The sequence below is a fragment of the Calypte anna genome, chromosome Z (genome assembly GCF_003957555.1).
Source record: "Calypte anna isolate BGI_N300 chromosome Z, bCalAnn1_v1.p, whole genome shotgun sequence".
Lineage (NCBI taxonomy): Eukaryota > Metazoa > Chordata > Aves > Apodiformes > Trochilidae > Calypte > Calypte anna.
The window spans coordinates 27,293,924-27,438,102 of NC_044274.1; the positions used below are offsets into that span (position 1 = coordinate 27,293,924).

The 144,179-nt window shown below is 37.7% G+C and overlaps 1 protein-coding gene across 1 annotated transcript; it reads right to left on the reverse strand.

Moving 5' to 3' along the window:
• Positions 1–12,595: 12,595 nt before the first annotated feature.
• MAN2A1 (mannosidase alpha class 2A member 1) lies at positions 12,596–113,914 on the reverse strand. Its single transcript, XM_030467652.1, has 22 exons — positions 113,247–113,914; positions 98,465–98,725; positions 89,001–89,145; positions 79,503–79,674; positions 78,706–78,833; positions 77,047–77,220; positions 73,042–73,228; positions 67,364–67,541; positions 65,768–65,970; positions 61,530–61,715; positions 60,069–60,183; positions 57,571–57,638; positions 44,319–44,484; positions 42,640–42,870; positions 42,404–42,526; positions 38,797–38,911; positions 35,928–36,061; positions 34,697–34,838; positions 32,620–32,753; positions 19,801–19,995; positions 16,399–16,509; positions 12,596–15,500 (listed from the first exon to the last, which is right to left on the reverse strand). Exons 1-22 carry the CDS (start codon positions 113,379–113,381, stop codon positions 15,348–15,350), a joined length of 3,456 nt encoding a protein of 1,151 aa, XP_030323512.1. The 5' UTR covers positions 113,382–113,914; the 3' UTR covers positions 12,596–15,347.
• Positions 113,915–144,179: the final 30,265 nt, after the last annotated feature.

A 144,179-nucleotide genomic window follows, 5' to 3' on the forward strand; every position in this document is an offset into this window, starting at 1 on the left:
ATACTTTACCCACACACATCTGTAGTTCCATAATTTCATTAGGCATCCACTACTTCTAGTTCTACTATTTCCTTTTAACGTTAAGTAGGCCAAACTGCTGGGAATATTCAAGATAGGGGCATAGTGTTGATTTGTGCAAAAACGCAGCAGTATTTTCTGCTGTTTCCCTCTACCCCCACACCTCTCTTTCTAACAATAAAATCCAATGTTATTTTTTATTACTTGCCCACCAGAGAGCATTGGCTCTGACATTTTCAGACAGCTGTACGAAGCACCTACTGGATCTCTTTCCTTAATAATAGATAATTGAGAGCATATAATTTTCATATATGTATATGTATATATGTGTGTATGTGTACATGTATATGTATGCATATGGTGTATGTCTATGTATATGTACATGTATATGTATATGTATATATGTATGTATAGTATATGTACTTATTCTGAAACTCATCTCCCAGTTCAATTTTTCTGTCTCTGGTATCTATATATGTATCTTGCGATGCCTAATCCTGAATGGTAGACCTGGTACTAACAGACTATAAAAGCATAAGAATTATAGAAAAACTGCAATAGATAGATATGTCCAACAAGGAAGACCTGACTAAAGGTCAGAATATGCCTATTTAGGAGATCTGTTTAAGGGAAGGTGCTGAAGTATGAAGTCTACTAATGTTGGCCAAAATTCAGGACAAAGTGGTATGCAAAGGCATATGAGAGCACAGAAAACTCAGGTCAGAAATATTTGATGCCAAAAGAGTATTACCAAGTGAGAAAAATGAGAAGGATGCTTTCCACTGCCCTTCACATGTGATTCTTCTGATAATCTTTTTCAGTCCAAGTAACACAGTATTTAGAATGAAAGGTGCTGGGAGAAGCCACCATATTCATCACACTATGGATAAGTGAAGAGAACTGGAAGGCCTGAAATAAAATTTATGACTGACAAAAAATTGATTTCTTTACAGATAAAAATTTAAGATAATTTAAGAGAACACTTTACATTGCAAAAATTAGTTGAAGAGAAAATTAAAATCTTTCAAACAGATTAGAATCAGAACAGATGAATTAAATCAAGCTGTTTAATTTGCATACATAGCAGCAGAGCAACCAATAATTTTGTAGTCTCTGTTGGCCACCTGATATAAATATTGATATGAACTATGTAGTAAGCCTTTGGGAAACCTAAGTAAGGTATTGTCCTCTTTCCTTTCAAATCAGACTCACTGCTATCTAGATGCCTACAAAAGTATTAGCTGATATATTTTGCTAGGCAAAATATAGATTGATCATAGACAAATACTGTTGCTTATTTATGAAGCTGAAAAGATGAACTCAGAAAAAACCCATCATGAGTCTAAAAGAAGTAGAACTTCCCTTAATAATTTCTGAATATGATTAATCTGATAGTGGGGCATTTTCTTTCTGAACATAAATGATTAGTCTAGTGGCAAGTAGGATAGAGACACAGAAGGTGGAAGAAGCAAGGAAAAAAAAGTCAAAATGAATTCTTCATCTCATTGACAATAAAGAGTTAATAGGAAATCCTATGAAAAGACAAGGCTGATGATATAATAGATCAGAAAGATTACAGCCATGCTTTATTGTTTTCTAAAGGAGAAGAGGTTAACTGCTGTAATGGCTTTTATAATAGACTAGACAAATGTAGAGACACCTATTGGAATATCTGAAGATGACAGGTTTTCCAGGGAATAGGATAGATGTATATGTACAACAGGTTCTCTTTTACATTCTTTTTGTTTTGTTTTTACCATTAAAATAAACCATGCATTGCATTTTTATCCATTTATACACATTTGTGATATGGGTAAAATATCCTGCTCTAATTTTCAACTTATACAAAAATATACATGAGTAGATCTTTCCTTTCAGGCCAAGAACATCAAGTCACTCCTGTGAGGGAGAAAGACAGAAAGGTAAGTTATGAATATGCATATTGGAAAAAACTCTAAAGAAAGAACATTTGTCATTATGTACTTTTTTTTTTCTTTTGGAACTGACTATCTTCTCAAATTGCATAGCTGGTAAACAAGTGCAAATCACAGCATTCCATGACACAACAGCTGAAATTGCAATAAATATAAATAATAGCTGAGGAGTGTTGTGGTAAATGGCATACAGGTGTAATACATCCATACATTTTAATTTACATTCATTTTCTAATGTATACACTACTTACTATGCTCTTTCACCACCATACTACTGACCAGCTCAAACTGTCATACATCAGAGCTTTGAATAATGTCTCTGTACTGAATAAAGACCTTCCACAGAGTAATATGGGAGACTGCTATTTCCATCTCGGCTCACATAATTTTTCATATTTCCTCACTTTCAACATCCACAAAATGAAGAGGAGTGATGGTATCCAGGTATTTGTAGCCATTTTTAAATTTTATGTATTTTGAAAATTTGATCAGAGAAAAATATTTGTGAGACAAGTATCTCTCTTGAATATTCATCTAGATGTAGGACAATTTGCAAATCTGGATCTCTGGCAGCTATTTGAGTCAAAATGCCTCCCACAGTTGTGCTGCGTGCACATTTGTTCACATTATTATTTCCCTTCCCCTGAAACTCTAGAGCAATTCTATGTATTCCCAGCTGAGGAACAGATATAGATTGTCATCTACAACAGGCCATATTCTGACTTGCACTGATGAAAAATTAAAGCTCTACTGTCTAACAGCTTAATATTAACAGATTCTATTTACAAAGGCAGTAAGAACAAGATTTGCAATAGGTGTCAATATACACTTCCAGTTCTGGAGAACCATAAAATATTCTGCTTTTTAAAAACGTGATAATAAATAATAATAAATAGGATTGTTTTCTAATAAAGAGGAGAGTAACCTGAATGTCCTAAAGCATCAGTGCTTTCCTGGTTCTGTATAGTTGGTCTTCTGGTACCAGACAAGCTGACAGAGCTGGAACAGTTTTGTATACAGGAATAGGAGCAGTACTTATTTTTTTGACATGTAGAGGAGGAGTCTTTCTTAAAATTCCATTTAATGTCCTTTCTCCAGACACCAGTTACTGACTGGAAACAAACCTCCTGAGAGTCACCACTGCATGTTGCATTCCTGTCATCTTATTTATCTTATTATGAATTAACAGCCACATAAGAGTATTTGTTAGATAACTATTGCTGATTGTATCTAAAATAACTTCTTTGTAAACTTTGACATATATAGAATATAATGTATAGCAGACAGATTAGCAAGAATTATACTTTTTTTTTTTTTCTCAAATATATTCCTTGTGAATTGTCCTACATCACTTCATAGTGTGATTTTCCTTACTATTCATACAGATCAGCAGAATTAGACTCACTTGGAAAGCACACATTGGAAAAGCAGAATAATTAACAAAAATTAAATTAATAAGGTGTCTAAATTGAATTAGTAGGATTGCAGGTTTGGTTTTTTTACTGCTACAGATGTTAAACTTAATAGTGGCATATCAGTGTTTGAATTCCCATAAATTCTAGATGGCAGCTGGAGAAAATATTCAGGGCCACATATGTGTTTCAAGACCAGTTCAGAGAGTCTACTCAGTCTGCAGCTAAAGAATCTTAGATTCACCAAAATAAAAACTGGTTCAAACAGATGAATGTTTACACTTTCTACTCATTACTGTATGATGTGAATAGCAAAGTGGCAGAGCTCTCTGGAAAGTGACCTGAGGCTTCTCAGAAAACACCCAGTAGTTGTCTCTGGGAAATGAGAAGCAGGAATACTCTCTCCAGGCCACTTGCATAACACTCAACCCATCCTGCAACCTCCAGCACAGCTGCCAAAGTCAGCACTCAAGCAGTCTTAAATTGCATGCAGCTAAGTCAGCAACAGAGGGCTATGACATCCTGAACTAATGAGATCTATGAGGGGTAACAAATAAGGTCTAATTTCAGAAGTCAGGAATACTTTCATGCTAAAGGACAGGTGTCACTGTGTCATTTATTTGAGGTACAGCATGTTTGCATTCCACTGCTTACACTGGAATTAATTTTAGAAAAGAAATACATCTAGCAGCTAGCCATCCCATCGTACAATTTTTCCAAGACCGCAAATGACAGAGATATTTGCAGCATACTGTACATATTTACAACATACTCCTAATTATTTTTGAACCAGAACTGACTCTTGTTATAATGGAACTGGCTATGATCGCAATGCACATGGCCTGTCTCACTTTATGATTGCAAACCATGACCTTCAGCTGTATCTCTACAGGTGGGAAGTCAGATAAGCACTATTAACATGATTTCGAAGCTAGATATTTCTATTTTTATTGGTTATGAGCAGAAAGTTAATGGTGCTACCTTTATACCATGTATTGCCTCTGTGAATCCAACTAACATAATGTGATAGCTACAAGCAATGATTATTATTCTCAAACCCTTAAACACTTGCTAGGATGTTATTAGGTAAGATTTTAAATTAGTTAAGATTTTTTAAAGTAGTTTACTTTGTGCAGCTTCATTGGGAAGATTTTGCCAAGTAGTGATAGTGTCAGAAAAACATGGATACAGCTGCTAGTGGAGTAAATGGTGAAGAGCAAGACATGCACGTGGTCTGTGACTGAGAAAATTACTGTTATTTGCTACTGAAAGGATTGTAACAATGCTAATAAGTGCTGAATGCAACTACAAAAACGTCTCAGATTTTTGCCAGTAACAGCACCTGCTAAAAGGCAGAGGACACTGCAGAAAAAATTCCTAAACCAGTGAGGAAACATGGTGACACTTTCTGTCCTAAACTCACATTACATTACTTTTACATCCCTGGATTGCCTAGCAAGGGAAGGATCGGAGACAAGTTCTTTCATATGAAGTGATGATGCCACTGCACTAGCTGATTGTGCAGTTGAACACAACACTTTAAATAGATAACAATGGAGAAAGTGAGCTGGAATAGCAAAGCTTTCTGTCATCTGAACTATTGACACTAGGACACTGACTTAAACAGAGCTTCAGGAATGTAAATGATGCTTTATTTTGTCCTGCTGGCTTCAGACACAGACCTTGTTATATCTTAAATTACAGTAAACTATATAAAAATTCTCATATCTTCTACTGAACACTGTTACTCTCCTTACAAAAGCAGAGCTGTATAGTCAGGCCATCTGTAGGCCTACATTTTAAGAAATTCTGCAGTCACAACTTTTCGCCAATTGTATTTGAGGGCATGCTAACAATCAAACGTTTTTTTTACCTCATATGGTTTTAATCTTATATTACCTTTATCTTTCTTCATGTAAGGAATTTGGAGCAGGCAGAGCAAGATGAGCATCGGGCTTGGAGAAAGCAAGCTTGTCACTGCTTAGCAGTTTGGGTGGACCACAAACCTAAGGACAGAATTACTCTCTGTTCCCTGCCCCTCTCTCCACAAAGGGAAGATGAAAGCGGAATAAATACCAGAGACTTTAAGTTGGAAAATAAAAAAAACTGGAGAAGGATTTACTAACACAGAGGAAAGGAAATAACATAAGGGATAATAAAGTAATAAACATGCACTAAGATATATATTTACAACCCGACAGATTTGTGCCCTGAGGGGCAGGTGACGAGCTGGTGGTAAAGAAGCGCAGGGGAGCAGCAGCGCAGCCAGGAGCGAGCGGAAAGAAAAAGGGAGGAGCTGCCTGGGCTTCCCGAACCTTATAGAGTATGGGCAGGAAACGGGAGGGAACAGACACCTCACTTTGTGTTTTGCGCCTCTCAGGTCTGAAAGCCCTCCTGCTTTAGTTCCTGAAGAGGAACAGTGACAAAGGCCTTCTGAGTACTGAAGAGAAACCAAAGCCATTGTCATGGCAACACAAACCAGATGTGAATACTCTTGTTGCCTATGTTCTAGCACACAGTAAAATAATTTATGCCTAAACTGGGAATGCAGCACTCCATGTTAATGATTGCATCTCTAAATTTTATATTAGTTTAAATAAATTGCGAGAAAAAATATTCAGAGATATGGATTTGTGTAATAATAATAATACATCTAGAGATATTATAATTTTCAATAATGTGTCACAGTGCACAGGTATTCTATAAAAATAAAATATTTAAAATATTTTCTTTATTAAAAACTCTTCCCTTCTAAATAGCTGTCTCCCACCACTTTAGTTTGAGGAAAAAATGCTTTCCTAGTGGTATGTATGTCTTAAACAAAATTATTTCCAGAAATTCAGAATACAAACAAATTATATGTATGTATATATATATATATGCACAGTATAGTGCATACAACTATAAACTTAAAAAAGATCTCAGTAAGAGGTTCGTTAAGTAATCTAATAGATACCTGATTTTTAGCTGCTTTTTTATTATTATTTTTAAGAAAGGATTACATACATTTAACAAACCTTTTGGAAGCATGCAGATCTAATAATCATGTGTTATAATACACCAATACTTGTACTGAACACTTTCAAGCATTATGTGCTGAACAGTTACCAAATTAAATACTCAAGACATATTAGGAAGTCTGAAAGGGTTTCAGTTTAAAAACTGGGACTCTTGAGTCATTTATTTCTTTGCTTATGGGGGTCGTACACAGTACCATGTTAGGTTTAAAGTAGCTTTTCTTTCATTTCTAACATGACACAGTGCTCCCAGGATACTGGGCTGATTCTACCTGTTGCTTAACACTGAATCTTTGGTTTCTCAGTATGTCAGTGGAAAAGTTTCTGCCAGCTGAGCTCCTGACCAAGCAATCTGCTTTCCAGAGCTTGAGCAGCACCTGCCTGCCTGCCAGTGCTGCTTTGCCCTCCTCTGTGTGCCAAGGGTGGGTGGGAGTGCTGCCTTTCTCTTCATTTCCTCTCTAGAATTGTTAAGCCCTGGCCATGCCTTCCTCTGCACCTGTGAATCACCTGTGAAAGCATTGTGTGTGTAAGCAAATGCATAGGAATTCTTTACTGAAAAAAAAAACAACCCACCTTGATATGAGCCTGCATCACAACCTACTGGCTTTTCAGTCATCAACTCTCACAGGGACACTTAGTGACAGCCAGTGTGCTCCCTATAGACAATCTGGTGTTTGGCTGTAAATCAGAGCTCTAGTGTTCTGCAGGTAATAGTCACTTTACTTACTATCCTTGGGTGACCACCAGTGAAATGCTTCTGAGCTTTAATTAAATCAGGTAATGAATTTTCATTACTGGTGTTCTATTCAGCTATTTCAAGAGGGCAACTGAGGTCACAGACAAAAAAAACCATTGCAGCAACTTTGAGCTGTAGCCTATCCTCCTGTAATAAAAGGTACATACATACAATTAGTCAATGCTATATTCTAGCACAGATCTTACAGTCTTTGCTGACACTACATTGTTGTACCACAGCCTCCAGAATATCTTGTTCTATTTTTTTTTTCCTAACTTTTGCTTTATATCCACTTTGTTTTGTTTGTGGTTGTTTTGTTTTGTCTTGTTTTGGGTTTTTTGCTCATTTGTTTTTGGGTTTTGTTTTGTTTTGTTTTGGGTTTGTTTGTTTGTTTCTTTGGTTTTATTTTTTGTTTAGTTTTGTCTTTTGTATTTTGGGGGGGGAGGTTTTGCTTTTGCTGGGTTTTTTTTATAACCTTTTGGCTTAGACTGCTGAGGTTAATCTCTTGTGGTCTCTTGATGTAAGATGATATTCCAAAAGATAAAGCTGAGCCCCAGAATATTAATGTCCCTATAAGCACCATGTATAAAAGCATGAGGGATGGCTGTGCAGGCATTGCTCCAGTGGTCCTAAGAGCAACCTTCTTCTATGAGTCCCCATGCAGAAGACACATTTACAGTCCCTGAAAGCAGAGAAGCAAGAGAGAAACTAACATCCTGTGGATAAAATTTCCATACTAGCCTGTATGGTTCCTGCCATGGAGTATCCTCCTGCATGAAACTACTGATTGCATTTAATATTTCTGGTTTATGACAAAGTCTAACACAAACATGGCAAAACATACCCCCTGCCTTATGCACTGGCCCCTTATATCATACAGTGACATGCCCAAGGTCTCAGTTCTCATTTCAAGATTCCTATTACCTCAAACAGCATATCTGAATAAATTATTTCCATGGAAATATGATGGTAGTAAGAAATCTAGAATTTCAGTCAAGGTTAGACATTTTGGTACTTGATAGAGAGTAGACCAAGCTCTTTCTGCCTTCAGCAACTACTCTAAGACTTTTTTTAAGCAAAATGAAGAATGTTGGGTTTTTACAAAATCTGCTTTTTCTATCTTTCCATTTGTAATTTTTGGGCAAAACATTTTACAGCATTTCCTCAGCCAAAACTTCAAAACTGAGGGGTTTAGTAGCATTGACAGTATGATAGAAAACTCATTAATCACACTTTAATGAAACAATTGTGGTAAACCCTTGAGACCTACATTCAACTTACACATTATTTTTCACTACACAGGTTGGAATAATTATAGGAACTCTCCCTTTTTCAGATAGGGTCTTGTATTGTTTATTCTTCTCAGAGTAAAACAAAGAAAATATCCACTTCTTTAAAAGGGTTTCTCCATTTGGCTTGTCAGAAGTTACAATCACATTTTCTCTGCCCAGACAGAAATGATTATCTGTTTGAGTTGGCAGGATCTACGCTCTGGCCAAATGACAGGAATCTATTTGTGCCTTCCAAGATCTTCAGACAAGAGGTTTGTAGGGTTGTCTGCTGGTGTCCAGCTATGACAAATGCTGCAGTGTGCCAAACAGTTTGCTACTGACTGTTGAGTAATTAAACACTATACACTGATCTCATCTTTATAGAATCAGCTTACAAAAGCCACCATGCCAATCCCCAATCTCTCCTCCAAATCCAAAGTCTGCATGGTTCCTAAAATACTATGAACTTTTAGATGCCAAAAATCTCAGCTAGCCAAAGCACAATAGGTTCATATTTCTCCCTTGTCTGTAATAGATGCAAAAATGTCCATGAACTATAAAATTTTTAAATTTTTTTTAAGTTCCAGATCTGATATACAATTAAAAATCCCAGCTATTTATCAGCAATGTCCTTTGTTGCTCTTCCAGTGAGCTAGTCTTGGCTGGATGCTTACTAGGTCCCATTTTCTGCACATTTTCCACCTGAGAAATTTTGTTTATCCCCAGATATATTCTCTCTTACATTGATTGAGGTGAATACTTGACTGAAGTATTTAAAACTGTGGAATATCCAACAATTTAAAGTAATAACATGATCTAAAAACCTTCCTGGCATAAGCAGTGGAGCTTGATTCACCATTTCATATTTTATATATTAAGAATAAAAAAGCCTACCATAGAATCATAGAATTGCTCAGGCTGGAAAATACCTTCAAGACCATCGAGGCCAACCTTTCCAAACCCTATTACCGCATCACCCTATTCCTGATGGCCCACCACTAAACCATGTCCCCAGGCACCACATCAGGTGATTTTTAAATACATTCAGGGATGGAGACTCTACCACCTCCCTGGAGATCCCATTCCAGTGCTTAACAGACCTTTCTGTAAAGATATTTCTCCTGATATCCAACCTAAATCTCCCCTGATGCAACTTGAAGCCATTTTCCCCTTGTCCTGTCATCTGGCACCAGTGAGAAGAGACCAACCCCACTGTCACTACAACCTCCTTCAAGTATTTGTAAAGAGTAATAAGGTCTCCCCTCAGCCTCCTTTTCCCCAGACTAAACAACCCCAATACCCTTGGTTGCTCCTCGTAATGGATGTTTTCAAAACCCTTCACCAGCTTCATTCCCTTCTTTGGACTCGCTCCAACACCTCAGTGTCCTTTTTATATTCAGGTGCCCAAAAATGAACACAGTGCTTGAGGTGGGGCCTCACCAGTGCTGAGTACAGGGTCAGGATCCATTCCTGCTGGTCACACAGTTTCTAATACAAGCCAGAATGCCATTGGCCTTCTTGGCCACCTGGCACATTGCTGGCTCATATTCAGCTGACTGTCAATCAATACACCAAGGTCCTTTTCTGCTAGCAGCTTTCCAGACAATCTTCTCCAAGCCTGTAGCATTGCCTGGGGTTGTTGTGACCAAAATGCAGGACCCGACACTTGGCCTGACTGAATTCCTCAGCCCAACGATCCAGGTCCCTCTGTAAAGCCTTTCTACCATCCAGCAGATCAACACTCCCTCCCAACTTGGTGTCATCTGTGAACTTACAGAGGGTGCATTCAATCCCCTCATCAAGATCATTAATAAGATGTTAAACAGCAGTGGCCCCAGCGCTGAGCCCTGGGGGACACGACTCATGACTGGCCGCCAACTGGATTTATTTCCATTGACCACAACTCTTTGGGCCTGGCCATCCAGGCAGTGTTTAACCCAGCAGAGAATATGTCCATCCAAGCCATGGGCAGCCAGCTTTCCATTAGGATGTTATGGGGGGCAGTGTCAAGGGCTTTAGTAACCATCTGGTTATTAGTTGTCCAAAACATTAAGAAAAGATTTATTTGTGGTCCATATCTTCAGGAGATTTAACTGCTAAAATCCCCCAAACTATAGGTTTCACATTTCAGCTACTAAGTGTTACTAATAGCCCACAAATAACAAGTTTCTCATACAGTGTATCTTTAAAGACGAACCTCCACAAACACAGTTTGTAGGGTACCTTTCCTAGCAGCAATCACACATTTATTAGCTATATTACAACCTAAGTCAACCAAGCTATTAGCATCTTGGCTTCTATTCCAACAGAATTTTGATGAATGACAGTTCAAAACTCATTTTTTCTGTTTGGAGATCAATTAAGTGAATAGGTTGTGGATTTCTGTGCCAAAAATATTGAAGAGGGTTTGCCTTACACTTACATTCAAGTTTTCGGTTTCTCTCTCATGTCTACTAGCCAAGCCATTAGAGCCCATTTACAAGGAATACTAGTTGGATTGATTTTGGAACTGTCAAAATAGATAATTTCCTTTTGATGTGCAGAACTTAATTCTTCATCTGGATGAATGACTTTTACTAGCATGCTCCATTCAGAATTGCCATCTTTGTAACAGCTATATTCAAGCCTTTGATGCAATTGCTGTCTGACTTGATTTCACTAGACTCATCTTGTTTAATTTATTTTATCTTCAAATGAATTACTGTTTTAATAATTCAAAACATATAGAATGAAGCTGATATTTCAGAGGTATTAAACAGTTTTTTGAAGAAAGATCAACTTTTGTTTGTGGAGCTGTTTCTCTCAGTACACTGCTGCAGGTGATTGAGATAGCAGTTTACTAGTTTACTTAGAATTAATTTCTTCTCCATTAGGCATTTTAAACTCATTTTAAACTCAACTCCAAATTCATCCTTAAGCTTGACAATTCCCTTCTTTTCCCCTGGAAATGTTCGTGGATGCACAGTGCACCAGGAATAAACATTTCTGCTAAAGGTAATTTCTCTCAATCTCCTTTGCAAATGGTCCTTCTATGGTCTTTCTATCTTTGTCCTCATATCTTCAAACATGCATTTGGATCTTACACAAGTTCTGATTATCTAGTAAAGCCTTCCTTCCCCTTGACAAAAAAAAAAAGCCATGTATCACTACAGAAATACCACATACCTGAGGTCAACAGTGTTTCCTGATACACAGGAGAAACCTGTGCTTTAGTTTGTGCTCATTGCCTCTGGTACAGACACTGGTCCCATCCCAAGCAGAACAGAACTACACAAGGTCACTTCCAGGCCATTGTTTATGTTCTTGCTCCTTTGAACACCTATTCCCTTGGCCACCATGCAAAATTAAGCCAAGTCAGCAAGAAATTTGCTCAAAGATCCGAGATTTCTGTACAAATTGTATTGTGACTTGCTTTCTCCATCTCAAGTCTTAGTGGACCTTAAAAGAACTTTGAAAATGCATAGTATTGCTGATAGCTTTTAAATGGTATCATCAAAAACCTGACCTTCACTGTCATCTGTAACTGTTCCTTTTCTTTCAGCAGTGCATTTTGCAGCTATTTTCCGTTACTAAGTTCAAAGTTGCCCAAAACTTCAATATCCTCTATTTTACAGACAGCTTTCTGATTTAGCACCATAAGGTCACTGATTGTCTCATGTGACTTGACTTACTAATGATGCTCAAGCTCCATCAGCACTTTTGGAAGTACACCTGTGAAGCATCTATTCCTATTCAACTTGTCATACGTAGTTTCAACATTACATTAGCATTTTATTATATTCTTAATAGCATTCAATCTAATTATAGCTTAACTGTTCTTTTCACTTTACTTTCTAATGGTGTGTTTGTTAATTTAATTTACATAACTTCCATTCCACTATAGTCAAATGCTTAAAAGAGAAATGAGACCAATTCAAGGAAAAAAAAATCTGGAATTTTATACCTTGTGTTATTTTCTGGTAAGTGAATACCAGTGAAAGGTTTACTTTGTGAAAGAGCTACCCATCCCCTTCTCACGTTGTGCTGCAGTCATGATATAAACTACATACTGAACAAGGAGTTCTTTCTCACTACAGACAGTCATTCCCCAAACGTACAAATATATCAACACATTGTCAAAAGAAGGCATAATTGTTGTTCAACTCTTTTTTTTTTCTTTAAAGTAGCTATGGCTAAGGCATTAATGACACTGAGAACATCTCACAATAACATTATATTTTATTAGAGATCTTATTTTACATATCCCCATAAGGTATAAAACATTCCAAGAGAAAGTATCAAAAACCTTCAGTTGAATTCAGTTTGTTTCATACAATAGAAGCAAGCAAATCAAAGATATTTAAGACAAAAGGAATATAAGAAAAATAATCAATACAGGTACAACTCTGGTATGGAAAGTAATGACAAGGCTTTAAAACTCATCTTACACAGCACTGTCTTTAAAAACAAATGGGAAGGATGCCTGGTTCTCTTAACCAGTTATAAACCCAGCAGCTACAAAAATAGGAAAAAAAAATTAAATTAGATGGAAAATACACAGGAAAAACAAGAACCTAACTGAAATATCTAACGTAACAAAAATTTATCATAAGAGTACATAAAGAGTTGTTAAAAAACAAAAGCTGATGCCACCGACAGCCACATTCTGAACTAATTAAAGTAACAGGAAAGGACCCCAAATGGAAGGCTGGTCTATTGCTAAAAAAAACAAAACCAAAAACACACAACAACAAATAAAGGAAGACTAAATCTGCTGGTCAAGGAATATTCAGGTATCTTGATTGTTCAGCTGCTAATAAAAGATCAGATGCTGTATGAAACATCTTTTGAACGCAATTCTAACAGGTAAAATGCTTTAAAACTTTATTGCATCAAAATTTTACTTTTCTGCCTGATGAAACTGAAATAGTATTTTGAAAAATCTCTTGAACAGAACATATAAACATCTCTAATGTGTTTTAATTCTGAGGATGCAACAAAACAGATGTGAGAAATTTCTGCTGGCAAATCTGCCAAGCCTTGGGTTCCAACAAACAATAGCATTTTCAAATACTACAGCTAAGAAAGATACAGTACATGTTTATTGCATGAAAAAATCCATTTATTGGGATCTGATTCTTCCATTTGTGGTTAGTGGTTTTTATATTCTTGATATAACTTGCACCAGGTCCTACTAAGTATTCCATTAATTACAAAGCACGCAGGAGACTGAATTAAGGAGGGAAATCTACACAATCTCGGAGATCCAGCCTGTGACAATGTATGAAAGTTTCATCTTAATTTCATTTTAAGATAGCCTGCAGCTAGATGATATAATCTGATACAATGTGGAACAACAACGAAGAAATTAAATACAGTAGGCCGTAACAGTGTTAGAAAATAGTACATCTTTTGCCAGCTACGATGACACTTAATGCATTACTATTAAATGTAAGCAATGATATATGGAAACATAAAGCATAAAGAGAGCAGATAAAGCTATAAGGATAAATGACAACTAGGAAACTGCATTATACTTAAGTGGATGTTTATATATAATTAACTGTAAACAGCAGTTCTACATACGGTAATATTTTTCACACTTGATGGCTTCAGCACTAACATGTGAATTACTTAATATGTGAAAAGAAAGCAAAAAGTAAGACTCCATTCCTCAGTTATGCGAACATCAGCAATGTTGAGGTTGCAAGTTTGAAAAATGTCATTTAAATAGAGGCACACGATTCTGAATTAATAGATCACCACAGTCTGTGACATACAAGCACGTTTTAATGGGTTTGCAGACAATGACCTGCTTCCTATCAACTCTCTGCATTAAGCTGTCTTTTCCTTGAACATATCTGAATTTAGGTTTTACAGTAACATTTTTTTTTTCTTTTCATCTTATGACATCATTTTATGCATTCAAATAGTCAAAATGTTCCGAACAAGATAGCACAAACTTGGTCCAGGAGGACATAGATCAGAGTGTGGCGAGCATTGTCAAATAAGAGATACACAGTTTAAGTTTTATCCATACTATCTTTTCCCCCAAAACATTAACATAGACACCAAAATTGTAACAAGACATATCAAAAAATAAGGCACATTTATCTTGATATGATAATCTTGAAATACAAAACTCATTTTAGGGAACATCAGTATCTGAATGAGTTTTATAAGAAGTCTTGTAGTCATGATAACTATGGACATCATGCATTACAATGGAATAATTGCACATATCCCAGTGTGTCAAGTAACAAAATGGGAGTTTTATTAAACATTTCCACTGCAAAATTTTGTAGATTCATGTTTTTCTATTTACATAACTCAGGTGAATGGTAGAAGCATTAAAATCTACCACCACTTATCACAAGTATTTCAGGCTTTTTACCACAATTAATATAATCCCCTTTGTGTAGAATAAATTGAAATTAATTGTGGAATAAATTGAGATTACTGTCATCTATATAAAGGATTGTAAATATTTGGACTTTAGCTACTACACACGAAATTTTATTCTATTTTACTTCCAAGCTGCATCAGGACTTTCCACATTGAATTATTTTTAACGAAATTCATCAAGGATCACCAAAGAAGGCTGCTTAAAATCCAATCCCCTCTTTATGAAAATTAGAACACCAAAAACATTATTAGTTAGCATTTAACCTGAGATGTAATTTTTTGAGAGGTTAAAATCCTTAGAAATTTCTTCATTTGTTGCATTAACTTACACTGATGTTGCTGTTTTATGAAAACAAAACAAAAAAAGTTACTTGCAACATGGCTTTTCACTGTGTAGGTCAAAAAATTACAGAATGCATGTTTTTCTCACAGTATCCAGAAGCTGGAATAATAATAATAATAATAATAATAATAATAATTATAATAATAATAATAATAATGTGCTTTTTATTGCACATGAAACTTAGAGGAGATATAATCGCCAAATCCTCTTCTCTGAGTTTTCAAGTCAGAATTCATCTTAGCCGAATCCGAAATGTATTTATCTCCATAGAACTCATATTTATTTCACTTATATTTCTGGCATCTGGAGGTGAATGCATCAAAGATAAAGATATGGGTTTAAGACTTTCCACTCTGAATTTGTTGAAGAGTTTATGCACCTTTATCTGCAAAAAAATTAATAGTAAATCATGTCAGAAAACACATTATATACCTTCAAATTGATTTTAAACTAAGTTTTAACAATTAGCCAAATGATGCATCTCCTTACAGACTTCAGCATTGCAGTCCTTATACATTTTAAGTATCGTGTCTCAAACGCTGTGCACTAAATGAGATCTTTTTAGGTAGTGTTCACTTGCCATATTTCAAAGTAAGTATATTAAAAAAATATATTAAGAAAAATAACCAGAAATGTTGGATTAATTTTTTTTTTGTTTTAAACTAAATATTTATATTTCTGCTTACAGAAAATATCACTTATTTCAAAATTTGATTACAAAATTTCTACAGATTCAGAATTGTCCAGTCTATCTCTAACCCTCAGAACAAAGTTCTATAATTAGTATTTAATTATTTTTTTTACCACTTAAATTCTATAGCAATTGCAAAACACTCAGATATTTGCAGAAGTGTAGGTCATATAAGCAACTACAGGTATACAAGGGACATGTTCTAATAAGCAACAGTTTTCAAAATAACAGTTGTATAATTTGTGAACATGTCAATAACATTCAAAAGATACACAGAGAATATGTAATTTATCTCTTTTTACTTAGTAAAGTTAGTTCTAAAACAAGATTAAAAATTTGAGAAATACTGATTCTGTGTTATACCAGAACAGGAATTTATTTGAAATTTGTCTGTAAGTTTACTTGTTGATGCTTACACATGGTCATTCCCACACACCGAATTTTTATCAGTTGGAAAGAGGCTTTCAAGATAAACTTAACTATTATCCCAGAAGTATAACTCTTGATAAATAATAACATAGAATTCACCTATAATTTGAGTTAAATATCAGTGTTTCTTGAAAGGTAAGGTACACATAAAATGTCAGTATACCTTTCCCTGAGTAGTGGAACAGTGCAGACCCGTGTCTCTGTTTGAAAATCTACAGTCAAATCCCTTTCTGTGAAGAATCAGAGCAGCTTCATCAGATGGCTCAATATCCACCTGCAAATAAGCAAACAAACAAATACATAAAAATAAAAGTTTACTCAGAAAGCTCTAGCAAAGAGCTAGAAAAATATTTTAGGATGCCATAAAATTGTTACCTTAGAGTGAAAGAGACACTTATGCCTTAAAGTTCTGCCTAGAGTGAACAGTCAAGTTTCTGCTAATAAAACCGAATATAGAAAGGGCTAAAGAGCAAAGAGAAGTACCTGACTTGGTTTACACCACCACGATGTGTTTCATGACAGTGTTGCACTTAAAGCAGACATTTTCACGCACACAAAATAATACTGTCTACCTAAAGATCAGAACAAAATAAAATTCATCCAGCAAAACCCTGACTTCCTGTGAGTAAACTGAGGTTAAAAAGAACAAACAAAATGAAAAAAAAAAAAAAAGGTTAGCAACACTTTATTACTGTGGAATTCTCTTGTAGTAATCTTCATAACAAATATATTTTTAAATTTCAAATGATAGCATGAATATTTAATATCTTAAATTTTTTTACATTAAATATTAAAATTTTAAAAAATTAAAGCAAAATAATAATAAACAATTATTGACATCTTCAGGAAAAGAGTTCTGGTAAGTATAAGCATCTACAATACAGAGGTCACTCTTCTACAGTTTCCAGGACTTTATCATGCACATAGCATCCATGTGCAATACATTAAGCTGTTCTAACCTATTGAGCAGTGAGAGCAGTGAGAGACGAGTTGATCCAACAGCTGCATCTACTTTAGCTTACCCCTTCTTATCTCATCTGCAGGTAAACAAGATTACGTGTATGCAAGCCTAAGGAATGTCTGAACAAGGAGAAACTTAATTTACATCAAATACAACTTCTAAACATTACCATGCTTACTGCATACAACAACATTCCCAGTCTTGTAAAACTTCACAACATTGAAGTTGATGCAACAAAAAATCCCTATTTACTGTACTAACAAATTTCTGACTGCCTTCCTTGAAAGGGTTGCTGGAGTTTGATTATAGTTTGATCTCTGAGAAATAAAATGTGGCTCTCACAACAGGCTTATAGATGAACAAAAAAATATCTAAGCTTTCTCATAACCAGTATCCCAAGGCAATAGTGCTACAGTTTTGATGAGAAAAAACCAAAACACATTTAAACACTTTTTAATCTGATACTGTAAGCTGACTTCCATTGAAAAGTTCAAGCAACATGACAAGAAGATGTATTTATATTTAGTATAAAGGGACAAGTGTACTCAGTTTTTGAATCCTGAGGGCCAGCCTCCTTAAAGTGAGCAAATCCTGCATTAAACAACTGAAAACTGGAGGATTATTAAAAGTTTCTTTAAATTTCATAGTCCTAAGGCATTTGACTGTTCCAAGACAAGATCACATATCTTACAAAAATAGCAATATTCGTTCCCCTGTGAAGAGCAGAGTTTAAAAGGAAACTAGGTATGTTCTTTTCTTTTTTACACGTCAATGCATTTTCCTGCATTCTGATTTTTATCTTAAATCTTACTAATAGCTTATTTTCATTTGGTAAACTTTTATGTGAAATACCAATCCTACAATTTCTTGAAAACTGACTGAATAGCTAAAGCAGTCTACATTTCTGGAAAGAAAAAATGCATTGCATCAATTAGCCAGAATTATGACACTTGTCATTCCAATTCTTAGAAGACAAAGAAAGGATGGAGAAAGTGAAGACAGATGCAGAAAGTGAGAATTTTTAAAGGCTATCGTGGCATGCGAGAAATTGTTTGCAAAGCATTGCACCATTTCTGCTGTGGGAAAGAACTGTTGTGTACACATGGATATATGTTCTTTATCATAGCAATAATGCCCCTATAAATACTGGTAACATTGATGTTGAAGGCCCAAAGTAATGCTGCAAGCTCAAGAGCTGTCAGTCAGGTAATCACTGAAATACGCAGTCATGGACAGGGAAGAGATCCTAGTCCAAAACACAGAAACTGGGACAGTGGGGCTGCTTTAAGCCATGTAAAATTCAAGGATTCACCTATAAGTAGTAAAATGGAACTAAAAAAAAAAACCAGACAGAGCGCCACAGCTTCCATTTCACAGATTTCACAGCCACATGATAGAACAGAAGGAAGAGTTTAGCCACAAGAGAAGGAAGTTTAGGCCTTGAAAAGGGAGAGGGGGGTGTTCACCAAGGTTTGCCCCTGAACATGGCATGCTGAAGCAAAGAGATGCTGCTGAACAGACTGAGGTAAATGAAAACAGTGAAGCATGGAACTTACACTTCACTTGAAGATTTAATTCAACACAAATCTTCCTCCTAACTTTAAAAAATCTGCAGAATCAAGAGTTATTACACTTCAAAATAAGAAACAGTCACTGCTGAAGGAATGTACAAGAGATCAAATGATAAAGCGTGAGGAAGTAAATAGTTCTTTAAGTTTTGAAAAAGTATTAAGAACAAAAATTAAGAGCTGTGATAAAAAAGTAGTTAATGACAAGTTCTGCAGATATTCTGAATATACTATGAAATTATCACAGGTGAGCAATTCTAATTAAGCCATCATGGAGACTCTAAGGGAATATGGACAGCTGTAATTTGTAAGTTTCTAGGTATGGCTGAAAGGTATTTCATCTAGGGCAACAGCACTGGTGAGTGATCCTGCAATATATCGTAAAGTTAATATATCCATACTTTAAAGCATGTTAAAAAATTGCAAAGAATTTATATAAGGGATGGCAGAAAAATGATGCCCATTTCTACTTCTATAGTTTATTAAAACAAAAAATTGAAATACCTCGATAAAATTATGTTAGTTCCTTTGCAAGGAAAAAAAATATTCAGTACAAACCAGTTTCTTCGTTTGTTGTTTGTTTTTTTTAAAAATTTTTGTTGTTTTGTAAATCTACTAGAGAACAGATCCACAGAATCCAAGGACTGTAAAGCTGATTAAGCTAGAGTAATTAAAATTGGTCCTGTATTTAACCTTGAAAATACATTAAGAATTTATTCACATGGATGTTAAAGGAATGGTAGATTTTAAGTCTTCCAAATGTAACCAGATGTGTTTAAAACTATATACTTTATTACAAACTCAAATTATTGTGCCCCCTGCAGAGACAGAATAATGCACAATACTTTACTTAGACACAGGTCTACACGTCTTGCAAAATTAACAAAAATTAGTCACTATGCTGCAGTTTCTCACATCATATAAACCTTCAAAACCCCCTCCCGGCCCTCCTCATGCTTTCCTAGAATATAGTAATTAAATGACAGTAATAATGTACATGATATGTTTGCTCACAAAAACAATGGTTTGACTTTACCTTAGACTGGATTGTTCTCAGGTTGACTATATGCATGTCACAAGGCAGAGATGACACGAGTGGAGAAAAAGTGTTTAGCAACTCTGGGACACCTGAATCTGCATATGTTGTCATTGGAATTACAGGATGATTTAAGAAAGATGAAGTCATATGGCTAAGAAGTGAGGGAAAACTGACTGATGCCTTCTCTTCGTTCTGCAAAATACAAGAGAAAATATTTGTAAAAGTAAGTTGTTATACCATTATATTTAAATTTGAAACCAACTTACTTTATACAAGATTTCATTAACCTAATAGAAAATTTTGATCTATAGACTGACCATAGAGCTATTTCTGGAATTTTCTCATCATTCACTAATTCACTATCTTCTAGTACTAAGTGTACTTCTACAAATCATTAGTATATCTTTCAAAATTATCACTGGATGACACCTCATTATAAATCATTCTTCAGTTTTCTGTTAGCATTTAATATGTAAATGTGGTTTAGAGAAAAATACTAGCTACTACTTCAGCAAGTTGCTCCCATCTATTCAGAATCTACTTGAATCCTGACAGTCAGCTAGTCTTCTGAAGGATTCCTTTTTCTGCATAAGCTTCCCAGCTTTATTTCTTACCTAATTTATTCAAATTCATGTAAAGTGTATGCTGCATTCTTTCTTCTTAAATCTAACTTCTTAAAAATGCTGGAAGAAACTGCAACTACCATGTTTGTCTTGGTACACAGTGCAAAGGACTTCTTTCAGTAGTCTTATTTCAACACCATGCCAGCAGGAACAGAAGAGACTCTCTCCCAAAATTTTACAAGTTTCATTCTTTTCCAAATTTTGCATTTGCAATGTGCTTACATAACTGCAGAAACTGTGCTACAAACCCAGATGACTGAGTCCTACATATTCACAAAGGCTCGTTAAAACTCCAAAGCAGTTTAATTAAAAAAATTAAGGAACCTTACAAAGGCAATTTCTGGGTTAGAATGACAATGAAGATAAGGTAGAAATTGGTGAAAACATACTTGCTCTTTTCTCTTGCACATTTAATCAGATAAAGCCTTTTGATTACTGCTAAACAAGTGATGTCTAGTGAAAACATTGCAGAAAGCTTACTGAAAACATAGTATCTTAAAGACTGACATCTTAAATTTGCATTTTATGATAGGCTGAAAACACATGAATAAAAACATAAATGGGAGCTGCTTAAAGCAAAGGGGAGGATTATTTATCAGCTTATAATGGGCAGACATAACAGTAAGTCCTGTTTTGGGACGTGTATGCATATTTACTTATATCTCTGCAGCAGCATTGCATACATACACTGACACAGTAGCAACTGAAAATATGGCAGAGCCAAACCGATGCAAGATGGTAATTTCTGGTTTATTCCTGGTACTCTTCTTAGTAATAATTAAAACTTTGCCCCTTTACCTAACAGGCACTACAACTAGTATTTTTACAGATCTATTATGACACCCAAATTACTTTCCAAAAATGGTATGTAATTAATAGCTGTGTAAGATTGCTCCTCCATGTGCCACACTACATTTATTTATATTTAATTACACCTACCATTTCTTGCATCCTTAATCAGTCTTGAGTGTTCTTATAACTCAATTGGCCTTGACTTTTTTTTATTATTTTGAGTGGTTCAGCATTACAGGAAAAATCCCTTGTCATGACTTTCTTCTCTTCCAACTGAAGTATGAACAAGCTTCCTTTAAATACAGCTAAATCGAAAATGATTCTTTTCTGGAGACTGAATGCGTTCTCTACCCACAGGGAAAATATACATTTACATGTTCTTCAAAGAAGAATTAATTGTTTAACCTCAAAAGGAATACCACTTACTCTGTCAATATAGTTGTGCTGAAGTGAGTAAAAGCATTTTACTGTTTTATTGAAAGTATTGAATTTTTTTTTCTGTAAAATAAGCTGATAGCTTGCATCTGAGATCTTGTAGAAAGGTCTCTGAGAATATCTTATAAATCACACATGGATCAGTCAAACAGTTTATTCAGCCTAATATTTAAAACAAAAGATATCTCAAGAGCCCTTGAATATGGTTTCTAGTTGTAAGCACATTACCTGACAACAGAAACAAAACTATGGTCCAGCCAAAAACAGTCACTTGAGTTCAGTTACTCATATGTATTTTTAAACAACGTTTAAACACACTCAAAGCATTTTAAATCAGTAATTTTGCCTAAAGAGAACTCATGTTCAGCCACTTCCTTCTATACATTCAACCTTTGCCTCACACACTACGAACATGCCAAAGTAGAAATCCATGCTCCATATTCAACACACTTCCCCTCCACTCCAGAGATTTGTAAACAAGGGTGAGCCATCAAAAACATTTAAAAAATCAGGTTTCATAGACAAGAAAATTTCTGCTCTAAGGCATATCACTTGAAGAAGGGCCATAGTGTGTTACTGAGAACAGTGACTGAAAAACCATCCCATAGGGGGCAACTTTAGGCCTGGAAGTACAGTGCTTGCTGAAAACAAGCAGAACTCGCTTAAATGTCCTCATAAATTCAGAAACAGATGTTCCTCAGAAAATGCCACCAAGGTAACTGGGAAGAGATATGAGAACTTTCTGAAAGTTTCTGTTCCATGTACAGAAAAAGTACTGTATACATAATTAGAAGAAAAACACCTATGTATCAAAACCTTGCCCAATTCAGAGACGAGAAAGAAAAAATGGGAGGCAACATTGTTATGTTGGCTGACATGGAGGTTAAAAAAACTCTCATGGTAAATATATCACCTTGTCCAGGAAAAGACAGCAAAGGGCACATCAGTCTTCTAGGATGGAATGCTTTCATAAAGCTAACAGAAGTAATATGAAGGAAAAAAAGTGGTTTTTATATAGAGATTCAGTAATGTATATTCCAGTTGATAAACCAGAAAAAAATGAAGGAAAGTCACTGGAAAATTGGAAAAAGAATGCACATCTGAGAGAATAGTTTACTGTAAATGCTCAGTGGGGCAGAATTCTCAATAACCCAAAGCAGAACTGCCAAGTGCAGCTCCTCAGTTCCTAGATTCTTGAAGTAACTTGACAATTGTAGAGAAACAGTCTTGAAGGCAAATGGTAGAACTGGAGATGATTCAATTTGGCTCATTTTTGCTTCTAAAGTGTTCAGATGTTTTATCTTAAGCATTGTGCTTAAGCAGTAGCCACTTTGAAAACGCCACACACTAAGACTTAAGTGGAAATTTTATCTTGAATCTTGTATTCTCACACCTGGAACACGATTCAGTTTTGGACTGCACAGATGTGCAGTCATTCAGTCAATCTATATATTAGCAATGGGAATAGGGAGTACAGAATCTTGCATTCTCACACCTGGAACAAGATTCAGTTGTCTATCTATAGTAAATCTATTATATAGATATATAATATAATATATATATATTATATATAATATAGATATAAAATATATAGATTATATAGATATACAATAGATTGACTATAGTCAATTCAGTCAATCTATATAATAGCAATGGGAATGGGGAGTACAGAGGGCATTAAAAGCTTACAGGAGACCAAGGGAAAAAGTTTTTCCCTCTTCCTCCTAGGTAACTCACAGTAATGAAAGGATTGGAGTATGTTTTTCCCCTCTCATTCCAATCATCTGGAATTTAAGACTCTGACAAAAGAGATGGGGTTTTGCACATACAGACAACAAATCTGGAAGAACGGTTCCCCTCTACACATTCACTATGTGGGTGGCATCAGTATGCTGCTGATGCCAGGTCAGAAGATGTAGTCCCACAGTCTCTACCTCATTAAAATACTGCTCTCTCAAAAGAGGCATTATCTCCTCAACCTCAGTAACAGTGTTTAACACTCTCAAATGTGATTTCAGCTCCACTGGCAGCCTTACAAACATAATATCCTGGCAAGATTCTGACAAATGCCACTGATAGAGCTGAGTGTTTGCCTAATGAGCTCTAACCAAAGCAAATACTGCCCTTTTATTACAGCATATTCATAAACAGTTACCCAAATGAAAACTGTCTGTGTTAAAATGTAACCCTTTGAGTGACTGCACTATAGATGAAAATAAATCTTTATATAGGAATTTTCTTTGTCATTTAAAGTAATGTAAATGAATCTAGACTCTTAGTTTTGAGGACAAATAAACACCAAGCCACACCCCATCTTACCCTCAGGTTTACAATTTGCAACAAATAAGAATATCAAATCATAAATCTTGACTAATTACTTCATGTCTGGACTGTTCTCTGCTATGACCAACCCTAATCAGGAAAGAAATTTATTTTTAACTCCAAAACTCAACCAGCACCCAAAGTATGTGATCAAACATTCTAAAATGTGAATGCTGACTTTTTAAACCAGTGCATTCAAATAAAATCTGGAAATAAATAGAATTCTGGGTTGTATAAATCAGGGGATGCAGATCAAAGCAGTCTGATACCAAACCACCTGGACTACTGTTGGAATGAAAAGATCTCTTATTGTCTCTCATGCTGTATGAAGAAACAATAATTACCAAGTTTCTCTGTCACAGGTTCAGAAAATAAACTGGCAGCACTATCCAAAGAGGAATATTTCTGGACTGCAAAATCTAAGCTGTGGAGTAAAAGGACACTTCAGAGCATCTCTAGTTCCAAATCACAGGGAGATAGTATTTTTAAGTATCTCTCAATCCTAATCTAGCAACAGAGATGGTCAAAGAATCTAAAGCTTCCCAAAGACAAACAGCGAAAGAAAAATCTGTTTCTTTGTACACAATCTAAAGATTGACAGTCAATCTGCATGTCTGATGCTGCTGCTTCTACATGGGAAATACTATGCTAATCTGTTTATATGTGAAAAGTGTAACCACAGTACAACACTGAGTATGTGAATATGCTGTTTTAAAACACATGACAAAAATAAGTGACAGATGCCTTAGCTTTAAAATGATATATATTCTTCCCTAAATGCAAACTTCTTGAATCTTTAAATATGTGAAGTGGTCCCCACTTGAGGAAGGAGGTATCTGCAGACAGAAAAGAGTAAGAATATTGCACAGCATCATTGCACACACATTGCCCTAAAGATCCCAACTTGGAAGATAAATTCAGATTGTCTCTGGGTCCGATACTAGTCAAACTGATGAAACTGACATCAAAAAGTAAATGGTTTTTACTGCAAAAATGGTTACCATTACTACTGCACATGGTTTAAAGCTGCAAGCTTTACATGCAGGACTGCCTGGCAGTTACCTTACCAAGTGGAAATCATACGCACTCGTTTTAAATTCCTCTAAAGCTGTACACTGTAATACTAAAAGAATAATAACTCTGACAAATTCTGATAGTCCTCCAGATAAGTATGTATCACTCCCTTTCCTCTGAAGTCAATGTCTGGAGTTAGCTTGTGTGTATGTAAAAACTCCTGGTGTTTTGAGAAGGAAATAAAGATGTTATATAGGTGTGTGCTCACACCCATAATGCAACAAATAGCATTTGGTCACTGTTGAAAACTGGATTAATTCTTCTGAAGTGAGTAATTCCTTTTCAGTGTCCAGGAGTGCAATGCTAATGTAACTAATATGTCAAACAAAATACTAACCATCATTTTAAGTGGGTTTCAAACTGGCTACTGTCTGCACAGGGAATTTTGTATGGAAATTAAATAAGGTGATAGGAAGATCTTCTCTGAGCAGCAGGATCCAGAACACTTAAGACCTCAAAGCTGCACAAGGACCTTCAGCAGAACAATCTTCAAGTAATCTCTGTAAAAAAACAGGTCCTCTACAATGAATTAACCTTCTAGGGAGGCTTGGGTAATTTGCAACTGGAAAAAACAGACACAAATGTGACTACTGAACTATCCTGAAATCTTACAAAGACTATAAATAATACTGATGCTGGATTATTTTCAGCTATACTAGAGCATCAGTATTTCCTGAAATGCTGGGAGACAAAAATCTTGAAAAATATAAGGATTACATCTGCCTGAATTGTGCATACATACATACTTGTCAACACTGAAATATTCATCAGTTACATTACATTTTTACACATCAAAGCAAAAACTCTTTCAGCAATATGTTTCAAGTCCTTTACTGAGAACCATGATCTGTAATGCTTAGGGTTTTTCGATAGCTATTGAAGTGACCAGCAAAGAAGGACACAACTGAGCAGACAGAAACCTCTTTACCTCAGGGAATGAAAAATTTTCTATCAATTCTCTTGAAGATTGTTACTCTGGAAATGCATTTCTACCACGCTAGGTAAAAGAGGGCCCTGGGGACTGATTACAGAAGAAATGAAAATTCTAAAGCACTGTGATATATCCACAAAGCTGTGAGTTGGTTCAGAATGACTTTAAAATCATCAGTTTCTGTACTGCCTCTCAGCTGGCACTGAGACTGCAGTTGCAGAAACCTGGGACCACTACAGGCAATCAAATCCAGGGAAATCTGGACTCAGAGGATGAGTTCCTTCAAGTCTGATTTGCTAGAGGCAAACTGGTAATCTCTAAGACCAGAGGAGTCCTCTTATCCACCCCAGGTCAATGGGTGGGAGACTGCTGTGGTTCTGCTTCTCCAGACCAGGCAGGAGAAAGGCACAGCATGTACTCCCAATAATTTTGAGGACACACATATGACCAGCACTACCAATGAACAGAGAGCAGTAGCTTTACAGAGCACTTGGTTAACACAAGCAGAACAGGCTATCATAACCTGATAGTCTCTTTGGCTCCTGATTGTGCTCTTTGGCTGATCAAGTCTTAAGTTTGCTACTCAAAACAAGACCCTTGCCCTTCTTGATTTGCGAGTACACTCAGTAGCCACTCACCCCTCAAAAATCTGTGTGGATTTAATTCCATCTCATGTCAGCACCTGGATTTTACACCTCTTACCCATTCATTAGCTCAGAATCCACACCCTTTCAGGTGCTGTCTTCCTTCAACTCAGCTTGAACTTTGCTAGCAATTTGCAAGCACACAGAGAAAATCTAGATCTTGACAGCAACTGCCAGTCAGTTCACTGGTCCCTCAGTCTCTCTGACAGCTAGCAAACAGACCTCTTATTAGTTTCCTAGTTTTACCTGAAGTTGGCTAATGGCTCACACAGATTCGGAAAGACTGTGTATTCACATAGAATCTAGACTTAATAAGAATACAGGATACAGTCTCCCTTCTTATATTTCTTCTACTGAATACTTTGCTTTTTTAACTAATCCAAAATTCTCTCTCTCCTCCAAATCCTGGAAGTTCTGGGCCCCTTTAGGCAATAAATGCCCTTAGTCTGCATAAAGTGATCGAGCCATGTTGTTGGGTTTTACACTAGGAATGATATAATCTCCTTTCATGGTTGCAGAAGCAGACAGTTCAGTGTACCACAGCCCTCCTGCAGGGTCCTTCATGTATTGCTATTTCTTTGATGACTGTCAGGTCCTTGTATTTAATTTAGTTAGTCTTTAATCAGATACCACAATAACAGTCATGTTCTATAAACAGATCACTTGGAGAAGAGATGCTTGTTGGTCTCCAGAAGAGTGCAGATGGCAAGCAAAGCAACTGGTCATAACCATTAGCACACCAGCAAAATTACCAAGGCTGACAAACACAGTCATCCATAAGGTTGGATTCCAAAAGTTTACAGATGGCATTTTTTATATTCTATACCCTTTATAACCTCTTCCAGCAATTTTGTTTCTTCTCTAATTTTATAGTGTTTATATTGTCTAATAATGGTGCAGGAGGAAGGATGTTGTGCCTAAATAAATAATGCATGCTACAGTTGTGGAAAAGATATGGTGCTAGATTTTATTTCTTATTGACTGGGAAGAGCTTATCCTATTCAAAATATTGGCAGAATGACATGATCAGAAGTTTTCTGGAGTTCTGCATTGATGAGGAAGTAGGCCACCAAACTGATGATAAAAACAAAAATTTGCTATGTCCTCATTTTTGTCCTCCAGAGAGACTATCTGCATTGGAAGACTAAAGCTCATATGAAGTTCTTGCTGCTTATGGAAACTGCCTTTTCCGTGTGCAATAAGATTATCCCTTGGGAGCTATTTCACTTGAGAATACACTAAGAAGCTGGACTCCACCCTTTAATAAAGATGCTGCCCTATCACTACAGCCTGCATCAGGAACCAAGAGGCCTTCACAGAAGTGGCAGTGATACAGAAAAGGTTGAAATTAAACTTCTCAAACTGCATCAGCTTGAAAATGCTTGGAAAAGAATTTATAGAGGCCTATCCTCCTGCTTTGGTGAATTAAATGAGCTAAAAGTGGGGAGACTTGAATACTGTGTGTATTACTGAAGTAAAACACTTTCTAAACAGAGATGACAGTCAAGTAAGCAGAAATGGAGACAAATTAAAAAACCAAATGAACATAGAGAGAGATGTAGAGATGTACATTCATACACAAAGAAACACGCAAAACAGACATAGCTCTAAGTCCAAAAATCAAGTCAGTCCTCTGTACTAACTACTTCAACATGAGTCAGCTACAATGAGTGGCTGCTGCCCTGCCATTCAGCAAAAACATCCACTCTCTGCAGCTTTGGACAGCATAATATGAACCAAGCTTGGGAAAAAAATTCATCAATTTAGAACTTTCTTTCAATAAATATTTGTCACAATGTCAAGGAAAAAAAAAACCAAACAGATGAAAGAAATGAAGATATAAAGTGCTTATGTGTACAAATGAGGACATTACTGGCCAGAAAGTAAATATTATTTGGAGATAAATAGAATATGGAAACACTGTTGTAGAGCAGTAGACACAAACTTCTAGCATAAAAAATATGGTATTATCTATACAGTAGCAGTATCAATAATTTAGATGTAGTATTTTAAGCAAAACTGTAAAGCACTAACACATACCTGAATCCCTTTTGAAATGAAGCAAGAAATAAGATCACCTCCCTTATTAATATATGTGGCAATGCTTTAAAAGATGCATTGTGGTCTGTGTGAGAAGAAGTGGGAAAAGCATTTTTTTTTTCTTCTACAGCCAACATAAAACCTCAAAACCTTAAAGTTCAAATTTTTCCTTTCAAAATTTATTTGGTGAGTTCACTATGTTAGTCATATCTAAAAATAATTATCAGAATACCTGAAGTTGTCATACACTGGCTTCAAAGTGCATCTAAGTGGTTGTAGTTAAGCCAGTGTGGACTTTTTGATGTTTTTTTCAAACATCACAGTAATTATGCTTGTTAAGGTGTAGTTACACATATCACATATCATAGCAATGCACAGTATAGCATATAGCTGCTATGTGAAACATACGTATTATAAATATATGCACCAAATAAGTGGCAAATACAACTTAATAATCAGACAGAAATGGATGTATCAGCAAGCATGTATTTTCAGAAAAAGTGCATACTGACAGATACTTAATAAGGAAAAAAAAAGCAGTAACTTTATGTGGTAGAAGAAAAGGAATTTGATTATCTGTCATATATTTGTGATTTTATGAACTGCCCATGTCACTGTTTCTCTATACAACCTCTCCAAAACTATAGCAGCTATCTGAACCATTGAATCCAGTTTTTTTGCTTGAGACTAGGCTATAAATGCAGATATTTAAATTAAGTGAGTCAAGTTGAGGTATGAAATAGGGATCTGAAGAAGAAACCATGTGCCCAGCATGGAATCTTTTTTCCAGATATGTTACTGATGAAATAAAGATATTGACATTTCCAATAAATTCTATTTCATTCATATTCTTATACTAATGTAACATATGACTGCCCAAAAAGTAAAACGACAGTCCAAAAAGAAAAAAAGTATCAATGTTTACTATATTTTCAAAAATAAAAAAAATATTTTCTCTTTTGACAAGAAAGCACTGATTAGTCTATTCAGTTTAATTCTCAGCTAAATAATAATACCTTCAAATTAAAAACTAAATGCATCCAGTTCTTGCTTAACAATGTGAAGACAAAGAAGAATTAATATTAGCAGAAAAGTCAAAAAGACTTGCAGAGCCAAATAATGCTTTCCAAGACAAAATGAACATATAAGCAGAATTAGTTATGCCTTCAGGAACAGAAAAATATGAAGACTGTGTCATAACACAGTAAAAACATCAACTCATGTTGGAGGGATACAATTTAAGTAAATCAGGTGAATATAATTTAAGTGAAATGACATTTTCTGATTTCTTATTACATCCATTACATTCTAATTATACCTTTTGTAGTATGCAGATTAGGGGGAAAATAAATAAATATCTACATCTGCAGCAAAACAAACGAAGTTGAAGTCTTCTGCACACAGGCAGTATCAGCATGAACAGTTACTACCAGCTAGATGACCTACAGCCAAAAACCAGTTAACACTAGGACTAGGGACTTAGCAGAACCTATGCCACCTGAATATGCCAGCAATTATTTAGATTCTACCTACCCACTGGCTGCTTCAGGACATTCATATGGTTGGATTCTGCCACCACAATATACAGTCCAGTGTGGCATTGGGAAGGAAAGAAGCATTTTGGATATACACATTGAAAGAAACTCTTGGTTGATACCACCATAACCAAAGACATTCACAATAATTGCAACAGTGATGAACATTTGTTTTAACTAATTTTAAAGAACTGCACATCACACACTTCATACATTCCTTTTACAGGGAAATCTCTCAAAGAGCAAAAAAAATCCTGTATTTCAGAACTGTTTTCAAGAAAAGACAGAATGGACTGCACTTTAGGAACAGTTTGTGCTGGCAAGTATGTCAAAGGATCAGAATTCTCCCCTCCTATAGATTCCAACCTTCCATCAGTAACAAAACAGGGCTTTCATAACAAAATAAAGGTCAGTGCAGCAGCCAATTACATACGTAAACTACATATAATTTCTTCATGATTTTTCTGACAGGACTATTTTTAAACTATTATAACAACTACTTTCTGAATAACAATGCACTAAAAATATTATTCTACAGTTAACAAACACAAAGAGGAATATTATCCTTCCTTACTTTAACACATCTGAAACAGTTGTGCAAACTAGAGAATGTTGCCATTGTCTAGATAAATTTTGAAAACCAGAATGCTAGAACACATTTCATACAGCAAAAGGGAACTCTGTGTGTAACACCAGAAGGATGTTTCCTTAAAACAACTTGCTTGGCTCATGGAGGTTGTGCATACTATTGATGTTGGGCCAATAGCTTTCATTCACCTTCATTTCAAGTCCCTGCAGGAGCATTTAAGAACAAACTGTTCCTAAAGATTTACTCTGCAGCTATTTAAAATCATTGTAAACTCAGCAGCTAGAGTCAGAGGGAAAGAAGTCAGTCATGTACCCAAAAGCACATGTACATGTACATGAAGCACATGTACCCAAAACACCTCAAAGATTTTTGATTGTAGCAGGTAATTGCCCCTTCTCCTTTGAAGGACTTTCAGCAGCTTGTCCATAATCTTTCAAAAATGAAGGCAAGGAAGAGGATTTTAATATGAAAAGGGAAATAGATTGATATTCTACTACACTAATGTCTGACTGGTTTCCCAAACAAATTAGTACATGTCTGCAAAGACACAAGTAAATGATTCACTAACCAGATAATCCCAGATTTGTTTAGGCTGCCTTTGTTCTCACTGAAGTAACCTCACACTACTTTCTGAAGCAGTGGTTAGGTTTGAATCTGGAATTAAACTTATGGCCAAACCTGCTTAACCAGGCACTGTGGTCTCAGTCTGCATGAGACCAGTGTTCTTCTAGAGGAAATAACCAAGAAGCTCCCCTGGTGGTAGACACCAAAGTGCTCTAACCCTTCAGACCTCCACTGCAGTCTGAATGGATGACTTACCCTTTGGACCCTGCTTTGAGCAGCAACTGGACTGGAAGACATCCAGAGATATCTGTCAGTGATTAATGTTACAGTTCTATGAAAAATAGCAAAACTGCACAACGTGTGAATGCAAGCCACAAAGCACTAACTGATTTCATCTGCCTCTGGTTTTTTTAAACTATTTGCTAATTGATTTCTATGTTCAGTAATTCTTACCAGCTTCACAGTCTGTGTGAATTTAACACGACACAAATTACTTTGGGTACCATGAAAGTTTTCTTTAGCAGTATGGGTATCTCTGCAGGTTTTTCTTGAAGGCAGATCAACCTGAGTGATGCTCATTGATGCCAAAGCTACACTACTGCAGAACTTACATTGGCTTCTTCCAAGTTAGTTTAGATATTTGCACAACACACTGATAAATACTGTTAATACACTGCCTGTGTTACACAGAACAAAAAACTAGAAAATCATAGTAACACGTACAACCTGAAAAAAAAACACTGTCAATCATTAAGTGCTGGAAATTAACTTTAAGCTTGATATTATTATCCTCTAATAGTGGTTAATGATATCTATTACAAACCGGAATTAACTTCAGTTTATCTGCATATTCATAAGCAGCTCAGTATACCACCTCTCATATTTAGCTATTTGATGCTTTTAAAATGTTCTCAGTGCTGTCATTATGATTCTACTGCCTCAATATGAAGATGCAGTTCTTATTTTGACCTTCTCAAAAATGATAGGAAAAAACAAACAGAGGAAATGCAAAGAACTGAAATAAAATGGAAGAGCTAGTCAAAAGACTAATACTGAAAAAGACAAACTGAGATGATTTATGCAAGTAAAACCCCACCTCATAACAAAGTGGTCTCAACCTTTCCACAATCATAATGAAGTGAGAAGGTCTGTATGTCTGGCATCTAAATACTTTCACTTAAATTTCACTTCATAAGAAATTTAAACTGCAATAGTAATAAATGGTGGTATCTTAATTAGCTAGAAAAATCCAGACAGCTAATCCTACCACATCTGCTCCGTGTCTTCTTTCCAGCAAAAGTCGGAACATATTAGCTGTAATCTTGTTATCTTGGACACCTTGTCCAAGGCCACGGTTGTCATCCTGCATAAGTCGACGATCCATGATCACTTCCAACTGACCTTAAAAGCAACACAAGGATTATACTGATAACAAAAATTTACAAATCTTCTATTAAATATAAGAAAAATACCCTGAAATAGAAGTTATGAAGAATCGTATTCCATAAGAATCTTCTCCTATATAGAAGAGTAATAAAAGATTGTTAGGATTGACTTATGAAATAGTCCTCTACCTTTTGTGGAGGACCTGTCTTCCTCTTTGACTCCATAGAAGAGTGCACCTCCAAATGTATCTTTGTTTGTTTGTTTTGGGGTTTTTTTGTTTCACAGTTTCACACAGAAGGAAAAACAGGTAGGCAATATGAGTATATAAACAGAATCATTTCTCCTTCCATGGCTATTTCCATGTGGCAGCAGGAAAGAATTTTGCACCAGATGAACACCGAATATGAAATGCTGAGCTTATACTGAACTGTAGCATTGCCATTCAGAATAGCTCTTTAAACATGATGTTGAACCAGAAATATCCTTATGAAAGGTAACGCTTATATCTTTTCGATTCTGTACCTCCAGAGAGAAGCCAGGTCAGGGCATGTAATTAAGACTGTTATGGTTTTTGCACACCGAATCTCCAAACAAGTGTAGTTGTTTCCTAAATAAAACTAGAAGACTTAAGTACTTGTTTCCTAATTGAGAAATGCACCATTTAACCTACTAGAAAAAGCACTTAGTAAAGTGGTCTCTTTTATACTTCTTCATTGTTCTACAAGTACTTATCTCATTTTCTGAAATACTTGTTCTTCCTTTCCCTTGAGGTAAAAATTGCTTTTGTGTACCCAGAAGTCAGCTGGCAATCATTAAGAAACAAAGAAACATTTTGAGCTGTAAGGCTAGAATTGTGCCTCAAATTGACAGTCCCTCTGGATCCAAGTGCAAAAACAGACTAACAGACAAGATATGGTAAGTTCCTGAAAAAAGCTAGAACCACAATAAGAATTACATATCTACAATAAATTTTTTTCAAATTTTCAAACAAAACTTTGAAGACTTGGATCCAAAACTACCCAACCACATTTCCAACATTCTTCAAGTACACTAACAAAATTAAGTTTTATTATACAGACAGCAATTGTGAAGTGTAAACACAAACAAAAAGATCAGAGATAAATACATTGAAAGTGGGTCAAAGACTGAAAAATATTGGCTTAGGGCAATTTCTGGCTTAAAAAATGGTGTAAGTCTATTACTTGAGGATTCATCACATAAGCATTTCCTGCGAGTAAGTCCACCTCTGGATGGCAGTGGTGCCTTGCATCTATCGGCAGGTCTCTCTCATGACTTTTTGTTGTTCCTGATACCACTTCATTACTACCCACTTGAGAGACCAAAAGTGGGCACTAATTAGAAGGGCCTCACCAGGGCTGGAAGTTTACTTGTAACATCCCTTATCATGGGCCCAGCGAGGCAGCAGACTTCCTTATGAAGTGGGTCTGGTCTGCAAATTGGGCCCTCTGCTCCCCTCAAGAGGGAGGCACTCAGAGCAATGACTATTTTTTTTCTTTCTGGATGTGTTGCAGTAATTGGTTCAGGGCATGATGGCCTTGATGACAGTTTTGGCCTGTGTGGGGTACTCTCATAATTGTCTGCCATTTCCTCCTGCAAGGCCCCAGACCTGTCCTGCAATGCCACTGGGGGTGGTGAAGTTCTTGAGGGAATATGCCTGCCCTGTTTCTGACATCGGGCTGGCACCTGATCATTTGGTATTTTTTTGTACCATCTGTCTCTTACACTAGTTTAATACAGATCTTCAACTGAAGATGACAGAACCTCATGTAGGAACAGCCTCTACACCTCCTCCCATACAGACATAATCTAAAACTTGTCAGAGTTAGGGAAATGTATTTTCTTTCTTCAAACACCAGTAGTTATGGTAATCTCCGAGTGAACTATCATGAAGTTGACAATCATGAAGGATAGGCCTATATCAATCATCTTCTACTTACCATTTTTCAAGCTTGCAACACCTAGAGACTGAGCTGAATGAAGTGTCAAACGAACACCAGCATCTTGGATATAGGCCATTGTAGTCATAGGATATATATTTGCTTGGAGAGGCAATTTGCTCATCGTCATTCTGGGCTGGATCTGCAGAACGAAGACAAACTTCAATAAACTACATTTTTAAATGCATTTAAATTTCAAAGATTTTTTCAGACATTTATCCCCATGTGCTTTAGAAGCACAACTGGCACCAAAGCATTTACTAGACTGCATGATTTAGGGGTTTTTTTTTGAGACTTGTGGCTAAAATAATCACTCTGGAAGTGATAACTTCAATGCACTTTTAGATTAAAGAATATTTTAAAAAACCTAAAAGATTCATCAAGGGAACTTACAAAGAAAAGAAACTGTCACAGCTATAGAATGAGAGAATTTTTTTTCCTTCCCTTGAGACCAAACAATGAATAGATTCAAGATTGCAGAAAAAGAATAATTAGTTTATAAAAGAAACTTATTAAAGTGCTAGTTGAATTCTTTCATAGTACTTGACAAAGTAATAGTAGTATTAAAATTATTTCAATGTTTTAATATTTTATTTATTTTCCCCAGCAAAATGCAGTACTACACACTAACTAGAAAATAGTAGTCTCTTACTCAGCAGGTATGGTTTTGAATGTATTTACAAGGAGGGAAGTTAAGGAAGATAAAATTTTCTTTCCTTTCTGTGTGCTGCAGAGTTCAAGTTCAGAAAATAGTCACACTATACTTGATCAGATGCATTACCAATAAAAAAATTTATTACACTCCAAAAATATATCACTTATTTCCACCACAGCAGTAAGAAGTTGTTGGTGTGTCTAAGTTGTTGGACCTTATGTAAATCTACTGCTGTGCTTCCCAAGGTGCTGTAATTAAATAGATAAATCAGAGGGGAAAGAAGGCATACAGATACACAAACAACTACATGGTGTCATAACTTGTCGCGTTAAAATTCTCATGTTAAGAAGGCTAGAAAAGAATATTTAACAACCTCCTTGAAAGAAAATAGTTTCTACTTCATCTAGTCTAAATCAAATTTTTAACAGATACATTTTAAAAGTTTTTTGCTTTTTAAATGCTTAGTGGAGTTTAGGAAGAGGTTGATTAATATCATTCAAACTCTTTACAATCAGAATTATTCAGGCAGTAAAAACCTGAGACTATAGGCCTTTAGCGTTAAAAGACAATAATTACCTGATATCCATTAAGATCAGTATAGAATCTATTTTGACTGTTTACATCAGATGAAATTCTCATTGCAAGCTCACGATTATATTCTCCTGTAATATCCACAATATTGGAAACTTCTAGAGACCGGCCTTCCAAACCTATATGAAAAGATGCATTAAAGATCTCTCAATTTTTAAAAGAGATTGTCAAATATATAAGAATGACTGTGTTCCCAGAATGCAGTGATCTACTTTTCCCCTGCTAGTTTTAATTTTCTGTTACATCTAACCATATATTTGAATCCAATTCAGTTATGTACCAGTACTTCTAATTCAGTACTCATTAAACAGTCTGAAAGTCCACTTCCCTGAAGTAGAACAGAAGCTCTTTTCCCTTTGACTTCTACGAGGCTGTTGCCATTCAGAAATAAGAATGAATTTACCAGCTTCTGGATAGCAAGTGTTCCATTAAGCAGGAAAGCAGTCAGCTGTTCTAACCACAACAGGGAAAATCTTTTTTATGGACAGTGAATTAAGCAATTTTTACACTGATATGACTATAACCAGGACAAAAGTTTTTGTTGACAGGGAAAAGATGGCTATTTATTAAATACAGGAGTTGGTATCTGAAAATGAAGACAGATGTTCAGCAATTTTTTTTTCTACAGTGCCTCACATTGAAAATTAAATACCCTTAGTAATAACCTGACCTTTTCAAATAGTTTTAGACACAGCTTGGACTGGAATCATACCATCATTCAGCATGACTGCTTCTACCTTTTCTGTAGTCTAACAGGACTAATAACTGTGAAAAGAATTCCGTGAAGCAGAACATAGATATGAAACACCTGTTTGTGGCGAGATAAAATTCCATTGTGCTTGTCTGACAGATTGTAAACAGAAGAGAGTAGAAAATGAGGGACTGAATAACTCAATTACTCCCTTAAAATATGAAGGCAATATTTAAAAATCGTAGACACTAAATATGTTTTTCCCCCAACAGTTCACTGTATGTCAACTGAAAAGACCGAGAGATATGCTTATCAGTTGTGAATTTTTCACCCAAATGAGGAGGATGTCAAGCTCAGTGTTTGCTTCCTCATCTTTTCTAATCTGAATGCCACATGGAACAGTAGCAGCAACTGTTAAAATAGTAACAGTAACCAATGGCTGTTAAACTACAGTGCTAAATGAAAAACATCTGGTTCAGGTAATTACTTCTATTTCCTCAGTCTTATCTGTAGAAAGAAGACATGTACACTCCATTTTTGACACTCTTACTTACAGATTTTCCAACCATTTCCAGTCATTTTATATTAGGACTATTAAAGTACAAGTACATGAAAACAGAATATATCCAAAAATTAAAATCAGAATTAGCAGAATTCTAAAGTCAAAAGTGGAAAAAGCAGTGGTTGACCAAAGTTGCTGTAGGACCTGTGAGTACTGTCCAACAGAAGGACTGCCCGCAGGTGGAGTACAACAGAAGCACCAAGTCTTATTTAAAAAAACAAATGTATGTATACACACATTTAGTTACTTCTGCATGTTTTGCTACTGTACATATCTAGTAAGAGCTTCTTTTAATTCAACTAACACTATAAAAATAACTTCCTTTACAAAGCCTAGGAAACAGACCACAGCAAAACAACGAAGTAGAATCATCAATTTCCAAGCTTTGAGAAACATCATTTCATAGGAAGCAATTGAAATAAAAGCACACCATAAACAGGAAATACATAAAATAATTGCATAATTTTTCCTTATAAAAGCTGGATAGTTAGCAGTGTAAGTATTGAAATAATTTAAATTACTGAAACCCACATATAGTGTCATTATTTGTTTTTGAAAGTGTTTAAAAATAATTAAATACGATAAAATTTTCAGAAACATGCAGGCAATTTTGACATCTACCATAAAAGTAATACTAATAAAAAACACGTCTAAGTTCCTTGAAGTGCTGAAAATGTTAGTCAATAATTTGTCTGCATTTTCTGTATTTTAGAAAAACTACAGTAAATACAAAAAGATCTATAACTTTAAAAATTGTTTCCTACTACATTTACAAAAACATACACTTCAGCACTTTTAGTCAAGATTCTACAGGAAAATGAAAAATTGCACCATGACTTTCTCCCTTTTTTGTGTTTTTCACCAGTCAGTTTATCAAGCTGAAAGGGGTACAGTTTCCACTGTTTTCCTAGAATTTTCTTGGAAGTCAGTAGTTGAACAGCAGAGGAACATAAAATGAAACCCTTACTGAAAGAAAATCAAGCAGAGCAGGTCGTGCCCTAGGAGTCAGTAAGCTGGGGGTTCGGTGCTGGTGCCTCTCAAGACACCACCACTGCCATGACAAGCTCTTCTAAGATGATAAAGGACACACAGAAGCAGCTCACAGATAATTAAGCATGCCTACAGCTGTGAAGTAAAACAGACTTCACTATTAATGACAATAACATATATGTACACTCTTTGCAACTTCATAGGAGATATTGTGGTACCTCCATCAATCAATTCAGAGCTATGAGAGAAGAAACTACATTTTTACATAATCTCCCAAAAATTTTCTGTATTTTTTTTTAACTCATTTTCCTATTTTATAGCAATCTACAGCACTCAGATGACACAGTAAAGTTTGGGGGCCCCTTGTTGGTAATTGATACTATTAAAATCCTTAATAGTGAGAGCTATCTCCAAAAAATCTATTAAGTTTAATCATGCCAGCTAACTGATTAGAATGATGCTTATAAAGGGGTTATAGTGCAGTGAAGCCAGAACTTTGGTCTAATGTATTCTGCAGTAGTTTGTAAGAAAACACAGGCAGGATCCAAGATAGTTGATCCAAGATAGATGAAAAATAGTTATCAAGAGAGGCAGAATTTCTCAACTCTTACCCTGGACTTTATACAGCCGGGCGGTATGTGTCACATGGTGGAAAAAACATACAACTTCTGAGAAAATTCTTCCATGAGCAACTCTTATGGTAGGTGGATCTGCAAAAATATAAGGCTACAAAAACAATGCTGGAAGTTAGAATAATTGTTTTGAAAATTTTGCATAAATGTAGTGTCAATAAATCAAAGAATTTAGAAAATAGTAAATGGCTTTTTAGTTTTTTTAAAAAAAAACAAACTTGTTATACATTTAAGTCTAGGGTAAAAACTGGGAAGTAACAAATCACTCCTAATTTGAAACTGAACAACTTCCCTTCAGAGGCTCACTATTCCTTTAGCTAAAATCAGGAGAAAAATCAGCCATTTTAAGAGGATTAATGGATACAAGGCCTACAGGAAAACAAAGTAATGTATTATTGCAAATATCTGGATTGATCTGTTTTTGTTAGCTAAATTATACCTGAATTGCTAATTTTGAGTCTTGGATTAGTAAACTATGATTTTTTAAACAAGTTGATCCCAAACTGATCTTCATATATTATATAGAAAGGTATCAGTGGCTACATAAGTCAGAATGGGTTAAATTTTAAGCCTATACAAAGGCAAAAATGAAAATAAAACACAACTACTGCTAACAGGCAACAGCAATAAATGAAAATTGAACTCAAGAAAATCAACAAAATACTTGAAAAATGTTATTAAGAAGCACAAAGCTCTTAGAGGGTGGCTGTCCTCCTTTATGGACTACTATCATATGAAGGATCAGAGAATGCTCTGTGATCTCAAACAAGGCAGCCAAAGTTCAAATATATCTGGAGAAAGACAGGAAATCAAGAATAACATACATAGAGCCAAAATGTGTACATCTTTGAGAAGGCAATTATGTGTATTCAGAGAGAAGATTTCAGTAAGTGTTGTTTAAAAGTAAAGACATTGAGTTTCAAATAATAAAAGCCTGTCTTTCTGTTCACATACCCTTAAAGCTTTGGACAGAACAAAGCTTTGTCTGTAAGATTTGCCAGAGCTTAAAGAGGAAAATGCAATGATCAACAACAGGAACACTGCTCCATGTCAATGTCACGGACCCTGCACTGGTGTCCTGACCTGAGGCTGCCACCGAGCTACTTTCACACCTAAGAAACAGCAGTGCCAGCATCATCCATGGTCAAGCTCCTATGCCACATCCCTGGTGACCTTACAGGGGGGTGTCTACCTGCACCACAGCAATGTTTGCCAGGGTGTCATAGAGCTTTAAGTCCAGTTATTCTATCCAGAGCAGTGAGAAACAGTTACCAGTGTTCAATATACCTTCTATTTAATACTCCATAAAACATTTCCAATAATCCAGACCACCACTGATGCCTAATTTAATGCTGACACTGAGGATTACCACTTCTCAGAAAGAAAGCAGCTCTTCACAGCATCACATAATTGTCACATTTGGAAAAGACCTCTAAGATCACTGCATCCAACTGTCAACATCCCTTCCCCAGTAAAATAAATAAAACATTTTGTAAACACTCCAGGCTGGTTTTATGTCAGCTATTAGGATGATTAATCCAGGGAACCTCTTTCAAGACTCAGATCTGTGCGCAATCTGATACAATGATCATCATCTGCAGAAAACACGACATCCACACTTTAACAGCCTACTGACAACCAAAGCTGCACTCTCTGTGTCAGGTATTCTACACTGAAATGGCTTTAAGTCATCATCCTCAAACCTATGTTACAGCACCAAGTTTTCAAAATTAAACTGTAAGTAGAGTCCAAGAGCAAAAAGGCTATGTAAGTACTCTAAGCAAGACACAAGATTTAACTAGATGAATGAAAATAATTTCTGAGTACTGCATGACTGAAAGGAGGAACAAAACCTAGCAGCTGACTGAACAACCAGTTAACAAATGCAAAGAAAACAAAAACTTAATTCATACCAGAAGAAAATGATCCAACATCAGATGCAATTACACTTTGCAAATTCTGCAGTGATATGTAGAGTAAGGGGAATAGATCCAGAAAAAAACAGCCAAAAATCAAGGAGCCAGTTTAATCTATTCTACCGCCACTCCACACAAGGACTTAAAAAATGACAGTCAGTTCACTTGACACTGAGAACCTTGAACAGATGGTGTTATTATTCCCAATGGGACAACCTATTTAATGTTATTAGAATGCAAGCCAAATGAGTCTTAAGAGTATATTACGGAAGCAGAATTTTTAGAAATATAATATTTTTTTTGTATAAAAAGCTACAAAAGCTGAACAAGCTTTTTAATGTTAACTAAAGATGTACTTCAATTTAATTTTTCGTAGTTCAGAATGCACCTTGTCTTTTAACTGTGCTAGCAGGCTACAATGTGACAATTTTCTGTTCAAAACGGTATTTTGCAGTCTAGATTTGCCCAATTATTTTTATAAAGCAAATACCTAAAAAGTGCATTTAAAATTATATAACTGTTAGAATTAGTGAACAGTGTTTTTATAAGAAAAAGGCAACAACAAACCCAAAATAAAATTAAAGTGTGACCCTTCAGCTGATAAAATGTAACAAAAACCCCTAAGTGATACTGTTCAGGTATTCACAGATCAAAACCAGTGACATTTAAAAATTAAGAATAAGTGAACCCTTTTGAGCTTAACTCAAACTGATTCTAACTGATTCTAGTGATTATGGGACTAAATAGCACTAAATGGTTTAAAATTGCCAAGTCACAGATCTCAAAATATGGGAACATGTGCTGTTAAAAAGGAAAGGAAAATGTTCTGTTCAAGTCCAGACTGATTTACACACACTCTCAAAAATTTTTTCTTTGCTTATGCAATGAAGTGGCAAACACTGAACTCCCAGTTTGTCTAATGCATCCATCTTAATTTTCCACAGCAAGAAATTGGATGGAAGAGGTACACTGCACATAGCTAGCTTCTTAAAGTTGTTCATGATTTCATAATTTCCTTTCTGGAATATTACATTTCTAGTTCCATAAGTGCTATAATATACACTGTATAGTAATTAAGTCAGGTAAGAAAACTATCATTTCTGAATTTCCAATTTCAAAGCTAAGAGAAGTATGCAGTTGCCCTCCAAAAACTGCACAGCTAAAAATACTGATAACCCTAGACAACTATATCAGAATATTTGCTTGCTATTTTGTCTTTATATTCATCTTAATTACTATGTTAAACTACATATACTAATATCAGCTAAAAAAATACGACACTATGAACTGAAAGCTCTCCATTCACAGAAATAAATCTTCAGAAACAGGATGGTGAAGGAGTGCAGAAATTAATCAGTATATCCTATTTATTTTCACGATAGGAGGTAAAATCAAACTTGGTGGCAAACTGTCACATCTAAGGATTGCATCTTATTCAAGATTTTTTGTAAAACAAATATTCTGTATATATTCACACTTTCAAAGCAATGCTGAGTTCTTATCCAAATCTAAGGTTATCTATCAAGTTTCAAGTTCTGCCATCCACTTAAATAACTGATAACACCATTTCTATCCACGTAGCTGTATTTCAGTGTTGGGGAGAACACAGTTCTTCCAATCTGCACCTGCAGAACTTCAAGATTAGAATCTCTCCACAACAGAAGATTTACCTTGGCATCTCCATCTGGTAAAAAGAGATAAGCTCCACTTTTATCCCGGTTACTTGTAGTTCCATACCAAGCAAACTCCACCTTTATTTGACGATTTTTACCATCTTCTTTGTTATTTATTTTCTAAAGACAGAGAAACATGAATGAAGTAGTTGACACTTCCATTAGGTTTCCACGAATAAGAACAGAAGCTCCCAAAAAAGTACAACAGTGTTTTAGAATATACTGCAACACACCTCCAATAATCCAGACATTCCCGAAAACCACAGTTTCATATAAGAATTTTCTAAGATTATATTATCCACAGAATTCTGCATCTCTTGTATCTTGAAAACTTTGTCTGGTTTCGCCTGCCTTCTATTTCTCGTGTATATACTATAGTCTGCTAAAACTGCTTCTGAACTCTGACCCTCGAAAAGCTGGTACACTCCAAGTCCCAGAGGTGGTACATGTGCCACAAAAGACATCTGTTGGGAGCAAAGAAGAAATCATTACTAAAAACAAAGTATTAACTTCTTACATCAAATTTATGTACAGAGTGACTCTTTTTGCTTCAATAATTTTAGGATGGCTGAATTTTACCCCATATTCCATAAATGCATATGGAATTACAAATAGCATTCCAAAATTTTAAGGTTAAGCATTTTAAGAAGAGTTAGCAAACAATTATTTCTGCATCACTAATTTGCCTAGCATCAAGATCCCTTCTAATTAATGCACCAATGATTTTGTATCTTATTAAAAGAAGAACATTTGTTGTGCAATAGACACATGCATGCACAGACTCTACTTATCAATTAGGTTGCATTTAAAAATCCACAAATTTAATACCAATTCATAAGGCAAGTAATCTTTAGTCTGTTTATTCAGAAGCTATAATCTTTACATAAGAGTAACATACAAGTTCGATCTTCAAAGCGATTTTCTTAAAATTTGAGATACAGATACATAATTTTATCTCTTCTCCTTCGGGCAATTAATGGAGTTAATGATTGTACTTGTGTTTGGTTTAGATAAATTTCTTCCTAAGAGCTCATATGGTGCTATGTTTTGACACCAGTGTTGATAGCACAAGGATGCTTTATCTGTTACTGAACACTGCTTTTGACGTGTCATGGCCCTTCCTGCTCCTCACACCACCCCAACAGCAAGCAGGCTGAAGGTGCATTAAGAAGCTGGAAGGAGACACAGACAGAACATCTGACCCCAAATGATGACAGGGACACTGCAGGCCATATGCCACCATACTTAGCAACACAAACTGGGACAAAAAGGAAGAAGGGGAGATGTTCAGAGTGATGCACTCTGCCTTCCCAAGTAACTGTTTTGCATTATGGAACCCTGCTCTACTAGAGATGGCTGAACACCTGCCTGCCCATGGGAATGCTTCACTTTGCTTAAGTGCACAGCTTTAGCTGAGGTGAATTCAAAGGCTACCTGTCTAGCTTGAATATAAGAATAATGAAGATTTTTATCCAGCCTTTATATCTAGAAGAAAAAAAATTAAACAATTTAAAATCCGAATCTAACTGCCTAGGCCATTACGCTTTAAAAAGTTTGCAGCTTGAGCATATACAGACTGTGTGACTATGTGTATACACTACCACTTAGAGGAAAAAGCATCTTTATAAAGTTTTGTGAAAAGACACACATCCAGTATGTTCCGCTCATGCAGCTGAAACTGACCCTTTAAATGCAATAGACCATATAAAACAAGTTTAAAAACTTACCAGTTTAAGAAACATTAATGCTAAATATATACATTTCTTTTTTTTCCTTAAAATGTGTGAATTAATGGCATTATCTGCAAAAGTCAGATCTACCAGTATTTGAAGTATGCTTTCCATTTTCTTCAGCTGTGAAGCTACAGTATCTGTAAAAAATACTTTAATGTTTTTTACCTTAAGTTGCATACCTGATAGGCTTCATGTGATACTGTAGCTGCTCCATCCCAAACAGCACTTATCTGGACAGTAACAGGTTTTCCCAAAGGAGATAACAGTTTAACTTTAGGTGAATTCACATTGACTGAAACCACTGAAGATCGCTCTTGTTCCATAGGATTATATACCAGAAGGTATCTGCAAAAAACGCATTTCCCAAATAATCTTTCAGAAAACAAACTTTCTCCTTCAGGTTAAAAAACATTGCACATAATTTTTACATACAAATCATTAAAACAATGTTAGAACAACAAGTACATATCACAACAATATGCAAAACATAATCAGGAAACAATGAATATTTAATATCAAACCTTGGCAGATCTTCTCTTCCTAATGAAATTAGTTTTCAAGCAATTTTGAAAACAGCTTTCATTAAAAATACATCAATTTCCCATCATGAACTACTAAGGAATTGCCATTACCAGTTGCAAGCCAAATCGGGATATTTAACAACATTTTAAATCTACTTTCCAGGCTGAACTATTAAATTCTTATCCAGTTGCTTTTCCTTTTACATAATTTAGAAACTGTGAAGTAATGAAGAGAATCTCCTGTACATAACTGTATCTATTCTTTAAAGCAAGTAGTTTTTCTCTGTTACAGGGAAAACATTCAAAATTATTTAAATTATAATTAATCAAAACTGCCGATTCCACACAGATTATGTTACTATACCAAAAGAATAAGACCTGTAACTGAACAGAACAACTTTATTAGCCTCTAAAATACTTATCAACCTACTTAACATTTTTATAACAGGCTAGCATATTGGAAAGTATGCAAAAATAAAATCATACTCCATGTAGTTCTAACATGTAACTTCTTATCCTTTCACTGCCAAAGAATGCACTCTTTACAACTGTTCCCTGAAGCTACCCTATTTGTTTCATCTTTAAAAGAAAAAACTGCTTCAGCTACGAAAAATGTTCGTTGCCAAGATTTCTCATAACTTCTAAAATACACAGCTGAATCTATATTGTATCTTCTTCAACCTTCTTGACCCTTTCCACTGTAAAACAGTTTACTTTTTCATAAAATCTTACCTCTCACCAGTTTCTACGATACCCAGTTCTTATCAAATCACTCTTTCAGCCTTTCTGTTCAGTTGATTGTCCTTACTCTCTCCTATGTTTTCTATGCAGATTCCCAGAGGGTCCGTCAGTGGTTTTATTTCCTTTCCTTTCAAATCTTAAATTTCATATTCAGTTATCACCTTCACAGATCAAACTGCTTTATCTAGAATTGTCTCCTTCCACCTAAACTAGAAATCTCATTCTGTCACTGTAGTCTTCAACATCATCTGTAGCTTGAACCTACTTCCATAATCACACAAACTGTCTCTAGGTCTTCCAGGTTCATCACATATATTTCTTCCTTTTTACTATGGTTTTAATTTTAATGTTAACATATTTTTCTAACAGGTGTGGATTTAAGACCACAGTAACCAGGGCTTCGCTCAGTTTAGACTCCTTAAAAATAAGGAAAAAAAAAGAAAGAAAGAACAGTGTAAGGGCTGTCTCAGGCACAATGCAGATATAAGAGATGATCCATTACCAAAGCTGAGAATAACCACTCATCCACCAACAGAACAAGAATCTTTTATTTATTTATTCTATTCAGTGGGGTTCCTCAATTCTTCTGTTTTCAAGTAAAATGCTAGCTTATGCATAAAATTAGTTTCTAGTAATGCTATACACTGCCATTAAAACTAAAACTATTTGCCAGATAAAAAACATGAATGTAAAAATTTTTCCAGAAACCTTGTTCAGATTCCCACTGAAATAAGCATACTTCCACTTCAACAGTCATGTCAAATTAACCCATGAGAAAAGACATTGGGAACTGCCATCATATCATACTTCACCATATTATTTTTTTTCCCAATATTTGTATAAAGCAAAGCTCTTGTGCCAAGATACAAATGTTTTATACTTTTTTTGAATCAACTTATTACACATACGTTATGTGTATGAGTAGTAACAGAGCAGTCAGATGAAGCTAGTTGTGACAGGGCAGATTTGCAGCAGTTCAAATGCAGGAATTTTGTTCAGATGCTAGTGTTTTGTTTTCAAATTTTATTTCAGCATGCCTGAAATATTTATACCCTGTAAGATAGAATTCTTGTGCCAATACAAAAGCAGTGACTAATGTAATTAGATCACATTACTTCTGAAGTACAATTCAACTCCTGTCCTTAAATAACATCCCACTATGCCTATTTTAAATTATATATGAAACAAAAGATCTACACTTCGTATAAACTGTATCATTACAAAAAATGTAATTCACAAATGCAGGGTACAACTGCTTAATGTATTGTGGTTACATTACACTAAGAAGCAACATGACAACATTTAAATGTGTTTTATTCCAAGTTTTAAGGCAAAACCATTTACCCCACACTTTTCTGGGTCTCTGAAACCCAGGGTAAGTATCTTTTATGCAGACAAGCATAGTCAATTTCCCTATATAAACTACCATAAGCCCTTGGGAAAACCTTCTAATCTTCAATTAAAAGCACACACTGAAGGGTCAAAATATTTTGACTGTTCTCAGTAAAGGTTTAAGTTGCTACAGAACATTTTCGGACACAGCTGAAAAAAGCCAACCCTCCCACCACCACCACTTTATTTCAAATACTTTATTAAGTTACCAAGAAAGGATGTGAACCACTGTAACCACACTCAAAGGCTGACTCATTTCTCTAACAACTTTAATCTTGGTCTCCTAGAAGAATGCGACTGCAAATTTTGTAGTTAGTTTAATTACAGTACAGTATTTCAGTAAGTTACAGAATTTCAGACCACTGTTCTTTTTGTTTCACTGATGTGCATAAACATATGGCCATACCTATATACTGATGTATACACACCTTTACTGGAAACACCTGCAACAAAATTATTGTTTTCTTTTAAAATTTCTTCAATGCTGCCTCCATAAGTGATAATTTCAAGTAAAGTGAGAAAACAGAACTCATTACTAGTAAATATTAGAGGACCATCACTGACAAGTATTACTCAGAAAACTACAGGCTCAAGATACTTCAGCTCACAAAAGATTAGGACCACAGCTGTTACTGCTTGGTGGAGAAACTTTCTTCAAGTTTGCTTTGAGAATCAATTTCTTGAGGCACTCTAGCTCAGCCTCATTAATTCTACTAGGAACTCTATGACAAACCTGACAGATACAAGCACTTCCAATTATAACTGATCAAAAACAGTTCTTTGGGCACATAAACAAATCTAAATTCAAAGTTACATGAACAGCACCTTTGAGGCTGGTAAGTTTCTTTCCCTCTTCTATTATACAAGCTAAGCTAAAAAAAAAAAAAAAGCTAAGTGGTGAAAAAAGCAAAACTGAGAGAAGTACATCCAAAACTGAGAAAAGATACATGCCACAAAGCCAGATGATATATTAGATCCCTTTGTGAACAGTCTTCCTCTGAAGAAAGAAGAACAAAAAGAAGCACCCAAGTACTACTGAAATACTAAGGGGACAGGGGGGGTGATAGCAGGGAGTGAAAGAAAAATCATGTAGAAAAATCGTGTAGATCTTTCAGACCTAAAGAAAAGGAACTAAGTATATACATGCTAAAAATGACCAGAAGCAGATTAGAAATCATAATTCAACTATGCTATCATCTCTGATGCTGCTGCTGAAAACACATAATAAACACTTATTTCTACCGTTTTTTTTAATACAGAATGAAATTTTAAATAATTGAACAACAGAAATTGCTCATGTTATTTAGAAAGATCCTTGCTTTAGAAGGTCATTGGAAAAAAACTTTCAACAAAAACTAACCACAAAAAATCCCTTTTTCTTAAGATGAAAAACTGGTATGTATTTACTCAAGACACCAGGTTAAAGAAAAAAAAAAGAAGTTAGTTTAGTTCACAGCTTTTATGATCTTACAGAATAGTCAAGGAGTCTTTATTCAGAAGTATGATAAAACTGATATTTTAAGTACACATCAACTTTTTTTATACCTGGCCAAGTTTGCCTGCATTTTTTTTTATGAAGTACTAAAGTGGAAAAGAGTTTACAAAATAATTACTCTGAAAATGAATGCCAAATAAATGACACTTCAAGTGTCATTTTAAAACAACTTCACTATTCTTAGAAAGAGGAAATCAGAAAGAATATCATCTGAAATCATCTGGACATGGTGCTCCTTCGGTTCTACAAAAAATTACACTTTTCTAGCTTCTCAAGCCATGCACTTAATATTCTTTAGAAACAAAATTAACCAAAAGCCAATATGTAAGCTCAAAATCACTCTTCATGACAGCGATTTTATTTTCTACAGCTCATGTAAGTTACTAAATTGAGCTTTAGTATGAAAACCTATACATTTTACAGCATTTCAAGACATATTATCAGTACAAACCACAATCTATTTAACAAAGAAGTTAGGTAACAGAAAGTTTTGGACAACGTAATTCAAAATTTCATACATTAAAATCATGTGACTAATCCAGTTTCTGAAGGTACTCAAGTATGATTTATGCTTGTTTTTAAATTTTACTCTTCAGCCATTTTTTAAAAACCATCCTCATCTCCTCTTCTGCTATGTGACCTTAATTATGAAATGTTTTCCTGATATGATCCAAATTATACTTTTTGTAGCACATGTTATTCAAAACACTGAACTTAATCTAAGCTCTGTGAATCTTGAACTATTATGAATTACATTTGGCTCATAACTTTCTTTTAATGGTGGCAAACCCAACCAAAAAAAAAAGAAACAAAGAATGCAGAAATCAATTTGTCAGTTAATTCTGAGTTTAAAAGTCCACAAGCCTCTGAGGAATCATTTAATATATTTTTCAGGAGGTATGCATGGATGCTTACCCAATAATCCAAACCCAATTTTCTTCCCAGTTCACATTCAGAAAGGAAGTAAAAACCATAATATCCACATGACAGACTAATTCTGTACTAGATGTTTTTTTTTCCAGAAGTGAAAATACACTTCCGTGTCAAGCCATGCCAACTAATTTACAGAAACATGATGTTAGGGATTTTGGTAATTTCTTTTATGTATATAACTGGACATGTACACATACATACACAGTATATGCTACAAATTTGTGGAGAAACGGGAGGAGGGCAGAGGGAAAATCCAGAATTTTCCAGTATTAGGGAATTTCTTGACCTTTGCCTTCCTATAAAGAACTGACCTGTTGCTACTAATGTAAGTAGTTACACTCTATGAGCACTTTCCTCTTTTTCAGAAACCTACCTGTTAGATAAAATTTTAAAATTTAATACTCTGCAAAATTTAATGTGTAAAATACTTAAATATATTAAAACATGATGCCAAGTCTGCTTATTTACTTTCCAGTTTTAAAGTAAGGGGATCAGATCCATTTCAATATTCCTGTTTCAACTAGGGAGTTTAAGTTTAATCTTCACATTATGACAATGACCTTGCAAAAAAAAGCTATACCAAGTTAGGCTCAGATCACTAAACTACACTGAAAATGTGTTATAACACTTAGTTTCAATAATTGCTACAGCTTTAATTTACGCCCCCTCTGAGACAGAGTAGATGCTGAAACCATTAGCATTCATAACTATACAATCCTAGACATTTAATTACAGAGAGAAGTCCTTTGTGAGAAAAACCTTATGACTAAAGAGCTGCAGTCTCAGATACGCTGTCAGATGTAAACATGAAATTTGGAGCAGTGGGAATATGGTTGGGTAAAAAAAAAAAAAAAAAAAAAAAAAAGACTCAGGTTAAGCAAAGAGTTTTATATATAGTCAGAGAAAAGCAAGTTCTCACAGAAAAAGAAATTCCAATAACTTCCGAAGGAGCTTTTACTTCACTGCATAAACGTAAGGAGATTTTCCAGCCTATTTAACTGGATAAGACAAACTTCTGACTCATTAACAGAGGTGAGAGAACTCACATGACCATTCCTATCAATTCTTTTTATAACTCTACAGTTACATCTTTATAACATCCATTGCTCATGCAAAAGGCAGAGAATTAGGCAAACAGCCAAATATTCCATTCCTCTGCTCTCGCAGGAAGTGTGGCCTTTGCGTGGCTCTCAAGCTCAAACCATGGAACAACCTCAAGAAAACAGGATTCACAATAAACACAGACAACAGCACAGCAAGAACTATAAATTTTGAGAACGCAAAAAAACCAACATCAACCTAAGACAAGACTTTAAAATGTTATGTACCTACATATGCCAGCTGCACATCATCCTATGATTTGGATGGATTGTAGTGGCACACATATCCTGATCTGGAGCATGTAACTAATCTCCAATTAAGGATAAAAGAATTAAGTCCAAAGGCACTATTTTAAATTTTTCTTTTACCACAAAGTTGTGAGGTGTTCTGAAGTCCAAGATGGGCTTGAAGCCCCCTGACTTTTTCAGGATCAGGAAGTACCTTCACTAAAATCCTTTCCTTGTTCCTCTTGTAGTGCAGGCTTTATAAATCTGCATTTAGAGGGGAAAAAAAATCTGGTTCAGAAGAGCAGAAGACTTTAAGTATGCCATATTACTTCAGTCTGTGCCTTGAGGGCCTTGGACTAACTACAGATTTTGCCTCAAAAAAACACCAGTAAAAAGGGTGAAGAGGCCAGTGCCTGGAAAAAAAATAATACACAAATATGCTAATATACTGAAAATGTGCATCTTCTACTTCCAAACTGCTTTGATGAGAACATGCATGCAGTGCAGATCTTTCAGTTGCATTCAATTCTTTCCTAGCATATTCGTTCATAATGAAACCCTTCTTGCTTCCTTCCCCTCAAGTTTTGTGTAGTCAAGCTATTAATTCGGCATTACACGTGAAATTCCATTACAGTGTTTTCAGAGAACACAGAAATTTCTTGTTGCATCTAAAAGTGGGATTTTTCATTGTAATGTTACAAATTTTTATAGCAACCAAAGGATCAAACACTTCTGTGTTCTGATTGCACTGGTACTGCAAATGCCAACAACTCTTGAGATTCTTTGCATTGAAATAAAAATCCTAAATTTGTAAAGTTTTGAGAGACTAAAAAGATTCTACAAACACTTTCAACTAATTTTCTGGTTTAACTTTGCAACTGCAATTTCAAAGACAGTAAAGAAAAATATTCAGAACAGAGTATTATTGGTTTATCACCAAGAATGAAAACTGAAAAAGTTTTCTTCATAAGACATTACTAAAAACATGACAAAAGTTTGAAATTTAACAACTTTTAGAACAAGTTGAATTCAGAAGCACAAAAGTGAAAACTGAGTTTTGAAAAATGAAGATTAATTCAACTGAAAGCTATAGAGTACAAATAATTGCAAATCAGAGATGCATTTTTCTTCTTAATAATGAACATTTACAATAAATTAAAAAATTAAGCAGAGTTCAGTTTTGAAGAGCTATCTTTTCCTTTAAATGGACATTCATCACTTATCTTACTGATTGTTTTCTTTCCAAAATTTTAGTGAAGTGTCAACTGCCAGTGAAGGAAGTCAGTTTTGAGACAAGTCTCCATGTACTGTAATTAAAACCAGATGTAGAAAGCTCTCACAGTAAAAATGGTAATCTCTAAAACTGATGACCTAACAGAAAAAGGGCTTTAAAGAGATCAAAGTTCTATGAACTCTTCCATACTCTGCTCTGCCATTATATTGTCAATGCAGAATCTGCTGGTTTGGGTCATAAAGGTCAGTGCACAGTTAACTTCCACCTCTAGAGCAGAATGATGGTATCCTGCTTTTGGGTTTGTTCATTTTGAAATCACCCCTTCTGCCAGAATGATTTTTACTAAAATACTTCTCTGAAGTTCACATTGGGAGTGTCAGTCTGCCTGAGGGCACGGAGGCTCTGTAGAGGGATCTGCACAGGATCTACTGATGGGCTGAGCCAACTGCATGAGGTTTACCCAATGGTCCTGCACCCTGGCCACATCAACCCCCAGCAGTGCCACAGGCTTGGGAAGGAGTGGCTGGAGAGCTGCCCAGCAGAGAGAGATCTGGGGGTGTTGACTGACAGACAGCTGAACATGAGCCAGCAGTGTGCCCAGGTGGCCAAGAAGGCCAACTCCATCCTGGCCTGCATCAGGAACAGTGTGACCAGTAGGAGCAGGGATCTGATCCTCCCCTATACTTGGCCTTAGTGAGGCTGCACCTTGAGTCCTGTGTGCAGTTTTGGGCACTGCAGTGTAAGAAGGGCATTGAGGTGCTGGAGAGGGTAAAAGAGAAGGGCAAATAGGCTGAGAGGGGTCTGGAGAACAGACCTCATGAGGACAGCCTGAGGGAACTGGGGCTGTTCAGCCTGGACAAGAGGAGGCAGAGGGGAGACCTCGTTGCTCTCTACAGCTACTTGAAAGGAGATTGTAGTGAGACAGATGCTGGCCTCTTGTCACTGGTGACCAGTGATAGAACAAGTGGAAATGGGGTCAAGCTCCAACAGGGAAGGTTCAGGCTGGGTACTAGAAAAAAACATTGGAGGTGGTTGGGGGCGCCATCCCTAGAGGTGTTTAAAAGATAGGCGGATGAGGTGCTATGGTTTAGTGGTTAGGAGCTGGGTTTTTGGGGAGGGAGAGGGGAGAGGGTGTTATTTTTTGTTTGGGTTTGGGGTTTTGTGGTGGGTTTTTTTTCCCTAAGGAACAAGCATGATTATTAGCAATAAATGAACAGCCACAAGTATCTTGGCCCTCACATTAAATGTCACTCTATTCTTTCCTGTTTTCTTTAAACATTTTTCTCCTCACAGACCACTGAATATATCCTTGTTTCAACTGCTGCTTTAAAAAAATGTTTCAATATATAACTAGAAATAGTTATTCCTCAGAATTCATGCAAGTATAAAAGGTATTTGAATGTATATTATTAAAATATTAAATATTGTCAGAGTATTTCTAATTATACTTGGCAACTCTTTAGAGCAACTGAACCAACCTGGACAACATAGGCCAAAAGAGCTAACACAAAACTCACAACCAAATTTAAAGTTACCAAATGGGAATATTAAAACATTATCCCAATCCAGTTACCTTCTCAGCTCTGAGAGATACAGCTCCTTTGGTGTGAAGTTATAATTAACTGTTTCATATCATCAGGACAGCTTTCCCTTTAGGAATATCACACCAACAAGGTTTCCTTGTCAGGCACATTATGCTTGATGTCATCTTCGAGCCAAATACTGTAACATACACACTACTCTACAAAGAATTGTTGACCTTTGCAAATTATTCTTTATCACATCTTAAACTTAATAACATAGCTTTAATTTCTACATTATAGTACAGTGATGAGCAACCAGTGGGTATGTCTGCCAAGAAAGGTTTTGAAAAGGCAACAAACCCGAAGGTAAATCAGTATTTTCTTCCTCAAAAATATCTCAAATTTTGGACCTATGAGGATGAAAAAACATGCCAAAAAGTTGTTAATTACAACCTTATGCAAAAATGTGCTTATAGATATTGAGATAGGATTAATAGCCCAGCTTACTTTTTTTTGAAAGATAAAAACTTCTTTTGTAAGGTGGATGTCACTGAAATGCTTGGTGTTTAAGACATATCTTCAAAAAAATCATTGATTACGGCGTATCCTACTCAAATTAATTCCTGAGGCCACCAGAATATTTCAACTAGTGGAAAATGTGTCTTCTAAGCTATTAAACTAGCTTGATAAGGATATCATACCATTCCTCTGTGATTAATTATAAAAGTAACTTGTGAGGAAATTGTAAGTATTGTTGGTTTAGCACTAAAAATAATTCTAAAGCAATGGTTTTAAAAAAACTTTCAATATTAGTCTTTTGAACTGAGATGGAATGCCTTACACCATCCTTTTAGAGTGCAATGGAGCTCAGTACTAAAAGTCCCCCAGCTAGGTGCATAAAGGTTCAGAAGTGGTGGGGTGAGTATGATTGATATTGTTAGCTTTCATTCACTTCTGGGTTCATCACGATGTGCCAAAGAATACTACTACAAAATCCAACTGGATTTTGGCCAGCTAGTTCACCTATTTGGTCATGTACTGCATTCCCATGCAATGATGTCTGCAGGAAAGCACTGCAAATAGGAACAGATGGAAAATCTTGCCGCTCGCACTGTGAGCAAGAGGTGTCAGTTTAACATAGATGGCAAGAAGCTCAGACCCATACAGACCCCTACCCTTAGTCCGGTGAGAACAAGTCTTCTGCCACTTAGGAAATACGACCTTTGGCAGCCCATTCCCAAGAAGCAATGACTATATCAAAGGACAGGGCTTTCACAGAAGTATGATTTGTCTTTAGGACACACTGTAATTTTGTTTCAGAACACAACAAAACTAGTTCTGTCTAGTTGAATATCTATATCTAGTTGGATATTATGAAAAACTTTGATTTCATAGGTAAGTAGCAATTTTTTAAAAAAACATTCAAGTTCACTTACCAGTTACAAGGGTTTTAAAGTAATTAAATATGCCATAACTTCAGTAGTCAGAAGGCTGATTCTAAGACCACACTGTGGTGGCAGTCACAGGAAGATTTAAGATAGTCTACATAATTGTTTAGTTGACATTACCACACTACTTTAAAAAATATCAAACCCTATGTATTCTTAAAAAGATGGCAATAGAACACTACAGAGAAAAGAGAGTATGGGTGCCTACAGATAGGTAGGGAAGGAAATGATACCAAATATATCAAAGGCAGTACCTACTTAGATGCATTCTGAAACATATTTCTAAACTATACAACCATATGAAACTTGTGACTAGTGAAAGATATTTTTCTGCTTTTCTTCTTTAACTCATAGTCACGCTGGTCTGCTCTCCTGTACGTCTGTTTAATCAGTTTTCACTGCTATGGTTTTCACAAGCACTGAAGACAACACTTAGCTAAAAAAATTACCAAAAAAAGAAAGGATGCAAAAAAGAGGGCAAAGCATATCCCCAGCTGCTTCTCTGTTGAAAAGTAGGTTATATGTGAAATTGTCAGCATGAGCTCAGTAAACCATGAAAAAATTAGGAAAATTATTAATTCATCAGAATTTTTAAAAATTGTGAGATAAAAAAACCCCCATCAAGTAATGTTCCTCTAAATTTATAGGTGATGTGCTGATGCCTCAAATTTGAAATACCAGTTCCTGTCTGAGAAGATTCAAACTATGAAATTTAAGCATAGTAATCCTTAATGGTAAATACATCAAGTTGAGTTTAAGATTCTACTAAAGTGAATATTTCACATAGTTACCAGTTCTCTAGCAAGCTCAGATGCACAGTCATAATATTTACATAACAGATAGAAGCAAAGTTATTGCCTTAGTGTACATATAATTTTTCACAATGGTAATAATGCTGGCAGAGATTCAGAATACAACCAGAGATTCAGACTACAACCAGGGATAAAGAAGCCTAAAAAGACTAAGTTCATTTTTTTAAGAGAAAATTATTTAATAGATATTGAAATGAACATTTTAACAATAAGGGAAACATGAAGCATTGAGCTTCAACAGTGTTTCCAAACAGGAAAATATTTTGAAAAATAGGTTTTCATCCAGCAGTATTGGTATTACCGTGTAGTCTTTTCCTCTTCATCTCCCTCACACAGTTTTCATCTTTAGTCTATCTCCCACAGTTCTGATTACGGTCTTTGGAACATGAACCACATTTTATATCACCATATGGGATCTTCACCACACCATAGAAGTTAAAACTAGCAATTATCTACCAATGTTATCTTCTTAGTAAGTCAGGATGAGAGGACAGCAGATACAGGCTTCTAGGATAAATACTAATTTTAAAATAAACTTGACATGTATCTCTACTTAACACAAAACCAAGAGGGAAAAAAAATGTCTAAAATGCGTAAACACGAAAAAGGGAAAAACTTCCTTAGCATACTATACAGAGATAAGTGGAACAGTGGATATCATGGCCTGTAAGGGACACAGGGTAAATATCAACAGCTAACACAGGCAAGGAAAGCAGCAACACTGCAGCAGCATTAAAGCTATTCTCAAAGGCCAAAGAAAGCCTACATCATCACTTGCCTCCTACCTCCATATATATATACACACACATGTATAATATATATATAAAACCCTCTGCAAGTGAAGATATCTGAGGGGATATGTTGATTATATTTAAATTATATATTATATATTATTATGATTTTTTGACCACTCTGGACAAGTTTAAGATTAACTATTAGCAGGTATCTATCAGCCTAATAAGGGAATAAACCTCCTATTTTTAAAAAATAAGAATAAAAAAAGGTATGCTATGTCTATATGACTGCTTCAGATGCAAAGTTAGATTAAAACTACATATACACACATATTATATACATTTAAATTTAGAGGTCCGAAGACAGCTTCCCCCAAAAGCTCACAAGGACCAAACTTTACTAAGTTTTTCAAATAAACTGATTAGAGGTTTTTTTTAAACAGTACTCAGTCTGCCTAATAGTCTGACACCTTCAGGAATTAGGCAACTAAGTTTTATTAGCTTGCCACTTGCTAGAATTGAATACTAACATGAGCAAATACAGCATTTGCTACCTTTTAAATGAATCTTAACTCTTCTGTAAGGAAAAAAAAAACTGTTATCACTTGATTTGTACACATAGCAGCTCTTGTATCTTAATTCATGTGGATTATTTAACTTCTAATACATGTTTACCTTATTTCAGTGAATGCTCATGGGGATAGCAAAATGTCAGTTTCAAATGAATACTCCAGAGCTACATATAAAGAAGTAAGGCTGCTTAATACAATGGAAAGATGCAGATAAGAGAAAACAGTCTCTTAATATATCTTCTATTTTAATTTTAAACACAATCCAGCATTTATATACTGTGATTTTTTCACTTTATAAAAATTAAGACTTTGCTCACAGTATTATTCGATCAAGCTCTTATTATGTTTTCCACTGCTTCTCTCAAACGTAGCATATTAAGGATTAAAATGCTGTAAAAGCACACAGTAAACAGACTACTTTACTTGGTGTAGCTGAATTACTGGTATGTGAGAAAATTCCATAATTTTTAAGTGCTGTGTATTCCTTCAACTAGACATAACAGTATTAGCACAATACACCAGGCTACCTTTTAATTAATCTATTAAAAATATTTAAATTTTACCTTATTTTTTCAAGAGAAAATTACAAAAAAAAAAAAATGTCATAAGAACCTATTAAGTAGTAGAAACATGCACATTGCTAAAAGATTCTCAGATATGAATCATAATGTCTACTAAGTGGTACATAAATTATTTACCTTGGTTGTGATGTCAGCTTTATAACTGTCTTGTGCGGCAAAGAATCTTGGGAAGACTGGACATCATCCTACAAGAGAACATCTTTGAATTTGCTTTATATATGTAGGTGAATACACTTAAAACATATGGCTTTCTCTACTAAGTACTTCAGATTTACAAAATGAAAAGGCACTTTGATTAGCTCATTGCAAAACTTTTACTTTCATTAAATGTCACTCATTAGATGCCATTTCAAAATTGTCACTCCCATGTTTTAATTTTTCCATACAAGACATCATCATTACCAGTGTCCTTCCAATTATGGATTTCTATTATCTTTCTATTGCTACAAATACTAAAACCTTACACTCCTCTATATTTTGCATATACTGTAACAGTCCTACTGGTTAATATAATGTTGACAACTTTTCAACTGAAGTGCAAAGCTCCCAGTTTCTGTGAATATTCCAAAACATCCCCAAAATGATGTTTCTCAAACTACTGCCACTTCCATGCAAGTTTTCTTTCTGCACTCAAAGAAATCAGGTTAATGGTGCAATGTTTATATAGCTTTACTTTATAGGCTGGATCTCTTCCTATTGGTTGGACCATTCAGGTTTGATCAAACAAAATCTCTTGGTTTTCAGCATATTGTCTTCCAAGCAATCTTTTTGTTTGTTTGTTTACTACTGCGGGTTGTGTAAAATGTACACGATGTACAAATTTATCCAATTACCTAATGAGAAAACCAAAATGATCCCATCATATCTCTTTTACAATCTCCTTTTTCCTGACTTCAAGAAGGTTAATTTTCTTCTGGTTGTACCTACTATTTACTAAAATGCTGCTACAGTCACTTGCTGTGGCTTTGACAAGTGTTTTTTCCTCTTTGCCTCTCAAAGTTAATAGCCATTTTCGAAGTCCTGGCCATTTGTCTTTCTCAGCTCTCTCATGAATTTTGAATGTTTTGAACTTGAAGGAATTCTGCAGTGAGTTTCCTTCAGCCAAAAAAATACCATGGTGATACTTCAAAACAACCACCTTTGAACTTTCTCCTTGCTCAAAGTTTGCAAAAGCTTTTTTGTAAATATCCTGAAGTTCCTCCAAGAGCATGCCACAAATCCCACATTAAAAACCTGTTGTTGTGGTAACCAAAGTACTGCAGGCATATTATGCTGCAGTTACTGTATATTGCCAATAAATCATAATCTACTTCTGTAATCACCTTTTTTTTCCATTTTATACAACTACAATAAATTCATTGAATAAGAACTTTGTTTTTCATTTCTCCTTTCACAGTGGTAACAGTGGGCTTGACTACTATGCTTCTAGGCAACATACAGTTTAAACAGTAATTAGTACTTCAACAATCCAGTCTGGATTAATACCAAATCCAGACTCAAAGAACAGGAACAATGAAAGCTCAAAAAAGAAAAAAAAACAAACTTCAGAACATCTTCCAGGATAGCTCAGAGCAAAGTTAAAACTTCACTGACTGCAAAATACTCTTACTTTATGCAAGTGAAGGTGCACATTCGTTTTGTTAGCCTTTTGTTAGCCAGCCAGGGCAAAAAGGACTTATTCGTGGCGTATACCGACACAGCACACACCCAAAGGCACATACATGCACAGGCATCAAAATCATAAAATGTTCTTCACAAACTAATTTAACAATTCTTATTTTTAAAAAAAATACATTGGGAAGGAAGAGTAATTTGAGGTAGGACACGTAGCATACCTGAGCCAGCAGAATATGTGCCATACTATCTATGTTAGAAGTGTGAGGTAATCATATACTAAAGACTGTACTAATCCTGCTACATGCACAAATAAACTGAAGCATGTAATTTCCTCTCTGTTTCAAGTATATTAACTTAGGTAGACTTCCTAAGACTACCTATCACTCAGAGAAGAAAGCCTTTGTTCAGAAAGTGAAGAAACTAAGAATTTTGAAAGGAAATAATAAAGCAAGTTTGTTTCTTCAAGGTGGTCTTCACTATGAAATGGATCTCAAAATGGTATGCTGACCTGAGCATCAGTAGATTTCTGATTTAAATAATTTCAGCCAAGGAAAAAAGCACAAGATCTTGTGTGGACCTGGTCTTGCAAATTCAGCTTATGCTTATATTCATTATAGATGTTCTTGTATTACTACATTTCTTAAGTAATAAGCAAGGTCACATCACAGGACTGCATACCATTATATATGCCCTTATCATATGCAGGTCACTGAAGTCACTAACGAATTTATGTCCACAAGAAAACCACCTTTTAGTCAGATTCATGAAGTGGAAAAAAAATAAACTACTTTAAATGAGTGGGGTTTTTTCAGCATTACCTGTTGAAGTTTTCACTTTTTACTTTCCAATATCCTTAATTAATATGAAGAGACCAGCAGCATATTTTTGAGCAAGTACTAGCAGCAAATTTCATTCTGACTTTTCCAGGCCACTCAAACTACATTTAAAAGACATAGCTCACATTTTATTTTTGGAGAAAACCAAGAAAGATAGCTTACCATCCTCAGGAATGGAGTTAATGTGTCATAATTATAAGCACCTTTATCCTTGAGGATAAGAATATGAACAGAGTCAATTATTACTTTCTTCAAGTTCATTATTGAATGGAAAAGCCTGTTAAAAATTTTAAAGTCTTAGTTAGTTTTCAGGTTTTATTCAATGTGATAACATCAAAATTAAAAAGATTAAAGAAATCAGAAGTATGTTTTAAAGAAAAAATGTAATTTTTAATATTCAAATAGCATGAAATAAAGAACAGTTAGTTGTAATGGTCGACCAGAATGAAAAATTTGGAAGCGTTCTAAATTTTATTATACTCCTGACTTTCACACTGAAAATGAAGTACATCTCCACCCCACTGTTATGCTACAAAATATATGCCCTCAATATATCAAATGCTTTTTCAAAATACTTTTTCAAAATAGGAAAGTTTGTGGATTTTGTATTTCATTTCCAGTATCTGTGAGGGAACAAAGGTCACAAAATCAAGATTACCTTAAAGCAGGATTAGAAAAGCAACCAGAAACACAAAAATTTAAATTACCATTGTTTCCATTGCTTCAACTGCAACAGATGTTACATACTCTTAATTATGGAAAGCCATGTAACTTTATATATAAAGTGAAAAAAGCCTTTGCCTCCCATAACCACATGCATTTCACACTTTTATACCTTGATTACACCTATGCTTATAGAGGAAAAATACAGAATGTGAGGAATTTAAAAACCCATGTCATTGATGCTGTTGGTTTAAATCAGTAGTTTAAATCAAGAAATAGTACTTTAGAGGTGTTTAAAACATTAACTTATTTAACAGACATGCACCTTTATCAATCAAATTTACTACTGCTTAACACTTTATGATCTTCTGAAGAAATGAAAATACAACATATACACACGTAAGACATACATACATAGATCCAACACTCCAAAAAATTCCACAAAGTTGCTAGCAGAATAACGGTCAGGACTGAGAAAGCAGGCACCCACTAGATTTAAGAGCATTTATCAACAACAGTAGAAGATGGAAGCATTAAAATGATTCCTCACATTGAAGGAAAGTAGGTTAAAGAGGATGTGGGTTTTTCCAAGGTATATATGCTTAAATTAGCATATCTCTTGATCATCACTTGGCACAGACAGATATAAAATGTTCCCTTACGCAAAATGTATTGCAGAAATTGATAGCTCTGTTAGTAAAGAATTACCAGGACCACATCAACTCATGTTCTGAAACATCAGAAATTTTGTTTGGGCATCAAATTTTTGTGTCATAGAATTAAAAAATATTTCATTAATGAAGAGTACAGGTAATCAAATCCACTTCACTTGCAAAGCAAAACTACACTTTCAGTACTGAATGTTTTACTAGCTGTAGCATATCTGTATATCTGAAGTATATAATTCTGTTTTTAAAAAGCAAAGAGAAAATTTAAGTTTATATGTTTATAATAAATTACCTAGTGCCATAATCCACAACTACCCAATCTTTGGACGTTCCTGTAATAGCATCATGATGCTGGAAGAGCCCAAGGTTCCTTCTAGCTTCTGTCAGCAATTTATAGTTATCCCCAGAGGGAAATATACTCATCTTCTCAGATTTACTGGACTGTACCAAAGCCAAAGAGTAGAGGATTTCAGCTGCCCTGGAATTGAAGAGAATAATAAAATATTTATGTAGGTTTAAAAAGCAAAAAGCAATACACATTTTACTTGAAGAATAAAATGATGGTTTTACATCTTTCCTTATGCTTACTTGTGTGAGCTCTTTAAACTTTAATCTTGCACTTTTTAACCCATTTCTAGATTCAAAGAATTAAAAATCTCTGCTGCACTTCATCAACAACTAGTTTTACACCTTGTAAGCTTCCTGCACAGCTTCACTGATGGAAAATAGAGGTCTAAAATAAAAGTGTGCCAGTACAAAGTACCACTTTCACAAATGTGGGAGGTATATAGATCTGATCTTGAAATTATATATGAGGGTAGACTGCCTTACATACAATTCTGTAATTCCCATTTCAAAAAGTGATGTATTGAACAAAAAAATATCTTAAAGAAATATTTTTAATTGGTATATTCTATATAGTATATATTCTGCTATTATGCTTCCAGGGAAGTAAATTCTCCTAAAAACTTGGGAGTTTATGCACTTGAACAGTGAGAACACTGGATTCAAAAACCCACAGACTGAACAAAATGCAGAGAGAGCCCTTCTCTCCTATTTCTAATGCAAATCTTAGCACCAAAATATTACCATCAGGTTCTCAATTGCTTCATGAAAATCTATAATTTTACAAAAAAAATCAACCCTATAACTGCCAGTTGTAATATCTGACTAACAAAGATGCCTACAGAAATCCTAGAAAACCATCTATTAACTTTTCCTGTTTCCTTTCCCTAGAATGTTACAGTCCTGTTTTGCTAAGTCTGACAAATGTCAGATTCCCTTTGAAACTTGAGCTTAATGAACGTTACTCTATTATTTGAAGAAACCAAGATGATACAAACTTCTGTTATAAAAGCAAAAAACAAAATAACACATTTTCTTGAAACAGCAAGTGCATGCATTCAACAAAAAATAATTCTTAACATATCTTTCACACCATGCAGTGATATTAACTATTACAATGAAATATACATATGATGAAATGAGACTGTACATCCATAAACCCATAGGTCCTGATGGGATGCACCCACAGATGCTGAGGGAACTGGTGGATGTCATTGCTAGGCTGCTCCCCATCATCTTTGGTAAGTATCTGGGAACAGGAGAGATGCCTGAGGACTGGAGAAAAGCAATTGTCACTCCAGTCTTCAAGAAAGGCAAGAAAGAGGACCCAGGTAACTACAGCCCAGTCAGCCTCACCTCCATCCCTGAAAAGGTGATGGAACAACTCATTCTCGACACTGTCTCCAGGCACATCAAGGACAAGAGGCTTATCAGGAGCACTCAACATGGCTTTACCAAGGGGAGGTCATGTCTGACCAACCTGATAGCCTTCTATGAGGATATAACCAGGTGGATGAATGATGGCAAAGGAGTAGACAGAGTTTATCTTGATTTCAGGAAGGTATTTGACACTGTCTCCCACAGCATTCTTGGAGCTAAACTGAAGTGTGGCCTGGATGATTGGGCAGTGAAGTGGATCAGGAGCTGGTCAAAGGACAGAAGCCAGAGAGTTGTAGTCAATGGGATGGAGTCTAGTTGGAAGTCTGTTTCTAGTGGAGTCCCTCAAGGGTCAGTACTGGGACCAGTACTATTCAATAGATTTACTGATTACTGAGACAAGGGAATAGAGTGTCTTCTTAGCAAGTTGGTGATGACATACAGCTGGGAGGAGTGGCTGACACACCAGAAGGCTGTGCTGCCATTCAGAGGGACCTGGAGAGACTGGAGAGTTGGGCATGGAGAAATGTAATGAATTACAAGAAGGGCAAGGGTAATGTCTTGCAGCTGGGAAAGAACAACCCCAAGTACCAGTATAGGTTGGGGTCTGAGCTGCTGGAGAGAAGCACAGAGCAAAGGGACCTGGGGGTGCTGGTGAATGGAAGGATGACCATGAGCCAACAATGTGTCCTTGTGGCTAAGAAGGCCAATGGCATCCTGGGGTGCATTAGAAGGGGAGTGGTTAGTAGGTTGAGAGAGGTTCTCCTCCCCCTTTACTCTGCCCTGGTGAGACCACATCTGGAATACTGTGTCCAGTTCTGGGCCCCTCAGTTTCAGAAGAAACAGGAACTGCTTTAATGAGCCTAGCACAAAGTGACCAACATGAGGAAGGCAGTGGAACATCTTCCTTATAAGGAAAGACTGTTCAGCCTGGAGAAGAGGAGACTGAGGGGTCACCTCATTAATGTTTATAAATATGTATGGGCTGAGGGCTAGGAGGATAGAGTCAAGCTTTTCTCAGGGGTGACTAACAGTAGAACATGGGGCAATGGTTATAAACTGGAGCATAGGTGGTTCCACATAAATATAAGGAAAAATTTTTTCCTTGTGAGGGTGTCAGAGCACCGGAACAGGCTGCTCAGGGAGTTTGTGGAGTCTCCTTCCCTGGAGACATTCAAAGCCCACATGGATGTGTTCCTGTGTGACCTGCTATAGGTGACCCTGCTCTGTCAAGGCCTAAGTGTAACACTTCGAACATTCCAAAGTTCCAGTTAAAGCACGTCAGAAGTCACTGCTTTGATAACATTAACTATTTTTACATTCTTCTGCCAGTAAGATACTAACCTTGCTTTGTATCACTCCTCTCAACTTTGGTCTTAATTTTTTTTTCTCCTTCCTGGCAGTCTCTAGCTTCTTTCTTCCATGCTTTCCCATATGTAAAATTTTTCTCCTTGATGGTCATCAAGCAATGCAATGCTTTGGAAGTTACGTTGCATCATCTCTTCCAAAACACCTTTCTATTTTCTATTTTTGTGCTCTCACTCATTAGAAATTTCTTAGTCTGTCTACTGCTTTCATTACTTCTTCACTAATTTTCTTGATTTTCTCAGATCTCTAACTCTGTATTCTTCAGAGTGTAGAGAGAAGGCCACTTTCACTACAAGATAAATATCCTACAGTATACTGTGTATGCATAGTACCTTAGCTTTGTCCCAGGTATGCAAAGCCTTCACTTTACCAGAGTAAAGACTTGATTACTTGGAAAAAGGAAAAATTCTGCTGCTGAGGTTTTTCTTCCAAAAGATACTTGTATTGTCTCTAAAGCTCAACCTTCCACACTTTTCTTCTTTCTTTTACTGTTGCAGCAGCCATTATAACACACAAAAACCAAAAAACAAACAGAGCAAAAATACCCTGTAAGAAATTCTTAAAAAGATTTCTCTGCATTACATAGGTCCTTCTCTAACACTAAAAGGTCTGAAGAGCATATAGAAGCCCTACGCTAGGTGTATTTTAAAGAGTTCTCCCAGAAGACAAAAAGTGACCTTTGACAAATGATCCTCCTAAGAATAATCTGTTAGAAATAGAGTTTCCCATTTTTAGCAATAGATGAAACATCCAGGGTTTCCATCTATCCCAGATTTTTTTCTGGAGCCTTAAAGACACTTAGATCATTTTACTGGATGTCTTATCTACAGTTGCTGCAGGAGAGAATCATTTAAATACTCTATTACCAAATACAGCATTAACTCCCTTTGAAGAAGATGCAAACACTTTTCAGAAGAGCAGTACCTTCCAAATCAGAGGTCACTTCACAAACACTATTTCTGACTGACTTTCAACAGCCTCTGAAACCCTTGTAAAACCTGCACCTTGTATTTTTCTCTAGAAGAGTCCACAGTATAGTCATAATGACAGATGGATCTGACAGTCACCCAAATCTGGTACAGAAATAAAATGCATACTACCACTGTTTTTAATGACATCAGTATTTGCTGATCACTTGTAACAGTATTTAAGTATTAAGAACCATTGAATCTCTGTGAAAAAAATTTTCTTCTAAAAAATTATTTATTTGGATTGAAAAAATACCATTGAATGTCTGTGAAAAAATTTTCTTCTAAAAAAATGGATATACCAACTAATCTTGTAACAAGACCTACATTTGGGGGCCAGTAGGCTACCATTATTGTTAATAAACTGTGTATTTCAAAATTTCATCTCTCCAAGAGATAAAGAGTACTTACACCTTCATTTCTCCCACATTCCAAAACCTATGTGATCAGTTCACTGAGTAGCAATGCTCACCGTAAGTAAGATTCCATGGCTCTGTCGAGTCGTTTGTAGAAGGGTCGTGATGTAAAGTACCCACTCCAGTAATGATGATCTCTGTCTGCATAGGTGAAGAAGTCTCCACTTAAAACAGGGAAAAATGAACTGCTGCTCTGTCCTATCAAATTGCTTTCTTTACGCAGAGCTTCAAAGTAGTCTGATAAAGTTCCAAACTGGACCTGAAGGAAAATTACTAAAATTACTAAAACAAAGTCTCATTTCCTTTATTTAAACATACATGGAGAATTAATATGCTTGTTTTTTTCACATACAGTTCAGAAATAGAGTATTTCAGCAGAATTATACTAGAAATCCTATCCTGAAGAGCTTGAAGTTTTTCCTGCACACTTTCCAATCTGGTTGAATAGCTCTCCCAGAAGCATTTAAACTTCATTTCAACTCAGCACAGGAAACATAAAAAGACCCGCTGAAACAGGTCACGAGGTGGGCCACAAAAATGATCAATGACGGAACTAGATGGACCTTTAAAGGTCATTTCAACCCAAGTCATTCTGTGATTCATGAAATAAGAAATACTTTATTTTTAAAGTATAAATCAGTTTCTAAAACGCAAGCTAAATCTCAACAAATAAGCAAAGAGTTCATTCATGCCTTATGAGTAATGCTCTAATACATAAGTTAAGGAGTACCTCAATATTCTGGAAGTACATGGCTGGACTAAATAAGAAATTTAAAAAGAATAGCAAAAGAATAGCTGCTTTGAGTTTGCATTTTCAAAATTAGCTCTGTTGTACTACAGATCTCCAATATACACTTAATCCAGGATGACTGTTGATTGAAAAATAACATTTAATTTCAGCAGCTGTTTTTTAACTATATACAAAGAAATAGTGTTTAAATACATAACATGAGGAAGTTTCAAAATTCATTACCTTCTGGTCATTTTAAAAAATACTCAGACAAACAAGGCAGTAACAGCCCTTTTCAGGGCAGCTCAAAAGACTGTACCTTCAAGCTTGAAGGGTACAAAACAAAAAGCAAAATAAAAAAGACAGCGGAATTTGTGTCAACAGTGCTAGCATTGAGAAATGTTGTTAAAGGAGGCATAGACAGCAAACTGATTTTTGAATGAGAGTGGAAAAACACAGCAGGCTACCCCTAGTGAAAGTAGTAATACCCCAAGCATCTCAGCACTTAAAGACACGTGAACTCTTCCTTTATATAGTCTAGGTTCTTAGAAGCTGAGTGTGACCTCTTGCCTGTGGAGTTAAAATGCACTGGGAAAAGGGCAGCAGTGTGGAAGTCCTCCACCTCAACTCACATTTACATCAGTTTAAAAACCAAACAAAAAAGCCTCCAAATAATAAACATGCAAATCTCCTCAGGAAACAAAAAATCAGAAAGAAAAAAGTGCAACTAAATAAAGACACACTCCAGTGCCAAGAGTGCTCCAGCAGAGCAAAGTACTGGCTGATAAGTAACACAGAGCTCCACAGTTAAAAAAAAACCCAACCAAACAAAAAAAACCAAACCACAACTTTTTCCATGAAGAGTTTCAAAATACTGAGATATACTGTTTTCTCTGAAAACCAGAAAAAGCATAATATTTACCTTAACATGCCATTCAGGGTGAGAATTCATATAATCAAAGAGTTTCTGATAATTCTGGAACTGCTGATCCCATTCTGAGCTCTCAACATAGCGAAAATCATCCCCTAATGGAGCCAGCAGAACTTTAGTACGGAAAAGCTTAGACTTCTTTCTGTATTGATCTAAAATCAGCCAAGCCCTTGGGGAGGGGGAAAAAAAAGGCACTTTAGAAAACAGAAGAACAAATATCAGCATGTGATTAAACAATTCTTAGTTATCAAGTTGTGCATTACAGTGACCCTAAACAAGAAATACAAAGCTATGCTATCTCATTTTGTAACAAAAAGCTGGATGCAATTCCCTGGACTGGGACACAGCACTCAACTTTCTGTTGTTGCAAACACTATGCTAATTAAATCCTCCAATAAGCTTATTAAGCTTCACTCAAGCAGTAGGTCAGTTTGCATCAGTATGTTCCTGTGCCAAAAGCAACCTTCATTTTAGATTATGTTAACGTGTTTTATATTTAGATAACAATCCTAATCCTCTCCAGTTCCTATTTACAATTACAAACAAGCTGTTCTCATCCCCTCTGGATCTTCATGTCCTTGACAGAAAAACTGCCCATAAATTAATACTTGAGGAACTCAAGCCTTTAAAAAAAAAAATCTAAAAAATAAATCCAGCAGAAGTTCACTGCTAATGATAACTGCTACACCTTCAGCCAGCTTCTTACCTGAGAGCCAGCTCTCTTCAGCTTTAAGCATGAATTGAAAAAAATTAACCCCACTGATATTTTGCTTTTGCCTTTAAAAAAAACAAAAAAACAAAAAACCAATCAAAAAACCCACACATGGCTTCACAAAAAAATGCAGTATAATTATCCTTTGACATGAATTAACTCTAGCAGGGTAAACCATCAGTTCTATCACTAAGGAGCAATAGAGTAACAGTTTCAGGTCTGATGTCTGGGTTACTAAAAAAGTCCATTTCCCTCCCCACACTCTCAACTGCAACCACTATTAAAATCTTCAGATACTGACCCTCTCTAACTAATGTTATGGAAATAATTTTACTAGACAGTTTAAACTGTAATAACATATTTTAAGAAAACAGGAATACAAATGACAATTTTGAAGAGAAAACAGCAGCAAAATCCAGATTCAAGTCAGCTTTTCCTTTCTACAATGACTTTAACTACTTTGAATGGACCTACTTGAATATTTGCTACAGAAACTTTTATGTGAGAAATGAACCTAGTCCAATATATTTCAAAGCCAGGCAGCACTGTCCAGCAAGTAGGTGTTTATTTGTTTATCAGATTATAGAAGTACAGAGTAAACACAAGGTCTGACTGTACTCTGGAGAAAGGAAGGGGATACAACCCCTTTAGTTAAGGATCTTCATAATCTTGCCAAGACTAAAATAGCCACAAGCAGTGGCTCTTCTCCCCTACAGTTGGATTTACAGTTCTGACTAGCAAGTATTTATGCTTGAATGAGTATTTTCAATGACTTTCAACAGGTTGCTGATTTTAACATAAAGCCTTCATCTTCACTCAACTAACAACAATTGGCAGAACACAAGACTTTGTACTTCTAACCTCTGGCCCAGATTAACCCAAATTCTCCACGCAGCCTGTGGTTGAAAACATGCTTGAAAAAATGCAAAACTTCAGGAAAGATTACAGTTAATGGGATATTCAAATTCGACATCTCTCTTCAAAGCTCTGCTCTAGTTTCTTTCCAAATCTACTGAGAAATTCATTGTGGAATCACGGTAAGTTAGGGGTTGGAAGAGACCTCTAAAGATAATCAAGTCCAACCCTCCTGCCAGAACAGGGCCACCCACAGGAAGTCATGTACAAACACATCCAGGTGGGTTTTGAATGTCGCCAGAGAAGGAGAATCCACAACCTCCCTGGGCAGCCTGTTCCAGTGCTCTGTCACCCTCACAAGGAAAAAAATTCTCCTTGGGCTTACATGGAAACTCCTATGTTCAAGCTCCTATCTCTTGTCCTGTGATTGGGCATAATTGAGAAGATCCTGGCACTGTCCTCCTGGCTCTCTCACTTCACATATTTATAAACAGTAATGAGGTTGCCCCTGATTCTCCTCTTCTCCAAGCTGAAGAGATCCAGCTCCCTCAGCCTTTCCTTGTAAGGGAGATGTTCCACTCCCTTAATTATCTTGAAGGCTCTGCACTGGACTCATTCAAGTAGTTTGCTGTCCTTCTGGAACTGAAGGGCCCAGAACTGGACACAATATTCCAGACATGGCCTCGCCATGGCAGACTAGAGAGGGAAGAGACCCTCTCTCAACCTTCTAACCACTCCCCTTCTAATGCACCCAGGATGCCATTGGCCTTCTTAGCCACAAGGGCACATTGCTGGCTAATGGTCATCCTTCCATTCACCAGCATCCCCAGGTCCCTTTCCTCTTAACTGCTCAGTCCCCACAAGCTCAGTCTCCAACCTGCACTGGTACCTGGGGTTGTTCTTTTCCAGATTTAAGACTCTACACTTGCCCTTGTTGTAATTCATTAAATTTCTCCTTGCCCAACTCTCCAGCCTGTACAGGTCCCTCTGAATGGCAACACAGCCTCCTGGTTTTTCAGCCACTCCTCCCAGTTTTGTGTCACCAGCAAACTTGCTCAGAAGACACTCTGTCCCATCATCAAGGTCATTGATAAACATGTTGAATAGGGCTGTATCCAGCACTGATCCTGGAGGACTCCACTACTCACAGGTCTCCAGCTGGAGTCTGCACCATTCATCACCTCTCTTTGGGCTCTGTTGTGTAGCCAGTTCTTAATCCATCTCCCTGTGGACTCTTCTGTCCCATATTTCCTGAGCTTGCTCCCAAGGATGTTATGGGAGACTGTGTCAAAAGCCTTGCTGAGGTCAAGGTAGTCTACATCCTCTGGTTACCCTGCATCTACCCATTCAGTCACAACACCATGGAAGGCTATCAGATGAGTCAAGCATGACTTCCTCTTGGTAAATCCCTGCTGACTACTCCTAATAACCTTCTTCTCTTCCATGTGCTTAGAGACAACCTCCAGAACAAGCCACTCAGATTATAACTGAACTCATAAGACCTTTCTCAAATGAAGAAAAGCCCTTAATATCACAAGATTTTCTTTAATGCAAGAATTCTAAGTGTTTGGCAAGAAAACAGCAAAACAATTAACTTGTCTGTTTTTGACCTTTGTTATGTCAAAGTAAGCAAAGAAGTAGTCACCCAGGCTGTGCAGGAATCACAAGAAGTTTTGCAGCAGTTACAGCAAATCCTATGTGACAGGTTTGACAATGGTCACTGCTTCTCAGTCCCTACTGCTTAGGACCATACAGCACATGAAGCACTAGGGACTCAGTCAGCACTCAATTATCTCAAATAGAAAACCAAATCGTTTGGTTGCATTTTGCTATTCAGGTAATTTTGTGTAGGAGATGGCTAAGCACCCAGGACGACTACATCCTAAGACAGTGATCACAGATTCTTGAGGCTGACAGTCACGAACATTAACCTCAATGCAACAACAGCAGTGTAATTCTGAACACCAGTTGCATGTTTTGCAATGTGACTGACCATTAAGGGAAATAGGTTTATGGGTACAATTAGGCTTTTAAGCAGTTCAGGATGAAAGGGCAAGTTCATTTTCTACTCCTTCACTAAAGCATATAACTTGCAGTATAGACTTTTTCCTATTTCCATGCATTGGAGAGAAAGACATAATACCAAAACAAGCTATGCTTCCTCCAACAAAACAACTTCCATTTAGCCAAAAAAACCCAACCAACCAACAGATATTTTCTCTTGCTGGTGTGAAAAGATAAAATTTCAGCATTTAAACATATGGGTAAGAACGCAGTGGCAGAAAAGGGAAAGTGCAACAACAGTCTTTGTAGCCTACACCTGTTATGAAATGCAATTAAAAGCCCTGTAGGCTTTCCAATTAGGCTTTTGTTTCTTTCCTTCCAGCCAAGTCACTAAAGTGACAAGGGAACAACAAATGGTGGTTACTTGTCTTAAATTTTCACTTCTGTATTTCTTCTGTAAATATGTGTGTGTATATGTGTATGTATATATGTGTGTATTAGTACTGAAATCCAAAGCATCTGTCCTAGCTGAGTATTCAAGATCTTTATTAATTTTGTTGTATTTTATTAATTTTGTTGCAGCTCTAGTATTGAAGAAATGTCAGTTAACTGGGTATTTAGTCAAGATAAAACTTTTAAATCAAAGTTGAGGTTTCCTTCACATTTGATAGGCAGTAAGTCTGCCATAATGATTATTCCATTAGCTCTATTGTTCTCCTGACACCTTAAGCTTTCATTTTTCTACTTTAAAGAAAATTATTTTTTCCTACCACGATTTCAATTTCTACCTTAAAATACAACATATATTCTGCTTTGTTTTGTTTTTTTCTTTGACAAAATTTTGTAATTGGATTTTAGTGACACAGTATTCAAGACTGTCAAAATCCATACTCAGAAAAAGGACATGCAGCCAACCAACAAATCATCACACCATGATTTCAAATCTTCAGCATCTAGACTAGAACCAAAAAGTCACCCTGCTATTCTTAATTTATATGTTATACGCAGCAATTCACAACAATTGTAAACACCTGAAGTTTCTAACTCATGTAGGGATGACTTCAAGGACTGAAGATAGTAACAGGACCATAGATTACAATCTTCTTCTGGAAAATCCTTCAGCAGTTCTGTCTTCCCTCTCTCTCTTTTTTTTTTTTTTTCCCTCCTCCCAAAATTGAAGAGCAGTTTTTTTAAATTGTGAACTTTACTCTTCCCCATGGAAAACTAACTCAGTGTTTATACATAAAAAATGAAGTTGAGATTAAGATGATTTCCAAACCCTCTGCATGGACATGTAATACATAATACTCAAGTTCATTTAAAGTGTTTACTTCAGGAAACCTAGTCTGTAGATTGCCAAGTTTGCTTGGATGTACCATCTTAATATGGTATCTTACTTTTTGCAGCTAGAGCAGATTGCACCATGCTGTTCTTACAGTGTTACCTTAGCAGAAGACAGATCACTGTAGCGGGAGGAGCCTTTCTTGCTCCTGAGGCTTGATGAGCTGCTGCTGCTTCTTCCTTGCCTCGCACAGAGTGAGCTCGCCCTGTGGGTGTGAGTCCCACCTTTATTGGCCCCCTGGTCTTGCTCATGCCCAATAGGGGGCCTGTCCTAATCAGGCACAGGTGGACTCACAGCCATTCTTTGGCAACTCGAGGCACCTGGTTGTTCAGCTGATTTATTTCTTGATCTCTCTGGAGCACTTGTTTCTCTACAGATCACTGTCCACATAATTCGCAAAAAATACAGTAAACTAATAACATGACTATAGTCAAAACTTGTATTATGTTCTGCCTAGCATTCAGAGGTAGTAATAAGATTCACATAATCATGAATAGGAAAGAAACAAATTCAATGCACCACTCTTAATTATCAACTCCCTTCAAAAATCACTGATGTTCTGAACTTACAAGCAAACTCTAGGCTTCTTGTTAGTATTATATTCTTGTTATGGAATTATTTTAAGAACTATACAAATTCACCAAGCTAAGCAAGATCCCTGACTTTGTAAGAGGAATTTTTTAAAAGTTTTTCCTTTGAAGAGTATGTAAAAACTGTACCTAAGTTTTTCCTTTGAAGAGTATGTAAAAACTGTACCTGTACTGAACATTCCCAGCATGGATGGCTTCTGGTGGAACTCTCCATGGACAGCTTATTCTTCCTCCAGGAAGGCGTCTAAAATCAAACTGGCAGCATATTTTTGGATCTGGACCACAAGTGTGAGGAACATCATAACTATAGAAAGGCATCATATGACAAAGGATATCTGTACTGGATCCCAAATCTGGAATTAAACACATAGAGTATACAATTAAAATAAGCACTCTCAGATTTGTCAACACTAAATCAGTTCCATAGCACAACATCCAAATTGGTTTGCTTTAGCAATAGCTTAACTACTTGAACACACACCTTCAATATAATAACAGTACAGTTCTACATACTTGTAGATAAGATTCTCTGTGATATGATTTTGTGTGATAGAATACTACATGCTTCTGACACCATCTCTGCAATCCCAAATTTTTCTTTCAGTCAGTCCCATACCTAAAGTTTAACCCATCAGAAGCAAAGACCTGCACCCATTTTGTCAAGTTTCAAGCGAAAATCAGTCAAATTTTTTTGTTTCAAGAAACTTCTGTTTAAAGAAAATCTGATGTTGCCACAGAACGTAAAGAAAACCTTAAGTTTATTCATCTTGCAACCACCTAAATGCTGATTATCTAGTACTAACAACATGAAGTCATTACATGTTGAAATGAGTTATGTGGACCTATTTTGAAAAACCTTTATTTGAAGGCCAAACTAGACCATACCATATATGAGATTTACATATGTAACTATTTAGGAAAAAGGCCTGTCAACTAAGTATTCTGTATGCTGAGTGGCATACACCAACACTCAAAGAAAAATCTCTAAGTGTCAGTATCTGACTAATTTTTGCCTCCATTTTGTCTTTGCCTGTCTAAACAGTCAGACCAGCTACCACCAGTGTTCATCCTCCCGAGCTAGAAGGATGGAGAGCAGAACAACCCCATCATAATCAAGAAGTTAATGATCAGCTTCTGCATCTAGACACATAGAAATATATGGGGCCAAATGGGATGTACCCAAGAATACAGAGAGAGATGTTGGGGGAGCTCGCTAAGCCTCTCTCCACCATTTATCAACAATCCTGGTCAATAGGTGAAATCCCAGGTGACTGAAGGGTGGCCCATGTGGTGCCCACGTACAAGAAGGGCCAGAAGGAGGATCCAGAGAACTACAGGCCCATTAGCCTGACCATGGCACTGGGAAAGATCCTAGAGAGGATCATCTTGAGTGAGCTCTCCCAGCAAGTAGAGGGAAGCCAAGTGTTCAGGGCCAGCCAACATGGGCTTATAAAAGGGAGGTCTTGCTTAACCAACCTGATCTCTTTCTGTGACCATGAGGCCCACGTTCCGGATGAGGGGAAGGCTGTGGACATTGTCTACCTGGACTCTGGTAAGGCTTTTGACACTGTGTCCCACAGCATTCTCCTGAAGAAGCTAGTGAATCATGGCATAGACAAGGGTACTCTTCACTGGGTAAAAAACTGGCTGGAGAGATGTGATTACTGGGGTCCAATCTACTTGGCAGCTGGTCACCCCCAGGGCTCAGTCCTGGGGCCAGTCTTGTTTAGTATCTTCATCCATGATCTGCATGAGGAGACTGAGGGCACTCTCAGTAAGTTTGCAGATGACACAAAGCTGGGTGGGAGTGTTGATCTGCCTGAGGGTAGGAAGGCTCTGCAGAGGCACCTGGACAGGCTGGACCAATGGGCCAAGGCCACTTGTATGAGGTTCAAGAAGGCCAAGGGCTGGCTTGTGCATTTTGGTCACAACAACCTGAGGCAACCCTACAGGCTTGGGGGAGAGCAGCTGGAAAGCTCATCAGCAGAAAAGGAGCTGGGGGTGCTGGTGGGCAGCCTGCTCAACATGAACCAGCAGTGTGCCCAGGTGGCCAAGGGCGCCAACAGCATCCTGGCTTCTATCAGGAACAGCATGGCCAGCAGGAGCAGGGAAGTGATCGTGTCCCTGTACTCAGCACTGGTGAGACTGCTCCTCAAATATGGTTTGTTTTGAGCCCCTCAGTTCTGGGCCCCTCATTACAAGAAGGACACTGAGGTGCTGGAACGGGTCCAGAGGAGACAAACCAAGTTGGTGAGGGTCCCAGAAAACAAGTCATTGGAGGAATGGCTGAGGAAACTGGGCATGTTTAGCTTGGAGAAGAGGAGGCTGAGGGGAGACCTCACTGCCTTCTACAATTGCCTGAAATTAGGCTGTAGGGATGTGGGTGTTGGCCTCTTCTCCAAGGTGAATAATGACAGGACCAGAGGAAATGATCTGAGTTGTGGCAGGGGAGATTTAGATATTTGGAAGAATTTCTTTACTGAAAGAGTGGTGAGGCACTGGAACACCCTGCCCAGGCAGGTGGTTGAGTGAGGTGGTTCCTCAAGGTATTTAAGAAATGTGTAGATGTGGCACTTCAGGGCATGCTCTAGTGGTTGAGATTGTAGGGCAGTTGTTGTGGGTGGGTTGTTGAGTTTTGGGGTGGTTTTTTTTTTACTCTTTTTTGCTTGTTGAGTATGGTTGGACTCATGATCTCAAAGGTCCTTTCCAACCACAACCATTGTGATTCTGTAATTCTTTCACACTGTCATTTTTTCCTTAAGTCAAGTTTACCTGTGCAGCAGATTGCTCCCTCTGAATATCCTGCTTCCTACCATTTCAAACTAAAACCACAGTAGAACTAACAAGCACCAAAATCACCACCACCTTTCAGTATTAAGTACTAAATATGTTTGCTTGACCCTGTACCGATAAAGCAGTGGCATGTCAACTTATTTTAAAAACAAAGAGGCAAAAACCTCAACTGCATATATTAATCATAAAGATTATTGGAATGCTGATACAGTACAAAGCCAAACAAAATATTCATATAGAATATTTTAAATATTATATTTTGTTAAATATAATTTAACAGTTTGCTATGGTATAATCACTACGTTACCTGAGAAAACTTTCTTCTCTGCATTGTATAAATAATATGAAAAAAGCAATTCTATTTATTCAAAGAATTGGATTTTAGATAGTGACATAACTGCAGATTGAAACAATGAAAGTTTTTATCTATTTTTTGACTAAAGATAACATAGAAACTTCAAATACACAGAAGTCTGCTATAACAATTGCCACTAATTAATCACACCAGCTGAGAAAAACTGGTTGCTTCTGAGCTTTTCCTTGGTAAGAACATGTACAAGAAATATCTTTCCATCTTTAAAAATTCAAATATTCACTTCTGGATTTTCTTTTCATCTTCAAGAGAAATGTTTCTTCTCCTCCACTTTATTTCCACACAGTAGGAGGAAGAAATAAGTGAGAAAAGGAAAATATTATTAACACCTCATTTACTTTTTTTTATATATGTCATGGTTCAGGCCCAGCTGGCAACTAAGCACTAAGATGCTTGCTCACTCCTCTCTTCTGCTCTCCTCTGAGGAGTAGAATCAGAAGAAAAAGGTTAACCACATGATCTGAAACAAGGACAGTTAATTAAGACACCACAAGGACAGAAGAAATACTACTAACAATACCAATAAAATAATATGAAAAGCAAGTTATGCACAATGCAGTTCCTTGCCACCTGGAGCCCAATACCCAGCCTGTTCCCAAGCTGCAATCTCATTCTTTCTTTAACTGAAGTTATATAACTAACTTGAGCTTATATACTGAGCATGACACCATACAGTATTATATATTTCCTCGGCTAGTGCGGGTCAGCGATAGTGGCTGTGTCCCCTCCCAGATTCTTGTGATAAATAACTACTTCAGCTGAACTGAGGATAATACATTTTGAAGGAAAGTGGCAAGAAAAATGAAAGTGAAGCTCAAAAAGTGAAAGGAAGATCAGAGGAACAACGGCAATAGTAGAGATTTTATATTTAACCTCTTTCCAAACATACAGGTACCCACATTCCCCATTTAAAAAAGAAAAAAATCCCTGAAACTTAACCTAGATGACTGTTTTACTAACATAAACATTTAACATAACATACTGATATAAAAGGAAAACACATACCCCAGTTCTGTCTCCAAAAAAATTCTAGTGTTTTTTGCACTGCAAAATGTTTTTTAACTGAGTAATGAACTCTCTGTATAAGCATATTGGAAAATCCTGTGCGTTTCAGAAGGTAGGCCATTGTTGGTGAATGCCCAAACGGATCAACTGCCCAACCAGACTTTGGTTTTACTCCTGTTGACAAAATAAAAAGGAAGAAGGGAAAAAGTTTTACTTCTCACTCAAAGAAAGCTAAAACAATATAGTTCAAAATCAGAGCACTGCAGATAAAATTTCCAAATTAAATTTAAAAAGAAACAGTTGACCAGTAGGCCTCCTAGAACACACCCTGGAATTAATAAGCTTTAATTAAGCAGATAAACAAAAAAACAAAAGCAAAAAGAAACAAAAATTGTCTTAGAGGCAAGGCATTCTGCCTAACTACATAAAACCACTGAGATTACTGCTCTGTGTTGGTACACTGCTGTTGTACACTACTGGTGCAACTGTCTCAAATCTCTTCACATGGAATCATTATGGAACACATCCTTTTTTCCCCTTAAAGCAGTTTACAGATCTTACAATTGGAAAGAAAAACTGACACGAAATAAATGGATGGAGTTAGATCAATGATGTAAGTTTGTTGAATTTTCACTGTAATTTAAGTAACATTAAACTGTGTTGAATTTGGAACTAATTTTTATTATTATTAATTTGGTTGGAAATCCTTAGAATCAAGGTAATTAATACTGTCTCCTCTATATAGTTCATACTAGCAAACTGTGTTTGCTATATCCTACTATCATTTAACTTCAGATTCTTCAGCACAATTCCTCTGGCACATTTTTACTGTCTTACAGAAAAGAAAATCTGTAAGTAATGTACTGCACTTTTATTAGGCCTTCCTTCCCCTCCCATCTCATAATTATATCAAGCTGTATTTATGGAAATTGTAATCTAAGAAAAACAGAGCTTTTAAAAGTAATTTTGACTAGCTGGATGAAGTGAAATAAACTTATTAAAATCACTGTACTCTCTATGTCACCCCAGTCAGTAGTCCCTTGAAGTTTGAAATTTGAGGGGTTTTTTTTAATATGGACAATTCTATCTTTCGAATGAGTTCAGCGGAGTACTTCTACTACTCCATTTCATATTTACTTTATTGAAAGCCTCACTTAAGAGAACCTAGTGAAAACACAGTCTGCAGAATAAATCTGAACACATTAAAATAATACAAATTTTTAGGTCATGATAACACCTCTGTCATGATTTTTGAAAGACAGAAATGGCAATGAGAAACTGTGTCTGACACCAGAAACATCTATGTGGCAAACACATCTATTATACTAACAAAATATAACACTAGATAATGCTGATTTACAGATGCACATCTTTTGTCAATGAACACAAAATGTTGTAATATAAAATTATTTAAAATACACTTTTTAAAACACTTTTTTAAATACACTTTTTAAAATTCTCTAGATACATTTCACTGTGTACTGTACTGCAAAGAGTAATTGCAAATACTAGCCTCAATTCTGACTCAATCAATGGTCTGATTAAACGTGTAAGGAAAGCAGAGTAAAGAGAGCCTTCTATGCACTTCAGAAATACAGAAAAGCATTTTTCCAATTGACGTCATGTGATAACAGTTAAATTTTAAATCAAACTACATACCAAGGTTCTTTTCTAGCCATTGATGTCCTTCTATCAGCTGATCTATTAAAGCAAAATAATGCGCAGAGGCTTCATCAGGCATGACCCATCCTCCTGTAACTATTTCAAATTGTCCATCTTTTATTAACCTGAAAAATACATAACTTGTGTTCAGAATCTTGCATATGAATAAACACTATTAAAATCAATTTCTTAGTATCCAATAGATATTTAACAGAGACATGATGCCATAATCTGAACTGCTTGTACTACTTCCATCATTGGACTACACTTCTTCAACCAAACAGGAAAGAACTTACAAGAGTAAGAGTGTAGAGTGTAGAGTTGTGAATACTTTACCGTGTAAGTAGCTGTGTGTTTATAAAAAATACATGCACAAATGCATATCAGAAAATTTCATTTCTTAATTGTATTACAACTAAAGGAAAAGAAAAAACAAAAACCATATAAATAAGTAGCTAGTATAAACACTTATTTCTATAAATGCCAACACTTTAATGGGACTTCTAATAAAGTTTATAATCACAATCCCAGTACAATTTGAATAATATCTTCAGCATCATACATGGAAACTTGTAGTCAGCTTTTTCAGAAACTCAGTAGCTTGGTTTCACTTCTTTAATCATATATTTATTTTGTTGCTGAAAAAAAGACAAAGCCCAGAATATCAGAACTTGAGTAGCTTATTATTCTAGCAATTCTGCATTGCGAAAAGTAAAATTTCAAGTTCACAGTCCTAATACACGAAGTCTTGAAATATGCCACATGGAATGTAAGAAATAGATCAGTGTTCAAACCTTTTAATGGCATCTTTTTTTTGGCTATCTATTCCATCCCACCATTTTGAAAAGTAAGATATTTCGGACCACATAAATTTCCTCCGATTGTCTTCTTGCAGTTTTATAACCATGTTATTTAAGATATGCTGTGTCTGATCTTTGAAGTAATCATCAAATGTTTTCAGCCAACCTAAGAAAAAGAAAATATGAAACTTAAATTGCTTTAAACAGTCTTAGAGACCTGGTTTCACTCCCTGCAAAAAGTTAAGTGAAGCATTTTCCTAAGCAGCTGAACTGTACATGTCATGGGTAATTCAAAGTGCTGAAGTGTTAAAACCTCCAGAACTTTGTTTTGCAAAGTTGAGATGTTATATTTCCTAAACTTTTAAGTATATGGAATATTAGACTTCCTAATCTGATCAACAGAATATATAAGGTTTAAAAAAATCTAGAGTTTGGGGGTTTTTCTAAGTGTAAATTAAGAATTTGAAAAGGAAGATGCATAAATCTCCAAAAATACCTTCCTTCATAACTTCCACTTGGTTTCCTTAACTGTACCATCCACTAATAGATCATCTTTCCTGCCCATGCCCTATTCCCAACAAGTACCCCCAACACTCTCTAATTCTTCCTTCAATGCCTTATTTCTTCTTTCAAACCATGAAGTAGCCCATCACATTCATTCAAGTGCTTCCAAAAGAGAGACAGCATTTCAGTTCAAGGAAGTATATACAACAGAGTAACTAATGAAGAACGTAAGTGATATTTCACAATGGTCCTACACAGTATGTAACCACACAATGTGAGCATTGTATTCCAGACAAATATGAACATAGTGATTCTACTCCAATTTGCCACTTCTGTTCTGCAGAGGCACTGCCACTCTAGCACAGTGTCAGTCTGCTTAAAAGAACATACAGGACTAGACTGTTCTGGAACGAGAATACTGTTTCAAGGCAGTTATGCATATGCATAAAAAATTAGTATTAAAAATAATTTTAAGTCTAATAAGAAAATCCACGTTATTATTTAATAGAGTCTGAACAGTGGTTTAGAAAGGATAGATTATACTTTATTAGAAGGACAGAAAATAAATTATCATATTAGGTAGAAATGTAATGTGATGTAATTTGACCATATGAACATTCTTTTTCAATAAACAGGAAATTGTTAATTATATTTTGAGTACAGAGTTTTTAAACTAGGACACTAGACACTGTTGCATTCCTACTTTGGTTGCATTACTTTAAGGTTGCACTCTCCCTTTGCAAAGATCCAATCTCGATAAGGTATTCAGAAAAAAAACAAAACACCACAATTATTTAAAAAGATGGTTTTTTACTTTGGAAATGAGGAAATAAAACTATAAAACTTCAGAAGAAAAATGGTAACTCAGTATAGATATTTTTTCTTATAACCAGATGTTTAGTACCTAGAAGAATCATAACAACTGATGCAAGTTTCTCTAATATCATGCTAGCACACAAATAACAGAGGATGAACTAATACCAATTGTTTTCCTCTACTGTAATACATTTTAAAAATAAACAATTTCAGTGTATTTTTACATTGTAGCAATAAAGCAAATTTACATTGAATTATTCTTCTTTAAACATTCCTGAAAAACTTAATAAGGTAACCTATACAAAGAAGCACAGAGCTAAATGCCAAAGGAGCTGGCATAAAAATACATGATGTAGGAAGAGCAATGTTATGATTAGAGTTTGTTCTGGTTTAGTATTATTCAGTTTATTAACCTATGATTCAGATAACACTGAACTTAAGACACTTTGAAACTTCTCAAAGATACTAATAAGTACTCACAGAACTGGTTACAAGACAGCAGAAAGTCCTCTGAAATTTGTCATGCATCAGACATCTTGCACTTTAACATATTCACTTCTGAACAGAACAGAGTATTATCAGTTGGAAAGGTTCTACACCAGTTACATAATCATAGAATGGTTTGGGTGAGAAGGTACCTTAAAAGTGATCCAGTTCTAACCCCTCTGCCATGGGCAGAGACACCCTGAATTAGACCAGGTTGCTCCAAGACCCATCCAACCTGGCCTTGAACACTTCCAGTGAGGGGACATCAACGACCTCCTTGGGCAACCTGTTCCATTGTCTCACCACCAGTGTCTGTACAGCAACATTTCCCTCCAGCAAGTCAATATGGGAGGAGGCATCAGTCACCATGGGGGTGGATGGTGCAGACCCACAGACTGGAGCTTGCAGCCTTGGATCTCTGTTGAGTGCTCATTGTATCTACTCGAACCACCTCACCAGAGCTTATCAATAGTTAAAACATGTAATTAAGGACATTGTCCAAAGCCTCTCAAATGCTGACAGACTGGGGACATCAACCTCTTCTTCAGGAAGCTAGTTCCAGTGTCTGATCATCCTCTCAGTACAAAAATGTTTTTTAATGTCAAGTCTGAACCGCCCTTGTCACAGATTTTAACCACTCCCATGTGTCCTTACTGGATACCAGGGACAAGAGCTCAGGACCTCCCTATCTACTTCCTCTCCTCAGGAAGCTGGAGAACAATGATGCTATCTCTCTATCTCCTTTTCTCCAAAGCAAACAAACCCAAAGCCCTCAGCCACTCCTCACAGGACATGCCTTCCAGCCCTCCCACCAACTGACTCACCTCCTCTGGACACATTCAAGGACCTTGATATCCTTCTTAAATTGTGGGCCCAGAACTGCACACAGTATTCAAGATGAGGCTGAACCAACAGTGAATACCACAGGACAATCCCCTCTCTTGACCAGCTAGTATGATGTTGCTGACATGCTGCGTTTGATGCCCCCCAGGACATGGTTTATCCTTGTCATGATTAAAATTGCAGTTACCAAAACTAAGTATGCTAACATCAGCAAATTAACACTTGTCAGTTTAAATATATTTGTCTATAAAAATGCAAGCAAGAGAAAAAATACTGTCTTTAATGTCATTATGCTTTGACTTAATAGGTTTTCAGCCAGCTACTTTCATTTGCTAACAGCACATGGCATAGCAGTACAGTGTACACAGAGATACGTTGCTTGCTTTTTGATTGCCTCATTTATTTGTATCCTCGGAACAGTAGAAACTTGATTTTTTTTTCACTCTACACATATTAATCATCATGTAGTTGACCGAGTTTTAACTGTTTTCCTCACTCTGTTAATGTAAATTTTCTGAGGTCAACAGCAGACTCAAAAAACCATGCCCAAATGTGAGTGAAATATATTGCTATGCAGAAATTCCTGAAGCATTTCATTAACTGATTTACCAGATATTGCTGTCTACACTTTCCAGTCCAATTTCCTTCTCGATGATCTGTCAGCTGCTTGCACTAGAGAAAGGTATTCTTGAGTCTTAGTACAGTTAAATGCAGTTGTAGGCATAAAAGCACAGTTTCAGGACAAAATCAGAATAGAAGTTTTTTATAGAATTTTTTTTAGCATATTAAAAAAGTAGCCTTATTAATAAAAGCACTGCACAATTTGATCATGACAAGAACTACAAATCAACTTTGAAAATATTAAATCATTACTACACCAAGAGTGTTTGAGCACTGCTTACATGTATCTGCTAGACTGTTAGGTAGGGGTTTTGTGGCATGGGTACTTCTTTTGTCTTTTGGTTTTATTAGCTGTTGAAATAAAATAAAAAAAGACTTTTAAGTTGCTTACTATCAGAATAATCCTCCAGTTGTCCCGAAAGTGGGGTCCATCCCCCACTGTGCAATAAGCTGAATCTCACACACAGTCAAGATATTAACTTTAATATCCAGTTCTGCACAGAAAAGGAAGCATGCTGGTATTCTCCAAAGCTATCTCAGCTTCCAGAAACAGAAGGGCTACTTTTATACAAAGAAACATACAGGATTACTTTATGTTTAATTGTATTCCATCACTTGTACACATGATTGGTTAACTAGTTCTTAGTTTCCATTTAAATAGACACTGATTTAAAATGTCACCACACATGCACAAAGAGTGAGGGGCTTTTTATAAGCAGGGGTCCCTCCAGCCTATAGGTGGGTATTTCAATATGCTAATAATACACTAATATGTTAATAGTATGTTTATACACAAGTCCAATTAGTCAGTATTTTCTTCCTCATGCTCAAGGCTATGACTAAAATAAGTTGTACGGAGTACTTCTTTCCTTCCATCTGTCTTGAAGGCCTGTTCTTCAAGTACAGGTTGCTGACTTATTGGGATATGTTTTTCACTAATTCTTCCTGTTTCATTGTTATGTAAGCTCTGTTTTTATTCTACATCTCTTTGTTCCCTTTGATGATTTTCTCCAAAACTTTTTTTATTTCAATTAATAACTGACATCCCTGTGCTTGAGAGGAAACATTCTTAAAAAAAGATTTCTAATTTCTCATGAAACCTCTTTTAATGAAGACTGAGACCTTGTCCTGTGTCTGGAATACTGTCACTTGTTACATTAACACATTTTTTGGGGAGAAGTTTGCATCCCATTTACTTTATAGCAGTTAATAGTTAATTCCACTAAGTCTTAAATTCACATATCAATGCTGCTTCTTGCAAACTAAACTTGCATAATTTATAAATTTTACGTCAGAATCCAACAAAACCATTAAATGTCAGCTAGGATTATACAGCTTTCCAGAAACTAGAAAGAATCTCTTCACAACAAAGACAAAGGAAAAAGAAACAAAAAAACCCTCTCCCACTTGAAGTCTCCTACCACCTCATTTGCAACCATAGAAATACTAAGAAGTTAGACAGGAATTAAACTCATTTAATTCATTATGTCAAAAAAACAATTGTTAGCTGCCCAATTTCCCATCCTCATTCTAGATCTCATCCTCCTCTACAGCAGAAAAACTAGGCGTTCACCATTCAGCATGTATTTTTCATTCTTTACAAAGCTTTCATAATTCTTTTTTTAAGAAAACACTATATACTCTTGCTGTTTATAAAAAGGAAAACAAGTCCTAAACAAACAGTGGTGACTGATTTTTTTTTTTCATGTCCCTATTAAAACACAACAAGAACATATCAGTGAGCTTCCAATTTACAGTTCCAAACATTTACAGGTAAAGTTTTTAAGAAATCAGAACAGACAATAGAATCAAACTTTTATGCTGAAGTTTTCTTTTATCTTAACACTGCTGCAATTAGCTTCAAAGTGCTATGCAGAGTTCCTCCTGGGAAATGGAGATTGTCTTAAATAATAAAAAAGAGTTGATGAGAGTGCTAGTAGTAAGGTAAAGTTATCAATGTTACAGGTAATTCATGAAGTGTTAAAAAGTAGTATACAGACCTGACATATAGATCTGCATACAGATATGCACATTCACTTTTACATTCATGTTTGCTTAGGTAGAAATTGAGGGTGGGTAGAAAGGGGAGAAAAAATCTATTTTAGTCTCACAGAACCACAGAATTGAGCATGGAAAAGACCTCTGAGACCATCAAGTCCAGTCTATAAGCTAACACCATCACATTGTCTTTTCAATTCCATTTAAGTGCTCCTTGTACCAGGCTTGTAGTAACCACATTTATCCATACTCTGATCCAGTACATACATACACTACTAAGTTTCTAAGTCTCAATTCTTAAATAATTTAATGAGAAGACATTACTAAAATCATCACAGTTAACAGAGCAATAAAAGCTACAGGTGTCTTTCAACCGCTTGGGTAAAAGCTTAACTTCCATCTTTCAAGTCCAGTTGCACTGGTTGACAGTATCACTGTCCCCGAGCTAGATTCTCCCCTCTGGAGTTCAGCTGCCTAATCCACTTCAGGCATGCACATTAAAGTACTGCTGAAGCACGTGAGAGCTAACATAAGAGCTTGGCCACAACAGCAGGTTATACAATTGCCCCAGAAAGAAATGCCACCCATCTGCAATGGCTATAGCCTCACACAACACAGCTATACATAAACTGAGCATCTCTCTGTGGTTTAAGATTAATTTCACCCAGTCCCCCTCCAAATCAGGCATGCTACTAAGCTACTCATATCTTCACCAGCTGCCAGCGAGTCTGATCAAAAGTGAGGAGAAACCATTCTTGTATATGATTTCCCAGTAAAAGGGAAATATATTAGCTGCAGGTAGGAGAAGCATAGAGATCACAAATTTGTAAGTCCTGTTTGAAGCAAGTAACCCAGATTTATCAACTTGAAGTGTTTCAGAGCATTAGCACTCCTAAAAAAGAACTTGGAACATAAGAACACTCTTCCCCATGGTTTCAGTTTCAAGGCAGCTTCTGCTTCAAGGTCGACTTTCAGCTACAGATTCTTACCAGCATAACTCATTATGTGAAATGTTAGAGCCTCAGATGAGAAAATATAAAATGTAGTAAGAATTTCAAGCTTCTGCAGCTAATAAAATCATATCTTTACTGACCCCATTTATTAGTAAAGAGTTCCACATACGTTGTTACACTATAAATTCATGATGCCTTAAGCTTTTTTGCCAGAAGGCATTTCCTTTGCTCTATGACTTTTGATCTTCTGTAAGAATAACAGCTATATTAGCTATTTTATATATATACACACACATATATATAGCTATAATATATATAGCTATGCAAAAGACTTCTGATCTGTTACAGAAATTTCTCCTTCTTTCAAGTGCTTAAGATGCTGTTTCATACTGCAGAAAATTCCACAGAAACGTCTTCAGCAAAAGCAGTACTGTCAGATTTCTGTGACACCACCCTTTGTAAATGCAATCAATAACCAGTCTAGCACAATCAACTTTGGTGATTAAACAGTTCACATTTACCATGATTAATTCTCATCTTAAGTCTACTTGCTATCAACTGATCAGCCTGAACAAGCTGAGAGATATTTGACTGTATGCATCAGGAGACACTGATTTCTTGATTGTAGTCACTTGTGGTGGGAGGAACTTAATTATTAATGAGGAAGACTTTAAGAACCAAAATTAGACATCAGTAAGAAAGTCAGATATCAAAGGTGAGTAACAACACCAATTAAGACTTCAGCAAGTCCTTGGCAACAGCCTATAGAAGAAAAAAGTTGCAACAGACCGATTAGAGGCAGCTCTTGTAACTTCAAAGAATTCTTCCTTCTTACTATTGAGAAGGAAGCTACAGACAGCACTTCTGAGAGCTTGAAGAAGCACCTTATTACAGTTTTAATTACTGACTCCCTCTAAGATACATAACTGAATCTATGGGCCCTGATGGGAAGCACCCAAGAGTGTTATCACCCTACCACTCTCCATCATTTTCAAAAGATCATGGCAAGCAGGATCCAGTCTTCAAAAAGGCAAGAAGAAGATCCAAGCAATTACAGACCACACCTCCATCCCAGGAAAAATGATGGAGTGGCTTGTTCTGGAGGTCATCTCAAAGCATATGGAAGAGAAGAAGGTTATTAGGAGTAGTCAGCAGGGATTTACCAAGAGGAAGTCATGCTTGACTCATCTGACTTAACTGGTGGGTAGATGCAGGGTAACCAGAAGATGTAGACTACCTTGACCTCAGCAAGGCTTTTGACACAGTCTCCCATAACATCCTTGGGAGCAAGCTCAGGAAATATGGGACAGAAGAGTCCACAGGGAGATGGATTAAAAACTGGCTACACAACAGAGCCCAAAGAGAGGTGATGAATGGTGCAGACTCCAGCTGGAGACCTGTGAGTAGTGGAGTCCTCCAGGATCAGTGCTGGATACAGCCCTATTCAACATGTTTATCAATGACCTTGACGATGGGATAGAGTGTCTTCTCAGCAAGTTTGTTGGTGACACAAAACTGAGAGGAGTGGCTGAAAAACCAGGAGGCTGTGCTGCCATTCAGAGGGACCTGTACAGGCTGGAGAGTTGGGCAAGGAGAAATTTAATGAATTACAACAAGGGCAAGTGTAGAGTCTTAAATCTGGAAAAGAACAACCCCAGGTACCAGTGCAGGTTGGAGACTGAGCTGTTGGAGAGCAGCATAGAGCAAGGGGACCTGGCGATGACCATAAGCCAGCAATGTGCCCTTGGGGCTAAGAAGGCCAATGGCATCCTGGGGTGCATTACAAGATTAGAAGAAGGGTGGCTGGTAGGTCGAGAGAGGTTGTCCTCCCTCTCTGCTCTGGCCTAGTGAGGCCTCATGTGGAATATTGTGTCCAGTTCTGGGCCCTTCAGTTCCAGAAGGACAGCAAACTACTTGAATGAGTCCAGTGCAGAGCCTTCAAGATAATTGAGGGAGTGGAACATCTCCCTTACAAGGAAAGGCTGAGGGAGCTGGGTCTCGTCAGCTTGGAGAAGAGGAGAATCAGGGGCAACCTCATTACTGTTTATAAATATGTGAAGTGAGAGAGCCAGGAGGACAGTGCCAGGATCTTCTCAATTATGCCCAATCACAGGACAAGAGATAGGAGCTTGAACATAGGAGTTTCCATGTAAGCCCAAGGAGAATTTTTTTCCTTGTGAGGGTGACAGAGCACTGGAACAGGCTGCCCAGGGAGGTTGTGGATTCTCCTTCTCTGGCAACATTCAAAACCCACCTGGATGTGTTTGTACATGACCTCCTGTGGGTGACCCTGTTCTGTCAGGAGGGTTGGACTTGATTATCTTTAGAGGTCTCTTCCAACCCCTAACTTACTGTGATTCTGTGAACGCTAGTAAAAACCCATCTCTGAAACAAAGTGCCCACACCCCTATCTCTGGAAGAGGGCAAAATCTATCAGAATAAACTTCAATAAACAGAGCTGTCAAGAGAACCAAGAGACATCTTTCAGATGTAAAATTAAGGAATAGACAGACACATCACAAACATACTTCACATGTAGGTAGAAAATTCCTACCTCACTCAGATTTACAGTACTTTAAATAACAAATTAAACTGTTGGAGAGATACACAGTAGTACAGTTTGAAATCAGCAAAACTGTGGCTTTACCCAGAAACAAGAAGTTTCACCAGGTCCTCATGCTGGGCGTACATGTGCAATGAGAATACTACAGCACTATTATTTCATGCTTTTTGCTGTATTTTACAGTAATTTCAAAATTAAGTCACAATTCTCCATTTTAAATCCAGACTTTATATTACCCCACTGTAGGTCAGGGGTGTGCACAAAACAGTAAAGAAAGAGTAAAGAAATAAAGAAGCCTTTAAATTTTTTCATTGTCACATCTTGCAAAAAGCACATTTCTTTAATATAGGTTGAGGGTTAAATACCAGGAACAAGTCTCAAAAGTCAAAATACAAACAGGGTACCTTTAATCTATCAATAAAGTGACTGTGTCACCTGCAGAATAAACACAGAAATCCATTTTACCTTCCAATATCAACACTGAACTTTTAACTCTAGTTAATAAATAAGTAAAACTTTTATCATAACCATTGTCACTTGAAATAAATGGAACTTCAACTATGCACCTACCTAACTGCCTTGCTAGATTTAAAGCTAAAATATTAAGCAGTATGCTTTAAAAACCTCTCCAAGTCTTCATAGAAATGACAATATATTTCTTAATTCAAAATCCTCCAGATACCAAAACTGATACAGTTAAAATATTACCTGGATCGTTATGTGAGTGAGGCACAACGAAAACTTGAAGTGGTTCACTGTCCCATTCATTTTCATTGTATGTGATTTCAAATCCTTGTTTCCACACACCACCATCTGGATTGTCGAATGTAAGAAAGTCATAGACATCTAACATCTAAAAAAAGAGTAAAAGGCACATAGAAAATGAATTCACAAAAACAGGTCTGCTGTTAAAACCTAAACCTGTTTTCATAAAAAATGGACCAGATTGTTCATTACACTGGGAGAGGGGTAAAGTGTCAAATGAATAGAAAACTGACAGATGACAGCAAGTCTCAAGTCACACTCGTACGCCCAAGACCCTGTTCCAATTGAATAGCAAATTACTAGACAAAAATTGGAGTATGTGCCTTAAGTCACCAAAATCAAGATGGCTCATTAGCACTGGGGCAGGAAGGTAGGCAGATAATTATACAGAGTAGCACAACATATTAAGTAGGGGAATGCAGAAGATGTGGTAACCAAGCATTAAGAACAGATGACAACATGAAAGGCAGAAATCAAACACACAAGAGGGAACTGAAAGAAGCTACCACAGAAAAAGATATTCATAACTATAGCCAAATGCTTTAACAAAACTTTTATATATTTACTGTTGCCCAGTACACTAATGATACAAGGAAGGACATATTTCACTTTTCAATTCAAATAAGGTATAAAGCAACTATACAGCTACTTCAAGAAGTTTGTATGAAATACAGATACCAGTCAATAACTTCAAAGAGAAACTTCTGATATGAGTTTAGAAAAAAGTTACCATTCCCAAAATTAATTGAACTTCACTTTATTTCTAACCCCATGATAGAATACAATTGTAAACTTGAAAAAACTTTCTTTCACAAAAATAGGTTGCAGGAGTCATTTACTCCATGAATACCACAAGAGTTCTAGCTTTGGAGTGTTCAGCTCATTTCCATTCTGCTATGAAAATTAAGAAAAATACAGGTATCTGAATGAAACATCTGACTAAGGTTAAGGTGTCATGAAGGGTTGACCCTGGCTGGCTGCCAAACCCAGCTGCTATCTCTCTCCAGGTCCTCAACAGGACAAGAAGAAAAACTAGATAAAAAGCTCACAGGTCAAGACAAAAACAGGGCAACCACTTAACAATTACTTTAACAGACACAACAGACCCAGCCTGGAGAACATTAAATTAGTTTCTTGCTAAATGAAAAAGAGCTGGCTAGTGAGAAACAAAGACAAAACTAAAATACCTTCTCCTGACCCCTTCTCTAGCCTGCTTCAGCTTCACTTGTTCATTCCCAATTTCTCTATGGCTCCTACCCCAAGATGGGTGTAAGGGTTGCATTCAGTTTACAATGGTTCCTCTCAACCATTCCTTCCTCCTCGCACTTTTTGTCAGCTTAAGCATGGAGTCCCCTTCCACAAGCTACAGTCCTTCATGAACTGCTCCATCTTGGGACCTTCTCCACAGGCTACCATCCTCCATCCTTCAGGAACACCTCCAGCTTGGATTCCCCAGGGACCAGTTCATTCTGAAAATATCTAGCCACTCCAGCATGGAGTCATCCATGGGCTGCAGGGAAATAGTTGCTTCATGATGGTCTCCTCCAGTGGCTTTAGGGGAGAACCCTTTCTTCTTCAGTGACCTTGGTGTTTACAGGGTTGTTTCTCCCTCTTTTTTTTTTTTTTTTTTTTTCCCTCTGCTTATACACCACTGATAGGACTTTCCCTCTTCTTAAAACACATTCTCCCAGAGGTGCCACCACTCATGCTGATGGAAGTTTGACTGAATCCTGTGGCTGGTCTGTTTTGGAGCTGGCTTGAACAGCTGTGTCCAGCACACGGCAGCACTGGCTTTTCCTGAGACACCATCCCTGGAAACCCCCAGCTGCCAACACCTGGGCACCTGAAACCAGTACCTTACCCCCTCACCTCTGTAAAACACATATTTAAGAACAATCAATAAAACACACATTTATCAACACTTCTTACAAACTTCAGATATGTCTACAAAAAAATATTCCCACACCAAGGTCAAAATTGCATAGCACTGAAAAAGTGGAAATTACTCACACAATAAATTTCAACCCCTTATCCCTATTAAAACAGCAAAAGAATCCCCACAATTATTTCACAGGAACAATGCCCAATCCAAGTTTTGGGCACTACCACTCCCAGTTACACATTCCTCAGGTCCCAGGTTGGATGCCAAAAAGGACTGCTGGGCTACCAGACACCAGCCGAGCCAAGATCAACCCATCACAAGCCTTTAGTTTAAAATTAAGTAGTAATATCAGATCAGAATGCAAATCACTGTAATCCCAGAACCATCAGAGCCTCAACTGGGCCTACAATATTGACCTTGAAGGTTTAGGACCTAATAGGGTTTACACCGAAATTAGCCTAATACTGTACTTCCTTGTATTTTTAAAATATGAGCTTGAGAAACAATTTTTTCTGTGAAATGCAGACTTCTGAAGAAAATTAAATGCATATGCTGTAAATTTGCCAGTTATTAACTAGTGACCTTAAGACTGATAAAATCTTGACATTTCAACCATGAAAACATACTTGTTTAAAAACATACTTGTTTCCACAATTTGTGGAAATGCCGACATTGCTATTCTTCCCATAGATAAGAGTCTGAATTTCACAGGCAACTTCCTGCAGTCTGCAAGATACCAATTTTTATTGTTCATAACATACATAATTTTTCCCTTAATATCTGTCACCTTGCAGCTACCTTAAACCATGCTGCCAGGATGATGAGCTCAAAAGCTGGAAACTGCAATTCAGTAAACAGATTTTGGAATCTTAGCTGTTGTCAGAAATAACTGGCTCAATTACATGACCAAACATCTCAAGAGACTTGCTATCTGCCTGAAGCCTGGATCCACAATGCTACAGAAAAGCTGTTGAAGTGTGTCCAACTTCCATTCTACTGCTCCTTGTTGTTTTTCCACATGTGTTCTGTGACAATGCCAGTGGCAACTCAGCCTGCATGGAAAGTGACTACAGAGCTCTGGGAGTAGCAATCGAAGTCACAAGTGCTTGGGTTGTATCTTCAGTCACATCAGTGAGGGGTGAAGGTGCGACAAGACACAGAAAGTCAAGGTCAATAATTGGCCTCAGAGCTGATGTTAGCAACAGGTTTTGGGTGTCTAAGACCATGGGATCCTGTTACATGGATCAGTATCTGAGTAGGACAGTTGAGATCCAGCTCACTAAGTAGTGCAACGGTACCTTTGCCAGGAGAATGGCTGACCTGTTAAGGAAAGCTTTCAGCTAGCAATAAAGAGAGAGGGAGAGATTCATCAACAGCCCTCTGAAGGAGTGACAGACAGGGGTGATGTGACATGAAAGGCTTAAAAAAATATACTTTTTTTCCAAAAATCAATGAAACAAGGCTTAAGCAGGGTAACCAGCAGCATTTGATATAAGCAAGGAAGTGCCTTATAGGCACAAAATCCCTTCTGGGAAACCAGCATGAAGAGGTGCCTCTCAAAGTACACTAGCGCAAATACCACGAGGAATAAACAGGATGAGTTAGTGACTCACGTGCAGTTGCAACCTTATGATCCTGTCAGAATCATGGAGACATTGTGGAACAACTCTAACAACTGTAAAGTTGTAACAGAAGAGTCTGAGATTTTGAGGAACAACAGGTCAGGAATACAAGGAGAGAGAGCTGGCCTGAATGTGAGAGAGGACCCAGTGCGCATGGAGCTCTGCCAGTGGATGATGGATGAGAGGCTGAGAACTTCTGGATAAAGATAAAAAAATCAGACCACTATGGTGATACTGTAGCCAATGTCTGCTACGGGCCATCTCACCAGAAATAACAAATGAATGAGGCATTCCACACACAGACAGCACCAGCCTTACATTTTCAAGACCTCATGGGGAATTTCGAACACACTGTTACGTGCTGGAGGGATAACACGCCAGGGCATAAGCATTCCAGGAGGCTCCTGGAGTGCAATGATAACATCCTGACCCAAGTGACAGAGAAGCCAGTGAGGAGAGGTGCTCTGCTGGACCTCCTATTTGCCAGTGATGAGGGGGGTTTTGGAGCTGTGAAGGTCAAAGGCAGCTTTGCATGGACCATGAGATGCTGGAATCAAGAGTCAAAGAAATGAGAAAGGCAAAAAGCAAGATTACATCACTGGACTTCAGAAGAACAGACTTTGGCCTCTTTGCATAGGAGAGTCCCATAGGATAACATAGTAGAGGAAAAAGGGAGCCAAAAACACTGGTTAATATTCCAAGGATTAATTCATCCAAACTCAAGAGAAGTCCATCCCAACAAGTAGGGAGTCAAGGGAAAAAAAAAACCAGAAGGCCTGCACTGATGAACAAGGAACTACTGGCAACACTTGAACACCAAAAGGAAGCCTAGAGAGCAGAAAAAAATAGTAATGTGGAAGAATAGAGAAACATTGCCCAAGTATCCAGGGACGAGGTTAGGAAAGCTAAAGCCCAAACTGAATTGAATCTGGTCAGGAACAAAGGCAACAAGAAGGGCTTCTATAAGAGCAAGGCTACGGCCTGCTGCTGAATGAGGCAGAAGGGCTGGTGACACAGGATATGGAAAAGGCTAAGGTACTAAGTATCTTCTTCACCTTCATCTTTACTAGCAATACTGACTCTTGTGAATCCCAGGCCCCAGAGACCAGAGGTAATGTCTGGAAGAAGGAAGACATGTTCTTGGTGGAAAAGTGCAAGGGTAAAAAAATACTTAACCAATTGGACATATGGAAGTCCATGGGCGAAGGCGGGATGGACCCAGAAGAACTGGGGGAGCTGGCTCACTATCCGTAAGCTGAGCTATACTCTCTCAAGCACCTTTGAACAATCACAGTAATTAGGAAAAGTGCCCACACACAGGAGGAAAGCAATGTCACTTCTATCTTCAGGAACAGCAAGAAGGAGGACCCAGGCAGCTACAGGCTGGTCACCCTCACCTTGATCCCCGGGAAGGTAAAGAACAGCTAATCCTGGAAATCATCTCCAGCGCGTTAATGTTACTTCAGTAAGGTTTTAAGCCCTGTCTCTTCTAACATTCTCCCAGAGAAGCTGCTGATGTACTGGCTGGATGAGCAGACAGTGATGATCAATGAAAAAACTCAGCCGAACAGTCAAGCCCAGAGGGTAATAACCAGTGGCATGAAGTCCAGTTGGAGACCAGTAATCAGAAGTGTACCCAGAGGTCACTATGGGGCCTGATTCTGTTTTGCATCTTCATCAATGATCTGGATGATGGTAAATTTGTAGCCAATACTGTGCTGAGCTGGGAGGAGGGACCTATACACCGCAGGGTCATCCTGCCATCCAGAAGGACATGAACAGGCTGGAGAAATGGGCTGAAAGGAACCTCATATAATTCAACATGGGGAAGTGCAATTTCTTGCATACAGGAAGGAACATCCCCAGACACCAGAACTGCTGCAGGCAGATGGAAAGCAGCTTGGCAGAAAATGACATGGAGTCCTCTGGATGCCAAATTGATTGTGCGGGACCTGTGTGCCCTTGCAGCAAAGAAGGCAAATCACATTTTGGACTGCATTAAGGAGGAGTGATGCTAGCAGGTTAACAGAGGCAATCCTTCCCTTCTACTTGGCATCGGTGAGGCTACACTCAGAGCACTGCGTCTAGTTTTGAGCTCCCCAACACAAGAGACATGAACACACTCCAGAGAGAGTCCAGGAAAGGGTCACTAAAATGATGAAGGCACTGGAGCAGTTCTTCAATGAGGAAAGGCTGAGGAAGCTGTAGATGTTTACCTATAGAAGGCTTGTGGGAGGATCTTACCAATGTATACACATACCTATAGGAAGACTACAGAGGAGAAGCCAGGTTCTTTTCATTGGTGCTCAGTGACTAGACAAATGGCTGTGGGCACACACTGATACACAGGAGGTTCCTCCTGAACATCAGGAAACACTTTTTCCACTGTGAGGGTGACTAAGTACTGGCACAGATTGCCTAGAGAGGTTCCACAATCTCCATCCTTAGATAATCAAGCCATCTGGACATGGTCCAGGCAACTTGCTCTAAGTGACCCTGGCTTTAGTAGTGTTGGACCAGATGATCTCCAGAGGTCCCTCCCAACCTTATCCAGTAGGATATTCTGTGATTTCACTGTTAATCAGAAGCAGTTAAATCAAAAACTTCCACTGGAATAAACTGAAGCCAAATCAGGCTGAAATCACTGCACTTTCACCAATACACACAGAAGACATGTTATGCAATTTCTATCTTTCCTATAAAACCCTTATCAGCAATAATTATACACAGGTTTAACTACTAATTGTACCATTGCTTGACCAGGTTATGTGACTGCACGTGAAGAATGGGTTCCAAGTACATAGTCAGTGAGAAGCAAGAAAAGATGAAAGGCAAGCATTTCCCAGACATGTTTTAATTTCATTTCCAAGTAAAAAATACTGATATAGTAAACAAGAATTTTGTGAAAACAGCAGACAAAAAGAAATTCAAAAAGGATGCTGCCTCTCTTCCTTATAGCTGCTTCAGAGGACAGTCTGGTTGCCACAAGCTTTTCAATTATAACATTCTAGTCATACTTAATTCTTTCTATATACTGACATACTCAAACTGCTGAAGTAATAAGTGTTGGGTAAATATCACAGGATTTACTCCAGTGAACACTAAATTACTGCACAAAAGAAAAAAACCACCTAGTTTGTTCCTCTCCAAGCCACCTTTTTACAAAGTGATTCATGTCTCACTTTTAAAAGGAGAAACACTAGTAACTAGATGTTAGATGCTTCAGTAGTTAAAAGGGATAAAAGCAGAAACACCTTATCATATCAGATTAAAGACTTTCCAGCTTAACATGATGCCTGTTGTGTTTTTTTAAGCACAAATTCCAGATGCTTCTTGAACTAATGACCTAAGAAAGCATGAGGTGACAACCACATCTGCTCAAGAGGTTTTTTTTAATTAGCTTTATTACCTAGCCTCATTTCTATCTTTTGAAAAAAGTGCACATTATTCTTCTATTTAATTTGCATCATTTCAATTCTCAATTCAGTGTTATTTTCAGTGACCAGCTCTATCACAATTTCCTACCTAATTACAAACATCTCAAGTAACATAGTGTACAATTTCTTGATTTATAGTTCCACCATAATAAAAAAAACCTTTGCCTATGCTATCCAAGAAATCTTTTAAGTCTCATTCTATTAGTAACTTAGATTATTTTCTGTCCATGGCAAACCAAGTCATAAGTCTTGGTAATATTTCTCACTGGAATAGCACAAAGGTTTTCAACTCCTATTTTTAATGCATTCTTATAATGCTTTCTCCAGTATGGGAAACCATAATGTACTTCCTTAATTTATTCAGTGAAGCCTCTTTTGCCTTCAATCTCTATCATTATCAAAACACTATGTCTTGTCTGTATTAGCCCTTACTTGTTTCTAGTATTACACTTCATTCTTATACATTCACTTAGAAGACAGAAAAAGTAAGGTTTAAATTGGTGGTTTTAAGTTAACATTCATGAACAGCAGCTAATTAGCACTTAAATGTGTTTCAGAATTTAAAATAATTAAAAAAACAATGCTCCTAATAATATACTCAAAAATCCTCATCCTTTTAAAATAAAAATCTGTACGAAAATAAATTAAAGAAAATTAATTAAGAAAAGTACTAAACAGTAAAAGTATATTAAAACACAGTAATTCAGTCCAGCTTGTTAATGTGGTGTTACAGGAATTCTGCTAAAGTAAAGGTCTTCGATTCCATAACTGAAATGCAAGCCATTCTTGTAGGATGGGAAACTGTATATAGAAACAGTATTGAAGTGACTTAATCATGATGATGGATAATTTGCTGAGTACAAGGTACTAATGCAATGACATGAAGAACATGAGTGCCCTCCCTCCCTCTGCAAGGCAAGGAAAGAAAGTGTGACTAGTGGAGCAGTATTAAGAATATTCCCTGCTGTATTTGTTACTAAAGTACATGCATATACCCTTGAAAATACAGCAAACTAACAAAAAGCAGTTTATCTATTGCAGCCTACTATTAGGTAGATAGGTACATTACCTGATAGTTGGTACATGTCCCGGTATTCTACAAAAGTGAAGCCAAACATGAGAACAGTTTAGGCTTGCTTTGCAGTCAGAACAGGCTGACATGCTCAAAATTTCAGCCAACACATCTTGCCTCAAAATTCACATTTCCTACAATGTGGACCAGTGGACCTCAAAAAAACCACATCATTCAATATGGTAACAGAATGCACAAGAAGTAACCTGTGAAGAATTCACTAACTTGAAAACGTGTTATCAGCAGGTCCACACAATTTACTCTCCCTCTCAGAAGTTCTGCTGTGTATTAGAAATATGAAATAGAAATTATTGTAATTTCTAATTATTATAATTTCTAATTATTTCTAATTAGAAATTAGAAATATGAATAGTCATATGCTGTTAAAAAAACAACAAAAAAAAAAAACTAAAAAAACCCAAGCCGTGATTACTCTGTAAAAGATGTATTAAGGTGATACCTACCCCAGAAGAGCTTACAGGCTTTATGAATGATTGAATTTATGAATTGTTCTAATATGTGTACTTACTCATCTTAACTCCACTGTCTTTCTCTTAAAGTAGAAGTACTTTCAATTCTAAAATGAGGAAGTCAGACTTCAAAATCTAATATTTGCTTTAGAGCAAATTTTTACAGTACTCCCACAAGACTCCCCGAATAGTACAGACTACAAACTTCACACAGTATTCTCAGTTTTCCTGAAATGCTTAAACCACCATGAACTACCAAGCATCACCAGGAAGCACAATAAATTCAACCTGAAATGCTTGGCTTTAAAAACTTCCAGCCTCCCCAGTTCATGCCAACCACTCAATATTGTGTAAGTTTCTCTGATTGAGGCACCTATACAAACTGCAGACACACAAGAATGCTGAAACAGAGAACTAACATTCAAAAGGGAATGCAGTACCCTGAGAATGAGATTTTTTTTCAATTATTATTGAAGTTCCTTTACCTTCCCATCAAGACCCACCTACACATATGTCCCTAAGAGGTAAAATCTGATTTAAAACAGCACTACCCACTACTTCCAGCTTATATTTAATCAACTTTAGAACAATTTGGGGAAACTAAAAGACCGTTTACAATAAATTCCTTTCAAAGAAATTCAGACAGCACTGAATAATCTGAGTTCAATCACTGTTTTTTAGCACATTTTTTTTGTTTGTCTGGAAGGGTTGGCTCTTCATAATCACTACTCAATTTCTAGAAAGTCTGAAAAGGAACTTTTGTAACACCTATTAAACATAACAGCCACTTGAGCAATGCTATTACACTTCAGAGTAGGAGCCTAGTATCAAGCTTTTACCAGTAATTTGGTGTTTTCAGAATTAAAAGGTAATGATGGCTAATTCTGACCTCAGCAGAATAAGAGAGAAAGATGTACTTCTTACCTGCACATCTGAACCATGACTTCCACTCTTTGTAGCAAACAAACAATCTTCAGAATCAATTGGAAGTACAACTGAAGCAGAAGGGAAGAGATCAGAGACAGATCCTTGACTGAAGTTTATAGCCTCTGGATTTTTTTGACCATCCTTTACTGATTCACTCAGATTAATCACAGAATCTCGAATGTTTGAAATAATCTCATTATTTTCTGCCAACAGGCGTTCTAGATGATCAATTTTTTCTTGTAGTATTGAAAGCTGTCCCTGTAAGAAAAAAAAAAAAGGAAAATTCAATTATTTCTCAGACTGGCCATTGACATGATTTAAAAAAAAAAAGTATCAATTTCACAACAGTACGATCACACACAAAAAAACCAATAAATAAATCTTTATTCTACATTTCACATAAAGTAAACTAGTAGGAGATTGAAACGACATATGAAACCTGTTTTCATTATAAGGGATGAGAAGTTGCATTGTGCACTGTGAGCTTTACTTTGCAGCACAGGATTTAATCAGCGATAAAAGATTTTCTTTTAGGGTCACACTATTTCAAGTACCAATTACACCACGTTCCTTTTTTATTCATGCTATTTACTAGATTTGCAAATATCTGGTCCTCAAATTTATTATCACATCAGTACATCAAAGAGAAAGCCATTTTTAGAAGGCAGTCACATCATGATGGGATTAACAGAACATATATGTTTTAAGTTTTTCCTGTATGTGTAAAATAGTATTACAATGAAAAGGAAAAAAAGGTTTATTTCCAATGCAATTCAGTGAAAAATTAACAAAAGCACTTGATGGGGGTAAAAGATCCCTTAGCAACCTGATCATTATAATACGTACAATTGGTCTACTACATTTATCAAAATAATCCCATAGAAGACAGATGAATCTGAATGCTTTCACTGCTACCATTTTCTACATACTATGTTGCCAAACAACAGGAGTTTGTACACAACTCTACTATGCATCATAAGAGGAAGGATATAGAATAATATCAGTGTGAGATGAAAAAAAAAACCAACAAAAAACCCCAACATACCTACTAAAGCAACTTGTAAGCAAAGAATGATACCACAAAACATTTAATAATGTCTAATCACTGTATTGCTGAAGCATAGCAGAACAAAGTACCTGGAAACGGTAAAGCCTTCTCATGTACTAGACACTCCTTCCAAATGATGCAAGGTATGGGGTTTTTTTCAGGCATGAATGTATTAGTTTTTTCAGAATGAAAAAAGACAGATTGTTTAACATGTTTTTAGGTATACTATGTCTTAAGAGTAGCTTCTCTCTTTCCTCAAACTGACTTAAACCTAACAATAACAAGAAAAGATAGGAGACAAAAACCAGTCATCTCCTATTATTGAAGTTGTGGTCAGATCCCAAAATATACAAAATATGATTGAGTTTTTTTCAAGAAACTGTTATCACAACTAAACCCACTGCAGATTCATGCATGTACATTTTCCCCATTAAATTCAATACAAATAAATTGATACAGTAGACATCTACTCTGTGACCTATTATTTTAAGGACAAGTAAAACCTTTTCATAACATGAATGCCTAATCTTCTAAGTAAAAGAGAATAATATTAGAAGCAACTTCTGTACATAACACTTTTTTCCCCTTTGACAACTATTACATGAGGTCTGTGCCTTTTCCTTTTAAGGAACAAATTGATTTCCTGAAATGTCAAGTTAATTCCAGCTTCTGCAGTTAGGTTGTAGTTTGCAAATGATTAATCCTCCTTTCTCAATTATGATGTGCACCTTCTTTTAAGTTCACTTTGAAAAGTTTTCAGGAATACAAAAACATCCTTTACCAAGAGACACAAATCAGACTTTTGAGTTCTACTAAATCCTCACTCCAGTCTTTCTGCTTCATGGAAGTTCCTCATTGTTCTGGAGAAGGTACATTTTTGGGATTTTTAACCTGTTGGGTAGTTTTGTCCCCTCGTTTTCTGGGCTGCAAAAAGCAATGATTCACTGCTTCGGCATTTTTTTCTTAGATTGATACATCCTGAAAACAGTAACAGTTTTTAAAATGCAACATAGGCAAATGGTTACTGCTTCTCAATTGACAAAAGATATTTTGACAACAGATCCACATTAAGTTAATTGCAATGCAGGACAAATATCCTAGATTTTTAACAGTTTAAAGAAAAATACTAGAAACTTATAAAACAGATCAGCTGAAAATAATATGAAATCAATGTGCAGATGGTGGAATACTGGAAAAAAAAATGTAGTCCTATGCCCCCTGGTGGCACAAAAGAAACAACCAGACTGAAGCCCTTCAAATGCTATATTACCAAGAGCGTGCACATATTTCTGCGTAAGATTATAATTTCCCTTTCAATGCCCGTGACATTTTGAAAAAAATGTCTCTCTACTTAGAAAAATAATAGCCTATTATGCTATTCACTCTAGAAATAACATATATGAAATAATGACTGGGGCTTTACCAGCTGCCCAACATAGGCTCTGCTCTTTATATGCCTAAGAGGCTGAAGTACAGCTGCCATCTAAACTAATTATTATTACCTGCTTCACCGCACATGACTATAGTTCAAAGCTACACAGTGTGCAAGCAGCAGGCTGGTGAGTGATGTAAAAATTAATGGGAGATCATGACACTGCAGAATTCAAGATTGGGAGACCTCATCGCTCTCTACAACTACCTGAAAGGAGGGTGTAGCCAGGTGGGGGTTGGGCTCTTTTACCAAACGACTTTCAACAAGACAAGAGGGCATGGACTTAAGTTGTGCCAGGGGAAGTTTAGGTTAGATATTAGAAAGAATTTCTTTACGGAAAGAGTGATCCGGCATTGGAATGGGCTGCCCACTGAAGTAGTGGATTCTCCGTCCCTGGAGATATTTAAAAAGAGACTGGATGTGGCACTCAGTGCCATAGTCTAGCAACCGCAACGGTGGTTCAAGGGTTGGACTCGATGATCTCTGAGGTCCCTTCCAACCCAGCCAATTCTATGATTCTATGATTCTTAGGGCAGGGAGAAATGTGCAGAGGAAACTGATGGAACTTGATTTTAAAAGGGCAGACTTCAATCTCTTGAAGGATCTGCTGAGTAGGGCAGAATGGGACAAAGCCCTGGATGGGAAGAGGGCCCAGGAAAGCTGATCCATATTCAAGGATCACCTCCTGCATGCCCAGGACCATTGTGTCCCAGTGAAGAGAAAGGCAGTAGGAGTGCCTGGAGGCCTGTATGGATGAGCAAGGAACTCGTGGACACACTTAGGAAGTTTACAGAGGATGGAAGCAAGGACTGCTTGCAAGGACTAGCCTGAGAGATGTGGTCAAAGCAAGAGATCACGTTAGGAAAGCAAAAGCATAGAGAGAATTGGACCTGACAGGAGGGGTTAAGGACAACAGGAAAAATTTCTATAGATATGTCAATGATAAGAGGAAGACTGGGGAAAATGTGGACCCACTCCAGAAGGAAACAGGAGAGCTGCTCACCCAAGATGTAGAGAAGGCCGAGGTACTGAATGACTACTTTGCCTCTGTCTTTACCTGCAAGGACTCTGGTCACACCCTCCATGTTAGAGAAGCTGAAGGCAGGGACCAGGGAAAGGAAAATCCCCCACTGTAGATGAAGAGCAAGTTTGAGACCACCTAGAGAACCTGAAGGTGAACAAGTCCATGGGACCTGTCCTGGTTTGGGCCAGGATGAAGGTGATTCTCTGTCTTGTGCTTTTGCTTTCAGCTGAGCCTCTTTAAGTAGTTGCTGAGATTGGCAGCGGGTCCCTCAGACAATGTCTGCTTTTGGGGCTGATAACGCTTGATGTTTATAGGTACTGCCAGGGACTGGTATGCAGAGCCAAGGACACTGCTCAGCTCTGAGGAAAGCATTTTACCATCCAGGAGCCCTCCTTTGGGGAGGAACAGACAAGAACTGACCAAACGGAGTATTCCATCCCATAGACGTCACACTCAGTATAAATTTGAGGGATTTTCCAAATTTCGCTCTCTCCTTCCGGCGCCTCTTCCTGCTTCAGCTAGCTGCTTCCCTTCTTGCCTCTCATCCTGCTTCTTTCCCTGCCTCCAGCTCCCGACTGCTACCAACTCCAGGAGTCCAGCCTGGACTTTCCCAGGGCTACCCTGCAGCCTCGGTTGACATGAGAGTTGTTGGGGGAGAAGGGGGAGGAGGGTGGTTCTCATTTTTTTTTTTTCCTGTATTTCTGTATGTGTTCACTAATTTACTCTATCATTGCTGTTTCATTAAAGTCTTGTAGTTTAATCTCCAACTGAGAAGTCTCTCTCCCTGTTTCTCTCTCCCTTCTTCATCAAGGAGGAGAGAGAGTTATTAATAGAGAGCGTCTGTTTCGGTTTAACCACCGGGCCAGTGTTAAACCTTGACAGGACCTGATGGGATTCACCCATGGCTCCTGAAAGAACTGGCGGATGAAGTTGCAAAGCCACTGTCCACAATATGCGGGAAGTCGTGGCAGTCTGGTGAACTTCCCACTGACAGAAAAAGGGGACACATAACCCCCATTTTCAAATATGAAAAAAAAGAAGACCCAGGGAATTACAGGCCAGTCAGTCTCACTTCTGTGCCTGGCAAGATCAAGGAGCAGATCCACCTGAAGGCTCTGCTGAGGCAAGCAGATAACAAAGGGGTGACTGGTGACAGCCAACACAGCTCCACTAAGGGCAAGTCCTGCCTGACTGATTTGGTGCCTTTTACAATGGGGGCACAGCCTCGTTGGGCAAAAGCAGAGCAACAGACATCATCTACCCAGACCTGTGCAAGGAAATCAATACAGTCCCACAAGCATCCTGATCTCTAAACTGGAGCAATACGATTTGATGGGTGGACCACTCATTAGATAAGGAACTGGATGGATGGTTGCACCCAAAGAGCTGTGATCAGTGGCTCAGTGTGTGAGATGTGTGACCAGTGGGGTTCCCCAAGGGTGAGTACCTGGACTTCTTTGTTGACAACACAGACAGTGGAATCAAATGCACCCTTAGCAAGTCTGCTGATGACACCAAAGTGTGTGGTGAAGTCAACACACCACAGGGAGGGGATGCCATCCTGAGGGACCTTGACAGGCTCAAGAAGTGGGCTCATAGAAACTGCATAAAGTTCTACAAGGCCAAGTGCAAGGTTCTACACCTGCATCAAGGTAATCCCATGCATGAATACAGGTTGGGTGGAGAAAGGATTGAGGACAGCCCTGAGAAGAACTTGGGGGTGGGGGTGGACCAGAAGCTTAACATGAGCCATCAGTGTGTGCTTGAAGCCCAGAAAGCCAACCGTGTCCTGGGCTGCACGAAAAGAAGCACAGACAGCAGGTCAAGGGAGGTGATTCCCCCCCTCTACTCTACTCTTGTGAGACTCCACCTGGAGTACTGTGTCCAGTTCTGGAGTCCCCAGCCTAAAAAAGGACATAAAGCTCCTGGAATGTGTCCAGAGGAGAGCCACTAAAAGGATCAGAGGGCTGGGGCACCTCCCCTGTGAAGACAGACTGAGGAAATTGGGGTTGTTCAGCCTGGAGAAGAGGAGGCTCCAAAAAGACCTTATAACAACTTTCCAATGCCTGAAGAGGGCCCACAAGAAAGTGTAGGGCTATTTGCAAGGGTGTGTAGTGAGAGGACAAAGGGAAATTATTTCAAACACAAAGAGGGGAGATTTATGTTAAACATTAGGAAAAAATTCTTTCTTGTGAAAGTGGCAAAACACAGGCACAAGCTGCTCAAGGAAGTTGAGAAATAATTTATTTTTAAGATAGAGGGGTTAAAAAAATCCTGGGGCTAATAAATTCCTGCTTCTTTTTCTGAATACTATGAGATACACCACACCTCTCTTCTAAGGTATTTAAACATGCCACATGCTAACTCATTTTGAATGCAAAAAAACAAGAAATAAAATGCTACATTAAGAACACATAACAATAACCACATGCAGCACCTAAGTTAAACTGACAACCTAATATTTTGAGATTTCTAGAATATTTCAAGTTTCTGTTGTGAAACACATCAGCCATAAGAGTTAACAACTCTTAAGAAGCAACACTGTCACAAACTTTCATTCAGTATGATAATAGTTTATGTCAGGAATCCATTTGCAAACTGAAAACCTCACATGGATCCAAATTACACAAAAGTTCAGTCTATTTTCATTACACATTCACCTTTTCTCCTTACTCACTTAAAGAATTAAGAGTAAACAATCCCTAGAATGTAGTACTAAATGCTAAGTCTATTTAAAACTATGATCTGAACATGGAAAATACCGCAACTCTTCAAGAGTTGCAACTCTTTTTTTTTCTTGCATTTGGGGGTGAGCAGGGTGGTGGATTTTTTTCTTTTTTCATAATCTAAGCAGAGATTAATTCTACCAGAAATTTTGTAATCTAGGTGGCCTTAGCAAATTTTGTCTAGCTACACAGTTCACAAATGTCAGAACTTTCCCACTTCAAAAAAAACAAGTCTTATCAGAAAAGAAGTAAAAACAAGACTTAGAGCCCCGCTTACTTGCACAGAAAGTTGAAGGTGGGGTAAGCATGGGTAAGGTCTGGGTAAGCATGTCTAGATCCAAGGGAACATCATTAAGGAACGCTAATCTATAATCTATATACTTGTTCTAACAATGCAATGTAAAGTAACGTGAAACACATTTGCTTATGAATACACATAAAGACAGGGAGAAATTAAAGCTTTTATTGAAAAGGAAGAGAAGCAACCCTGCTGTTATTCTACAGCAAAGGAATTACCTCGTCAAGAAGTGCAAAGCGTCAGCAAATCCAACAATTTTGTAAGTAGGTTCAGCTCCATTGCTAGAAGATTAACATGTTCACAATCGTGATGGTTACATAGGGCTGGACTTAACCAGTGAAATCTTCTCATGTGAGGACAGCACAGATCAGCAAACCCTCCTCCCACGTAGAACAAAACCCACCCACATCTGCTAACAGCACTGAGCAACCTGCCAGTACCACAGCATCAACCAGCTACATATGCAGTTCCTTATGCTTCAGCCAGTCTGAGCCCTCCAGCAATTTCTAGGCCCCAAATACTACAGAACAGCCTGTTTTCCCTCTGCCTTCTGCTTGCCCTGAACTGTCTGCTTCTGGCAAAGGCCTGATCTGTAGCAAGGACTCACACAAGAAGGGAGCATCATGCCACCTGGCACAAGGAGGGATGCCCAGCAACACAATGAAAGACCAAGCTGCTTTATTCTGGGGAACTTGAGAATGGGCAGTTTCTTCTATATAAGCATGGCACACTGCAGAAAGGATATCAGTTTCAACTTTCATTTGTTCAGTGAGCATTCACTGCTTCTCTAAATGCAGTCACTTTGAAAAGGATACTATGATCACTTTAGCATGAAAATGACAACCAGCTCAAAACAACTGAAGTGGGAATATGACAGGCCCAGATGAGGAAACCTCATAGAAACAGGCAAGAAGAGGAGAAATCCACATTAGAGACTTGTGGGGTTAGGTCAGCTGTAACCTGATTTGTATTCAGACTCAGATAGCAACCGCTGTGCTTGGTTTAAAAACACCCAGAGCCCATTTTCCCTCTCACCCACAACAAGAAGGCAAAAACTAAAAAGGAGATGGCAGCGTCCTGTGCAGGAAGCTCTGGTACACTGATGAGATGTGGTGAAAAAAAGCAGAGTACCGCAATGAACAGTTGCCCAAGGGATGTGGAATTCAACTCAGGATCATTGCCTCTACAGATTTACTACAGTAACCAGTGAGAAAACTTAATTCAAAAATTCTCACTTCCCAGCTGCTTTGAATGGTAGTCATTTTAATTTTCTGTACCAGTCTTGTCAATAATTATTTCCAGGTACACCTTCACAAAAAGTCTCTCTAAAATCCCAATATAAAACTTTTATCAGATGCCAACATACCAAGATATATGGTAGACATAGACCATAATGCATTCTCTGTTCACCACTAGAGCAGTATAGTGAACAGAACATACTAAATGTAAAAGGTGTATGTCACCTCATGTTGTGAAAAAGCTTGCAGTAAAAGTTAAAATGATGTGACACAGCATCAAAGCTTAGTATTTGAATACGCTGTTTAAGCAGGTATTCACACTGCAAGAAAAAAACAACATACAAAGCCTTAGTCAAAAGGGCAAGTCTAGGTTTAAAGTATTTAGTAATCTGGACAGAAGGCCTATGTACATTTGTAATGATGAAAATAACCTAAGTAACCTTGTTCATAATTTACTATCTTTAAAGTACTACTCTACTCAAAACAATTTCACTTTATTTCGACACTGAATTATGAATTATCTGAAATACAAAAAGACTGCTCTCTTAAATATGAGAAAGTTCTACTCCAAAGATGTAGTAGCCTGACAGATTTCAAGAAACTGATGCACATTTTGTTTTACCAGATGCAGCAATAACCAGTCTTGAATGTACTATTACCCTAGACTTAAGTTTCATGTAATTTACAAAGATAAAAATAAGGCTTGTTGGTAGGGACTAATTTGACACCATTATCAATTATCTAAAGGCAAGGAGAAAGAAAAGGGAGCCAGAGGTACATCTAGAAATATTCCCTGTTAAAGTCAATTTATCTGATAAATGTTCACTGCTAGTCTGGCTGATAAATTTCAGGTTCATTTCCCTTTTGATTCCCCTTCCTGCCCCCTGCTGAATCTTTACTTAAATGGCTATCAGTACAAAATTGAAGCACAGCTTAGATGGCATTAAAAGTATGAGCATTTTAATACAGTTTATTTTTATTTGAATAAATCGGAACATAAAATAACAAAACCATGTGTCAAAGACAGGTCAGGAAAGAGCAAACTACAAAACTTTTCTCAGTTCATACAGTTCAAGTTAGGCATTGACTCTAGCAGTGGAAGAAAGTCTTAATTTATGGGTGGTGTTACTACTTTTCGGAAAAATATATTTCACTCAACATTTTGTACCTGATTTAAGTACTGTAAGACTACTAGCTTCTTAAGTACTGTAAGACTACTTGAAGACTACTAGCTTCTCCTTGTCTGCTATTTAGCCAGAACTTCAAACAAAATATGCAAGCAATGAAGACAAACATACTCTGAGCATGAGAAGTACAAAGAATTGTTACTGACCTGCAGTTAGGTTCACAAAGACAGCCTCTGCTCTTTTAGAATATACTAGAAGATCTGCAGAAGAAATCTTCAATTTTCATTATCTTACACTCAACATAATTCCAGTGACAGGCAAAGGTTTTTAGAATATGAACTTACTAAGTGTTGTTAATAGGGTTTTTGGTCTGTTTTTAAATCCCTTAACATGTTTCAAATCCAGGAAAACGATGATTCTTTCTGTGAATTTCTTTGGCCAACCTTCAATTTTCTCTGATATAAACTAGTAAGAATGATACTAAAAGTTACTGTGCCCAGAATTTTGCAGTTCTCCTAAGTGAGAAAATGAGAATTTCAAAATTATGTATAACCATAATTGCCAGAATTCACATTTTAGAGTGAAACAAACATTTCCTAAATGCTTGATCATGCTGCTTCCAATACTTCTGCATACAGACATACTGTTCCTTGTTACACAACACAGGTCTGAAAGCTCTCAAATGAGCTCATAAAAACACATCGATTGCTAATAACATGCTAGCAACAAAATGTATCTGTTGTCTATGCAAGCCATTGATTTCAGCTATTTCTCTGTGGCAAGAAAGGTAGCTAAGCTATTTGAAAAGGTGTTTAAAATTAATCAGGAACTACTTCAAATCAGGAAGTACTGAGATTCGCTGATACTGGAGGGAGCTGAGGTTTGCATTGCACAGAACTGCAGTATGGTAATTAACAAACATGAGCTGATACGCTGCAGTTACAGCCACCTATTGGATGCTCAGGGCTGGCTGTGTGTAGCGCTTCCTTACGACAGGGGAAGCACTCCCTCAGCAGTACTCCAGAGTCAAGTTCAAAAGGCACCTTTGTTCAACAAAGAGATTCAGAGAGCTGCTGGTGTTTCTGCTAAGTATTTGGTCCTAATTTCCTACTGCTACTGCTCCACCCTGCCATGATTGGTATTTTGGGCCAGGAGTTACTACCATCACATTATTGGCAAGCTCTTGAATTAACACACCATTCTGCAACAATTACCACTTCCACCACTTGAGCAAAAGCTTTTGTGTAGAAAGCATGAATCCAGTAAACAAGCTTTAGCAGTACCACCAACAGCCAGGCCACTTAATGCTTTGTTGGAAGGACACTGGGAACAGAAGAGCAAGCCAGCGGGTTTTAGTGGAATTACATACTTGATCACCTCGGTTCAATGCAACTTATGAGCCCATAAAAGCAGTTAACATATGTGTGAAGATCAAAGTGAGCTTCAAACAACAGTAGTCAAAGGCAGAGGTGGACAGGATGGGCTACAGGAAGAAAGCAGAAGGGGAAATACATCCTTTTCAAATAACAATCGTTCCGGGGGAAAACAGTAAGATGGGAGTTGCTGTATGTATTTTGCCTTTTGGTAAAGTTGAAGCGAAAAACAAAAGATACAAAGGAGCAATCCCTTTGTGCTGCTTCAGTTCTAAAGATGAGTTCTGGAAGTCTATTTCCAGAAATAACTTTGCACACAGAGGGAAGGTATGCCCCAAAAAAGCCAAAGCAAGATCTGAAAAAGTGACTAGATGAAAAAGCTCATGTCCAAAGCATCACCTATCAGGTAGCGACAGAGGATGCTGTGTTATATTGCTGTTTTTCCTTCCTCAGAGCTTAAAATTATCTAAAAATTAACTTTCATGTTAACACTACACAAAGGGCAAGTTTCTGAAGCAAGACACTCTTTCAAACAAATCCTTCACTTTTTTTAAATTGGATTTTTAATGCAAGCTATCCATGCTTAAGTTTGAAACTACCAAAATTTAGAGTCAAAATAAATATTCTACAAGCTTCTATAAACAAACAGCTTTTATGGATCTGTTCTAAGACAAGGTAAAATTAGCTGAGAAAACAACCTGTGTGAGGCTAAAGATTTTTTTTCTATTTGGGTCCAAAATACAGCATCGATTTGGGGCTTATCGGTATTCATCTGTGTACAGGAACACAGGATAAGCTACTTACAGACTTACTCCACTTTAGATTTGATTCGAATGTAGTTTTCACTTAGTAGTTACCAATTTAGCCTGCAAATCGCTTGGAGCTGAAACTCACTGCACAAGAGATATCAGGAGACCAACCACCACTCTTACGCTTCTTCCACTGTGCAATCACACAGGGTTTCTCTGAGAATTCTCAGTGTTAGTACAAACAAAACCAATACATTCAACCACATTCTTTCTCTATATTCCACCAGGAGATCCTTAGACAATTATCTGTATGTACAACTGATACAATAATAATCTAAAAATGCACCTAAGGCTATTCCTCCCCCTTGAGCCCATCTCTACACTGTTGGAACATCTCTCCTAACCTAAGACGACTTTCAACAAGACAAGAGGGTCTGGTCTTAAGTTGTGCCAGGGGAAGTTTAGGTTAGATATTAGAAAGAATTTCTTAACGGAGAGAGTGATCCGGCATTGGAATGGGCTGCCCAGGGAAGTGGTGGATTCTCCGTCCCTGGAGATACTTAAAAAGAGACCGGATGTGGCACTCAGTGCCATGGTCTAGCAACCGCAACGGTGGTTCAAGGGTTGGACTCGATGATCTCTGAGGTCCCTTCCAACCCAGCCAATTCTATGATTCTATGATTCTAAGGGAGGACAATGGAACATCCTGTACTCCGAGGTATGTCCTGAACACAAACATCCAATGGCTAGGAAGAGGCTCAGACAGAAAAAGACAAGAGGTCTTGATATGGCCATCATAAGCATAATATATATGTGACAACCAAGCAAGCCCCCCCAGAGATATGCAGAGGAATTACGGAGAGGACAGCAAGCCTTCATCTCCATGTAATAGAGCTAACTTATCTTCCCACATTTAACAGTGACTTGATCTTCTGATATTATAATTTAAATGCATCATCAACGATGACAACGCTTTAAATGATGACTCAAGTTCCACTATAGTTGTCATTACTCCACCTTACCATGGATATGTGGGTAACATTCACTGTAAAAGCAACTACTGATGCCAGCTTCTGCAAAGGGAACACCAAAAAGATACAATGTCACCACTGCCTCCCAAGCCTGATTGTGAGGTTTAGCACAGCTGCAAAGGCACTTACAAGTGCTTGGCTAGATCTGCAAAGGCTCTGCAAAGGCTCTCTTTCGGTCATCACCTCGGGAGATCTTGTCCAAAAATTATTTCTGCAAGGCAATTTTTTTGACATCCCTGAACAACTACAGTAACTCTCAAACTCAGAAACAAGATCTGGAAGACAAGTCTTGGCTACAATGGCAGATAATCCTGAAAGAAGACAGGTTCACAAATCTGAGGCTGACATAGACTAGAGGAACACAGAACAAGAGGAACTGCCAGCTGTAAAATTCCAATTCTAATCCTGGCAGAAATTAAGTAAAAAGCCTAAACAAACAAGCACTTATAAGATAAACTTGAGATGGCTTCCAGAAGCACGGAAAGATCTTCTGAGCTTTGTGTAAACCTCATAGGTCAGGAAGAAGGAAATAGTCAATACGTAACTGCCAGGACACAAAAGGTGACATATGCTGCTACCAGAACTGCACAGAGGAACACCAAAGCTGAAAAATCAGCACATTTTAAGAACAGAAAGAGGTATGAAATTATTAATCCAATAATCTGTGAAAAGAAAAAGGTCTCTCTTCCTTTTTTCTAAGCAAAAAGAAATTCTGACCTTTGTCATAATGAAATAATGGCTTCTTACACCTACAGCCAGACAATCTACTACTGCTACCAGGGCTTTTCCCAGACAAAACCAGCTGGAAGTTTTCACATCTGTAGCTAGTTTCCTTTACAGGACATTTAGCTCTTGTAACACGCACTGACACAAACAAACTTTATCAGCTGAAACAGTATTAAAGCTGTTACTTTCAAGTGTTTTGGTGACTTCTTTTTCATTTTTTCATCTTTTGCATTTACTTTAAACTGATGTTTTAAAGGGCTCTGAAAGCATCTGCTAGGTGTTAGAAGTGTTTTCCCTGTTGTAACAAAGAGAAAAATCTCTATTCTATGGGCAGTTAAAGCAAATTACAAAAATCACACTAATTTCATGTGTAATTTCCTCAAACGATAAATGAGGAAGAAAAAGGTAACTTTTCACCCAAATGAAAGGCCAAAACAGTAACAGACAGAGGATTCTTTAGTGACAGTCAGCACCATCAAATAAATTTATATATGTAAAGGGCAGGAAGAATAAACAGTGACAGACTGTTCTAGAAGACCTCCAGGAGAGGAAGACAGAAGGAGAAACATTTGTCTCTGGCCAACAACATCACATTGAAGGAAGAGGTTTATGAATAGATTAAGTCACTGAACTGTTGGTCACAAGAGATAAGAATGTGCTACACAGCAGATCAGCATTACCCTGTAGGTCACTGACAGGAATTTCAACTGCAAGACACTGACAATGAAAACCAAAACATGTCTAATGAATCTTCCCTGTTCACAGAAATATTTCAAACCAAAATCTACTATTAAAAAAAAGATCACTCACATACGAGCTTTCCTGTTCTCTTCTTTACCTGCTTTAAACAAAACTCCTGGTATAAAGGCACATAAAACGATTTCCTAATGTAAGATAGTGACTATATCCCCAAAGCGGCACTTGTGCTTAGCTGTTACAAGTATCACACAACGCATCACTCTCCTGCTGGAGCCACACACTGAGCAGACACAGATGCTGTAGCCTGCCTTCTCTTGCTTTCTTCTCCTAAGCTTCTTACTCTCTTTGCTCCCGAGTAACTCAAAGGACTAATGACAGAATAGATCTGCACTCTTCCTTTAACATTTAAGTCAACATTTCTATCTTGACTGCTAGCAAGCAATACTAACGATTATCGTTGCGTGAAACAAAAAAAGTTACTCTGTCAGAGAGAAAATTGTAACTTTTTAAATAAGCCTTTCGAGTTCTTCCATCCACCTTAGGACTTCTGACCTACAAAATTTTCATTTGTTCTATTCCACCCTCCAACAAAATGTTTTCATGAACAACCTTTTACTTTGCTTTCTGTAATTTTTTTTCTTCTGATTCAAGAAAACTAAGCTACGCACACACACCGGTATTCTGCCATTCCTCACGGCATACCATGTGCTCTCTGAAATACTGTTAAACACTCCTTTTTACAAAGCTAATACACGATACACGGCTTTTTAATTTCTCTCACACACAGGAATCAAGAGAAAGTGAGAAACTAAAGAACTGTTTCGTATAGCCATGCGATGCAATCAGGTATCTGCCAGCTACGGCTCCAAAACAAGACTTTGCGAAAAGGAAAGCAGTAACATCAAGTCAGCATTTCCCTAAACCTACCTGTTGATGCCGTAGATGAGGTCGACCCTCGAGTTCTCAGCTTTCCCTATCCGGTCCTACCGGGTCCTCTGGCCCGTCCCGCCAGGGCCGAGCCCTCCTCTACAGCCGCCCCGCGCCTGCCTCACCCCGCAGCTCAGTGCCGGGATGACACCAGCGCCGCCCAGAGGCGGCACCGCTCGTATCCCGCCACACCGGCCCGGCAGCCGCCGCACCTCGCCGCCGCCCCGGCTGTCCGGAGGGGGGAAAGCCGCGCCTCAGCGCTCTGGCAGCCCGGGCGAGGAAAGGTCCCGGACGCTGGCGGTGTGGCCGCCTCCCGTCCGCCTCCGTCCGGCGGCGCGGGCGCTCGCCCACTAGCCGCGCCCAGGCCGCCGCCCCGCTCACCTTGGGAAAGGTGCCCTCCTGCCGGGGGCTCTTCGGGTGGTCGAAGTGGCCACGGTCCAGCATCAGGTAGAGGGAGAAGATCACCACGCAGAAGATCGCGCTGCCGAACACCGTGAATTGCCGGCTCAGCTTCATCGCCGCGGCGGCCGCCGCTCCTGGGCCCCACTCGCCGCCTCGCGCTCGGGCAAAGTTCTCTCGCAGCCACGGAGGGCGGGGACCCCGGGAGCCACCACCCCCGGCGGAGAAGTGCGAGGAGAAGTTGCTCCCTCCGCGCCTGGTACGCCGGGGTGGCGAGCCCAGCCGAGACCCCGCCGCCGCGGCGAGAGGCAAAGCCGAGGGTTTCCGGGAGCGGATCGGGTTCGCGGGCTAGCGGGGAAGTGGTTGGCGGCAGCGTCTGCGGGGTCGGCTGAGCGCTGGTGCTTCCTCCTCCCTTCCCCTTTCTCCTTCTCCTCCTCTCCGTCCTCCTCCTTCTCCTCGTCCTCCTTCTTCTTTTTCTCCTTCTCCGGCCGCCTCACCAGCCGCTCCGCTCCTCCTCGTTTGCCGGCGAGCGGCTCGTGAGTCTGGCACCTCCTCCTCCCCTGTCCGGCGGCCAGACCACAGCCGCCGTCCCCGCTGCCCCGCGGGCTGCCGCGCACAAGCTCCGCGCCGAAAGAGCCCCCGCCCGCCAGCACCGGCCCCCGCCGCCTGAGGGCCGCGCTCCGCCCCCGCGCCCGGGTGGGTGGGCGGTACCGCTTTGTGTCACGGCCACGGCACCGCCCCGCGCAGCCCGGGTGTCGCGGGAGGGTGTGTGTCCCGGCCGCTGGGAACGCCGGATTGCTCCTTCAGCGGCGGCGGGATGGAGGCTATCGCCCCTTTCTCTCACCCTCTGGGCAGCCCTAAGGAGAAACCTCCCTCCCCAATTCAGACAGTTCGGAAGAAAGGGCGCCGAGCTACCTCCCACCGGGAGGCTGCCCCGCGGCGGCGGCCCCTCGGAGGCACAGTGTCTCGGTCTCGCCGCCGCCCTGCCCGCAGGCAGTGTGTGGGACGTGCAGGTGCTGGAGGGGGAAGTGAGGCTGCCTTGGGCATCTGCCTTCCTCGCCGGCTTGCCTTGTCCCGGTGCCGAGCGGTGGATCAGGGGGTGGGGAGTGACCTCCGGCACCGAACGAGCCCCAGCATTCCCGCCTTGTTTGGCGTCACCTCCGTCGCACCTTTCCATACAAGTCCTATGCCTCCGCTAACAGCATGGGACACATTCGTGAGTCGCTGTCAGGCTCTAGCTTGGCTCGGGCTTTTCTATGAGTAAATAGCAAGCTCGATGAAAATCACCACGTGCTCAGAGGAATGGGTCACAGACAGAACGGGCCGGTCCAGGGCCATCTGGTTTGAGATTGCCCCCCTCTTCCATTACAGCATTTAGCTCGTAATTTCACAAATTACTCAGTTTTCAAATTACTCAGATTCACAAATCTGCTCAGGTTTGAAAATGTTCATATCTGGGGTCTGTTTCTGACCAATATTTTGGGGAAATAAGTAAGATGTATTGGCTGCCCTTGAGAACTCCACACATGCTTAAAACATGTTTCAGTGTTCTGTGTGTGCTGCTTTTTAAAGGATTTTCATTGAAGCATCTGCCCCATTACTTGATGTCATTAAGTAATTGATTACTTGATAGCATCACTATTTTTTTTTCCCATTAAAATCCCCCCAAAGCTGTTAAAACTGTAATACCAGAAATATTTGGCTAGTAAAATCCAGTAGGCTTTCATAGGAGCCAAGAAGCTTAAATCTTTACGTTTTTTTCCCATGTTTAGAGCTTGCTCCAGTATCTTAGCCCACTTGGGGCTTAATTATTCATAACTTCTTGCTCCCTTTCTCCCACTGGACAAAAAGTCAAAATGTTTGATTCTGGTTTTGAGAGGCAGTATAGGACTCCTGCAGTTCCTGGGTATGGATGTTATGAGCTCCTGTGGTAGAAATAACTGAGGCAGAGAAACTGCCTCTGTAGTCCATGCTGCACTATTGCACATACAGACTTCATTTACGTTTGGGAAGACTTTATTTAATGCAGTGATGTGAGAAAGAGAGGTTGCAGAGAAAAGCAGCTGCAGAGTGGGAGCAACACAAGGTATAACCTGAGGACCGACAAAAAGATGGGCGCTACTGTAGGAATGGAAAGGGACTGACAACAAGTGAAAGCTAGGAATAAGGGATTAAGCAGGTTAGGGTAAGAATGACAGTGGAAGGGCACAAGGGCCAGTGTCAGGCAAAACAGAGCAGAAATGCAGATGTGTCTTTACAGACTCTGGAATAAATCCCACGAGTTTTGAAACCTGACATTGCTGTTCAGAAAAAAAAATCTGTAATCACAGGCCTTTCCTCATTCACTCATTCCCCCTCTAGTGGCAGATCCCCGCAGAAAACAGAATGCTTCTTACTTGCTTTGTTAGCGGACCTCAGTTATTTTTAAGAGCCAAAAAATCGAACTTTGACATCATCTATATCAGATATAATTTCCTCTTTCTTTCTTTCTTTCTTTCTTTCTTTCTTTCTTTCTTTCTTTCTTTCTTTCTTTCTTTCTTTCTTTCTTTCTTTCTTTCTTTCTTTCTTTCTTTCTTTCTTTCTTTCTTTCTTTCTTTCTTTCTTTCTTTCTTTCTTTCTCTTTCTTTCTTTCTTTCTTTCTTTCTTTCTTTCTTTCTTTCTTTCTTTCTTTCTTTCTTTCTTTCTTTCTTTCTTTCTTTCTTTCTTTCTTTCTTTCTTTCTTTCTTTCTTTCTTTCTTTCTCAAGGGGGAAATTATCTTTAATTCTAAATTAAACTAAAAGTAGTATTACCAAAAAATGGCCTCAGAAATAGAGATATGAATTTTTAAGACCGACTCTAAAGCCTTTGTTCATCTTGTGCATGGCCAGGTAGATTCTTTTTTTTTCTCTTTTTTTTTCCCCATGCAATATGTAGTTGATTAGTTGAACAGAGTAATGGGGTGCCTAGAGAGAAAAAACAGGACTGTAAAAAAACCAGTCCCCTGTAGATCCTCCAGTTTCACTAGCTAATAAAATCAGAAACTGATGAAAGGGACAGAAGTACTACAGAGAGATACTAGTGGTCAGGTGGCTAAAGAGAACAAATGCTGCCACAGACCCTGTTCTTTTTGCTAGTTTCTCAGTGATACTATGTTACACTAACTGAAGTACCTACAGGAAGCTGGTGAAGATTTTTTCTTTTGTGGTTTCCTTCTCAATACATACCTAATGTAAATTGTAGAAATACACAGAACACATATTTGCAGCTGAGTCCAATGAAAGGAATGACCTTAGACCTTTCCTCACAAGGCTCTTTTACAGATAAAACCATGTCTGTAATAAAATTATTTCTTAGAACACCATTAAACTGTAAGGAAATCAAACATTCTCCTATTGCAGAACACTGCTGCAGTGGTGTGTATGGACTAAAGTGAGACATCACAATGCAGGATTACAGCAAAGACATGTTTTGAATCATAACCGTGTCAATGAGAACAGTCTGAATAAACCAGGGATTAAGTAGAAAGTAGCATCTGGTCTTATTCTTTAAAGCAGGGTCATAATGTATATCTACAGGTTACTTTGCAACTATGTCAATGGACCAATTCACGTTTTCGAGGCAATGATATGAAGTGTGGAATTTTTTCTCTATGTTTGATTTTGAAACTCCTTCTGTGGTCTGAGATTTTTAGATTGCATTTAAGATTGGATATCATTATACATTTCGATATATGCTCTGTTCTGTTGTGTCAGATACACTGTAGTATTCCCGTTCTCAATAGCTGATAAAGAATTTATCTTCTGTAGAATGAAGGGCTCTGCTAATGTGATCTAAGATTGAAACTTTTAATCTAGCATCAATAAATCTGGTTGGTATCAAATGGGTGGTATCAAAGACAAGAATGACAACTCTTTCAGTTCTAGTTTGGCTTTTTCCTTCTTTCACTCATTGCATGAATTTGGTATCAGTACTATGCAGAGTTCTGTTTCTCCTGGAGATGTAATGCGAGGCCCAAAACAATTATTCTCAAATAGAATTCAGGTTCCTTTGTTAGATACTTGCATTATGACACAGAGGGGACAAGAAGTGTTAGACTAGAAATAAGGCTCAAAACCCCATTCAAAGAATTCTCATGGTGAGTTAACAGGAAACACTGATGGCAGTAATTTGTGTTAAAACCAGCCATTTCCCAAGATCTAGGCTTACTTGTAAGAGACCGGAAATGTACTTGGGCTTGCTAATTTTGACTTTTCTCTTGAATAGATACGCTCATAAGATCTACTTAAGCAGGTTAGGGTAAGATCTACTGTTTCTGCTTTTGAAAAATAGAAGAATGGTCATGCTAGCCACTTTTATAAGCTAGCCATGCTCACTTAGGGCTCTAGAAACTTACCTGTGTGCATATGAAATAAATACGTACCATAATAATAACTTTATATGTGTGTAGTCCACATCTGATGTCAATATTATCTACACGTGCATTCACACACACTTGTTTGCATCAAAACATCCCATACTGGCAAGAATACAGTGTTCGAGCCTTGGTTGCCTTTTTTTCTCATGCCAGTATCCTCTGTGCTAGGCTGCAATATAGAAGGTGGGCACAGCAAAGTGTCCAACATTTTTTAATGCTGTTGATTTTTGTGTTTGGTTTTTGTTTGTTTGTTTGCTTGGAGGGGGGATTGCGTTCTTTGGTTTTGTTTTGTTTACGTATTCAGAATTTTGTTTTGTAAAGGATACAGTCCTCTTGCTGTATCTTCAGAGTCATGCCTGTGGTTTTTCTAACACATTAATATTAGGTAGGAACCTGGGTACTAAGGTTGGGAAAAACTAATGTGGAAGTGCAGGGCCAGAGTTGTAGTTACATGAAGAAGTTTCATCTTAAATACAGGTATGTCTCATGCCATGGGCACCTGCTGCATGGATATTTTTTTTTTTTTAGACCTCAGTTTTGGATTCAGGCACCCAAAGTTTGTTTAATCCCTTCCCTATATGCCAATTCTTTTTCAGGATCTATCCTCTAGCAAAAAGAGGAAACTGTTTTTTCTACAGTTACTTTCTTACTGATCCAGGCTGACGGTATCTAAGTTGCATTTTCTGCCATGGACTATGGAAACCTTATCTGACTATTAAGAAAGTGTGCAGTAGTGTAGAGCTCCACATCTGAAGGGATCTACCACTCAAACAAGGAAAGAAACAGTTGATGGAAAGGTTGGCTGGGATACAGTAGGTGACAAAGCTGCACAGATACTGAGTGCCCCAAAACACATATTGCTTATAACATACACAGTTTATGGCCTTTGCCCATAAGATCACTGGAAGGCATAGGGGAAAAAGGAAGGCACTGTGGGAGGAACAGGTAGCTAAAACACTGTGTGAAGGAAGAAAGGAAGATAGTGAGCTGTAAATATTGTAGGGAAGAAATGCAGGGATAACAGAGGAAACATGGAGGGGAAGCAAGACTGCTGTGATTGGAGATATAGATAGGAAATACTTAGACGCAGCTCTAGAAAACTGTAATCCATTATTTGTTCGTGAAGCAACTTGATTGAATTAAAATTATTGCAAGCTTCCTTATCCCTTTTCTTTTTCTTTCCACCTTCCTATTTACTCTTCTTCCCCTTCTTCTCATTTTTAAGTCAACAAGGCCACACATTCCTGCCAGGCTATTTTTGTTTGGTTTTTTCTCAATGTTAAACCTGCCATTTTTATTTAAATACAAAATATTAAATACAAAAATTCCTGAAAAATCAATCAGGAAACAGTTTAGCAATGCTTCATTGCCTTCTATTAGTATCACATATAAGTAATTGCCAGACTTTGCATTTATTGCAGGTGTAAGGCTCCAGACTGCAAAAGTGCATTAACTTTCCAAGCAGTCAGGTTATTCTTCTCTAAAATATTAGTAACTAGTGAAGGAAAATAAGGCATTGATTTCAGCTTGGTTCTTGTATGTAACCATGATCCCTTGATTGAATCAAAGACAGTTTCATGTAAATCAGTAAATCACTATTGTATGTATGTATATATTTTTAAATGCTGATGGCTTTAGAATTTGACTGTATTGGCCTAGTATAGATCTTGAATCACAATGTAACAGAATGGAGCATCAGGCAATTCACAAAGCCTCTTGTAATTTCTGAAGTGAATTGTGGCAGAAGTTTGGGGTTTTTTGACAGATTGCTTATCTCTGTTTCTTTTTAATTCCCTTATATACAAAACTTGCCTCCAGCTGCTTTTAGAGTGTTCAGATTTATATATATGTTTACAGTTTCTGTCTTTATTTAACAATACTGTATTTAGAGAAGGGGGAATAGAGGAAAAAATGGTGCAGTACTTTGTTAAAATCAGAATGTTGAAACTGCATCTATGCAGAGACTGACAACTGATGACTTCTATTCTGTTATCCTGATAGGCTGGGTAACTCAATCATTATATAAATCTTTATTTATAGATTGCACTAAACTACAAAATTACAGAATAAACCAATGAATCACAGAATCTTAGGGGGTTGGAGGGGACCTCAAGAGATCATTGAGACCAACCCCCCTTTCAGAGCAAGATTATCTAGTGTAGGCCACACAGGAATACATTTAAGTGGGTTTTGAATGTCTACAGAGAAGGAGATTCCAAAACCTCCCTGGGCAGCCTGTTCCAGTGCTCTGTCACCCTCACAGTGAAAAAGCTTTTTCTTATATTTACACAAAACGTCCTATGCTCCAACTTGCACCCATTGCCCCTTGTTCTATCATTGGGCTTCACTGACAAGAGCCTGGCTATTTTCTCTTGACACTCTCCCTTTACATATTTAGAAATATTAATGAGGTCACCCGTCAGTCTCCTCCTCTCCAAGCTGAAGAGCCCCAGCTCCCTCAGCCTTTTCTCACTAGGGAGATGTTCCACTCCCTTCCTCATTTTGGTCACTCAGCACTGGACTCTTTCAAGCAGTTCCCTGTCCTGGAACTGAGGGGCCCAGAGCGGGACACAGTATTCCAGATGTGGCCTCACCAGGGCAGAGTAAAGGGGGAGGAGAACCTCTGTTGACTTTCTAACCACCCCCCCTTCTAATGCACCCCAGGATGCCATTGGCCTTCTTGGCCACAAGGACACACTGCTGGCTCATGGTCATCCTTCCACCCACCAGCACCCCCAGGTCCCTTTCCTCTGTGCTTCTCTCCAACAGCTCAGTCCCCAATCTATACTGGTACCCAGAGTTGTTCTTTCCCAAATGTAAGAATCTACACTTGCCTTTCTTGTATTTCATTAAATTTCTCTCTGCCCAACCCTCCAGCCAGTCCAGGTCCCTCTGAATGGCAGCACAGCCTTCTGGTTTGTCAGCCACTCCTCCCAGTTTTGTGTCATCTGCAAACCTGCTAACAGTGCACTCTGTTCCCTCATCCAGGTCATTGATAAGGATGTTGAACGAGACCGGACCCAGCACTGATCATTGGGGGACTCCACTACTCACAGGTCTCCAGCTGGACTCTGTGTCAGTCTTACTGTTTGCCCCATTCCTGAATTCACATCACCTGTCTTGGTCTGCACCGTTAGAGATCATGATAGTTAGTGTAATCAGGTAACCAATTAATCTGATACCTAAGGAAACAAAAAATGATTTGCTGTGACCTAGCTGGGTTCCTGAATCCAATTATCCCTTTGATTACAGAAATACATGTGCTGGAATGAAGAAGAGAACATAGATTTATATTGGTTTAAGCTGAATGTTAAGTAACACCTTTAATTGCAAAGCAGTTTAACTGGCAAAGATTAATTTACTTACAGGTTTAAACCAGGGATGCAGTGATCTGAATTTGGAGTGAGTGTGGATTGCATGTAGCAGTCAAACACACAAGACTGAAATTGATACTAAGTCCTGACCTTGTTTAGTTACTAGTGACTACAGAAAAACTATCAACAGTTCTACATTCTATAAATGAATATATCAGCCTGTGCAAAGCTAAGATACTTTATATGCAGCCTTAGCCTCTTGGGACAATTTTTCCAGTGCCAAAGAAGAAAATTTGCATTCCAACTGTCATAATGGAAGAACATAGCCTTATACTTCTGGACTTGTATTATTTTTTTGAAAAAAAAATGCAATGTATTAGAAAGCATTCAGAATAAGTTGAAGGTAACTTAATGTATTAATGTATTGAATAGAACTGTCCTGATCGAAACGAGTTTTGCGTTTATACAGTTTAGAAGTCATCAGCCTGTCTATCCAAAAAGTATAGAGCTTAGTGAAACTGAGTGAAACTAGATCACCTATCTTAAAAGAGCTCAAGTACTGAAATAGAATTAATTACTCAAGACACATTTAAAACCACAAAATTCTGTCAAAAACAGGAACAGATTATTTCATCTAGCAATTGAAAGTGTAGTTCTTAACCTTGAACCTAGGCCATGTGAAAGATATATACAGTAGTGCTTCTGAAACTGTCCAACTTGCAATAAATAAAGACATTTGACAAATCTTAAAAAAAAATCTCTATTTTGTCACGGTTTTCAGAGTGGTTTGTCAATAAAAGAGTAAAATTCTGAAATTGCATTACTTCCAGCTGTTATCAGGGCACAAACCTAAACATTTGCTGTCACAGAAGAGTCAGCTTTCAATTAATTCATTTAATGAATGAAATGAGATGTTAAAGTCTGTTAAAGAAAAAAAAAAAGCTGAACTATGAAAAGTCAAAACACAGCATTAATTAGCATTTACAAATCTATGCAGAGCCTCATGCTGCCTTATCTAGAATCCTTTTAGTACCTACATGAATTAAGTCACAAAAAAGTCTTCAAAAGAAGGAAAAAATATAAAGAGAAGACTTTTGAGCCAGATTTGCCTATAGTAGTGATCAAAGCAATCTTCAATTGTTTTGTTACTTCCAGATTCTAAAAAGTTACTGTTCATTTCTTGCAAATAAATAGAGAGTAGCAGATCCCATAATCTTCTCTTATTGATTTCTTTCTTATAATGTAAGGCTTTGATGTTGTTCAAAATCTAGAAAAATAGAGTAGAGGGCATATTAGTCTTGCACTCTTTGCTAACTGAAACATTTTTCGTTTCACAATGATTCGGGAATAGATGTATTCTTATTCTTGTAAAATAAAATTATTTTTCAGTTACAGAAAGATTTTCATATGCATCTAGAAATATTTAAATATATTTGTGCTGGCAAAGATATGTTACAGTCAGCAAAAATGTATACTGCAATAACTACAGGGCAATTCAGAAGCTATGCATTCAAATACAGTTTAGAATAATTTTACAATTACATTTTTTTTTAATGTTGATCATGACAAGTGTAGCAGAAGGGAGATATTTTAGAGAATATCAAAAAGTTGGAAAACGAAGCTTAATAGATAAGATGTTAAGTGTCTTTTTCAAATTATTATTATTACTGTGTGTATTTTTCTGCATCACAGTTGTTCTAGACTCATCTGCTCTGTAAGACTAAATGTCAGAGTTATGTTATACTGCAATGTAGTATACCTGTATGTAGTAATAATACAGCTTCTCTCTGATTAAAACAAAACAAACAGGAACAAACTATTTACTCATCACAGTCGGTCCGCTTGCTTTAAGTTTCAGCAGAATTATATATTATGGAATCCAAATGATAGCTCCGAGTGTTATTACCCACCTGGTCACTATTGCAAAGATTTATCAATGACACTTGACTTCTTTTAGCACAATCTGTGTGTATGCATGCAGTACTCTAAATAATTTTCATGCATTTACTAGTGGATATAAATCTGTTCGTCAAATAAAATGAGCTTTATTAGCATATTTTTATTTATGCAATACCTAACAAGACAAGGAATGACACAGAATTTTAAACAGTTTTCCCTGAGACAGCAAGCAATGCAGCTGTTCAGTCCACTGTTTTAACTCTGCTCAAGGGGCAAAATATGGTTGGAAAGCTGGCTTCCCAGCAAGCTTACTGGGAATGATGCCTGCTCCACATCACTTCTGTGTTATTATGCGCATCTGTTTCCTTAAAATGTTTATATTGGATTTGCAATAGGATGGCTTTTTTGTTGGAATGCGATGCGGGAAGCCCACAGGTACACCAGGATGGGATCTATGCCAGCCAAAGAGAAATGAAGTGCGAAAGGATTAAGGAGCAAAAATACAGACCTGAGTATTTCTATTGAGATACACTTTTTTTAGGTATTCATAACTGACATGTCTTATTGGAATCCTGGTACCCTCCTACTATTAATAATGGACAGCAATCTGATTGGCATTGAGAGGTGATCTTAAGAGGTGCCTGTGGGAGAGAATGTTAAAGCTTTAAATGTAAATGATGTTGAGAGCAAGAGTTAAATGTTTGAAAAGATCTCAGGATTAAGTAAAAAAGAAATCAGAGTAGATGTAACTCAGAAGTTGCTGCTTCATTGATAAAGTCAGCTAATTTTCTCCAAAACTTTTTCTCCATGTTCTCAAAATGATAGTCGTATGTACATTGTTGTTTGAACTTGGACATTTATTTTCATTAAAATGTGGTGCTTGATAGCAGTAAAAAATGAGACATATTTTGCAGAGAAGGCCAGGTTGGATGGGGCCTTGAGCAACCTAATCTAGTGGGAGGTGTCCCTGCTCATGCAGTGGGGCTGGAACTAGATGATGTTTAAGGTTTTCGATGACCCAACCACAGCTATTTTATGAGTCTATGATATGTAGTTATATTGTATTATACTGTAAAACTGAGCAGAAAAGACTGATCTCTAGTACCCAAAGAGATCTTGCACCTTTCAGTGCAAAAGACTTATGTGTCTAGAGTGCACTACTCTATCAAACTATAAACAGGCTTACAGCACAGCAGACACTTGACAATTCAGAAAAAAATTACTTTGTCTAGGTAATGTAAAACCCTTCATTGGTTTTTCATTCTTCCTTGAAGTATACCTATCATCTAACTCTGGCAGACAATAACAAGAACTGCTATAAATAAACATACCGTCTGTCACAATTATGCTCTGTGTGGACTATTAAATGGCAGACAGCATTCTTGCAGAAGCCAGCCTCCTACATCTTGATAATCTGACCATACTGTGTAAGAAATAAAGGGTGGTCATAAAGCCTAAATGACTGATAGGTATCCATGCTAGTTCCACTGCCATGGAACTAATAGTTCCACAGTGCACTAATTTGTACTGGAACCATAAATGCAGCAGACCCTTTGCTGCGGCCCTATTGGACTTTCACTGACTATTTGTGACTGCTGTACAATTTTGCCTGCAGTTTTTTTCATGTCTGTCTTACAAGCTGTTTCAGGACCTGCCTTGTAGTATGAAACTGGTAGGATTATTGTCAGCTGAACTGGTGCTCCTTTCTTGCCTTTGATTTGATTTTTGCTTCTCAACCTTGGTCTTATTTACAGTTCTTACTTCCAGTCCTTGTACAAGCCTAGTCAGAGCAAATGCTGTGACAGTCATGCCTTGCTTATGATCTTCTACTGCATACATGGAGAATCTTGCATATTAAATAATACTTCCACTTCTCGGTTAATATTCTCCAGACAATTCTAGTTCAAGGAAAGAATCAATGTATTTTCTTTGTCCTGAGATGGACACAGATGTAAACATTTTCCAGTACCATTCATATTCTCTCAAACTATCCTTTTAAAGCTTACCTTGGCCACATAGTGAAACATTAGTGTATCTTGGACTGCTTGAAGTCAGCAGGCAAAAGGAACATCTTACCATCTTCCTTCAAGATAGACATCTTCTGGGCCTCACAAATGTTATGAAATGCAATCATTCCAATAGGAGGAAGAATATTTCCTGTAATACTGCCTGTCCTAGGCACAAAGAATTTTTAAGTTTCCTTCTGTCTTTCAAAGATACATGCCACCACCCCTGCTAAGTAAACTGGTAGTTAAATTTTACTCTGAACATGCTGGCTGTCTTTCCTGATGCTGTCATTCTGCAAAAGGAAAAGTACCTCTCACCCTCTGAATATAAATGAGATAGTTCCACAGATCAGTACTGCATTCATGCTACTGGCAGCAAGACACGTTAAGAAAGATAAATGGCACTAAAAAGAGTGGAACCAGGGATTTCTTGGAATTTTGCCCAGGTACTGAAAAGTTTTTCGAGCTGTGCTATATACATCATACCAGCTTTAAAATATAGAGAAAAGAAAACCCACAAGATTCTGCATCAGGTGCCCTCTTACAAGACAAAAAGAAGTCCTCACCCCAAGTCATATATCTTTTGCTGTAGACTGTTTTTACCAGAGCTTGATGAATCTGCAGAAGGCAGCCCAGTCTTTAAAGGCATCATCATCAAAGATAAAGAAGTCATCATCCTCCTCTATGCAGCACTTGTCAGGCCACACCTGGAATACTGCTCATTTCTGGCCCCTGCTATACAAAAAAAAAAAAAAAAAAAAAAAAAAAAGGTTGTGGACAGGCTGGAGAGAGTCCAGAAAAGGGCTACAAAGATGATCACTACAAAGATGATCAAAGGACTAGAAAGCCTACTGTATGAGGAAAGGCTGAGAGAACTGGGTTTGTTCAGTCTGGAGAAAAGAAGGCTTAGGGTAGACTTTATTGCCATTTAAGTGTTCCATCAAGTAAAAGGGTGGCCACCATCTTTTCCATGTGGCTCCCTTTTCATAAGGAGTCACATGGAAAAGAAAATGAGTAATAGATACAAGTTACTCCTGGGGACATCTTGACTGGACATCAGAAAAAGAATTTCACTATGGGAACAGTTGGATATTGGAATAATCTCTCCAGGGAAGTGTTGGGTTCCTCAACACTGGACACTTTTAGGACTCAGTTTGACAAGGTGCTGGGCTGTCTCATCTAAACCTTGTTCCTAGATAAAAAATATCTTCCATGTTTTTAGATAGAAAGGTTGGACCAGGTGATCATCAAGGTCCCTCCCAAACTTGCATTCTATGATGATTCTATGGTTACTCCCTATCAGAACAACTATACTGGTTCCACTGCATCTGCTGGTAAAACTTCCTAGACAGTAGACTAGCATTTCTTAGGCTGAAGTGGATTATGCAAGCAGCACTGGAAAATAAACCTCTCTGGGAAACATAATATGATTCTTCAATATTCTTTCCACTTTTCCCCAGCTTTAAAACTAGTTTGACAAAATGGAAAAAATGGGATGGCTAGGCTATTTCCTTCATTTTTTCCATTCATTTTGCAACATTCATTATGAGCATGACAGTTAAATCATGCTATCTGATGAACCTGAACAGGTGGTGAATTTATCTTGATAAAAATCCTTCTGTTAAAAGCAAACTTATTTATCTACTTACTCAATGCCTATGGAAGTGTCTATGGTATGCATAAGCATTTCTGTCTTTCTAAAAGGTTGCTGTTTTGAATAAAGAAGAGAATCATTTGAGGAAATTGGTAGAATAAGAAAGAACATACTAGTATTTAAAGTTTGGAGAGGCTGTAGAAGGAAGACTACATCACAATTGCATGCAGAGACAATCCACAATCCACTACCACTACCTGTACTTCTACTGCAGTAGAATAAATTGCCACTGATATTAAGCTTTTGTACCTCTGAATTTTGAAATCCAAGCTTTGGTTCAAAAGAACAACAGAAATGGCACCGTCTTAAAATTGAGATTTTAGATGTTATCCAGATGTACTAACTTTATAATAAGATAAATAATATCTTAGCATACTGCATTGACCTATGTTACTTTTGTATGTTTTCTAGCTCATGCATAATTAATTGCCTTTATCTTGCTTATTTGTTTTCCAGTTTGTTCAGTTATCTATTACCTTTTAACATGAGAGTGAATAACAAAAAAAGCCCCATTCGTTACTTTCTAATAAGCTGGACTTCCACAGACTGAGATGTGAAAGATACATTTAACCCACCATCACATTTCATAGGTATGAACTGAATAATACAGGTGTTTGAGTAGCTGATCCACTCAACATAAAAAACTACTACCTGCCTCCTCTTTTGATCTTGTGCACAGAATAATGAAATGAATACAAGAAAGGATTTCAAGGCGGTCTTTTTAAAAAAATCTTCTTGCTAACAGGACTTGTAGTATTTTATTCACGTTGAATTCATTATGGATCATAGAAAAATCAGTACCTATTATATGAATTTAAACAGAAGACTTTTTCCTTATTTTTATGAATCATCATTCTGTCTAATAGGCATTTATAGAGAAAATGATTAAATTCTTTAATTTTACCAGAGTGTCTTGTATATACCATTACTGACAATGCTGGCTGTAATAATTTGGCCAGCTAGAGTCACTCAGACATCTTTTAGAGTCCTTTTGCACACCAGGCCTTGGAGACTGATCAGCAACTTTCTCATGCAGATCTCCTACAGATATTACATAACAAAGGACAAAATAAAATGTTGTACTGTTATTTTTTCCCCTCATGGGAGTCAGTTCTGTCAAACATATCTTTATCACCATGTGTTTTTTTTTCAGAGTCTGAATCAAAATCCAAACAAGAGCACAGGAATTTTTCAGAGCAAATTTTTTCAGACCGTGATTCCATTTGTTGCCTAATTCTCTTTTCAGCTGTGCCCTACTTTAGTACCAAACAAGCTATGGATACACAGGCCAACTCACACATCTATCATGCATCTAGTAAGTTTCAGCTCTGGTTAGGTATATTTTTTCCTAGTAGGAAAGAGAAATACTCCTTAAAGTAAGTGGAGGAATGATGGAACAGGGCTTATTGTTCTTATTGAACAAGAGGTACATAACACTTAGGATAGATCAAAGTGTGAACGCATGAACAGTGCATGAACATTGCTGAACACTTTTTTCTCCTTGTTTGTGGCTTAACCTAGTTTCTCCAGAGCATAGCAAAAGCAATAATTGTTAAACCTATAGTTGTGATAGATGTTACAATACTATGAAATGTGAAGAAGACAATAAAATACATTTAAACCTTTCTTAAACCCTAACATTACCAAAACATCAGTATATTATTGAAGTTGTTAAAGTTATTAAAAATTAATTGGTCTTGTGATTCAACTTTCTCAAGTACAAGGCTTCCTATTAAGTTGAGGAAAGGTTTGCAGGACACAAGGTTCCTTGGAGAAGTAGAATGCCTATTGTTTGCTCTTCCATGGCGGTTGGGTGCCTACACAGACAGAAACCTGTGCTCAGTTTTAGTCTTTGTTTTAGTTATGCTTTGTGGTTACTTTTTCCCCATTTATGTACAGATATCATTCTAAAACTGTGAATTTTGAATTATTTCTAAATAGTCTTAGCTTATCCACTGTGTATTTTCATAAACAGCAATCTAAAGTGTAGTGAAATAATGGATTAGTCTGAGCCTGTTGTATTACTAGCCTTCAATTTATTTGCAGAACTGTGTCGTATCCCTTGATACGATTCAGTATAAAATTGGTTTTATCTTGCCTTTTCCCTTGGACAGGTCTGGTATTTTCAGGACAACCTGTGCCAGTGTCTCACCACCCTCACAATAAAGAATTTTTAATGTCTACCCTAAATCTACCTTGTTCCAGCTTAAAAACATCACCCCTTGTCCTGTTATTACATAGCCTTGTAAAAAGTCTCTCCTCAGCTTTCTGTAGGCCTCCTTCAGATACTGGAAAGCCACTATAATGTGTTCTCAGGGCCTTTTCCAGGCTGAACAACTCCAGATATCTCAGCCTGTCTTCATAGTTATTTCATATTATTAAATAAAATAAAATAAACATGTCAGATACATAAATTCTACAGTCAAATAATTTTTAAGGAAGTAGAAAATTAATAAAACTAGTTACTTCAAAATTACCGCCCACTGGAATTAGACCTGCTATTTCACCAGCTATGTAAGTTATTGTGTTTCAAATTAGAGAATATTATCTGCTATTTGTTTTTATGTACTGTTATTCTATCCTCATTTTGTGGGAAAGTAGTACCAAATAATCAATTTTAATTCTCCTAATTTTACACTAAGCCCTGTATTATCCTTTGGAAAAATACATAACTTTTTCATTGGAAAAGTGCTGTGAATTTCAAAATTGACTGGTGATCTGCTTCCATTTTTTAATGCTTCTAATGAATCTGTAAAGGTACTCTCTCAACATTGTTCCATCCATCTCCCTTGAAAATACAAAGCTGCTAATGTATTACAGTCCAATAATTACATCTGGCTGCATTCTGCAAGTGATCCCACTTGCAGATCCACTCTATACATGGTTTGTTTATTTGTGTTATTTTCACAGACAATTCATGAGGCCCACTCCCAGATATCCAAAACTTGTGATAGAGCATCATGTAACAAGTCTCGAAGGTTTAGTTAAGTTGTACATTCAGGCAAAATCTTAAATTGTAAAAGAAGGCCTCACCTACATGACTCTAAACACCTGTCACAATAAATTTCCATTCTCATCTCCTATGTTTATCTAAGAAACATTATTGTGCACAGTAAAGCTAATCAAACTGAAATGTGTCCTGAACATGGCAGAGGAAAAACCCTATAAAATTCACCCTTCTGGCTCTCCCTTACAGCTTTTTTCTCTTTATGTCTGTCACTACTGCAAATTCTTAAATACATGAGGGCTGCGCATCAAGAATGAAGGGACACCACTTCTATCTTCTGCCCTGTGATAGGATGAGGGGCAATTCAAGATAGAGCACAGGAAGTTCCATCTCTTCAGTGAGGAAGAATTTCTTCACTCTAAGGGTTACAGAGCCCTGGAACAGGCTCCCCAGAGAGATTGTGTGTTCTTCTCTGGAGGCTTTCAAGACCCATCTGGATGTTTCTGAATGACCTGCCCTAGTTTTGGTCCTGCTCTGGCAGGAGGATTGGACTCGATCCTCAGAGGTCCCTTCTGACCCCTGACATTCTATGATTCTGTGATTCTTCCATCTCCACTGGCAACATGGATACTTCCCTGGGGGCTGGGGAACATTTCCCCTGGAGCAGGCAGGGAGCAGGGAATCCCACAGGGACAGATGGAGGCACCTCTATGGGGGCAGAAACTCCCAGAGGTTTAAGGAGACTAGTTGAGCTATAAATATTATTCTGCACTCAGAGGATAAAAATAAATTTTCATGAATTTTCTGCATGAAACAGTAGAGTCAAAAGCTTTGTGTGCTTCTTTCCTACAGAGATACAACCAATTCCCTTACTAAGAGCAGTTGTGCAGGACAAGTTATCTTCAGAACTGGTCAAAGAATGCTCAGGCACTATACATGGTGACCAAAGGTGCTGTCCTCCAGTATCAGAAACCTGACAGCTAAAATATGACAGTTACCTTCTTTATCACTAAATTTTGATGCAGCCAAATACATTCATGTTATATATATATATATATATATATACACACACACACGCATATATATAAAGCCAATTCTTTATGAGAATTTGAATGTGCTTCATGTACAGTATCAGTTAAAAAATGTGGCCTGCTTGGATTCGACATAATGTGGGTTTAGACATTTTTTTAAACTTATATTGTCAATATTAGTCATTAATTTTTTTACAGCAGGGAGGGAGCAATAGCTGGAATTTAACTCTTTTGATCTTGGCCAAACAGAAATTCCAATGGAATGGCTTGAAGGATGGAGCAGTCTGACCACACAAACACAAAAACATACAAAGATACAAGGGTTTGGGTTTTTTTCTTTTAGAAAAGATTAATTTGGTTTTTCCCCCATATCTCTCTGAAGCATCATTAATTTTCTTAACTTTTTCAACGCATTTTACAGTGTTTAAATAAACAAAATTCTAGAATGTCTTCCATTAATATCAGAAGTATATAAAAAGACTGATTTTATTTTCTTGCTTTAATTGGAATATGGCAGGAGTGAGTTTGGATTATTTTAAAATATTAATTATTTCTAATGTTTTAAAGTTTTGGCCTGTTATAATGTAAAAAACACAAAAACAAATGAAGGCATTGTTTTAGTAAAGCTAAGCTGTTATTTCTATTTGTTTAAATTCTTGCTGCTCCTCCAATTAAATTAAGAAGTACTGACTAGCATAGAATGTTTCTCTTATTTAAAAATATCAGCTAGAAATTATTAAAATCTTTTCCTGGATCAATAACTAGGACAGACTGAGCTTTTCTTGCATAGATGGAAAAAAATGGATCAACTGCTTTGGTTTACTTGACAATTTAAACATGACTTGTAACCAGCCTAGCAGGAAGACCGACAATTTTTCTATTGGGAAGTGAAAGATTGCTGTGTATTCCCTGATGCTGTGCAAGACCAGTTTTTTGGTGCTCACAGCCTCCTCCTGCACTGGGAAGCTGGAGAAGGGGCTGAGGGTGCAGTTATCCCATGATTTCCACAGGCAGCAGGGTGTCTCATGCCCTGCTCCTGGTCTTCCTCCTCCACACCCACCTTATCAGCCTCAAACAATGCCAACTCATTTACCTGAACTGAGGCACACCAAGGTAACTGAAAGAAAACAAACCTGTGAGCCGAATACTTTCCTGCAAAGCTACTGAGACTGGGAAGAGAGCCCAAGCAAGGCAGGGGGGGAAACCTGTGGCTGGAAGAATGGACATGCAGTTCAGGAACAGGGGGAGGCAGAGGAGGCAGGACCTCCTCCTCTTAAGTTGTCTGAACTCTCTTGTTTAACTTCACCCTGGGACACAGAATACCAGCTGCATGGCAGCAGCACTCCTTCATGTTTGTTAAAACACATTTGTTAATCCAGGGCCTTATTTTTCATTGAAAGGTACACATATAAATCAAATGTATTAAAACACATCATTTGTAGTTTACACAGGTGCTTATCTTGTGAATAGAAAAGTAGATCCTAGGTTTCTGACTAGGAATTCTAAGAGTTACATAGTCTTCTACGTCACTGCCAAGCTCTTTGATCTAGATCTTAGAACAATCAAACCCTTTTAGTGTGGTTTGAGTGAAAACCAATTTATGGTGCTGCTGGGAGAGGTTGTACAGTTTCAAAGGCATCTGGAAATTGTTTGAACTGAAATGGGTAACCAGGCTCTCAGAGCTGATGTTTTCTGTTCATACATAGTCTTTAGTCTCATTTGTGAAAAACAGTTTTGATCCATGCTCCTCATTTGTTTTCAGAACTGAAGAGCCTGGAAAGAAGCATGAAAAATTGCAAAAGTGTAGTCTTAATTACAATCAATCTCTTGTAAATTGTTTGTTGTTCCAAATTCTGAACCTTGTATTATTTTAGCCCAAAGAAACTATGAATGTTTCTCATGCCCTGTTTCATTATCTTATACTTTTCCATGTTAATATGAATGAGCTGCTTTATTAGCCTCTAAACCTAATCCACTCCAGTAATTTTCAAATGTTTGGCTCTCTTGTCTATTTACTGGTCCAACCCACATTAGCATTATCAGAGAATTCAGGTGTGTTTGAAATAGAGTACTCCCTTCAAGGTAATTTATGTCCCAAAGAAACCTGCAATAAAAGAATAATAATGAGATTGAATAAGAGCAATGAAATTCACTTACAGCTGAAATGTACCTTGTATGTTCTACAAAACAGAAGTGTAATAGAGTATTTTCTAAAGCAGCAGCTCATGTGGCACCTTAAGTTGGTTAATTTAAAAGGTCCTCTGGTAACTTTTAAGTCTTATTTGTGATATTCTTTCTTCTTACTCCTTTGGCTCATGGTTTCAACCTGTCCTTAGCAAAGCAGCAACTACTTAATGTCCTTTTTTTGGCTCATTTTGAAGAAAAAATGCCTCTGGAAAGCCACCTCTTCATAACAGAACACCATTGGGTGAACTTGATTTTGTAATTTCTGTGTAATGATGTCAAAAGATTCTCAAATCAAAAGGTTTTTTAAAAAAATTACTATGTCCACCTCCTCAATACAGTTCTTTTCTTTTTCCTACCTGCTAGACGTGAAAGGTAAAAGGAGTGAAAACTGGCCAAGCTGCAGGGAGAAAAGGTCACAATGAAAGGACACTCAGGGAGAGAAATGTTATTAAAGATTATTAAAGATCTTTGCTTATTCTGTGATGTGCCACCATGTTCAAGGAGTATCTTGAATAATGAATTCCAAATTGAGCCATGTGTCTATGGAAAAAAAAGGTTTATGGGCAGGGGAGAGATGTCCAGAGAAACTTCAGCAACATTTCACTCCTAAAGTGACTGGCCTGTTTGAGCTATAGATGTCTTATTCAGTATAAGCTCTCTAGAAAAAAAAATAACGTGTTTGGATGTTGAAAAAGCCTTCACTGAGAAAAATTTTTACCCCTAACCATCAGCTTTTAAAAGTAGTCTTTGCAGTAACTCTTTTAGAATATATGTTAAAAAAAAACCCAAATATTAATTTAACTGTCCATCTTATGACTAATTTAATTTTTCATCTTTATTTTTATAAATTGAAAGTGAACTTCAAAACATATTGCTTCTTGCCTAGAGCACTGTTTTCCAAATTAGTTTTATGAAGCCTTGCTTGCTGATGGATGTTATCTGACTGAATTCCCCGTTTTTCTTCGCATTCTGTGTGAGTGTGGGGTCCACCATTCTCACACCCTGACTTCAGAGAAGGCAGCCAGGCTGGGTGAATGGGGTTTTCTGCAGCCATCCTGCTCAGGGGCCTCCAACATCTCCCTTCACTTCTCCTCGGCTGTTGTTTCCCCCCAGGCCACCACAGAGTTCATTGTCCTCTCTGTAAAGTGTCCTGAGACCATCCTGTAGTTTACCTAAGTGTTGGGCATTCTTATCAGAAGAAAAAAACAAGAGTAAATGGTTCACACTTACGGTGTCTCCCAGGTTATTTCCCAGGTGCACCTGTGAGCACCCTGCTCCCCATTTCCCTCCCACATGAAGACTTGTGCCAGGCTCTGTGCCCACTTGTAGGATGGGCAACCCCTACCCCATTCTCACTGTGGTCAGAGTCCAGCCCACATTCAGAAGTGCTTTTCAGGCAGAACACACAGAGGATAAACACCACACCTCTGCCACCTGTCTGAACTGTGACTTTAGTCTGGTGGACATGCAGGTTGTTGCCCTCCAAAGATATTGTGGACCTCTCTTTCACCATGTTCTCTCTTTACTGCAATGTGTTCTGCTTTTCTGTGTTGCATTTTTTTCCTGAATATAATGCTGTTCTTAAGTACAGAATCAAATGCTATAATGAAATACTGATAGACTTCTTGTCACTAAATCAGTGAGATAATTAAAGAATTCAAGCACAACAGCGGAACATCTTTTTTGCCCCTTCAGGAATTCATAATGAATGCTCATTAGTAAATAACAGCCTAGTGGGACATGAACTGATGTGTCTGTGTGAACTATTATATCTGCAAAGAGTATGATAATATTCTGCACAGATCTCAAAGCCTGCATTCACATCCATTCCTCCCTTCTCAAGTCTGAAGCTTTCTGTATGTTGGGTCTTCAGACATGTCATTTTTTGTAGTGTTTTCCAAATAACTCTAATTAAGTTCACAGGTCTGTGGAACAGTCAGTTTTCATGATTTTAATTAAACAGAATAAGTAATGCAGCACACCTACAGGTTTTTGTAATGGACCACTTCTGCTGTACGCCAGCTTGTAATGGGGAGTCTCCCATGTCATAGAACTAATTATTTGTCTTTACTTTTCCAGAAATTAAGATCCCAATGCACACAAATTCCATGCAGTTGTCTCCACCGTATAATACAAAACCAAGAATGATCATTTGACTTGATTTTTCCTACTCTCTGGAGTGTGCACAGAAGAAAGGATTTAAGCCTTTTAGTTCAGGAAATACAAAATCCACTGAATTAGCTGTCTGAGTGAAAAAAAACCAAATTCACTCAGTCGCTGTGTTCATATGCTACAGTAGGCCTACCTAAGTGCCCCTTAACTAATCATAAAGAAACAAGATTAGAAAATAGAAACAATCATGTTGTAATGTGAAATTTGAACGCATGTACGGCTTCATGATGGCTAACTACAGGTTTTATATTCTTTCTAAAAATCAAAACAATCTTATATTTATTTTCCTAAATATTATAGCTGTCTTCTAAGGAAATAAAGGAATAATTTTATCACTATTTTTAATATATTTTTAATGGATTTCATTCTATTCCTTTTTTTTCCCATTCTTCAGTCAAATTCTAAGGTACAGAAGGAATTGCCATGCTTTAAAAGAAATAAGGAAATTAATATATTAATTGTCAGAATAAATATTGGTACATCTTTGCTACTAAGATGATGCCAGCACTTGTTCTGAGTCCAATAATTTTTAAATTCAAATGACCTTACGTCATAGGACATGTTTAAGTCTCAGTTTACTACTTTTCTCTTATAGCACAGAACAAGCATGAGAAGCATGAGTTTTGTAGATGTTCATCTGCAGAAGTGTAGCCAGATACTAGCACTGTACAGCAGAGTTCTCAGATATCTGGGAACTATCTGCCTGTTTCTTACAGAGCAAGCAGCTCACAGTATGCATCAGAGTGCTCTAGCATGGCACACAGAAGGTTTTCCAGAAATGGGGGATCCTTGGGAGAACCAACAGAACTGCCAGGAGCTCACAGCTCTGCAACAACAGCTGACAGGACCTGCATGGAGCCAGGAGCAATGAAAACCAACCTTCCCCACTTATAAAAGAAGGTCCTGGGGAGAGCCAGCAACCAGGGTGGGCAAACAGGGCTTGGTTTGGCAAATTGTTCAGGGAAGATGCTGAAGCTCCGTCAGCTCTAGCAGGGAGTGGTGGTGGTGTCCTCTCTGCAGAGAGCCATGGTGTCTGAAAGCTTGCACATACCAGGTCTGAGGCAGAGTCTGAAACAGTCGGTACACGCTGCCACCCAGGTGTCAAGTTCAGGGTGTGCCCAACAGTACCACACAGAATCATAGAATAATTTGGGTTTGAAGGGACCTCTAAAGGTCATTCATCTAGTCCAACCCCCCTGCTGTAAGCAGGGACACCCTCAACTAGATCAGGTTGCTCAGAGCTTCTCCAAGCCTCACCTTAAGTATCTCCAGGGATGAGACCTCCCTGGGCAGCCTGTTCCAATTTTCCACTACCCATGTGGTAAAGAACTTTTTCCTTACATCCCATCTAAATCTACTCTTCCCTAAAACCATTGCCTCTCATCCTATCACTACTGGTCCTTGCAAGCACTCCACCTCCAGCTTTCCCGTAAGTCTCCACCATTAGGTCTCCTTAGAGCCTTCTTTTTTCTATGCTGAACAACCCCAGCTCCCTCAGCCTGTCTTCATAGGAAAGGTGTTCCAGCCCACCTGGACCCACTTCACCAGGTCCATATCCTTCTGTATTGAGGGCTCCAGAGATGAACACAGTGTTCCAGGTACACATGGCAGCAGTGAGCTGGAGGTGTTCCTGAGGTTAAATTTGTTTATGAGCCATAAAGGAAATAAAAAACAAACAAACAAAAAACAACAAACAGAAAAAAAAAAAAAAAAAAAAAAAAAAAAAAAGACAGTCTTTGTCATAGGAGACTCCATTTCAAAGGGAACAGAAGGTCCAATATGCAAACGAGACCCATTTCTTAGTAAAGTGTACTGCCTCCCTGGGACTCAAGGTAAACATGTGATAAGAAAACTTCCTTACCCTCGTATGGCAGGAGAGCTAGAGAGATCCATTTTTTCTTGGGTGCAGGGGGTAACACAGTGAAAAGAGATGACTGGTTGTTCTCCAGGTGATCAGCTGCCTGAGCTGAAAGAAAGGGATGGGAAGAAGAATGAAGCTCCCATAATCCCAGGAGAAATGTTTAGTGACACAAGTCTATGAAACCAGGGGCCAAGGATACTAAGGGAGCCAGCAGAACTGCTCATCCAGCCACTTCCCATCATTTATCACCAGCAGTGGCTAACTGGGGAGGTCCCACTAGACTGGACATTAGCAAATGTGACCTCCATCTACAAGAAGGAGGTCCAAAGAAGGATTCAAAGAACTACAGGCCTGTCAGCCTGACATCAGTGCTAGGAAAGGTTAGGGAGCAGATCATCTTCAGTGCTGTCAGACAACATGTACAGAACAATGAGGTGACTGGGCCTGGTCAGCATGGGTTTATGAGAGGCTGCTCCTGCTCAACTAACCTGATCTCCTTCTGTGCCACAGTGACTCATTTAGTGGATGAGGGAAGGCTGTAGACATTGTTGATCCTTCATTCTCTTGAAGAAAGCAGCTGTCCATGGCTTGGACAGGCATGTTCTTCACTGGGTACAAAACTGGCTGGATGGACAGACCCAAAGGGTTATGGGGAATGGAGTTAAAAGCAGTTGGCTTTCACAAGTCATGTTCTCCAGGGTTTCAGTACTGGGACCACTTCTCTTTAATGTCTTTATCAATGAATGGATAAGAGGATTAAGTGCACCCTCACGAAATCTGTAGATAAAACCAAATTGGATGGGAGTGATCTGCTTGAGGGTAGGCAGACTCTACAGCAGGATCTGGACAGGCTGGACTGATGGGCCAAGGCCAATTGTATGAGGTTCAACAAGGCCCAGAACCAGGTCCTGAACTTGGGTCATGAAAATGTCATGATGTTCTACAGGCAAAGGCAACAAAGCTGGTGTAAGATCTGGAGAACAAGTCTTGGGGGTTTTGTTTGGTGAAAAGCAGGCTGAGGGGAGATATCATTGCTGTTTATAAAAACCTGAAAACAAGGTGGTGAGGACTTCCCAAGTAGCAAGCAGTGGGAAAAGAGGAAATAGCTCCAATTTGTGCCAGGGGAGGTTTAGATATTGGAAGAAACTTCTTCACTGAAAGGTCTGTCAGGCTCTGGAACAGCTGCCCAGAGAAGTGGTTGAGTCATTGTCCCTGTAGGTAATAGTCATGTAGGTGTGGTGCTTGGGGTTGTGCTTTAATGGTGGACTTCGCAGTGTTAAGTTAGTGGTGGGAATAGATTATCTTTTTCAATCTAAATGGTTCTGTAATTCCATGACTCTGTAAATATACTGCACCCTGAAGGCAGAAGAGCTGTTATCTTTTCAAGTGCTTTGGCAGCAAAGTGCTTTGTCAAAACAATAAAGGACCTATTTATCATCCAATTGCTCTCTGTGTGAACTTTTCTAAAAATCACACAACGTCTATGCTAATTTAATCCAAAGAATTTGAAGAACATTATGATGGCAGTGATATGACTTCTTAGATCTAGAGCTACAATTTATTCTAAACTTACAATCTAGAAACTCTTCCTGGAAATTCTAAAGATCAGAATCTTTCAGCACTGTTTCCGGTATTTACCTTAGGATACACATCTATAAGAGAAAATCTGCCAGAAAACAAAACCTTTTCCTGATAGGTGATGACAGGCTTTAATTTTTATGTTATTTTTTTAACAACTATTAGATGGCAATTCAAAACTGCTGTTTGATTATGTTAAATGTAGATAATTTTGCCTTTACTTCCTAAACATCAAGGACTTGATACAGCATGAGAACACTTGATGCCCTAGAAGGTCCTGATTTCCTGACCTGCAAAGCACTGGAATCAAGACTGCTTCTTGAGAAGAGGTCACTGCATGGTTGAACTTTTCTTTTTTTACCCCTAGAAGGACGTAGGTCTGAGACAGATAGTCAAGAAGTATGCCCACCCTTTAAAGGATGCAGGGGGGATCACTGCTATCAAGGATGAGGAAAAAGCTGAGGTACTTACTGCTTTCTTTGCCTCAGTCTTTAATAGTCAGGTCCATTATCCTCAAGGTATCCAAACACTTGACAGGGATGGAGAGCATCAGCAATTTCCTGTACTCCAGGATAAAGCAGTTAGTGGCCTGCTATGCCACCTGGACACTCACAAGTCTGTGGGGCTGGATGGGGTTCATCCAAGAGTGCTGAGGAAGCTGGCAGTGGAGCTTGCCAAGCCACTCCCCATCATCTGTCAGCCGTCCTGATTAACAGGGGAGGTGCCAAATGACTGGAGGCTTGACAATGTGATGTCCATCTATAAAAAGGTCCAAAAGGAGCATCCAGGGAACTACAGTTCTGCCAACCTAATCTTGGTACCGGGAAAGATCATGGAGTGGTTCATCTTGGGTGTGCTCATATGGCAAGTGCAGGATAATGCCTGGTGAGATCAGTCCCAGCCAACATTAATTCATAAAAGACAGATCCTGCTTGACCAACCTGATCTCCTTTAATGACCAGGTGACACAACTATGGATGAGGAAAAAGCTTTGGACATTGTCTGTCTGGGCTTTAGTAAACCCTTTGACACCATCCACCACCTCTTGAGAAAACTGCAGCCCATGGAACAGACAGGTGGACTCTTCAGTGGATGAAAAACTGTCTGGATGGTCAGGCCAAAAGAGTTGTGATAAATGGCATTAAACCCAGCTGGCAGTAAGTCACAAGCAGTGTCCCCCAGGGCTTGGTGCTGGGGCCCGTTGCTAATATCTTTATCAATTACCTGGATGAGGGGATTGAGTGCACCCTCAGCAAGTTTGCAGATGATACTAAATTGAGCGGGAGCATTGATCTGTCTGAGGGTAGGAAGGCACTGCAGAGACATCTGGACATGTTAGATCAATAGGCTGAGGTCAGTGGTATGAGGTTTAACATGACCAAGTGCTGGGTCCTGCACTTTGGTTGCAAAAACCCCAAGCAACACTACAAGCTTAGGGAAGAGTGTCTGGAAAGAAGCGTGGTGAAGGATGTAGGAGTACTGATGGATGGATGGCTGAACATGAGCCAGTAGTGTGCCCAAGTAGACAAGAAGGTCAACAGCATCCTGGCCTGTGTCAAAACGAGTGTTTTCAGCAGTAGCAGGGAAGTGATTGTGCAGCTCTACTCAGTTCTGGTGAGACCACAGCTTGAGTTCTGGGCCCCTCACTACAAGGATATTGAGGTCCTGGAACATGTGCAGAGAAGAGCTACAATGTTGGCAAGGATTTTGGAGGGCATGTTGTAGAAGGAGCAACTGAGGGAACTGGGGCCATTTAGTTTGGAGAAGGCTCAGGGGAGATCTAATGCTCTCTACAGCTGTCTTAAGGCAAGTTGTAAAGAGGTTGGATTTGGTCTCTTCTCCCAAGTAAGTAACTATGGGATAAGAGGAAACGGGTTTAAGTTGTGCCAGGGGAGGTTTAGATTACATAAACCTAAATTTTTCCTAATAGGAAAAAATTATTTACTGAAGAAATGGGGCATTGGAACAGGCTGCCCAGGGAGGTGGTGGACTCACCATCCCTGGAGGTGTTCAAGAAGAGTTTAGATCTGGCACTTCAGGATATGGTTTAGTGGTTGTAGTAGTTGGATTACAGTTGGTCTCAATGATCTTCAAGGTCTTTCCCAACCCTAATGATTCTATGACTTTATGTTTTCAAAGTCTTTTTGAACTAACCACAAACCAGACAGCACAAAGCTCTTCAGGGAGACAGCTGCAGTTAATTATTCCATTTCACCTCAATATGGGGTACTTTCTGAGGCATTTTTAATTTAAATCTCTGCAAGAAAATGTAATAATAGACCTGAATCTGTTGTTGCACTGTCATATCTCCATAGTCTTCCTCAAAATTGCATGTATGATTACATTGCATAGAGACTGTGTCTTTTTTGACAAGCTTAGTGAAAGCTGTATTAGAGAAAGCTTTCTACTGCTAGGTTGATTCAGAAGACTGTATCTAAAGCACAAAAGTGACCAGTTGGATGTGAGCCACTAACTAGTGAAACTCTGCCAAAATGCACTTCTATTTCCTTACTTCATAATTGTAGATACATAATTATACTTTTCAAAATACTGTCCTGATATTAGCTACTATGAATGATTATTTGTATGTGTTTACAATTACTTTCTGAAGCCTCTATCTGGAATTTCTGAGTCCAGGCATTGTACAAGACTACAACTTTTTTGCTCTGCTGCACTGCACTATATTGGATGGCAAATCTCACTGAAGTCACTAGAGCTGCCTGTGTGCCTGTGTCTTGTGAAGAGAATCACAGATCTAAGCTCTAAGAGGAATGCAAGTAAATATTTTTAGATATTATTAAAAACATTACTAAAATTATTTGAAGATTTTACTCTCTGATCTGCTTTCATAAAGTGGTAGAAACGATACTAACGTTGTAGACACTGTAAACACTGTTATAACCATGCTTTTGGCTTTTGATAAAATGCTGGTGGGGGGAGGGATTGTCACTCATATTCTTGCACAGATAACAGAAATAAACGATTCTTTGCTGTCAAGTAGAACTACGATTAAAAATGTAAATCAATCTTGCAGTCTGAGCAAGAGCTGTTGCAAAATACGTAACTGAATGTGTCACATGCTAGATAGGCATTGTGTTCAAATGCCCACTAAGGAGGTATTGATTTACACGCTCGGGGCTATAATTCTTGTCCAATTTTGACATATGTATCCAAATGTGTTCCTGCTGAAAAACTGATTCTTTAGAATAATTTCAGAAGCAAAAGTCTTTTCCCATAGAAATATAGATTTGCAGATTGCTGAACTCTCCACCTCCTACTCATCTTTTTTGTGGAAATTTCTCATGATTACAGAGTATAGCAAAGTGGCCCTTTAAAATTAACCTTGTAGTTCTGCCACAAAGGAAAAAAGAATGAGTGCTGCTGGAGACAGAGGGACTGGATTTAGATTATGCCTGCCTGATTTATTCCTACAGACCCTTCAGTCTTATGGACATAGGACGAGGACTGTCGACTGCATATGATGGATGTAAAGGATGGCAGAATGTTCAATAACAGAACTAAATACTTCTTCTTTATATACAGCTTTCATGTGTCCTGCTGGAACTCAAGTAATGTCAAAGAAAACATAGGTAAGAGACTGGCTTGTTGACACAGATTTTTACAAACTCTTAGACCAGGGAAATTGTTCCCATGTTTCTTCTTCCATACCTTAGTCAAGCTGTGATTGATTCTTACTTGCATGACCACTTTCAGATTTTATGTCAGGACTACTGCAACTCGTGTACTGTACTGGTGTACAGAAATATAATTACCTCTTAGAAAATAACTATCAGCTCAGTGGTTATAACCAATTTAATAATTTAGATCAAGAAAAGTAATGGTTCTATTCATGAAAGTAAAAAAAAATGCACTACATCAAGCACTCGTCTTAGCACAAGAACTCTACTTGACAGTCAATTCCATAGCAGAGAAGAAGACTGAGGAAAATGGTGAAATGGTTCCTGTGCAAATGTGAGGACTTCCACATCTCAAGTTACGCATTCCTTCACTTAAATAGTAGCTAGTGTACCAACTAAGTCTCTCATTAAGCATGCACAAAACATTCTGGATCAAAAGGTTTTGACCTTGTGATTTGAAAGTGTTGTTACTTCTTACCAGGTATCTCTGTATTGCCCTCCTGTTTTACAAAGTTCAGTTGTCCCTCACAAAGGCTAAAGATAGGTTTATGAAATCATATTTTCTACACTGAGAGAATCACCTCTGTTACATTTCTGTGTGGAATTCATTGCCAAGCAGCAATCCAGATTCTCATGTATTTTTCTAATGGACTTTTACAAGAAATGTGCTAAGAATAGACTCAAGTCTTATCATTATGAATCAATAGAACAGCTGGAGGACACCAAAGCTGTAACTCACATGATTGGGGTATTTGTGAACTGAAAAGAGCAAATTTATTTCAATATGTTTACTTATAAGAAGTGACGGTGAGCTCAACTTGCTCAGGGCAAAAGCCCCACTGAAATTAAAGTGAAAGCACAGCAGTTCAATCATATTTACATTTCAAATAAAAAAGGAGTCCACAAAGGGCTATCAAAGCCATGTAGGTGGAAATACTTTATGCATGCAGATAGCCTATGGTATTTGGCTTACTAGTACAGTGAAAATAGGTAGTTATATAATGATAACTTAAATAAATGTTTCTTTTTGATCATTTATAGTTTTTGTTTTGCAGTTGAAAAGCACATTTGAGCAACTGGTCATTTTAGTGAAGGGGTAAATGCTGTCCAACCAAATGAAGCATTTATTCTCAGGAAAACTTTTCTGAAGCTGTTTAAAAATGAAAAAGCTATTTCATTATATCTAAAAGGCAGCTGATTACAGTTTCCTAGCAGCTATGTTGTATAAAGCCTGTACTCCAACACCACAGTATGAATCATTCTGAAAAATAATAAGCTGTAAGCTCCAGTTAGGCATATATACAACCCCCTTCCTGTAGCAGCTACCTACAATCCATGGCTTGATATGGAATATGCTATACAGATATCTCCATAATACACTAACTGATGATGATAAATACAATTAGATGTTAGCTATTAACATTCTGGAACAATAAAAATTTGAAGATAATTATGGCATCTGCTTCCCTGTAATTGTAAACAGTCTTGAGAATATTTTTTAGCTTGAAGGTATATTTATATTTTCTCTTTACTGAATAATGGTAGACTCCACAATTACCAAATATTACATGCATGATCTTGTTATTATTTCTTCAATGCCAAGACTAAAGCTTCATTAAAAAGAAGGAAGAAAAAAGTCTGTTACAACTTTGCAAATGACAAAATGGAAACTCAGCTTCTTACAAGACGATCCTGTGACTTTTGTGGCAGGGAAGAAGGCTTTCTGCTTCAGGAGTTCTTGTTCTTTGCTACAGTATTTAGTAAATTGCATTACAATTTTTACAAAAAACAATGAATCTGTATTTTTGAGCTGCTCTACTATGGAAGAAGAACTGTTTCTGGCAAGCAAAGAGGGGTACTGAGGGGATAAGATTACGATGCATGAATTTACAACATCCCTTTTCAAAAAAAGAGATCAACAAAAGGGGAGTCATGAATGCCACCATAATCAAATCTTCAGCTATGATACTTGCTTTTTACACATTATTTCAAATGAATACGTGTTCCTTTTCCTTCCAGCTCCATAGGAAGTTCACAGAACTGCAACATGCAATACAGAGAGACCTTTAAAGCTGTCAAGACAAGAATCTCCCACATGAGAAGAAAATCATCACATAAACTTTGTTGTAGAAGGCAGGGTGATTTTATTGAGGAGGTGTGAAGCTTTTCAATTGACACAAACTGTGAGGCACATGCTCTGCAGCACCTGAGGTGACAGAGCAACTGTGGGAGAG

Excerpts from the sequence above, each read along its gene's own strand:
- MAN2A1 (XM_030467652.1), bottom strand. The coding sequence starts at position 113,381 with ATGAAGCTGAGCCGGCAATTCACGGTGTTCGGCAGCGCGATCTTCTGC. Across the intron at positions 73,229-77,046 it reads TTTTTGGAGACAGAACTGGG|ATTTGGGATCCAGTACAGAT; the intron begins GTATGTGTTTTC and ends GTTTAATTCCAG. Across the intron at positions 38,912-42,403 it reads TACCAGATGGAGATGCCAAG|CCTTATATTTTTGCAGATCC; the intron begins GTAAATCTTCTG and ends TTGTTTTTGTAG.